This window comes from Carettochelys insculpta, chromosome 24, assembly GCF_033958435.1.
Source record: "Carettochelys insculpta isolate YL-2023 chromosome 24, ASM3395843v1, whole genome shotgun sequence".
Classification (NCBI taxonomy): Eukaryota; Metazoa; Chordata; order Testudines; family Carettochelyidae; genus Carettochelys; species Carettochelys insculpta.
In genome coordinates, this window is record NC_134160.1 from 14,626,060 (window position 1) to 14,743,456 (window position 117,397).

Sequence of the window (117,397 nt, forward strand, 5' to 3'; positions counted from 1 at the left end):
CTGCCTGCACGCTCTCTCAGCTTCCTGCACAGGAAGGCAGGGGGCAGGGAGCTTTAAAGGGCCGCTCCATGCGGCCACCATTGAGCTCAGGTGCTGGAGAGAGTGTCACTCAACCCCTCAGCTGATGGCCGCCATGGAGGACCCCGCAATTTCGATGTTGCGGGACACGCAACTACTACACGTTCCCTACTTCGACATTGAACGTCGAAGTAGGGAGCTATTCCCATCCCCTCATGGGGTTAGCGGCTTCAACGTCTCGCTGCCTAACGTTGATGTTAACTTCGAAATACTGCCCAACATGTGTAGCCGTGACGGGCGCTTTTTCGAAGTTGGTGCCGCTACTTCGAAGTAGCGTGCACATGTAGACGTGGCTATAGTGAAGGCCTGTGCTTTTTTATTGAAAACCCCATGTCTATTTCTTGCTGATGGCCCATGGTAAGGAGTGTTTTACAAGAAATTGGTGTCACTATGTCATAGGAAGTACAGAGAACATGGTAATATCATTAACCCTCTTGCAAAATTTCACAGTGAAGAGACCCAGATAAAATGTAGCCTGATCCGAATGGTTGTGGAAGCACTTTAGACTCCTAAGCTCTGTCCCTTGTGCTGACTTTGCCTCATCCTGTGGTCATGGGGAAATCATTTACCATCGTTGCTTCAATTTCCCTATATGACCATTTTCTCTGTCAGTTTCTCTCCCCCATGGGACTCCTCTGAAGATAAATCAGACAACCCCAATTAATCCGGGGTTAAATAATGCTCTGAGCATGGAAAGTTCGGGTTCAGTATTATTGTTATTTTATTTGCAGTTACACACCCACGTCGAGCTGCAGAGAGGACAAGCTTCCAACCATACAGCCCTCAGAGGCATCATTTTAGCTCTGACAGTTAAAAAGTAAGGGGCTGGTTTTTAAAGGCCATGGGATGGTCTGAGAAACTGACCAGGGACCTTCAAATGACAAAAAAGCAGTAAACATTCATACTTATGGCCCTGGCCTTACCCTCCTGCAGCTTCATTATCATCCATGGCCACCATGGATTTCTTGTTAGGTGGCCACAAGACACAGCATTGCGCACATTGCAGAGGTTTATTGGGTTTTTATGCCAAGGTTAAACAAATCAAACATTACCGATCCTGTGCAAATGACAGAAGGCTAAATGGTGTTATTGTTAATGAATGCCAGTGTCAAGGCAAGGCTTGAGTGAATTGGAGGGACTCAGGCTTCCTGCGGTCTCAAGCAGAGCCCCCTCAGCTCCCATTCCTGAGCAGATGGAGACATCTAGTGTCCATGACTGCACGCTGCTTTGCTTTAGCAAAGTCTAAGGTGCGAGAAGTCCTCATCAGAGACATGCTGTTCGCAGAAGATGCTGCTGTAGTGTCTCACACAGAAGACCAGCTTCAAAAACTGCTGGATCGGTTCTCCAAAGCGTGCAAGGACTTTGGGCTTACCATCAGACTAAAGAAGATGAACGTACTCGGTCAGGATGTTGCTGAATCACTATCAATCAGCATTGACAACTATACGTTAGAGGCTGTCCACAAGTTCGTTTACCTCGGGTCCACCATCACTGACACCCTGTCGTTGGACACTGAGATAAATAGGAGGATCGGAAAAGTGGCCACAACTCTGTCCAGATTCAGCAAGAGAGTGTGGAATAACAACAAGCTGTACACTCACACCAAAATGCAAGTCTACAGAGCCTGCATCCTCAGCACCCTCCTTTATGGCAGCGAGACTTGGACCCTGTATGCCCACCAGGAAAAGAGGCTGAACGTCTTCCACTTGCGCTGCTTCAGGCGCATCCTTGGAATATCATGGAAGGACAGAGTTACCAACACAGCCGTCCTCGAGCAAGCTGGAATCCCAACCATGCACACCCTCCTCAGGCAGCATCGACTCCACTGGCTTGGCCACTTCCACAGGATGAACGATGGAAGGATTCCAAAAGACATCCTGTATGGTGAGCTAGCCTCTGGCAAAAGACCTCCCGGACGCCCCCAGTTGCATTACAAAGGTGTCTGCAAGAGAAACCTCAGAGAGGTAGACATCGAGCTGGACAACTGGGAAGATCTAGCAGACAACCGCAGCAGATGGAGGCAGGGGTTACACAAGGGCCTTCAGAAGAGCGAGTTGAAGATCAGACAGCTAGGAGAGGAGAAGCGAGCGCACAGAAAGCACAATAAGGACTTGCCAGACACCCACTACATCTGCAAGAGATGCAGTAAGGACTGTCACTCTCGTGTGGGTCTTTATAGTCACAATAGATGCTGTAAATGAAGTCCTCAATTAAAACTTTAAAGGGCGCGATCCATAGTCTATGCAGACTGAAGGAGGCCTACTATACTATGACTGCACGCTGCACCAGACTCAGGAAAACGGAATGCAGCTGCAAAGACAAGATATTGTCACAGGAATTAGAGGAGTCATTTTTCAAAAAGGCCAATGACAACACCTGGGAACCATCCATTGACGTGTGCGTTCTTCCATGTTTACTGTATCTCTCTCCTCGACTCTATTCTTCAGAGGGCAGCCCAGCCCAGCAGTGACTTCCAGCTCAGGCCTATACTGCCAAGTCATAGAGAACTTCTGGTCCATGAACCCTGGAATAGAGTCTAGCAGGGCCCAGGGGGCAGAGCTCTGGAGTGAGCTCAGCATAGAAAGTCCAGGTTGGCAGGGTATCATGCAGGGCCACCAGGGATGGAGGTAGGGAGGAGTCCTCTGTCATGTGAAGTCTGGACCAAGCTTCAACCCCTGGAATGCCAAGGTGCCCAAATGCTGAGTAGCTGGCCAACCAAGTGGGGAGGGGATGAGCTAATAAGTGTTAGAGCTTCAATAGCTTTTCCTTGGAAGGTCTAATGGCTTGTTATGAATGAGGCCAGGGCTGATTGGCAAAATGAGGGTGGAACAGGTGTTTTGTTGGAATTTGCTGATTCACTGAGGTTGAAATGTTCCCCAGGGATGAGCCGATTATCATGAAGCTCCTCTGAAAAGCAGGCGAGGACAGTGTGTGGGAATGGAGGAACAGGAGGGGGCATGAGGGAAAGTACCAAGAGTCAGCTGAGAAGAAAGCAGACAACTCCAGCCTGGGGAGGAGGGGCCTGGGAGTTTCTGTGTGCTCCCATCAAAGGTCAAGGTCTCACTCCTGCTCTGACTTGCAGAGGCCACTCCAGCCCCTCTGGGTCTGGCTCTCACCTCCACACCCTCTCTGCCCCAGCATGTGTGTCTTTATGTACAGATGGGGCCCCACAGTATTTTTATTGCTGAGGTGCAAGCAATCAATTTCTCACCCTGTGATGGAAACTTCACATTTAGATTTCCTGCCATGCACCTGCCTGGTTCCTTGGCAGCTTCAGCTGGAAAGGTCTGTAGCTCTTGGACCCCTCCCCTTCTGCTCATGGCTCCATGCCTTTTGGGAGCAGGGGTCTGGGATCCCCTCCCACCTAGTCTCTGTGCCCACTGCTGCCGTGGGTGCCACTGCCTATAGAGACTTTAATTTTCTTCCTTCATGCTCTTGTTTTCCTGTAAGTTAAGGTGAATGTCATCTTAGCCTGACATTATCATTGTACATAGACAGGAAACACTTTCCCTGAAATCTCATCAAAACCCCAAAGAATTTTCTCCAGAGAGTTCCAGCTCCTTCCTGCTCAGATAACCTCCAAATACTGCCAAGGCTTTAGTGGCTTATCCATCTCCCCAGACTTTAAAAAGCGTGTGCTCTTTCCTATTCACGGTTACTCAAACTGTGCAGTACCTCGCTGTAAGAGTGCTCTGATTGCTTTCAATAGGCCTGACTCAGAAAGTCAATTCCTACTCAAAGAGTGGCACAGGCAGTCTCTAAAAAACCCTGCTGCAGGCCGAGCTCAGTCAAATGAGGGCAAGCCTAGCAGGGCAGCTTGAACATATTAGCAGACAGAGAATTGCTTCTGTAACAGATACTTTGGGTTTCATTTTGTCGATCAACAGAACTAAACTATCAAAACAAAAAGCAGTCAAGTAGCACTTTAACGACTAGCAAAATAGTTTATTAGGTGAGCTTTTGTGGGACAGACCCACTTATGGTCTGAAGAAGTGGGTCTGTCCCACAAAAGCTCACCTAATAAATTATTTTGCTAGTCTTTAAAGTGCTACTTGACTGCTTTTTGTTTTGATACTGTATAGACTAGCACGGCTTCCTCTCTGTTACTCTCCAGAACTAAACTAATTATCAGTTTTTCCACTCCTGTCCCTTTTCCTTCAGTCCAAAACAACAAGAGAGCTCTCGTGCCTTAGAGTGGCTTAGGCACCAGTATGGGGTCTGTCATTGTAATTACACTTTGTTAGTGGAATGCCACTGATGGGAAGATGGAAAGCTCCAAGACAAGCCTGGCTTTGCAGTTTCTCCCATTTAATGACGTGTTTATCTAGAAAATACAGGTGCTGTACTCTATGGAACAACACCTTCACACGCTCCCTCTTTGAAGCCAGGCGATGCACGGAGTGATGTGGATGATAAAATGTTGCTGTTTTGGGAGAGTTTTGTCTCATAGAATAGCAGTCGTTGCTACGAGCCTTCCACAAGTTTTGGATTGGCTCACACCACAGAATTCACTCTCTCCACAGTCCCCATGCCACATTCTAAATGTCACCAACTCCTCCACAATTATGCCAGCAAGTTCTCAGCCCACAAATCCAATCACCACTGACAATCTCTGTCCAATGTCAGTCAGAGATTTCAGTGACCAGGTCTATGATGTGATTTTTCAGGATACATCCCAAACGTAGTGGTTTTCTGATGGGCCACATCCTCAAGTGACATAAATCAGAGGCAATGGAGCAATGCTGATTTGCAGCAGCTGAGGAGCTTACCCATTATATATGGAAAGGCCCTGTGTATATGAGAGGCAGGGATGGGCTAGATTACTTAGGGTCCCTCTGCTGCATAATTTGACTCCAGCTGATTACCAGTCTTTTAAGAAGTTTAACAAGAGACAATCATCCAACTAACATGAGAGGCTTAAGGCCTATGAACTCCCCAGCTGTAGGATTCAGGTGCACTTCATTGCAAAATTATCTACTTAACGATCACAAATCCCTACCGTGACAGGGTGCAGTCACAGAAGATGCCTTGGCATGTTCCCCAGTGTGGTCCATGTGGTTAATGATGATGTAAAGCAGAGTTTGTGGGACAAAATGTCCAAATGTGCAAATTCTTATTAATTTTGCTGACAAATCTGAGCAATCTCAAACACTTAGAAAGGAAAAACCTCAAGCAGAGGGGTTTCGGTCTGGGGCGAGGCAAGACCCCCACCATACCCCGGAGAGGAAGAAAAATGATGGGGGCTGGGCATCCTTCCCAAGCTCTTTCTCCTGCTGCTTTTTGCAGTTCACCTGTGCAGACAAAAGAGCCTAAGAGGTGTTAGAACTGTGAATCCACTGATCACTTATGGAGCAAATATCCATTCTTAAAGGTAAGTAACCAACAAGTAGCTGGGACTGGGGCTGCAACCCAAACAGTGGCTTTTTTTTAACACCCGTTTTGTAAAATTAGTTCTTAGCCAGTCTCATATGTTCAAGAGTTGTGGGCTGTGTCTATGATCAGTCCACACTGGAGGTTGGTGACACTGGGTTGCTGCAGTAGGTGGGCAGCAGTGGAACAGAGGGAAGGCCCAGCAAGATCTTTGGCCCTGGCTGTAGGGAGAGGAAGGGCATAAGAAGGTCTCTGTCATAGGTGTGGGAACTTGGGGTGTGAGGGTGCTGCCGCACCTCTCCCCCTCAGCTCTGGCCTAGCAGGCAGGGTCATGGCTGGCAGTTACATGAGCTGGGGGCTCTGCTGCCAGACCCTTGTTTGAGTCTCATATGCCAAGGACTTTTGATGCTGGCCTGGCAACCGGGTCCCAGCTGCCAGTCCCATGTGCCAGGGCTTTGTTCCTGGACTCAGCTGAGGGTTGGGGGGACAGGGTGAGGGAGCTCAGCACTCTCACTTTTAAAAATGTTTCTGCACCGCTTCTCTCTATACTAGTGAAACCACCTCTCCCCCTGTCATGATGGCTTTTGGGCCACCATGTACCAGCAACATCAAACAGGCTCCCTGCAGTGGTCCCTCTAAAGTGCCCACCCAGGGGCCTCAGTTGTGGGCACAGGGAAGTTTTCTTACACAGAGGGTAAATAGGGTGTTCAGTAGCTAGTACTGTTAACAGAGCATCTTTCCAAAGCACAGATTTTTCCATGCTTTCACTGAAGCCACGTTTCAGCTTCACCAGTCTCTGAAGCGAACAGAGAAGTCAACAGAACAACAAGAAATCTTGTGGCACCTTATAGACTAACAAATATTCTGGAGCATAAGCTTTCATGGGCAAAGACCTGCTTCGTCAGATTCATGAGTTGTGGGGGGCGTTTCAGAGAGATATTTAAAGAGTGGGGTCCCAGTAAAAGGGAGGGCCAGAGCTGACAAGGTCTATTCAGCAAGGTGGAAATGGCCCATTGAAGCCAACAGTGGGTTTGCTTGGGAGTTTGCCTTCAAGAAGCCCCACTGAAGCCACATGAAGGTTGCTGGTTTTTCCATCTTGTCCCCTTTAGAGCACAGTAAATGCTGTATCTTAGAAGTCTCTCAGAAGAAAGACATTATGGATAGTGAAAGATCAACAGTTGTGACCTGCACAGGAACAAGAAGCAGTGGCTTCAAGTTGTGGTGCGGGAGGTTGTCAGGGCTACGTCCCCACTCTGGCATTCCTAGTATAGTAAGTGGAGAGTTGCAAAAACTTAAAACACCTTGCCTATACTTTAAAATTTCCCAAGGTCACAGATTCCCAAGAATTCAGGGGTGGGGTGGGGGACTGCCACCACCCAAGTGGGAAAAGACCCCTATCCTAGGAAGGCAAACTCAAGACATCTTCCTGTGGGTACCCTGAGCTTTTAACCCTCCCTTAGAAGCGAGCTTAGACACAAAGAACCTTAGTTTAGTAGCTGACCTTTTAGTCTAAGGCATGAACATACACAGACTCTTCACAGGACACAGGTATGAGTTCAATTGCTTTAAAGCAGTGATTTATTCACAAAATAAGGGGAAAATAAATCATGTGTTGCATGCAGACAAATATAGTTCCCTGGGATTCAGCTTAAAAGTTACAGGAGGAAAACCTCAAGTCAAAACAACAACAAAGAAATGGAGCAGCAAACAGCAAAACAAGGTCACAAGCAAACAGAAAATAGCCTGTCCAACCAAATTCAAAATAACCATAACCCGTTTACGGTTAACCAAAATAATCATGACCCATAACCTACACATTTCCCTTTTACTTACATGTCTATGGCTGATCTTGAGATGATCAGGATATTTATGGGATTCATTTCAATTGCCTGGGAGACATCCTTCTCCCTCCATGTTTTCTCTCTACCTTCCCAACAGACAACTCTCCCATAAACTGCAATTGTTCTCAGTTCAAAAAAGTCACTCTGATCCCATTGGCTCACTTGGGCTCAAGTTACCTCAGGAAGAGATCAACCCCTTCCCTACTTGTTCATAAGAGAGGTCTAGGTTGGATATTAGGAAAAACTATTTCTCTAGTAGAGTGTTAAAGCACTGGAATGTGTTACCTAGAGAGGCGGTGGAACCTCCATATCTAGATTCCTTTAAGTAATGGCTTGACAAAGCCCTGGTTGGGATGCTTTAGTTGAGAATGGTCCTGCTTTGGGCAGGAGGTTGGACTCGATAACCTCCTGAGGTCTGTTCCAACCCTGTGATTCTACGAAGTCTTGGAAGTTTGAATTTGTCTGTCAAGAGTGGGTAGGTGGCAAGTGTTTCAGCCTGTCACCTTGATCAGACTTATGCATCCCTCCATTAAAAGGATGTAAAGCAAAGACTAAAGGTTTCAAAAGCAGTGCTGGATTTGCGTGTATTTCAGCAGACGGGTATATGCCTTCCAGTATCCCATAGGTGCAATAGCAGATCCATGCTGGTTATCCATCCCTTATAGCATCTCAGGTTGGGCCTTCAAACAGGCACCAAGACTCATGGGGCCATTTTCAAAAAGCTGACCAAAGGTTACTCTTTTACCTCCCTGATTTGCTCTATGGTAAGGCAAATAGCCAAGATCTTTCCTCCTTTTGGCTGAATCTTTAGGAAAACATCAGATATCCAGAGATTTGTGATAAAGTCATGGGATTGGGAGCAATTATAAAAAAAATCACTTTGGTCTTAACTGATCCTTTCACATTTCCACCTTCAACACAGGCATCAATGTCCCACTGTCCCCAGAATGTTATCTGGAAGATTTCCATCGTGCCACCAACACCAATACAAAGCCTCACATCAAGGTGCTTTTCCCAGCCAGGACTTTTATATGACAATGCAAGTCTGTCAACAATCGATTCAAACACACTTAAAATTAAAAGGAAAGGATTCTGGCTTGGTGTCACCTTTCAGTAGCCCTTTGTAACGCTAACTCTTTCTAACTGTGCTGTCAACAAGTGGTCAATTATTTGCAGCAATATTATTATTTTTCTCAAATGAGTGATATGTACTGACCCTTGTTTCAACGCTGACAATTTACCGCTCCTCTGAAGAAGCCACATATATCACTTTTCCCTATTTTCAGTGGTAATGCACCGAAAAGAGCGTAGTAAGGTGCTAATGAAGTTAAGTTGTGCAAATGATTGTTTGTCATTTTGCATTGGACTGGCTAACAGTCTACAAATGATCCTGGGAGTTAGTCTGCATCTCCCTCACTTGCCATATGCAATTTTTTTAATAGAGAACTTTCTCAGGGCAGCACTTGAGCAGCATACTTAGAATAGCTTTACTACTTAACTTTTTCTTTAAAAAAAAAAGTCAGTGCTAATGTTGGGAAACTGCCTCAGTTTTGGAAGCTCTGATTTCTGTGGTGCTCTTACAGCTGAGGCTGTGTATTAGACCTGAGGCAAAGCCAGTAGAACTGGGCAGAAAATGGTAATTGCGTTGACACAGAGGGAATGGGTTTGTTGACATAAAGTGAACAATTCTGAAATTCTCTGTGAAAAGGAATGGAACCCCAACTCTGTAGCAGTTTGCTTGCTGGGCTATCACAAAGTCATGGACCCTGGAAGCTCTGAGATGCAGGGGACGTGTGAACCTGGAAGCCTGGGAGGTGGGATTCCTGGGGCTTCCAATCTTCTTGCTCTCAAACATCATGCCAGGAAGTATCCAAGTAGTTGAGCAAGTGAGCTAGGGCGAAACCAGGCAATTTTCCAAAGGACACAGGTTGGTTGAGGCACTGAACAAATTATCTGGGTGTCGAGGGGTGCTGAGAGCCACTGGACCCAATGATAAAGCTCATGAATGACAGAAACTACTTCAAGCCAGTAGATGCAGCAGCACCCCTTGTTTCAGCACCTGTGCAGGTGGGGTTCCATCAGAACCTGGCCTGGGTTCTCTTGGAACATCTTCAATCCTGGATCATCTCTACCCAGCAGTGGATCGCAGCTCTGTAGCACAGGCCTGTGTCTGAATTGTACTCTGCCGTAAGTGTTGTGGGTGATACGAGACCTTGTCAAATAATGAGAAGGGTCCATAGTCCAAGCTTTTGTGCTTACCAGTGTTGTTACTGTGATAATCCCCTCCTTCTGAGCAGTTACCATGAGGCTCAAGCCTTGGCCTTGCAGCACCTCAGCACAGTCTTATACTAGCTGGCTGTAATGACCCGCTGTACAGGGCTTTGCACTACACAACAAAAGAGCAGGTGGTTTAGTACTAGTTCTGCTGCTGATTTGCTGTGTGACTTGGGGGAAACTCACTGCCCCTCACACACCGTACATATTTGGGGCAGCAATTGTTTCACTCTGTACAGCCCCTAGCACAATGAGGCGTTCATCCTGACTGGGGTCTTAGTATGCTACAGGTAGCAAGTTCTTACACACCACACTCCCAGGCTACAAAAGGAGTGTGTGACGGTATACAACTGTTGTACCTGGCCCATGAGAGCAGATGGGGAATTTGCACATCAAGCTCTGCAGACCTGGAATACACACAAGTGAATGTGCACTACAGGCTCGTGCATGCCAAAAGTTCTCAAACTCTTTGGAAAGTCACAGGGTCTGTTGCTAGAGCATTTAGCATAAAATTAATAAACAAGCTGCGCAAGGGAAGTGACTTTCTGACCTTTCCAGAGGTCAAACTTCAATTTAATCACTTGATGCTTCTATTTTCATCAGCATACCTACAAATTAGTCACATCAGCTAACAGGAAGAAAGTAATTACTCAAGTTAACACATAGTAAGGAATGATGGCCGAGGTTGCTTTGGGAAATATAAGATTAACTCCCTCACGTGCTCTCTAGCTATATATAGTTCTGACAGCAGCACGTAGAAGGGGAAAAATAATTTTATGATTAAACTTGAGCTAGGTGAGTGGGGAGAGATACAGTGTAAGGTGTGGAAGGAAATTTGTAACCGAGGACCAACCTCTGTTAAAACGTAGGGTCACCGGGGAAGTGTTTTATCAGGGGTCATCTAACTCCATTAAAATTTGAGCAAAGACTATAAAACCAGCGCTAACCCCTCTTGGAGAGAATGAAAAGGAGGAGCATTCTGTGTGCTGGATGGACGGAAGTGAGAACCGGCCTAGTATCAACAACACTGCATGTGGCAAACAGGGCAAGGTGTATTAACTGCGCAGACTATCTGAGCAGCTGCGTTTCACTGAAGGGATCAAGGGCCAGATTCTGACCAGGTCTGTGCAGCTGGGAGGGAGCCAGGGTGGAGTGCAAAGGCTGGCTGGTCAGATTCCAGGATACCACCAATTTCTCCTCTATTTGGGGGGCGGGGCTCCTCTGGCCTGTCGCGACACCATCCCCACTCCACCTGTTCCCCAAGGCTCTGCACTGCCTCTTCCTACAAGTGCTCTGTGGCTTTCCAGAGATCCCAAATGCAGCAGCATGCAGGAGGCTCTGGGAGGAAAGGGGAGAAGATGGTCAGCACTGGGGTCGGGGGGGGCACTGCCAGTGCACAAGAGGAGCTGGGGGAGGGGGACAGAGAGGGAGCTGGCTGCTAGCTGGTGCCGAGTACCTGCTAATTTCTTGTGATGGGTGCTCCAGCCCCAAAGCACCCACAGAGTTGATGCCCATTGGCTCAGGGGTGTTGGCTGCCACCCAGCCTGGCAGGTGCCTTCCACCACCCAAAGTGGCAAAGTCAAAGTCTGGTCTGCCTCCCAGCTCCATGTGGCAAGGTCAGGGGTCACTCTAGCAGCAGAGTTCAGGATCCTCTGCAGTTGGGTCTGAGGTTGGGCTCTCCGTGCTCTGCTCCACTGCTTCTTGGCCCCTCTTTGTGGAGCCATCTCTGGGCAGAGAGGTTTGTGGGGGAGTTAGGTGCAGGATTGTGGTTCTTAGCATGTGTCCCAGACAACACTTTGTGGACTGTGAATGTGGACAAAAAGTTTTCCTTGCCAGAGCCATTCCTTGCCAGAGCCCTTTTCTCACACCAAAGCCCTGTAACTCAGCGGGGTGCTGACAGGAGTAAGAGCAATCTGCCTGCGAAAGGCCACGTGACTCCATCAAAGTAACGTTACTCCTTTACTCAGCCTGCCTCTAGCTTCCTGCTGTGCCCTCAACAGCTAAACCCCTCACTTGTCTACAAACCTCACAGAATCACAGAATCATAGGTCTGGAAGGGACCTCAGGAGGTCATCTAGTCCAGCCCCCTGCTTCAAGCAGGATCAACCCCTAGTAAGTCATCCCAGCCAGGACCTTGTCCAGCTGGGACTTAAAAACCTCAAGGGATGGAGAATCCACCACATCTCTAGTCAACACATTCCAATGCTTCATCAACCGCCTGGTGAAGAAGTTTTTCCTAACATCTAACCTACACCTTTCCCTCTTCAACTTCTGACCATTACTCCTTGTTTGGCCATCAGACACCACTGAGAACAATTTCTCACCCACCTCTTTAGAGCTCCCCTTCAGGAAGTTGAAGGCTGCTATTAAATCACCTCTAAGTCTTCTCTTCTGTAAACTAAACAAGCCCAAATCCCTCAGCCTATGCTCATAGGTCTTGTGCTCCAGACCCCTAATCATTTTTGTTGCCCTTCACTGAACCTGCTCTAGCAAATCCACATCCTTTTTATACTGGCGGGCCCAAAACTGGACACAATATTCCAGATGTGGCCTCACCAGTGCTGAATAAAGAGGAATAATTACTTCTCTAGATCGGCTCAAAATTCTCCTCCTAATGCACCCTAGTATGCCATTAGCTTTCTTGGCTACAAGGGCACACTGTTTACTCATATCCAGCCTTTCATCCACCATAACCCCTACATCCCTTTCCATCGTTCTGCTGCTGAGCCATTCGGTCCCCAGCCTGTAACAATGTTTGGGATTCTTCTGCCCCAGATGCAGGACTATACACTTCTCCTTATTGAACCGCATCAGATTTCTTTTGGCCCAGTCCTCCCATTTATCCAGGTCCCTCTGGATTCTCTCTCTACCCTCCAACGTATCTACCTCTCCCCCTAGTTTTGTGTCATCCACAAACTTGCTGAGGGTGCAATCCAGTCCCTCAACCAGGTCATTAATAAAGATGTTGAAGAACACGGGCCCCAGAACGGAGCCTTGCGGCATTCCTCTTGAAACAGACCGCCATCCAGATATAGAGCCATTGACCACTACCCGTTGGGCCTGACTATCAAGCCAGCTTTCTATCCATCTTATAGTCCAAGGATCCAATCCATATATCCTTAACTTATGGACAAGAATGTTGTGGGAGACCATATCAAAAGCCTTGCTGAAGTCAAGGTATACCACATACACTGACTTCCTCATGTCCACAGAGCTTGTTACATCATCATAGAACCTGATCACAGGCTCTGTCCTCATTGGCCATTCAGCAGCAAAGCTTGTGTCATTCACTGGGGCTCACATACCCACAGCTGGGGTGGGGGGCAGCAATTACCAGGGTGAACACTATTTGGGCTGCAGGAGTTTTCTGGGGCTGACCCACTAACCACTGCTCGTGGGGGTGGAAGCCTAGACGTACCCACAGTCCAAGTTCCCTGTAAGCTGCATTGCTGGGCCACTGTGCAGCTGCCTATTTAGTGCCTCGCAGGCCTTCAAGGGAACTTTGCAGGCCAAGGACCCACAGCAGCCCGGGGCAAGCTACCCCCCCGACCCTCGCCCCAAACTAGCCAGTCCCCCAACTGGCTGAGCTGCTGGGCTACAGCCTGGACCCTGCCACAAGCAGTCCAGCCCCAACTTGGCTCTGGATGTGGCAGCCTGGCCCCAATCCTGTTGTGGAAGGGGGACTCAGCCCCCACTTCACCATGGTGGCCTGGACCCAGTGCCCATCTGACCATCGCTCCCATCCAGCCTCAGTCCCCATCTGGCCATGGCAGCTCCAGCTTCATCCCTGTCCCCCATGTGGCCCCCTAAGTGCTCCCCACACAAAGGTGCTGCTGTGAGTAGAGAGAGCTGGGGACAACCCTCTTTCCTCACAGCAGCCCCAGAGCACACTCGTTCATCCTACCATTCCTGAACCCACGCTCACTCCGTAGCATGTAGTCCCAGCCTGAGCCTTCATAGCCAAGCTTCTGCTCCAGCCCTGAGCTCCTCATCCTTGGCCCCAGCCCAGAGTCTGCACCCTCATCCAGAGCCCTTGCTCCCCAACCATCTATTCTACCCCGTGTGCTCCTTATCCGCTCCCCAAGCCCAGAGCCCCACCACCACCACCAGCCAGAGGCTTCACGGTCTTGTACTCCAGCCTTCTACCCCACACTTGAGCCTTCACCCACTATGAAACCCCTGGCCCCATCCCTGCCACATTAATTTTATTATGTGAACCAATATGAAACTGAGGTGTCTCACATCACCCCATACTGTTGCTGCACATAACAAATCATTCCACTCAAGGCTGGGGAAAAACTAGACAGAACATTATCCACAGTCTCTGGAAATCCCTCATCTGGAATTGGAGTGAAGGTGGTGGAGCAGAAACCTACCTTCCCCTGCAGAGATGTTGGTCATAGGCTGGGTGTTGATTCTGCAGGCAGCAGAGTTACAAGAGACTGTGGCTGTGGACTCAAAGCTAGCAGGTTCTGTGTCAACAGATTGTGCCCACACGTGAAAGTAGATCTCTCTGTTGAGCCACTCTGTGGGCAGAGAGAGCCCAAACTGCCCGGCCCTCTCTTGACAGAACAGCCAACAGGAAGCACAGCAGACAGGGCTGCCCAGTGACCCGAAAGACCTGTCTGTTGACAGAGGGCCCCCTGCAGTACCCACGTGGCTTTTTTGTGGACAGATTCTGTCAAGAAACAGAGACAGAGCCATGTTCGTCTATATGCTATCAAAACAAAGAAGCAGTCCAGGAGCACTTCGAAGACTAACTACTGGGCTGCATTTTTGTTCTGTTAAGAACGGCATTCTACCTGATGGGGGACAGGCAGGAGACTGTTGACAAAAGTGCTCAGTTCTGTCAACAGTATTTTTAGTGTAGCTGCTGTGGGGATTTCTTGACAAAACTTTCTCGTGTAGAAGTAGCTATAGTGTGGTGGAGCAACACTTTCCTCTACTGGCTGGACCTTAAAGAATCACAGCATCACCGGGCTCCTGAATCAAATAACCACATCTTCTTTTTTAGCTTTCAGGTCACATGATGCAACATGTACTTTCAGCACTAGCAAATCTAAGTCCTGTCCTCATGAAGTTCTGCATGGCCATAGCAATGACCTCCCAGCCATATACACTCTGTTTACTCATCCAAGCTCCTTTGCATGGTTTAGTGTGGTTTGGAGATGTGTGGAAGAGCACAACAGAAACTGGTTAACTCAGAACTAGGGTGGCTGAACTAGTCTGGAAAAGGAAAGAGCCTGTCCAATTGCTGACCCTTTATGAAGGTTTAAATTTGATCCAAGACCTGTTCTGCCAGGACAAAAAAAGAGAGAGAGAGAGAATCCCCAACTTATGTGTAATTCTTCTTGAGGTAGAATGGATATCTTGGCATTGCTATAGTCAATTCTCCATGTGCATTGATGAATAAGATGGTTACCTCTATTTGTTCTTCATGCTTAGCCAAAATTTGGGGTACTGCAAAGCTCTTCTGTTAAGAGGAGAAACTGATTTTTTTGTTTTGTTTTTTACAAAGAACACACCAAGTTCTGTTTCCCTGAACACAGGAACAATCACATAGGAGGTGCCTATTTCATTGCTCAGGCTCCACTTTTGAAAATGGGTTGAAAGGTCCTTAGTTACTTGGAGCTGGAAATTTAAAGGAAAGGGAGATTTAAATGCCTTTAAAAATCTGGCCCTTGGGCATTTTGAAAGTGCTACCCACTGTCAGGAGCAACCAGACTGTTAAATTGTAGAACAGTGACAAAGCTCTCTGTCAACTTCCGCGCTCAATCCAAATTCCCCTTTTATCTCACATTGTTAAAATCAGACACTCAATAATGTACAAGAGAAATAAATAAAGGTGATAACTGGCAAGAGCCTCAATCCTATTATTTAAGCAAAAAATACCTACAGAGCTGGAGCTAACTGCCTGTGATCACACGAGAAAAGAAAAATAGCAAACATGAGGCAAGGGGGAAATGTAGAGAAAAGAGAAGTGTAAAAGTAACAGCGAGGGGAATGAGGAAATGAAAGCACACACAGCCCAGGGAAGAGTAGACTCCCAGTCAAATATTAAATGCCAGGGGGGCAACTAAAGGAGTCAGATTCTCACGATATGCTGCAAACAGGTCCACCAATGGGGGGAAGGCTGTGTGCAAAGGGGCAATTGCCCCTGAGCGTGGCATTTCAAAGGGCCTAGAGCTCCGGTCAACTTCACCATGAAGTCTCTACAAGCTCCATGCCAGTACCATATTGACTAGAACAGCAAAAGCAAGAGCGAATTTTGAAGGTGACAGTTAAGATCTGGAAAAGCAAAGCAATTAGCCAGAATGAAACTGAGCATCTTGAAAATGTGTGCATTCAGCAGCATGTTGTACAGATGTGAGACATGGGTGATAATGAAAGATTCAAAAAGTAGACTATTGGCATTTGAAAGGCGTTGTTATAGAAGGTTTCTGAGAATACTATGGATGCAGAAGGTCACCAATGAGGAATTACAGAGAAATATACAGCCGAAAGAAAACCTTCTGCAGAAAGTTATCAAGTGTAAGCTACAATTATTTGGGCATATTTGCAGAATGAACTACGAATGGAAGATCAAAACCCTAGTATTCGGCATAAAGGACGGTTCAAATGGGAGAGGCAGTCCCCACAGAGAATGGGTAGCTGATATAGTAGATGGGTGCAGAGCTAGTCCACAGAAACTAATCCGCTCAGCACTGGACAGGGAAAGATGGAAAGAAATAGTGAGAGAAGCATCAGACACACACGGGCGCTGATCCCACGGTTATTGATGATGATGATGATGATGCGCTCTGGGCTCCTTTGACACACTACAGCCGCGTCTACACGTGCCGGCTACTTCGAAGTAGTAGCGCCAATTTCGAAATAGCGCCCGCCATGTCTACACGTGGCGAGCGCTATTTCGAAGTTGAAATTGACGTAATGCAGCGAGACGTCGAAGTTGCTATCCCTATCAGAAGATAGGAATAGCGCCATACTTCGACGTTGAACATTGAAGTAGGGCACGTGTAGCCGATCTGCATCACGCAACATCGAAAGAGTGGGGTCCGCCATGGCGGCCATCAGCTGAGGGGTTGACAGCCACTCTCTCCAGCCCCTGAGCTCTATGGTCGCCGTGTGCAGTGGCCCCTTAAAGCTCTCCACCCCCTGCGTTCTTGTGCAGGAAGCTGAGAGCATGTGCTGGTGGCAGCACTGACACTCGGCCTTCCTCCATGCCTCCCAGCAGCCCCAAGCCAACACCCCCCGCTGCGATGGCTGCCCGCCAGCCCCCCCAGGCACCCCCAGGGCACCCTCCCCCAAGGGGAGCCAGGGCTGCCAGCCTGGCAGCCAGCCTGGCAAAAGGCACTGGGGCCCCTCCTGGATGGAGGCCGAGATCTGGGACCTGCTGGGGCTCTGGGGCGAAGACGAGGTGCTCCAGGTAATTGGGAGCAAGAGGTGGAACGCGGATGCATTCACTCTGCTGGCCGAGGCCCTGGCTGCCCGGGGTCACCCTGCCCGCACCCCTGACCACATCAGGAGTAAGGTGAAGGAGCTACGGCAGGGTTACGCCTGGGCCTGGGATGCGGCCAGCAGATCTGGGGCCGCCCCCGCCACTTGCCTCTTTTACAGGGAGCTCAGGTCCATCCTGGGCCCACAGTACACCTCCTCCCTGCCGGCCACTCTTGACACCTCGGCCGACGAGCCCCAGCAGGCCCCGGAGGTGGAGTCCACCCCGGAGGCAAGCCCCACACCCCAGAGGCCCCCCCAGGAGCCCACCCCTGGGATGCCGGAGGAGGAGGAGGAGGGGGAATCCTCCTCCAGTGACGGGGGGGCTGCACGTCATCCTGCTGTCCCAGAGCTCCAGCAGGGCATCCGCCCACAGGGTGTCCCCCAACTGTACGAGCAGACTGTCAAGTATGTACCCCCCCCCGGTGCACACTCTCGGGGTTCAGGGGCGGGGACAACAGACATGACCAGGGCCCTCCACATACCCAGATGACCATGGCCCCAAGGACAGCAGTGGCATGTTCCTCAGAAGAGTGCATCAGCCCCTGCCACCCCAGCAGGACAGCGCCATGCCCCATCCCAGGGGATGGGGGGAGCGGAACCTAGGGTCCCCCAGGGGGGAGGGGGTGGGACACCCATCAGCAGCAGCAGCATCTCCCGGGGACGGGGATGGGGAACTAGCAGCAGACGGTACAAGGGGATACAAGGGTACAAGAGTCACGGCTTGAGGGCCTCACTAATGGCTGTCTCCACTCTTCTTCCCCCCGTGTTCCGCAGATGCACCATTGGAGGGCCCGGAGAGCACCGGCGAGGTGTCAGTGGTCCCGGAGAGCCCACTGGGGCCAGCCCAGCAGGCCAGCCCCTCAGCGGAATACCAACCAGCCCCAGGACGGGGCTGATGGCGGAGCCACCACCACCCGAGGATGGCCACAGACCCCCCGCTGCTTGCAACCCTCCGGCGTCAGCTGGAGGTGTTGGAGCGGTGCCTGCGGGTGGACAAGTGGCGGCTGGAGCTCCAGAAGCGAGCTCTGGCCTGGTGCCAGGAGGCATGGGGGGCTTTTATGCGCACGTTCGAGCACATAGCGGAATACCTGCCCCCCCGCCCATGCCGTGCTGCCCACCACTCTGCCCTCCCTGCCTGCTGCTCCACCCACTGCTCCGACCGCCATCCCACCGCCATCCGTCACCCTGGGGCCTTCCACCGAGGGGGACCTGGGGCCTGCTGACACCCGCCGGCCATACCTGCCGGTTCGCCCAGCCCCCAGCCAGCCTTGGCCAGGGCTCAGGCCAAGGCGAGGGTTGCGCCCGCCAACCCCGGCCGCTGGACGGTAGAGGGGTGCGGGGCCCAGGACATGCCCCCCCTTTGTACATATCCCCCCCCATATATGTTTGCATATAGTTTGTGTTACACCCCTGTTCTGTTATATGGTACCTGCCCTCCCATGTAAATAGTTCCCCCCTTTTGTTCTGCGCTCTCTCTATATATATTTTTGTTGTATGAATAATAAGAGAAATCACTGGTTTTTGGTTTCAAAAACAACAGCTCCATTTTTATTTGCAAGAAAAGGCGGGGGGGTTGTGTGCTCTTGGGTGCTCTGTGGTGTGGGCGTGGGGGCAGGGAGTGTTGTGGAGGATGCGGGGGGTGGAGTGGGGGGGCTGGCCAGCATTCACCCTGCAGCCTGGTCAAAATGGGCCCGCAGGGCCTCCCAGACCCGGATCCCCTCAGGGTCTACCTGGCAACTGGGGGCAGCGGGTGGCTGCACGTAAGCCCTGCCAGCCTCCACAGCCCAGCCCTGTAAGAATGCTTCCCCCTTGCTCTCGACCAGGTTGTGGAGTGCGCTGCATGCACCCACAACCTGGGGGATGTTGGTGGGGCCTGCATCCAGGCGGGTGAGGAAACACCTCCAGCACCCTTTGAGGCAGTCAAAAGTGCGCTCAACCACCTGGCGCACATGGTTCAAGTGCGTGTTGAACTGCTCCTGGCTGGCTGAGAGATGGCCCGTGTACGGGTGCATGAGCCAGGGCCGGAGGGGGTACACCGTGTCTGCGACAACGCAGAGGGGCATGGTGGTGTCCCCCACAGGGATCTCCCGCTGGGGGATGTAGGTCCCTGCCTCCAGCCTGCGGCACAGGCCCGAATTCCTGAACACCCAGGCATCATGGGTGCTGCCAGGCCACCCAACATAAATGTCCAGGAAGCGGCCCCAGCTGTCCACCAAGGCCTGGAGGACCACAGAATGGTAGCCCTTCCTGTTCAGGAAGCGTCCTCCGCTGTGCTCCTGGGCACGGATGGGGATATGTGTCCCATCCAGAGCCCCAAAGCAATTTGGGGAAGCCCAGGGTGGCAAACCCTGCGATGGCGGCATCCGGGTCCCCAGGCCGCACGAGCCTGTGGAGGAGCAGGGCATTGATTGCGCGAACGATCTGCAGGGGAAGGACATGGGAGGGCACCAGTGAGGGGTGTGCAGGGTGTGTCTGGCCCTCCACCCCCAAGGGCTGCCCTCCCCCGGGTCCTCTTACCTCCATGAGGACAGCCCCGATGGTGGCCTTGCCCACGCCAAACTGCTGCCCTACGGATCAGTAGCTGTCTGGAGTGGCCAGCTTCCAGACAGCGATGCCGACCTGTTTCTCGACCGTGAGGGCACGCCGCATGGCAGTGTCCTGGTGCCTCAGTGCGGGGGTGAGCCACTGGCAGAGCTCCAGGAATGTCTGCCAGCTCATGCGAAAGTGCTGGAGCCAGCGCTCGTTGTCCCACTCGACAAGCACCAGCCGCTCCCACCAGTCGGTGCTCATGGGGTAGCTCCACAGTCGGCAGCATGTGTGGTGGAGCCGGCGGGGTTGGAGGGCAGCAAGGTCTGGGTTTGGATTCCTCCTCCCCTGGGGGCAGCTCCTCTTCTGTGAATAAAAGGTAGTCAGCTGCCTCTTGCATAGCATTGAGCAGAGCAAGCACTGCTCCTGCAGGGGCGGGTGTGTGGACCTCTGGCTGCTGCTGCTGCTGCTGGGGGTCCATACTGCTTCGACGGGTGTGCGTGCCTGTGGCTCTGCAGACCGCATGCTGTGCAGGCTGAGTGTGTCTGGGAGGGGCTCTTTAAGGGAGCATCTAGCTGTTGCCCTGGAAGTGCTAGTCCGCCCTGTGACCCTGTCTGCAGCTGTTCCTGGCACCCTTATTTCGATGTGTGCCGCTTTGGCATGTAGACGCTCCCCTGCAGCGCCTACTTCAATGTGGTGCTGCCCAACATCGACGGCACCAGCCCTGGAGGACGTGTAGACACTATTCGTCAAAATAGCTTATTTCAATGTCGCTACATCGAAATAAGCTATTTTGATGTAGCATACACATGTAGATGTAGCTTACAGCAGCACTGTTCTGCTGCATACTACTGTCATGGTGGGAAGGGGCAGTGCTGTCGTGAGGGAGGCACTGAGAGCTGACTGCCCTTGGTCCCACTCCTTCTGGAAATGTAAAATTGAGAGAGCATGCAAGAAAGAGAATAGCAGCTCCAGCTCATTCGGTTGACTAATTTCATCACTGTTACATCCTTTTTCTCTGGTGTTACTTATTTCCTTTTTCTCCACTCTCCTTTGGCTACATGTTGCCTGTATGCCTGAAGCAAAAAGTGTGGTATTAGTCTCTGTTTGTGCTGTTTTATTTGGTTGCAGAATAATTTTTAGCTACTCAGGGTGCATCTACACAAGCCGGCTACTTTGAAATAGCATGCATCCCGTCTACACACACTGTGCGCTATTTTGACATTGAAAAATCGATGTTAGGCGGCAAAAAGTTTAAATCGTTATTCCTATCCAAAGATGGGAATAGCGCCCAACTTCGACATTCAATCAAACCAGCTGACAAAGGGGGTGCTGTTGTCATCCTGAATAAGTCAGACTATTAACAGTAGGCAACCAGAAAACTCTCCAACACCGCATTTTACAGACCTCTCTCTGCTGATCCCACTTTGGAATTCCAAAGGAAATTACAACAGCTACTGAGGGAACTCCCTGCTGCTACTCGGGACTTCATTAACTCAGACACACCATCTGAGCCGCAGCCTGGATTATTCTATTTACTTCCCAAAATCCACAAACCTGGACACCCTGGACGTCCTATCATTTCAGGTATTGGCACCCTTACCACCGGACTATCCAGTTACGTGGATTCCCTCCTCAAACCCTATGCCACCAACGCTCCCAGCTATATCTGAGATACCATTGACTTCCTGAGGAAATTACAAAACATCGGAAAAGTTCCTGATAATGCCATCCTTGCCACAATGGATGTAGAGGCTCTGTACACTAATATTCCACATAAAGACGGATTACAAGCAATCAGGAATACCATCGCTGATGCCACCACAGCCAATCTGGTGTCTGACCTCTGTAACTTTGTTCTCACACACAGTTATTTCCATTTTGGGGACAATTTATACCTCCAGATTAGTGGAACTGCTATGGGCACCCGCATGGCCCCACAATATGCTAATATATTTATGGCTGACCAGGAACAATGATTCCTCAGCTCTCGTCCTCTATTAACACTCCTCTACTTAAGATACATTGATGACATCTTTATGATTTGGACCCACGCTACAGAGGCTCTAGAGGAATTCCACAGAGACTGTAACAATCTACACCCCACCATCAATTTATGCCTCGATTACTACATACAAGAGATACATTACCTGGACACTACAGTGCTAATCAAGGATGGCCTGATCAGTACCACACTGTACCGAAAACCTACTGATCGCTATATTTTTCTACACCCTTCTAATTTCCATCCTGCACACGTGACTAGATCCATTGTTTACAGTCAAGCTCTTAGGTACAATCGCATTTGTTCTGATCCAACTGACAGAGACCAAAAACTACAAGAACTTTACCAAATATTCATAAACCTGAATTACCCACCAGGAGAAGTAAAAAAACAAATCGACAGGGACAGACGAATACCCAGAGACTAGCTACTCCAAGATCAGCCCAAAAAAGCCAAGAAATGAACACAACTGGTCATCACCTACAGCCCCCAACTCAGACCACTGCAATGAATTATTAAACACCTACTACCTATCTTTAATCAGGATGCTACACTCCAGAAGGCCCTGGGTGACATACCTGTTCTCTCCTACAGACAACCTCCCAACCTCATGAGGATCCTCACTAACAGCCACAGTCTATACCCCAGGAACACCAGTCCTGGAACCTTTCCCTGCAACAAAGCCCGCTGCCAGCTTTGTCCACATATCTTCTCTGGAAATACCATCACTGGACCTAACCAGGTTACTCACAGAATCACAGGCATTTTCTCATTCTCCTCTACTAACATCATATGTGCCAGCAATGCCCAGATGCTTTGTATATTGGACAGACTTCTAACTCCCTTAGACAAAGGGTCAACGGGCACAAAACAGACATCAAAACACTCCAGATCCACAAACCAGTTAGTCAACATTTGAATGGAATGGGGCATTCTGTCAATGACCTAAAGGTATGTGTGTTACAGAAAAGGAATTATCGCTCTATTTCGGAAAGAGAAACATCTGAGCTGGCTTTTATATTCCAATTCGGCACATTAACACATGGTTTAAATCATGATGGGAACTTTCTGAGTCACTATAGGGGCTCGTCTGCATACTTGGCTCAATCTAATTCTTGACCTTCCCCCCCACCCCTCCACTCTCTGATTTGCTCACCTTGATTATCTTTTTCTGATTTGTCCTCCTTGCTTACTGTTTTTGGTTCTCTGTGCCTTAAATATTGAGTCTGTTCTGGTCTGGCTATGGTCTGAAGAAGTGGGTCTGTCCCACGAAAGCTCACCTAATAAACCATTTTGCTAGTCTTTAAAGTGCTACTTGACTGCTTTTTGTTTTGATAGTGTATAGACTAGCATGGCTTCCTCTTTGTTACTATTGAAATAGGGTGTGTGTACATGATCTGTGTCCCACTACTTCAAAACAGTGGGGTCCTCCATGGCAGTAATCAGCTGAGGGGTTGAGACTCTCTGTCGAGCCACTGTGGGGCTCTATGGTCCCCGTGCGCAGCAGCCTTTAAAGCGCCACAGACCCGGATTTCCTGTGGCAGGAAGCTGAGAGCGTGCAGACAGCAGCACACACACATGCTAGCCCTGCACACCTTCCAGAGGACCCAAATCCACCATCCACCACCTGCTGCAGCCAGACAGCCCCCAGAGAGGCCCCAGGGCTCCCCCCTGAGGAGATCCAGGCACCCCCGGCAGCTAAAGTGGGGGCCAAAAAAGAGGCAGGGCCCCTCCTGATCAAATGCCGAGCTCTGAGACCTGCTGGGGCTCTGGGGCAAGGAGTTGGTGCTCCACATCATGGGGAGCAAGCAGCAGAAAGCAGAAGCATTCGCCCGACTGGCCAAGGGTCTGGCCGCACGGGGTCACCCTTCCCACACTCCAGATCACATCTGGAGCAAGGCGAAGGAGTTGCGGCAGGGTTACGCCTGGGCCCAGGACTCAGCCAGTCGGTCTGGGGCTGCCCCTGCAGCTTGCCCCTATTACAGGGAGCTCAGGGCCATTCTGGGCCCCCGGGACACCTCCTTCTCCCCGGCCACCTTGACACCATGGCCAATGAGCCCCAGCAGGCCTTGGAGCCGGCATCAGGCCTGGAGGCCAGCCCCACACCCCTGGGCCCACCGGAGGAGCCACCCCTCGGGACGGTGGAGTAGGGCTTCAGCAGTGAGAAGGGGTGGCTCCTAATAGACCTGCCCTCCCAGAGCATGAGCCAGGCATCTGCCCGACCGTGGCAGTGGAGAGTCAGGTACATACCCCACAGGGCATACACCCCTGGGCCACGGGGCAGGAGCACCAGACATGATCAGAAGCCCTGCACACCCCCTGCGGACCCTGACCTGCAACTGCCCAGCCACAGCATAGTCCCAGGGTGGTGGCATGGCCATCAATGCCCGTCAGCACCCACACCCATGGACAGCACTGTGCCCTAGCCCTGGCAGCGGGGGGACCATGAAATGGGGACACCCAACAGAGACACCACACCCACCGACAGGGATGGAGACCCATCATCCAACGTGAGGGAAGGGGGAATGGGCCATGGGCCAGGTCACAGTACTAACAGCCTTCCCCTCCCTCTCTCCCTCTCTGCAGCTGCACCATCCAAGGTCCCAGGCAGCCAGGCTCCAACCATGGTCCCAAGAGCCCACTGGCCAGCCACCACCAGCGACCAGGGACACTCCCAAGGCCAGTGTGATGGTCACACCACTGTCAGACTGAGGAGATGGCCCCCGTGGACCCCCAGCTCCTGGAAGGTCTCCAGTGGCAGAGGGACATGGCTGAGGAGAGACTGAGGTTTGACCAGGAGGAGTCCACCCAGTGCTGGGCAGCGTGGCAGGAGTTCATAGGCGTATTCCGGGACATAGCTGGTTCGCCCCAGGAGGCTGTCACCCGGCTCCTGCCCCCCGCTGCCCCCCCACGTCTCCCCCTGCCATGCCATTTGCCTCATTGCCTGCCACCCCACCTGCCTCACTGTCTGCCTCGCCACCTGCCAGGCCCCAGGACTGGAGCCCACTGGGGCTGAAGACCAGCTGGTGGAGGCATCCCGGCCCTACCTACCTGTTCTCCCAGCCCCCAGCTGGCCACACCAGGGACCGCGGATGGGCGGGGGGTCACGCCCCTCTACCCTCACCCAAGACTGATGGGCCGATGGCTGAGCCATCTGCTGGTCCCCCATATATGTACAGTTGTCTCCCTTGTGCATAGTTGTTCCTCTTGTATATAGTTGTCCTCCTTTGTATATTGGTTGCAGTTTTTGTTGTGAACAGGACACAGTTACCAGTTTTCAATAATTCACAGTTTTATTTTCCACAGAATCTGAGACGTGTGCTTGTTGCAGGGGTGGTGTGCAGGCAGTGGGGGCAGTGGGGGCGGTTCTGGGGGGCCCTCTGGGGAAGGTCAGGGAGGTGCTCAGGGGTCTCCCTGATCAAAATGGGCCCGCAGGGCCTCGCGGACCTGTACCCCTTCGTGGTGGGCCTGGCAACTGCATGTGGTGGCCAGCTGGGGGAAGCCCATGCCAGTTTCAACTGCCCACCCTGGACGAAGGCCTTCCCCATGTTCTCTACAATGTTCTGGAGTGTGCAGCACATGCCCACAACCTGGGGGATGTTTTGGAGGCCGACATCCAGGCGGGCAACGAGGCACCACCAGTGGCCCTACAGGCGGCCAAAGGTCCTCTCCGCCACCTGGCAGGTGTGGTTCAGGCGGGCATTGAATCGCTTCTTGCTGGCATTGAGGTGGCCAGTGTATGGGCGCATGAGCCAGGACTGGAAGGGGTACGCCGTATCCGCCACAAGGCAGAGGGGCATGGGGTGTCCCCCAGAGGGAGATCCCTCTGGAGGATATAGGTCCCCGCCTCCAGCCAGCAGCACAGGCCTGAGTTCCCGAAGATGTGGGCATCATGTGTACAGCCAGCCCAGCCCACGTAAACATTCTGGAAGCGGCCCCGGCTGTCCACCATGGCCTGGAGGACCACGGAGTGGTAGCCCCTGCGGTTGATGTATCTTCCTCTGCTGTGGTCCAGGGTGCAAATGGGGATGTGGGTCCCGTCCAGGGCCCCAGAGCAGTTTGGGAACCCCATGGTGGCGAATCCAGCGATGGCTGCATCCAGGTCCCCAACTCAGTCAACCCTCTGGAGCAGCATGGCATTGAGTGCATGGACCACCTGTGGGGAGGGAACTCAAGCGCCCATGAGAGTGTGCAGGGTGACCCAGGCCCCTCCCCCAGGCCCCCTTCTCGGGCACCTCCCCTGGTACCCATCACCTCCCTCCCCAACACCCCTCCCTCCCCAGCCCCACACCTGGTCCCCTCCTTGGCCCCCCCACCCCCCAGTGGCCCAGGCCTCCTTACATCCATGACAACATTCCCGACCGTGGCCTCTCCCACTCTGAACTGGTGTCCCATGGAGCGGTTGCTGTCAGGAGCGGCCAGCTTCCAGATGGCTATTGTGACCCTCCTCTCGACGGGGAGGGTGCGCCGCATCCATGTATCCTGGTGCCTCAGTGCATGGGTGAGCCACTGGCAGAGCTCCAGGAAGGAGCAGGTGCACATGGAAGTTCCGCAGCCACTGGTCTTCGTCCCACTTCCCCACGACCAGCTGCTCATACCACTTGGAGCTGGTGGGGTAGCTCCAGAGTTGGCGGCACACCCAGCAGGGAAGGAAGAGGGGAACCTGGTGGTCAGGGGTGTCCCTGTCTGCCCATGGGAGGGCCTCCCTAGCAGGGCGCTTGATCCCTGGGTGACTAGCTGGAAGGCTTCCAGGTGCTGCTGCTGCTGCTGCTCCTGCTGCTGGCGGGGGGGATCCAAGGCTGCTGGGCATCGGTCTGCGAGAGTGTGGCTAGCGCTCTGCAGACCTCGTGCTGTGCAGGCCGGGTGTGTCTGGGAGGGACCTTTTAAAGGAACAGCTTGCTGTTGACCCGGAAGGGCTAATTCAGCCTGTGACCCTGTCCACAGGCTTTCCTGGCCCCTTATTTCAACTGAGAGCACTTGTGTGTGTGTGGACGCTCCACATTTCCTTCCGGGGCAGCTCCTTTCGATGTTCCCTGCCGCTACTTCGACATTGAATGTCGACGGCACCATCCCTGGAGGACGTGTAGATGATACGTGTCAAAGTAGCCTATTTCGATGTTCTTACTTTGAAATAGGCTACTTCGACATAGTGTGCTAGTGTAGACGTAGCCTCAGTGTCAATCTTTGCAGCATGGAGATCCAAGATGAGTAGTCAATGGTAAACAAAAGAGACAAAGCTGAGATTCAAATAGTTTGCAAGCCTCTTTGACTGGCTGCAATTGTAGATGTGTTTTACAATAAATGATTCCTCTTTAAGAAAGTCTGTAGTACTATATGGAGTACTACCCAAGCAAGTAGAATCACTGAAAGCAATGGATAGGAATTAATAGAGGTTTACAAGATTATTAGTGCAGGGTTACATTGGTGTAATGCTAGAGTATGAAGTAAGTGGAGTTATTGCAGATATGCCTGAGAACCAAATTGGCACTTCAGATTGCAAGCTCCTTAATGCAGGAGTCAGATTTTATCTCCAGACCCTCTCACATTGGCTTCTTCTGTGGAAGCCTTGCCACTAACTCCCACACCAAAGTCCAAGAAATCTGTAAATCAGAGGAAAGTCCATACAGATGATTTAACTGCACATTTTGAGCTCTGAACAAGCAAATAACAGAACAAATGTCAAAATAATTACAACTAGTAACACAAAACTACCAGCCTTTCAAATTTTTGAGCAAACATTTAATTTTTTTTTCCTGCATCCAAAACATCTTTGGTGGCTACATTTCTGAACAGGCTTGAGTTATTCTGAAAAGCTTTTTACAGACTCTCAAGTATAAATATTCTGATAGGAAAAATAATAATTCCAAAATCAAACTCTTTATGCTCACATTTGAAGGGATGTGTAACATGGCATGAGTTATTGAGATTGGGAGCTCCCTACTTAACATGGAGACTATGATTGGCCATGGCATGCAATGGCAAACACCTCTAGACCATGCTGGTGGTTCGGATAGCCTGGGTCACTACCAGCTGGGGAAGGAGAATAAGCGTAATCTGGCACACTGAAGTGAGACGGCCAACATAAGAAAAGCAGAGATGCCGCCAGACATGGGGTGGCAGAAGGAGCAAGAGAGAACACCATAATATTCCATTAGCAGCATCTCTGACTGCAGCTTGCTGCACTGTGTTTTTGTCTCAGATTCTAACAAAGTTAAAGATTTTTTGAACTGTGTTCTTGAGACCATTCTGAGAAGGAACCACAGAGCCAAACACTGGTGTATCTAATGGGGTTGGGGTTTGCTAGCAGTATTTTGTGTGAAATAAAGCCAGGCATGGGTGGATTCTTTTTTGCATCTCAGGACTTCCCCATGGGACAGATGTTGACTAGCCCAACCATTGCAGGGGTCTTAGCTGATCGGGAGAACTAAACTCACTTTTGTGCAGCAGTCGTGGGTCGAACCTGGCTGCAGAAATATCTCATCCTAGCACATCTCAAATACCACATCCAGCAATCACTGCTTAGTTTTGTCTACTAACTGATAATGCTTTGTCATGCTGACACATTGGTTGTCCATGTTTCTTTTTTCCACACTCAGAATCTGACTTGCTTTTAATCCTATTTGACTCTTAAATAAAATTACAGTATGCACAGAAACAAAAGCTGCAGAAAAACACAGCAAGGATTCACAGAACTCATAATCAAGTACTTAGTAACAATATATATATATTAAGCTTTAGATTAAAAATGTATTTCTGGGGTTTATATATGCATACTACAGGCTGCAAGGGACGGTAATGCAGTTTGGCACACACCAAGTCACAGTGCCTTGCCCTTTAATATGATGTCTGCTTTAACATTATAATCCCTTGTTAGAAGAGTGCAGCTAGACTAGACTATTTTTTCTTTTTCATGTTTTTAAATTTATAAAGCTGGGTGTAGCGCTACAGCTGAGCTGCTCCTCTGTATGCATGATGGTCTCCTGGCACAATTCTCTTCTATTCAGAAGGAGAAATATACGAGTGTTCTTGGTAGTTAGATGATCTTGTTTTCCAGGGCTGCGATCCTGTTTGTGACATCTTCCAGTGAGCAAGAGTTAAGCAAAAAATGGCAGTGAATTTCAACAATTCATACACCCAATTGTCAGCTACCGTGAAATGGAGATAGCCCAATACATGTCTGCTTGGGATCTGTCCAGGTGCGACAATCCAGTGCAGGGTTTTGCCACCTTTTCAGGTTGGTGACCTTGTATTCAAAGTTAAACATTTTTACAACTGACTGCCTTACAGTTGCTATAAAAGCGAGAGACAAACATACCAGTGTGTGTGTGTGTGTGTGTGTGTGTGTTGAGATGGTGACCTTGAAGTTTAAGCTGGGGGGGTGGGGGGCACAGAGAAAGGTGTTCTTTACTTTAGAATCTCAAACAATGTTAAATGCCTTGAAACCCCTCTGATTGCCTTTTGTGTCCCCTGTGGAGGTTGTTAGCCAGTAACTGAGACATTGATATAGTTCAACCAGCTGCAAAACATCAGCCACCTAATTTCACCCAGTGAGACCTTCAGAGGAGGGAATCTACTATGCATGTGACACAATGGCTTGCTCTATGCCAGGCAAGTAAGTCAATTGCAGATACACAATTCTAGCTACAGAAATCACATAGCTAGAATCACCTTATTTGGGATCAACTTACTGGCTGTCCTGAAGGTTGATGGGAGAATTTCTCCCATCAATCCCCACTTACTCCTGGCGATAGCAAGGGATACAGAGGTCGACTGCCAACCCCTGATAGGTTGATTTCACGCATCCCCACCAGGCATGCAAAATTGAAACCTGGAAGATTAACCCACTCAGGGTCAATCTTTCAGGTAATGCAGACATGGCCTGTGGGATCTAGAAACTTGGAGCTGCGCATCTCACTTAGAAAGACATCCAATTTCAGTAGAAAGACACCAAGGGATGGGGAATCTAACTGATCCCCCCATGAGTGGTCCCAGGGACTTATCAATTACCCTGACTGTTAAAAAGCTGCAACTTATTTTCACCTGGAACATCTCCAAATTCTACAGCCAACCACTGTCTCTTGTGCTGCCCTTGTCTGCTAAACTGAAGGTCTCCTTGTGATGAAGTCCTGTTCACACTGCCCTGAACTCGAGTTTTGCCATTGACTCAACAAGAACAGGCATTAATTGCATGCTTCAAGCCGTGCCTCCTTGTGATGAGATGCTGGTAGATTTGTAGTTAGCTTGCACCTGGTAGCAGGGCCTGTCATGGGCAGTCTGTTCTGCCCTCTCCCCTCCTCTTGCTTTGTTTTCTTTTTGTCATTCTTGTGGTCTTTTTTATTTACCAGCTCTGGGAGAGTCTCACTTCTCTGACATGACAGAAATCCCCAGTCCTGTGTCAGGTCCCCCATCAAAACTTCCTCTGATGGTCTTGCCTTCCACGGCTACCTTCCATTCCACTGCTAGCTGATCCTGCTTTCAGGGGCTGATGTGAGGCATGTGCCACAAAACCTGCCTTGCATGAATGGGAAAAGTTCCCGATCAATATCCCTAAAGTTTCCACATAACATATTTCAAATCCCCCCTTAAAACCTATCTTTGCTGAGATGCTTGCACATCGTTGTCTGGCGTTGTTCGGCAAGTGCCATCCTACGTGTCTTGTTCTCCTGTCCTGTCTTGTCTGTTTTCGAGAAGGTGAGCGTTCTGGGGCATGGATGGCCTCCTTTGTGAATGTCTGCACAGAATCTATGTACAGAATCTGGTATATCGGAAAGCACTGTTGTAACTGTAGGTTGTCCCTTTAATTTATAAAACATTTCTCGCACCACACTGCAGTCTAGTGGGCTCTGCAGGGAACAGCAAGCTCAGTTAGCCTGCAGATCGCCTAGAGCAAGGTGATTTGAATTGTGTCATGCCACTTTTAGGGAGCAGCCTGCTTTGTCTCGCTCTGACTTTTTATACAGAACCCAAGTCTCCTGACTCCTACTCAGTTTCTTGACAGCTGCACTAATGTGTCTCCCTGGAAGTTCTGGTTAATCTATACTCTCCAGAAAATGGAACTCAATATTGTGAAAATGAGCTGCTTTAAAGGATATGTTTTCTTGTCAATGACTTTATGAGGTCTTCTACTTTTGTCTGGAACTTCACAATAGCTTTACATTCACATGGGTTTTCCTCTGTGGATAAGAGAACAAAGGTGATTGTGAATCATCCGTCAGATCAAGGAAGGAATATGTGAAAACTTAAACCATGTGGCAAACGAAATAAAGTGAAAACATTTTCTCCAGCCTGCGGTCTTAGAGAAATCAATACATCATTCAACCAGATTCTCTGGTTATTGCTCTATTTGACCTTAAACTAACTAGAGGGTCACACATGTCATGGCTTATGGAGGAAGGGTTCTGTGTATTATCTATTTTTTTAATTACATTAATGATTTAACTAAAAATTCTTATTACTCAGAAATGACTTTTCTGATTTTCAGCAAAATCAGTAGGGTTCTGCTTATTCAAGCCTAGATCATTCCTCGAAATTTTGGAATTGATCATGTGTGGTGTTCTAAGTGATTGTATTACATACAAACAGAAATGCTGTCAAGATGAAAGTGGCATCTAATTCTACCAGCCAATTTAAATGTTTTATACCATTCTGGTGGCCAAAGGGGTAAGAGACGCAGTTTAACTGTCCAGTGATGGAGATCCCTAGAAAAATTGTTGGGCGATGCAGTTCACCAAATCTGTCATGTTTTAAAGGTATACTGTTTTAAAAGCACAATGAGACTTTTGGCTGAAAAATACTATGTTAGAAATTTAACATATTATAATTTGTAAAGTCTGTCATTTTTTCTATAAAAAATTTTGTCTCCTCACCCATGCAGACTGAAGGATGCCTACTACTCCTGCCAAAATCAGAGAGATGAGCAAAACCACTCACCTCCCCAGAAGCCAACCAATTAACCAACCCCAGACACCTTTTGGGGAGACCTATTGGTGTATTTTCCCCCTGCTTCAGGGATCACTGCTTTCCACTTGCTATCTCTTCAACTTCTCTCCAATCTTCCTGACCAATCTGATTAGCTTCTATGACAAGGTAACAGGCTTTGTGGATATGATATACCTTGACTTCAGAAAAGTTTTTGATAGTCTCCTGCAACATTCTTGCCCATAAGTTAAGGAAATATGGATTGTATCCATGGTGGATAGAAAGCTGGCTTGATGGTCGGGCCCAACAAGTAGTGGTCAAAGGCTCAATATCTGGACGGTGGTCAGTTTCAAGCAGAGAGCCCCAAGGCTTGGTTCTGGGGCTGGTGTTGTTCAACATCTTTATTAATGACCTGGATGAGGGACTGGATTGCACCCTTAGCAAGTTTGCAGACGACACAAAGCTAGGGGGAGAGGCAGATAAATTGGAGGGTAGAAATAGGATCCAGAGTGACCTGGATAAATTGGAGGATTGGACCAAAAGAAATATGATGCAGTTGAACAAGGAGAAGTGTAGAGTCCTGTGGTTGGGACGAAAGAATTCCAAGCTTTGTTATAGGCTGGGGACTGACTGGCTAAGCATCAGTACACCAGAGAGGGATGTAGGGGTTATGGTGGATGAAAGGCTGGATATGAGTAAACAGTGTGCCCTTGTGGCCAAGAAGGCTAACAGCATACTTGGTTAATTAGGAGGAGCATTGAAAGCTGATCTGGAGAAGTGGTTATTCCCCTTTATTCAGCACTAGTGAGGCCACATCTGGAATATTGTGTCCAGTTTTGGGCCCTCGCTATAAAAAGGATGTGGATGAGCTGGAGCAGGTTCAGCGGAGGGCAACAAAAATGACTGAGTGGCTGGAGCACATGACCTATGAGAAGAGGCTGAGGGATTTGGGCTTTTTTAGTTTACAGAAGAGAAGACTGAGGGGTGATTTAATAGCAGCCTTCAACTTCCTGAAGGGGAGATCTAAAGAGGTTGGAGAGAAATTGTTCTCAGTGGTGACAGATGGCAGAACAATGGTTTGAAGTTACAATGGTCTGAAGTTACAGAAGGAGAGGAGTAGGTTGGATATTAGGAAAAACTACTTCACCAGGAAGATCATGAAGCACTGGAATGTGTTGCTGGAGATGTGGTGTATTTTCCATCCCTAGAGGCTTTTAAGTCCTGACTTGACAAGGTCCTGGCTGGGATGACTTAGTTGTTGATGATCCTGCTTGAAGCAGGGGGCTGGACTAGATGACCACCTGAAGTCCCTTCCAGCCCTAGGATTGTATGATTCTATCATTCCTGCCCTTTCCCCAACTCACCATCACAGATTTTCGTCTGCAGTTTCTTCCCGATCTGGTTGATGGTTTTGAAATCAGCCGTGTAGAAGTAGTGCTCTGCCACTGGCTCTGAGGCAATTTCCCTTAATTCCTCTTCAACTGCATTGCCCACTCCCACAGCATACATTTTAAAGCCTGCAAGCAATGAAAAGTGTCAGTTCCACTGGGCATCAGCTCTTCAGAATACCACCAAGAGTCCAGCCAGCTTGTCAGGCCTTCATTTTTGGCACATGATGTGCTGCGTACAGATTAGGACACCTGCACTGGGTGAAGCCCTGAACCAAACACTCAGTGATGGAAACTTAAGAGCACTCACATAATTTGTCTGTGGAGTCAGCGTACTTTCAAATTTCTCAGCTGTAGGGTTTTGTGGGATGGGTGCTGTGATGGCCACTCAGTGCAGAGCGTGCATCCTAAGACTAGGCCAGTGAAACTACAAGAGCACATCGCAGAAATCCAAGAGAGAATTTCAGCGTGTACTTATTACAGGGACAGGCTCAAACTGAAATCCTTGTAAATGTGGGAAAGCTCAGCTCTGGATTTGTATCCAAGCTTCTTATTGTCACCACAGTGGGGCTATGCAGAAAGTGTGAATCTGGACCCTCACTCAGGTCTGGGACAGGCTGATGGTACGACCAGATTTTATTGGGGTCCCATCGCTAGCCCATTCACAAGGCTGCGGTCCAGTGAGTGTATTTGAGATCCCATGACAAATAGTCTAACATGACATATGAGGGACAAGGTAAAAAATCAAGAGCCTTTATTAACTGTTCTCATCCCAAAATGACTCCAGCCAAAAATTGCTCCAGGCAACTGTGATAATTAGGGCCAAGGCACCCCAGGGGCAGGGCAGGCGGTCTGAATCCCAAAAAACATGCAACTGAACAGACACTTTTTTTCGATATTACTGCATTACTAGGAGACTTTCCTGGCATTTTTCAGGAGGGCAGAGTGAGGCGGTACTTCCTGGCCCTAGCCTGATCTCCTTGGGGAAGAAGGGGCACAAGCTGGAATGCCTTCCTTGGCACTGGCCTGAGTTGGAGGGATGAAGCCTGCAGATGAGGGCAGCTAGGGGAGATAGCATCCTGCAGTGATACAGCTCCAGACCATTGAGTGTGGGGGGCAAGGGGCGGGGGGTGGGAGACAGCAGCACATGCCACCACTTCCCCCTGTGCCTGCCAGGCAGGGCCAGAACATAGGACTTCAGTGGCTGCAGCCCAGGGCCACAGGCTAAGGGGGCCTCACAAAAAGATTTGAACTTTTGGTGCTCGCAGAGCTTTTGGCAAAGCCTTCCTTTAGCCTCAGTCCCTGGGCTGCAGTCCCTGAAGAGCCTTTCTTAATCTGGCCCTGGTGTTTCCTGGTAAGGTGGGCAGACTAGAGCATCAGAGAGCTGACACAATTGACATTCCCATAATTCTCTCTCTTACTGAGGCAGAAGAGTAACACAGTGGCTTATGGGCTCCTCAAGCAGAGTCACAGGAATATTGTCTTAGCCTTTGTTCAGACTTTTCCAGAAGGGTTCACAGTTATAGTTCCTTTCAGTCCTGTCCATTGCCCCAGCAGAGGACACGACCCTAGGTCTGAGAACCCAGGGTTAAGAGGCACCCAGCAGGAACACAGAAGATGTTTCCAAAACAGGACCCAAAGTCATTCACCATGTTTTCAGCACTTACATCTGGGTAGCAAGGTGGCACCGGAAAGCTGACCAAATGCTGGATTAAGTAAGTAACAGGAGCCGGTCAGGAAATGTTGAATGAAATATATTGTGTCAGAAAATCCCAGTTCATCAGTAGTGAAACTCACAAAGGGTCCATTCCAGTCAATTTTTCAACTTACAAACAAATTAGAAAGGAAAAAAAGAGGGGGGTTGAAATTGGTGAGCACCTCCTGTCAGGAGGAGTGACAGCTCAGTAGTTTGATCATTGCTCTGTTAAATCCAACGCTGGGAGCTCAGCTTCTGAGGGGTCATTTAGGGATCTGGGGCAAATAGATTTAAAAAAAAAACCTGTCAATTACACCTGATATGTCCTGCTGTGAGGGCAGGGGACTGGACTTGATGACCTGTCAAGGTCCCTTCCAGTTCTATGAGATAAGTATATCTCCATATATTTCAGCTTTCTCAAAATGAAAAAATCAGGTTTTCTTATTCAAAATGACTTTTGGTTTTGAAATTTAAACTAGTGAGAATAAGAAGAAATGGTCAACTATTTTAAAAGTTTAAAATAATAATGACATATTTTCATTAACTCAAATTGAGTTTTTTATCACAAATACTTTTATCAACTTTGACTCTTTTTTCCCATTTTGGAGGGGAACACTTTTTGAACTCTTAGAAATGTTTGCAGACAGGAAAACCATTTTCTGACCAGTGGTAGTAGTACCAAACTACTGGGTCTCCTTCTCAGGAAGACCTGTCACTTAGCAGGGACAGAACATCCAGTTATGAGGGGATAGCAGTTGTACAGGTACTTGGATGGTCTGCTGGGTCTCATGTAAACTATCTGAAGCCACACCTGGGGTGAAATCCTGGCCCCATGGAAATTAATGTGAGTTTTGCCATTGACTTCAGTAGGATAAAAATGTCTCCCTGAACTGCTGGTCTGAGCTCTGAACTATTTACGTTCAAGCACTGATAACATTTCCCAGCTGTGTTTCCTTAATTCCTTTGAAGAAAAGCCCCACAGTATTTGAATTTTCAATAGCACTTCTAAATCCCAGCTCCTGGAACACTTTCAGAGTGCAATAACAAGCTGTTATATTTTCCCTGTAAGAAACATGATCAGTTAACAATCGGCAAAAGGAAAAACAAATAAACCAACAGACAAAGATAATAAAACAGAATTCAAAGCCTATATGATAAATTGTGTTGATGCATTACACAAAAATTTGTATGTACCAGCCAAACACTCTTTGCCAGCATCCCACACACCTGCCAAAATGCTTCTCAAATGTCACTTATTCATGTTGTCATGTTTGAGCTGTATTATTAGGCAGCAGCTCTCAGTCAGGTCCCCTGCTTAAAACCAAAGATTAAGAGAGGCAAACCATTAACCAACCCCTGAATATATCCTCAAGGGAGATGCTTGTTTCACACTGAAAAGGAATAGGAGAAACTTGGGCAGTAACAGTTCAGCAAAAGGGGGCAGCTCGCAAGATATTTATGTCTCAAGACCTTTAAAGTACCGTTTTCTCTGATAATCTGCCTGGAAATTGGCAGCTGAAATACATCTCCTGCTCAGTCCCACCCCTCTGACACATGCCTAATGGACATTACTGGATGGTCAATAACGAGTGGGAGCATGGCACACACGCGGATGAGCTTCACTTGTGAAGGGCCAGCAGAAGGTTCTTGCATCCATTACGTCCATACATATAAGGATTTTTGTGAAGATTTAAGTGGGATTAAAGTGGTGCTTGTTCCTTGCGCAGATGTGAATTTCATCCATTGCTTAGTAATTGAGCAGCTGGGCCTTGGGTAGGATGACCTTCCCTCGGTCTCACTCCTCCTTCCTGCATAAAGACAGCAGGGCAATCTGCTACTTAGTCTCTGGGGCTGGTTTATTTACCCGCCCCTAATTTCTAGCCCTCAGTGCTGTTGTGTTCAAAGACATTCCCTGTGGCTATCCTGGGTCACATCCGTGGTCTGTCTAGCCCAGCAGCCTGTCTTTGGCATAGCGCAGAGCCAGATGATCCAAAGGGAGTGGAAAGAACATGGACAAATGGGCAATTTAAATGACCTATCCACTGTCATCCAGTCCCAGGTTCTGGCCTGTAGAGATTTCAGGACACCCAGAGCATGCGGCTGTATTCCCTGAACATATAGTCTAAAAGCTATTGATAGTCTTGGCCTCCATGAACTTATTTCTCCCCTCTGTGAAGGCAGCTGTTGCTGACAATGATGTTCATAATAAATGAAAGGTGAGATCCTCAGTCACCCCAAGAGTTGCTTTGTGAATGGCATAACGGGCCTAACTCAGAATGCAACAAACGACTGAAAATTTCCCCAAGCCAAAGGGACTTTTCATTTTATATAAAGCCTGTGGGTGCAGATTAATGTCACCTGCTTTTACCCCTCTGCCATATAGGGAGTGTTGAGGGATTCAGTGACAAACTATGATGATGGCAAGATAAGGCAAACCTGGCTCATGGGGCACTGCTCCCATTCTTCTGGGGGGAATGGTCCTCTGGGTAGAGCCCTGCATGGATACAAAATTCGCATCTGCATCTGTAGCTGCAAAAATGAGCTGCAAATATCTTCATTAATATCTGTGGACACAGGTACTCACACCTCTGCAAATTTACAGGGTTTTAGGTACAAAATTGGTATCCACATCTGTATCTTCAAAAACAAGTCATGGATATCTGTGGATTTGCAGGGCTCAACCTATGGGAGCAGTCTAGCTGTCATAATTAGATCTGTCCTGTGGCTGCTCCAATTTGTGCCATAAGCCTGTTTGGCCTTTGTGACTCCTCAGGAATGAGGGTGACTGAAAGGTGTTTTGGAGCACTAAGCAGAGTTGATGAGTCAGCTTGTTTCCTCTCCCCGCCAAGTCATCACTGGGTGAGATCAGAACACACGAGGGACTGGGACTGTAATTTGAGACACCAGGAAACCCATTCATCTAACAAACAAGTCAAAGGCTTCGCTGGAGTAAAGGCCAAGCCATGGACCTTGCATCCTCCCCATGAAATGGACGATACAGATCACTGTGGCAAATTCCTTTCAGAACAAATGCACCGTCACACCCTCACGCTCACATGCGCCAACAGTATGACCCCGGAGGTTCTTACAGTTATTCTTGAGGTGTGGTGTACCCTGCAGAGCTTGGTTTAACTGTGCACTGGGACTAAGTACTGATAACCAGAGAGGGAAGAGCTTGCCATGGAAAAGGGTCAAAGACCACAGACTCTGTTATAAGGGTGCCAAATGGCTTCTTTCCTGATAGCCTGAGAAAGAGGCCAATGACTGATTTAGAATGGAGATCGAAGATGAGGCTTACAAAGGGACTAGGAACGTTAGCTGCCTAGGTCCCATTGAAAGCCAAAGTCCCTTTGAAAATCCCCCTTGCCCACTTACGGAGCCCTCTAAGTCATCACTGAAGCACATGGGCAGGGGGCTAAGGTTGATGTTTTGTCCTACTGATGCCCATTCTATGGTGAATGTAGGACATTGGTTTCTGAGGCTGCCAGTCAGCATCCCACATAGACTAGCACTTGACTCAGTGGAAAGCCAACATCACATCTGGATGCCTACCTAGCTCCTTGGCTTTCTTGGCAGCATCACTGATGTAGTCTTGTGACCGCCCATCTGTGAAGACAATGCCCACTTTGGAGACACCAGGCCTTGCTCCACTGGAGATAGCAAAAGAATTGTCAATGAGATAATGCAATGCTTGGCCCGTCATGGTTCCTTTCTCCATGTAGGACATCTTTTTCACTGCTGCCTTGATATCCTTCTTGTTGTTGTACTGTCCCAGTGGAAACTCCTGCCTGACAGAGCTGGAATACTGAACCAGGCCCACATGGACATTTTTATCTGAGACATCCAGTGAATCCACGATCTGGTTGATAAACTTCTTCACCAGCTCAAAGTTCTCTGGCCGTACACTCTTGGAGCCATCAATCAGGAAAATGAGGTCAGTGGAAGATCCACCACTGCAGGCTAACAAGAAGTAAGAGAACAGAGAAAAAGTGAGAAATTCAGCTCCCAGTTAACTGGGGAGGAGGGATGGGGTGGGAAACAAAAAACACTCTGGCTTTAAAATAATAATTCATCATAATGATGTATCTCAAAAGCATGTAGCCTTCTTGTGGAAATTGCATCTCTCAGATAAATCTCAACCTAGATACTTAGGCTGTTGTGGCTAGACGTTCAGTTTATGTCCTTTCTGGTGATCTTATCATGCCACTGAAACTTTTGGTGACCATGTGGTCTCCATCCATGTATCAGTGTTCCTCGGTAATCATCATCATCCTTATCATCATAATTATTTGAAAAAGAACAATCATTTTCACATAACTATTTAACTCCCCGTGAACATTTTTCTTTTAAAAAAGAAAACCAATTTTTCAGTTTTTGAAAATTGTTTTCAGTTAAAATTTTGGGTTTTAGTTAAAAAGATAAATATTGAAAAATCAAAATCCAATTTATTTTACTGGAACACAAAACTTGTACAAAATGCAACTGCCTCACCTTTGGGTCCCATTTCTGTTTATTCTTACCATGAAAGGGATGTACTGGGCATTGTGGGATGTATGAGCTGATAGTATTTAATCTGTGCACACTGGAATATTTTAATGACTGACATTGGTTTAATCTGTCAGTTGGTATTATGTGGCCATCCAAAACTTCAGCTCCCAAAAAAAACTTTGTGAGGGAGTGATTAGAGTACAGGAGCCAGGAGGAGGAATAATTTCTGAGTCCATATTCTTTCCACTCACAGGTGTGGCCAGCAAAGGTTAGCCAATGAGAATGGTTTGAATGTGTATAAGGGTGCTTTTCAGCTCCTGGGTTCTTTCCCCAGCTCTGCAAGTTTATTTCACTTGAGTGAGGTCACACATCCCCAATCAGATTCAGGCTATGTCTACACTAACCTGAAAGATCGACCCGCTCAGGGTAGATCTTCCGGGGTTCAGTTTCCTGTGTATGGTGGCAATACACAAAATTAACCCATCTGGGGTCATAGTAGACCCTTGCACTCCTCGTGAGATGCAAGAAGTAAGGGAAGTCGACAGGAGAAACTCTCCTGTTGACCTTCTTCAGGAACGACTTCCATGTAAGCCAAGTGCAGATATGTCAGTTCTAGCTATGCCATTGCCACAGCTAGAATTGTGCACCTGCAGTCGACTTACTTTGCCTAATACAGACGTAGCCACAGTGCGTTGATAGTTCCAGCTGGCAATGACCTGTTTGCAGCTTAACAGGGAGCACTGAACGGAAAGCACAGCAGAAGGTTTTGCTCTTCCAGAAATCTCAGAGCCATGAAGTTACTGGACACTTGGCATGGTGAGAGGACAGCAAATGCCCCCTGCTGACTAACTTGCTGTACACACTGTCAGCTAACTGATCATTGACACTTCAACTCCAACAGGACACAGTCCCAGGTGGTTCTCTCCTTACTTGTCATTGGCAAAGAATTTTAGGCACATGACCCTGGCATGGACTGGGGTAGGTGTGTTAGAGGTGACGATGGAATGTGTGGACAAGGGCTCAGGAATGCTCTGGACTCTCCGGTAGAAGGAGCACAACAGAACATGGAAGAAGTCCTCAGAGGCGTTATCTATATGGTGGGTTTTCAAAGATGCCCAAGGGATTTATGCACCCAAATCCCATTTGAATTTCATTGGGATGGTTTATGTTATTATGGTATGATGGTTTATGGTACAATGCCACCAGCAGGGCTGGCTGGGAAGGACATTTCTCTCCTCAGATAAAGGAGAAGGCAGTGCTGCCAAGCCTCTTCCTCATGGGTCCTTTGCCTCAAGGCTTGTCACATCCTTCTCCTGTTCTGTGCTTCTTTTGTTCAGTTTCTGTGGGTGCCTCCATTCATGCCTCACAGTCACTTCACATTGCAGCATCTGGCCAGCTTCAGAGACAAGACACAACTGAGCTCCTATCAAATATCCATGTCCTGCACCTCCCAGCACCTCCCTCTTCTAGCAGGGAGGGGGTCTGCAAAGGTTTGTGGTATCATTTGGGTATGGGGACTCTGCTGGGATTCAGACCCACAGATCAATGGGGTCCATGTTTAATCTGCCACTGCTTGGAGGTGGGTGGAGGCCTTCCAGGAAATATTTCTGCTAACCGTGGCAATGAGTCAACGAGACTGATACAAAGCACATTGGGGTCAATGGCAAAATCCCTCCTGCCATCGGTGGGCTTTTGCTTAAGTAAAGAGCTCTCCTAGGTCAGAGCTACTTCATTACATTCTCCATGGTGAGCCACCTATGGAAGTGGGGTTAGGGCGACCAGTCTTCCTTTCCCAAATATTGGACAGGGAGATATTGGGGAGGGATGGATCCTCCCAGCTCCTCCAAGCCCTGAGGAGCCAGGAAGGGGTGGCAGCTGCCCAACCTCCCTGAGCCCCAGGCCATGGCAGCCTCCAGTGCTCCTGGAAACCCCGAGGAAGCAGCAGGGACGGGGCCACTGCCAATACTCCCTCTGCTTCCCCAAGCCCTGGGGAAGGGGACAGTAGATTAACCTGCGGGCTCCTTGCTCTCCAGCCAGCAGTTGCTGGTGGAAAATATGGGACATTTAGTCCCTTTTCTAAAATAAGCAGAGAACCTTTTTGGCATCCCAAATACCGGACCATCCCACCAAAAATGGGATGGATGATTACCCTAAATTGGGGTGAAGACCTCACTATTTTACTCTGGCTTTTCTATGCAGGCCAGTGCCTCAGCTATCTCATTAGCAAAAACACCCACTCCCCTGCCACACCACTGCCCAGCCATAGTCACATCTGAGTGAAAAAGGGTATTTACCACTGCAGGTTTTCCCATCAGCATTCAGTGTGAAGCCCTCTTTGCAAGAACAGGTGTATGAGCTGGGGGTGCTGACACAGATCTGCTGGCAGTCATGGTCTCCAGAGGCACATAGGTCAGACAGGTCTGTAAGAAACAACGTAAAATAAAATCTACTGTATGTTTCAGAGCAGGGGTGGGGAACCTTCATTAGGTCAGGGGCCCCTGGCCTATAAACAAATAAGAAGTGAGAGGCAATGACTAAATAAAGGGAAAAAAAACCTCACTGATGTGGTGCCTGACTGTATGGGGGTCAGGGATCCGGGAGCTGGGCAGGAAGATGGGGTTGGTCCTCCTCCCCCACCCCAATTTTCTGCTTGGATTGAACTGTGTGCGCTCTGTAACACTCTGAAAGCTTCTGTCCTCACTTTGCTCCTGCCCAATGCCCTCACTCTGCCCCTCACACTCTTAGCATGCACAGAGACCCTGCGCCTACCAAAATCTAGAACTGGAGATTCTGCCTAGAAATGGGACGGATTTCACACTGCAGCTTCCCCTTTGTGTCAGCCAGAATGGGAGGCAAAGCCAAGGCACTGCATGAGTAGTCATCTGAGGAAACAGCCAAGACACCATAGAACCAGCTGGTTTATTGTGGCTGTGGGATCCACTGGGGATTCTTAAGAGTCCTCTGGAGAATGCAGGTCTGCTAGAAATGACACTCACAACCAAGCATTACCCACACCTTCCACATCACAGCACAATGAAAAGGTTTCATGCCTTAAACCTGGAAACTAGACACAGCCTGGCCACAGGAAGCCAACAGGCAGGGACATCCAGGGGAATACTTTTGGGCTATGTCTACACAAGGGCCTAAACTCAAAACAAGCTGTGCAATTTGCACTGAACAAACTGCCTAGCTTACTTCAAGTCAGTTTCAAAATAGGCTATTTTGGCATGTGGCACTGTCTAAATCAGAGGTGTCCAATACATTCACCATATGTGATGAATAGGACACTGTGTTGTGGTGAATAGGGGGTGATCAACCTGTAGCTCTCAAGGCTGCATATGGCGCTTGGAGCCTTTAAAGGTGGCTCCTCCAGAGAGCTGCATGCAGGGAGTGCTGTTTGCCCACTCCTCTGTTGCCAGAGCCAGCCACCCCAACCTCTCAGTTCTAATTCAATGCTGGGGACTCAGCAGAGCCGCTTGGGCCAACACGCTATTACCAACTGCTTTGGGTGGGGTGAGAGGGGCTGGGAGTGCCTGGATCTATAAAGTTTTGTATAATAGAATGTGGTGATTATGAAAAGACAGCAACCACAAGCGTGGCGATCTTTGAATTCCTATTGGACACCATTGGTCTAAATGGTACCACATGTCAAAATAAAGCACTCTCCCAAGGTATCCTTTGCTCCTGCTGTGAGCAGGTGCTTAGGGATGCTGAAATAGCTCCCCGATCTTTTGGAAAAATATTTTGAAATGAGGGGTGTATTACACAGATGCCAGGCAGCTATTCTGAGATATTGCTGTATCCTGAAATAGCTCTCGCCAAGTAGACATGGCCTTGAATCTGGGCTAGCTCAGTCACAGGGGAAATAAAAAGGAACTTTTTACTGACTCCCTTCTGACTCCCAGTCCCTCCACTGTAACCTCTCCACCAGCCTTTTCCTAAAGTTGGGATGCATTCCTACCTTCACACTGCCATTCTCTTCTGTATTAACCACTCCACCACGGCTAGGAATGGAATCCAGAAACCTGACAGCCTAGCCTGTGCCCTAGCCACTCCTGATCAAGTTGCCACTCGTAACGGAAATGTTTTCTCATGGTAGCTGTAACCCCAGCTGCAGCTCTGAAAGCCCCTGGGCTCTAGAGACACTAGGCTCCAGATCCAGACTTTGGGCTCTGGCTTATCTTTTTGCCTTTTGTTCTCTTTCATTAATCTTCTTCCTTCACGTCTTCATCACAGAATCCAACATGCCCCAGCACCTGTGTGCAAACCCTCACACACATACAAACCCTGGCCTTGGAAGAGAAACAGTGGCACCCTCTCGAAACATACATATTTACTAGGAGCAGCAGAGAAACAGTCTCTTTTTAGGGCCTGTACTAAGAGGCAGGGATAAGAGGGACATTAAAAGAAGAGGAAATCCCCAGGAGTTTGTAAGTCTTGTTAGTTGTACCAGGTGGGAATAACTGCAAAAGAAGTTCTCTTCCTATCCCAGAACAAGCAAACATCCCTCCCTGAGTATAGTACTTCATGGGTAAGTTGGAATGTAGAAAGAGCTGTAGCTATAGCTAGAGAGCTGACCTAGAAATTGGAAAGGAACTTGGAGTTCTGTGAGATGGCTGCTCTGAGTCTCTGACATGACCCAGTGGATTGGTAAAAGTTCAGGGTTGCCATATCTCCCAGTTTTATAGCAAGCCTTAAGATAGTTCACGTTTTCATACAGCCCCAGGTGCTGATACTAAAGGTGGCATGATAATCTGTTTTTACTGGGGAAAAAGTAAGTTTCTGGACTTCTTGCATAAAAGATCCATTGTCCACAGTCAAGCACTGAGGTACAACCACATTTACTCCTATCTCTCAGACAGAGATAAACACCTACAAGACCTTTACCCACCTGGGGAAGTGAGGAAATGATTGACAGAGCCAGACATGTACCCAGGAGCCACCAGCTACAAGACAGGACCAAGAAGGAAATAACACCACCACTGGCCATCACATAGAGCCCCCAGGTAAAACCTGTCCAGCTCACCATCATTGATCTACAACTCATCCTGGACAATGATCCCTCACTCTCACAGACCTTGGGAGGCAGGATAGTTGTCTCCTACAGACAGCCTGGCAACCTGAAACAAATTCTCACCAGCAACTGTGGACCACACAACAATAACTCAGGAACCAATCCCTGCAACAAACCTTGGTGCCAACTCTGCTCATATATCTACAACAGCGACACCATCAGAGGAACTAACCACATCACCCACAATATCAGGAGCTTATTCACCTGCACATCTATTAATGTAATATATGCCATCATGTGCCAGCAATGCCCCTCTGTCATATACATTGGTCAAACTGGACAATCTCTACATAAACCAATAAATGGACAAAAATCAGATATCAGGAATTGTAACATACAAAAACCTGTAGGAGAGCACTTCAAATCTCCCTGGCCACTCAGTAACAGATTTAAAAGTAGCCATCCTGCAACAAAAAACTTCAAAAACAGACTCCAGAGAGTTAAAATTCAATTGCAAATTTGACGTCATCAATCAAGGATTGAACAGAGACACTGGGAGTGGCTGTCCAAATAAAAAAGCAGTTTCTCTATCTTGGTGTTCACACCTCTGTAGTAGCTGCTGGAAGTAGGCCATATCCTCCCTGACTGAATTCATAGAATCATAGAATCCAAGGGCTGAAAGGGACCTCAGGAGGTCATCTAGTCCAATCCCCTACCTAAAGCAGGATCAACCACCACTAAATCATCCCAGCCAGAAATTTGTCAGGCCGAGACTTTAAAAACCTCTAGGCTACATCCACACTAGGGGAAAATTTGGAAATGGCCATGCTAATGGCCAAATCAGAGAACACTAATGAAATAAATATTCAGCGCCTGATTAGCATGCTGCCAGCCCCAGCACTTTGAAAGTGCCGCATTTCACTCATTCACAGCTCTTCCACATGGAGGTCCTTATTTCCACAGGAATAGAGGAATTTTGATGTTTACAGGTTCCTTTTGAAAAGGACCCTCGTGTAGACAAGCTGTGCGTGAGCAAAACGCAGTTTTTTTGAAGTGCTGTGGCCAGCAGCATGCTAATCAGGTGCTAAATATTCATTTCAGTAACTCACTAGTATTCTCTGATTTGGCCATTAGCATGGCCATTTCAAAGTTTTCCCCTAGTGTAGACATAGCCCTAGGGATGGAGAATCCATCACCTTTATAGGTAAAGCATTGCAGTGCTTCACCACCCTTCTGGTGAATTAGTTTTTTCTAATATGCAACATACACCTCTCACTCCGTAACTCCAAACAATTGCTTCTTGTTCTGCCATCCATCACTACTGAGAACAGCCTCTCTCCATCCTCTTCAGAGACCCCACCTTCAGGAAGTTGAATGCTGCTATCAAATTGCCTCTCACTCTTCTCTATTACAAACTAAACAACCCCAAATCCCTCAGCCTGTCTTCATAGGTCATGCACTCCAGTCCCCTAATAATTTTTTTTTTGCCCTCTGCTTAACCCACTCTAATGAGTCCATATCCTTTCCATCCTGGAAGGCCCAAAACTGGATGCAATACTCAGAGCTGAACAGAGGGGAATAATAACTTCGCTAGATCTGCTGGAAATGCTCCTCCTAATTCACTCCAAAATGCCATCAGCCTTCTTTGCTACAAGGGTACACTGCTGACTCTTATACAGCTTCTCATACACTGTAATCCCAGGTCCTTTTCTGCTGCAGTGCCACTTAGTCAGTCGGTCTCCAGCCTGTAACAGTGCTTGGGATTCTTTCATCCCAAGTACAGGACTATACATTTGTCCTTGTTGAACCTCATCAGATTTCTTTTGGCCCAATCCTCCAATTTATCTAGGTCACTGTGGATCCTCTCTCTACCCTCCGATGTATCCACCTGTCCCCTAGCTTAGTCTCATCTGCAAATTTGCTGAGGGTATAATCCGTCCCCTCATCCTGGTCATTAAAAAGATGTTAAACAATATGGGCCCTAGACCTGATATCTGGGGCTCTCCATTTGAAACCAACCACCAACCAGACATTGAGCCACTGACCACTACCCATTGGGCCCATCCATCAAGCCAGCTTTCTATCCATTTTATAGTCCATGTACCCAATCCATACTTCCTTAACTTATGGGCAAGAATGTTGTGGGATACTGTATCAAAAGCTTTGCTAAAGTCAAGGTGTATCACATCCATTGACTTCCCCGTGCCCACAGAGCCATTTAGAAGACAAGAAGGCAATCAGATTGGTGAGGCACGTCTTCCACTTGGTGAATCCATGCTGACTATTCCCAGTCTCTATCCCCTCTTCCAAGTACTTCAAAATTGATTCCTTGTGGATCTTCTCTGTGATTTTTCCCAGGACTGAGGTAAGGCTTACTGGTCTATAGTTCTCTGGATGGTCCTTCTTTCCTTTTTTAAAGATTGTCTCTATATTTGCCTTTTTCCAATCATCCACAACCTCTCCTTATCTCCGTGAGTTTTCAAAGATAATCGCCAAAGGCTCTGTAATGACATCTGCCAATTTCCTCAGTACCTTTGGATGCATTAAATCCAGACCCATTGATTTGTGTACGTCTAACTTTTCTAAATAGCTCTTAACATGTTCTTTCTCGACTGTGGGCTGCCCACCTCCTTCCCATCCTGCATTGCCTAATGTTGTAGTCTGGCAGCTGACCTTGTCCATGAAGACTAAGGCAAAAAAATCAGCCTTTCCCCCATCATCTGTCACCAGGTTACCTCCCTCATCCAGTAACAGCCCCACACACACCCTGATCACCATCTTATGCTTAACATGCCTGTAGAAACCCTTCATATTGTCCTTCACATTGCATGCTAGCTGTAGTTCCAATTGTGCTTTCACTTTTCTGATTACTCCCTGGCACTCTAGACTGGGACTCCCTCCTTTTCATAAGCCTATATATTTAGCCCTGCCTCTGGGATCTCTACTGCATTGCATCTGATGAAGCAGGTCTTTGTCCATGAAAGCGTATGCTCCAAAATATCTGTTAGTCTATAAGGTGTCCAAGGACTTCTCATTGCTTTTGAGGATACAGATTAACAGGGCTACCTCAGCTAAAAGGGCATGATAGCACCAAGTGAAACCAAAAAGCAAATAAAAAGCATGTCAAGGTTTTCAATGCAATCTCATGATTTTGTGGAGCCTGACATCTGATTTGGTGTTGACAATACTGTTATCCAAATTCCTCCTGAATACTAAATCATCTGAAATTCTGCAGTGTTTTGTTCCCTCAAAGATTTTAGATAGTCCACAAAAGATTTTTGTCCCAGAGGCAATGTGTCCCAGCGCTTGGTAGTCTGGAGAGAGGAGTTTTATTCCTGCCTCAGCTTCTGACCTGCCATCTGATTGAATAGGTGGTTTCTTGTGTCTGTTCCCCAGTTCCTACACTTTATTTGTTTTGTTAGACTGCAAGCTGTATGGGACAGAGATTGTCTTCTTGTGGTTGGACAGTGCCTCTTGGAGCGACATCATTATATCATTCTTGAAATGTGATGCCCAGAACTGGACACAATGCTCTGAAGAATGATTTTCCATGTCTCGCTCTCCACACTCCTGTTAATAGTCTGGCAACCATGTTCTGTTATTCCTAAGTATGTGTGCTGGATACTGTCTGTTCACCAGGGAAGTCTGTCCCCAGCTGTGGTCCTCTTTCTGCTCCTTAGGACTTACCACAGAAGGCCTCTTGAAACTTTGTGGTCAGCTTCTCAATGACGCTGTAGCTCTTTACATAGTCCACGTGTTCATCCAGGGGCTCACTGGCAATTTGCCGAAGAGTGTTCATGTCCACTCGACCCACCCCAATGGCAAACAGTTCAATGCCTAGGGATCTTGCCCTTGCAGATACGTCCTTCACGTCATCCTGTGGGCGTCCATCTGTCACAATGATTGCCACCTGAAGAAGACAGGGAGGGAATGAGAGAGAAGAGGTGATGGGCTGTACTGCTGCAATTCAGCACTGTAGTATTTTCTATAATGTAGAGGTGAGCATAGCGGAGGACATTGGTTAATCCCTTCAGATGTGTGGTGGTAAAGCCCAGTACAAAGTGGAACCATAATTCTCTTTCCCCCACAACACAGGCATGTCAACATATCGCATTGGGCCTACCACCATGGTCTGTTTATTTCTGGGTAAAAGGGATAAATTGTCATTGTCTTAAGCTCCTTCAACAGAGGGTGTCTGAATGATATCAAATTTAAGGAAACAAGAGTAAAGAAAACCTTCTTAACACAAAGCTTTAACACTGGATCATGCTTGACAGCCATTGCTCAAGTGAAACTCTGCGGAAGGCATGAGAGGTCTGACTAAGTGCCAGCTGGAAGAGGGAATTGGCCTAATAGCAGTGAATTTAATTCCATCAGAGAATAGCAAAGACCTTTTATAAACACTAAGTTATTAGCTTTATCTGCATTTTACAGATGGGAAAACTGAGGTGCAGAGGGACAAAATTATTTGCTTAAGATTAGTGACAGAGCCAATATTTCTGACTCTTTGGTCCCCATTATGAACAGCAGAGGTGAAATCCTAGCCCGTTTAAGTCAATTTCAAAATTCTCATTGGTTTCAGTGGGGCCAAGTGAACAGGCAAATGCTCTTGATAATAGAAAAGATAAAGAAATATGCAAAGAAAAATGCAATTAACATATAACTGAACCATAGTAATAAAATTTTCAGTGAACTATCAACATTAAGGCTATGCTGAGAATCAGACTTTACAACAATTCTGCCCCATTGGTATTATTCATCTTCACATTTATACAATAGAAATCACAACTAGAGATGGATGAAGGAGGCAATGAGGATTTTTTTTTTTTTTTTTTGCAAACAGTAATTTCACTTAAAATTGCATTTTGTGGTACCAAAGCTATTCATGAATTCTGGTAAAATCCAGCAAATAGTTAAGACAAAAAAAATGAAAAAAAAGTGTCAGGAATGTTGAAGTGCTTCATTCACACATGAAATAATAGTCATTTTGAAACTATCATTTGAAAAGACAGTTTTGAAGGAAAGTGTTGAATTCAAATATTTTCAGAACAAAAATACCAAAAATGTTGTTTGCAGTGATGTGCCTTTTTTTTTTCCTATTGACTCAAATGTTTTAAGTGTTCCGTTTTAGCAAGGAAGACCAAAAACCCTCTATTTCAGCACAAAACAAAGCAATGTTTATTTGTGTTTTGAGTTTAGCCATTGACTCAAAAATCTATTATTCAATCAAGTCTAAGCAGAGCAAACTTGGATGGCAGTTTCACCCATTGCCTACTTAGGGTGGCATTAATGCTTCTGCATTGTGGTTGGTGGCTGGGCAATCTCATTTGATGCCAGGATCTGGCCCTTGATTCACACCAGAGCTGAAGAAGTCTCAAAAGATGTGGGCCTTCTAATCTACTAAGCGCTTATAAACTAAGATACTTTGTGGAACTCTGTAAACCTGTTGGGGGCTGTAAAAATTGAGGTTAATTCTACAGCTGATTGGAACTTTTTTTGTTGAAATGAAATTTTGCTAAAAGAACGTTATTTTATCACTCCACTTTGCAATGGCACGAATGAAAATTTTTTGTCAGACTCACCATCTCAAGCCAGTGTTTATAGCATTGCAGACGGTTGTGGATAACTTTCCAGTAACTGTTCTGCTTAATTCAGAGCAATTTATCGTCCCAGATCACTTGAAGGGCCAGTCAAAACTTACAAAGCTGCACCTGAGCAGTGACAGCACTTGAGTGAAGATGTTCTTACACTGATGACAGAACTATGCCCATCCGTCTAGTTATCCACTTCCCTGACAGCAGGTAGCTACCTCAAAAAGAGAAGCCCTAACACCAACACAGCAGAGTCTACGTCAAGGGTTAGGTTAGTATAAATACATTGCTTGAGCAGATGGATTTTTTCATATCCATGAGTGGCAATATTACACAAAACACAAATCTATAGCTTAGACCAGGCTGAAGCAGTTATTTAAACCTGCGCTTTCTGCAAGCGAGGCCAATGTGCTAACCACCATGCCATAACTATTCCCTACTACTAGTGATGCTCCCAGACCAGACATTTCAAGGTAATTTCATTTCACGAAACCATGAAAAAGGCTTTGGTTTTGTTCCAGTGTGGAAGGAAAATAAGGTGATAGGTAACAGCCAGCATAGAGTTGTAAAGAACAAATCATGCCAGACCAATCTGATAGCCTTTTTCGACAGGATGACAAGTCTTGTGGGTAAAGGAGAAGTGGTGTATGTGGTATATCTAGACTTTAGTAAGGCATTTGACGCTGCCTCACATGATCGTCTTATTAATGAACTAAGCAAATACAACTTAGATGGGGCAACTGTAAGGTGGGTGCATAATTGGCTGGATAGCTGTTCTCAGAGAGTAGTTATTAATGGTTTGCAGTTATGCTGGAAGGGCATATCAAGTGGGGCTCTGCAGGGATCTGTTTTGGGACAAATTCTGTTCACTGTCTTCATCAACGATTCAGATACACTCACCCCTCATTAAACGAGTACTTTACTAACAAGTACTCACTTAAACGAGGGACACCTTTACTTACCTTTATTCATTCTATGAGTGAACTCCCCCGGCTAATACGAGTCTTATCCCCATGCCGCAGCTCCAACCCGCCACAGCCTGACCACCCCTGCCAGCCCTGCGGCCCCAATCCGCGGCAGCCGTAACCCCCATGCAGGCTCACAGACTGACCCTGCGGCAGCCTGACCCGCCCTGCCTCCTCTGTCCCACGGCAGCCTGCCCCCCACCCCCGATCCAGCTGGCCCCGCAGCAGCCTGACACCCTCCCCCCGCCTCTGCTGGCCCCGTGGCAGCCTGACCCCACACCTAAGCCAGGCCTGCAGCAGCCTGACCCCCCTGCACCTCCACTAGCCCAGCAGACTGGCCCCACAGCAGCCTGGCCCTCCGCCTCCCTCCCTGCTAGCCCAGTAGACCTAACCTTCCACAGACTGACACCACCCCCCTGCTGGACCACACACCCAACCTACATCAGCCTGAACCCCTCCACGGACCCAACCAGCCACCAGGTTTTAACCCTCCCTCCCACTCATGGCCCCAAACTTCCCCCAGCCTTTAACCTTATCCAACCCACCAACCCAAGGTTTACTTACCTTTCAAAAGCAGCACCACCTGCTGCCACTCCCTTGCTGAGCTCTAAGAACCAATCAGAGACTATTATGTGTATTTTAATGAGAATTTAGTGTCCTTCTAATGAGTTTTCACCTACAAGCACAAAGCTGGGAACCAATTGTGCTCATAGAGTGAGGGATGAGTGTATTGGCATACAGAGTACGTTTATTAAGTTTGCAGATGATACCAAGTGAGGAAGGGTTGCAACTGCTTTGAAGGATAGGGTCAGAATTCAAAATGATTTGGACAAACTGGAGAAATGGTCTGATGTAAACAGGATGAAGTTTAATAAACAAAAACGCAAAATAGTCCACTTAGGAAGGAACAATCAGCTTCATACGTATAGGCCATGTCTACACTTGGCCAAAATTTCGAAAGGCCCATGCTAATGGCGAAATTGGAGCATACTAATGAGGTGTTGAATGAATATTAAGCACCTAATTAGCATGCTGCCACATTTCAATCGCACACAACCCATCTACATGGGGTCCTTTTTGAAATAGGAATAAGAGGATTTTGAAACATGCAGAGTCTTTTAGAAAAGGGCGCCGTGTAGATGAGCAGTGCATGATCGAAATGTGGCACTTTCGAAGTGCCATGGCCGGCAGCAAGCTAATGAAGCACTGAATATTAATTTCAGCACCTCGTTAGTATTCTCCAATTTGTCCATTAACATGGCCCTTTTGAAATTTTGCCCAAGTGTTGGCTCAGCCATAGAATGGGAAGCAACTGTTTAGGAAGGAGTACTGTGCAAAAAGGGATTTTAGGGGTCATAGTGGACCACAAGCTAAATATGAGTCAACAGTGTGATGCTGTTGCAAAAAAAAGCAAACAAGATTCTGGGATGCATTAGCATGAGTGTTGTGAGCAAGACACAAGAAGACATTCTTCTGCTCTAGTCAACGCTGATTAGGCCTCATTCGGAGTATTGTGTCCAGTGCTAGGCACCACATTTCAAGAAAGATGTGCAAAAATGGGAAAAGGTCCAGCGAAGAGCAAGAAGAATGGTGAAAGTTCTAGAGAACATGAGATATTAGGGAAGACTGAAAGAACTGAGCTCATTTAATTTAGAAAAGAGAAGACTTAGATGGGACATAGTAGTGGTTTTCAAGTACCTCAAAGACAGTTACAAGGAGGGAGAAAAATTATTCTGCTTGGCCTCTAAGGACAGGACAAGGAGCAATGGGCTTAAACTGCAGCAAGGAAGGTTTAGATTAGACAATAGGAAAACTTCCTAACTGTCAGGGTGGTTAAACATTGGAATACATACCTAGGGAGGTTGTGGAATCTCCATCGATGGTGCTTTTTAAGAGCAGGTTAGATAGGCACCTATCAGGGATGGTCTAGATGGTGCTTGCTCCTCTTGAGAGGGCAGAGACCTGGACTCGGTGACCTCTGGAGGTCCCTTCTAGTTCTAGTATTCTATGAGTCTATGAAAAATATAGTGTGATGCCTTGGACATAGCTGCTGAGTGGCATTGTTGTTTGGTCAGCTGTATTTGAAACGTTACAAGAGCACAAGATTTCTAGAGTCTGTAGTGTCCAATGGTGAAACACATAGTGCAAGCCCTGGCTTTCAAGATTCAGCGCCTCTGTTTCTGTCCAGAATCTGGAAATGTGAACAAGATTTATCTGTGAAACTCAGCTCCACGTGCTGTAAGATTACTAGGAAAGAAATAACATTCCACTGAAATGTCATTTTCTTTTTTCCTTTACTGAGAGTAGTCCTCAGAAGGCCTGACAACCAGGCTTGGGGTAAGGCTAAAGGCCTAAAGCAGCAGTCAATGCATTGCTTACATAAGTCTAAGCTAAAGCCCTAAGACCAAGCTAAGGACTGAACAACATAGGGTTAACTATGCTAATAAAAAAGACAAGCTGTGAGCCAGGCAGGTTCTGCTCACAGAAATGTGGCAAAGACAGAGCTGCTGCTAAGGGCTATACCCCAAGTGCCCAGAACTCAGTAATACACATAAACATCCCAGTAAGGTCACAGGACATCTTGCCTTGTACCAGCATATTCCCCTTGGATTAACAGATACATTCCGACCTAGGTTCAGCACAAGGTTGGGATGACAGCGTGATGGACAGTGTTGTTTTGATCGTACCACCATCTACAAGCTAGTGGATGCCATATGGCTATGTCAAGGGGTGTCAACTTATTACAGTTGGGGAGACCCCTGGAGCACGTAATGTACACCTAAGTTGTTTGTACCTATGTATAAAAGTGTATCTCTGAGGAATGGTGTCGGCCAGCTAAGGAGACCGCAGAACGTCCTAACTGCGTATCAGGGCAGTCCATTGTCACAGCATAAGCATGTATCAATGTAAACTTGCGAGTCATAATTCAGACTCACAGGGTTTTGGAGCACAGGTGCTATTGACAATAAATCTGGTTCCAGTTCCTTTGTATCTCACTTTTGTGATTCTTGGGGCATCTCAGAAGTCTGCGGTGTCTGCTAACTTAAGAACCTACACTGCATTCCAGAGGGAGCACACGCATGAGGCCAAAGGTTATCAACAGAGAAGGGAGCAGAACAGACATCCGGACACCACACCAAAAGAGCAATCTCACAACACTGAGCATCAGTAAAAATATCAGCCAAAGTCACAGAGGGTTGTCTCCAGCCTTTTGCTGCAGAAACCAGCCATGCAATCCACTCTCCTTGCCAGAAGAGAGAGCCATTGATTCAGCATCTCTGGCCGAAGAATGCTACTCAGCAAATGAAGGCATAAACAGCTTTGGTTTCTTGTGGGACAATGAGATGCGGTGGTGCCAATTACAGTATGATGCCTTACTATCTAGCATTAGTGAGGAACACGACCCTATGAACAGAGCTCTGTCCACTGTTAAGTGTCTCTCTAACATCATCTATAGCTAGTGGCTGGATGTGCTCCTGTCATGTTCTTTGTCCAAGGCTGGCAAATGATGTGAGGACCCCAGGCTAATCGATAATTCCACTTCTTTAAGCCCATTGACAATCTCTACAAGCTAGATATGGGGACATGAGTCTGAACCAAAACCACAGATCTGACCTGCAGATATGCCTGATAGCCAGCCAGAAGCCTTGAGCCAATGAAAATTAGGGCTCAGCAGAAAATTCTGTACTCTGAGCAAGTGTGAGCCCAGAATTCACATCCGTTTTGGAGCTTTACTGCTGGGGCCCATGTGTAGGGCAGATCACGTGTTAGGATGGTCTTTCATACTGTGGGTGCATCATGGTACAATAGCTAGTGCTCAGGCTGGCAATCAGGACACCTGCCCCAGTTTTGCCACTCACTTGTCCTGTGACTTTTGGTAAATCACCATGACTCTTTCTTCTTCCCCTCACCTCAAACTTCCTCTGTCATGACAAGAATGGTCTGTGGCTAGATCTCATTTGGAGGTCTGGGGGTGAGCCCCAGCTCATGTAGCTTCTTAACACTAGCTGTTATGGAGTCATAGAATCATAGAATACTAGGACTGGAAGGGACCCCGAGATGCCATCGAGTCCAGCCCCCTGTCCTCACGGAAGGACCAAGTACTGTCTAAACCATCCCTGACAGACATCTATCTAACCTGTTCTTAAATATCTCCAGAGATGGAGATTCCACAACCTCCCTTGGCAATTTATTCCACTGTTTGACCACCCTGACAGTTAGGGACTTTTTCCTAATGTCCAACTTAAACCTCCCTTGATGCAGGTTAAGTCCATTGCCTCTTGTTATAACCTCAGAGGCCAAGAAGAACAAGTTTTCTCCCTCCTCCTTATGACACCCTTTTAGACACCTGAAAGCCGCTATCATGGCACCCCTCAGTCTTTTCTTTTCCAAACTAAACAAGCCCAATTCTTTCAGCCTTTCTTCATAGGTCACATTCTCTAGACCTTTAATCATTCTTGTTGCTCTTTTCTGAACCCTCTCTAATTTCTCCACATCTTGCTTGAACTGCGGTGCCCAGAACTGGACACAATACTCCAGCTGAGGCCTAACCAGTGCAGAGTAGGGAGGAAGAATGACTTTTCGTGTCTTGTTCACAACACACCTGTTAATGCATCCCCGAATCATGTTTGCTTTTTTTGCAACAAGATCTCACTGTTCACTCATATTTAGCTTGTGGTCCACTATAACCCCTAGATCCCTTTCTGCTGTAGTCATTCCTAGACAGTCTCTCCCCATTCTGTATGTGTGAAACTGACTGTTCCTTCCCAAGTTGAGCACTTTGCATTTGTCCTTATTAAACTTCATCCTGTTTACCTCAGACCATTTCTCCAATTTATCCAGATCATTTTGCATTATAACCCTGCCTTCCAAAGCAGTTGCAACCCCTCCCAGCTTGATATCAGCTTGGCAACCCCTCCCAGCTGCGTAGACACAGCCTGAGGTCGCTGTATTTAATTATCAATGGCATAACTGTATGTTTTCCATGGCTCTCACTGTAGCAAATGAGGCAGTCACCAAATCTTCTGACTTGAGTGGATGTGTGCATACCCTTCACACTTATGTGTGTATATCTGTTAGCCTATAAGGTGCCATAAGACCTTTTGTTGTTCCCTTCACACTTGTGTAACGTTTTTTGCAATATCACGATCCAAATCTGGTCCTTAAGGAAGACGGTAATAGGCCAAAATCCCTACAGCTTTTTGGTGGTGAAGTAGCCAGACCTTTGGCTTTGGGCTACAGATGACTGCAAAACAAATAGACGTAGAACCCAGTTACCCCATCTAATTTAGCCCTGGGTCAGATCAGGCGTAACGAAAACTCCAGAGAACTGGAGACTAGGAAAACGTGACCCTGCAGTGCCATCTGCTGGCCTCAGGGGAGATCACCTGCTTCTGGCCCTGAAGTCCTGGTTTTTGGATAAATGCTGAGAGCGGCACAAGGGATTAATGGAGTTCTAATATTTGCCTTGGTCCTTTTGGTCTCTTTCTCTGTGCGCCCTAGAGACAGGGAAACAGCAGCATGGGTCTGCAAAAGCACAACGCTCCAGCCTCACTCTGCACTCACTGAAGTGAATGATATTTTTCTACTGACTTGAAGGGCAGCAAGGTTAGCCTAGTAACCCTATTGTTCAGACTTCTAACAGGTCACCCTCCTGGCTCCAGTCGGGGCAGCCAGGGGGGAAATGCAGCTGACAAGATGGGAATACCAGACCTTCTGACTTCAAAGAGGGTGTAAAAAAAAAAAAACGGTTTAAAGAGCATTGGCCTGTTAAACCCGGGTTTGTGAGTTCAGCCCTTGAGGAGGCCATTTAGGGATCTAGGGCAAATAGATTTAAAAAGAAATCTGTCAGGGATGGTGCTTGGTCCTGCCAACAGGTCCCGTCCATTTCTATGAACTGTGTATCTCCAAAAGGAAGTAAAAAGGGCAAAATGTCTATTGTTGGTCTAGTCCCGACCATGCCGAACTAGGAAGCTTAGAAAATGAGAAAGAAATGGACCGATCTTCAGTGAATACAAATTGGGTTAAGAGATAGGAAACAAAAGCTAGAGGGAAATGGCCAGTGCTTCCAAACCAGGACTGAGAATTAGGCAGTTGCCTCAAGCTGCTGGATCCTCAGCTGGAGTAAATTGCTATAGCTCCACTGGCTCTGGCCCAGCATTTTAAGCAATGTGCCAGAAGATCAGATGCACTGTGTGTACCCTGACATGTTTTAGGGTAATAAAAATGCACGGAAATGGTGAAGAATTTCAGAAGAACCTGGGTGATATGAATATCAGCTCAACTGCAGCACAGAGCAGAGCGTGGCAGTAATGTGCATTGAAAGGTGCTATTTTAGACTGCTTGAATTGAATTAATAGGATGAAGATCCCAACCTTGCCATGAACATCTCAGGAAAGGGTCTGTTCAGTTTGCAAACTGATTAAAGCAACATGCCAGTGTCAGGCTGAATTAAGCAAAGGTACAGAGATGTAGCTACCATAAGGTGGGCGCATAACTGGTTGGATAACCATTCCCAAAGAGTAGTTATCAATAAATCACAGTCATGCTGGGAGGGCATAATAATTTGAGATAATGGCATAGGCTGTGTCTACGCTACCGCATTCCGTCAACAAAAGTAACTGCTGACAGATATTTCTTGACAAAGTCTCTGTCAAAAGAATGTGTCCACACCTAACAGAGGTTCCCCCTGTCGACAGAAGGCATTTGTAGTGTGGACACTCACTGGTTTTGTCAACAGAAGGTCACTCTGTTGACAAAACTCTGTAGTGTAGACCCAACCATAGAGAATACCCCTGTGAAGTTTGTGCATGATACCAAGCTGTGAGAAACTGCAAGTGCTTTGGAGGATAGGATTATAATACAAAATGATCTGGACAACTGGAAAAATGGTCTGAGGTAAATAAGATGAAATTTAATAGGAACTCAAAGCACTCCACTTAGGAAGGACCAGTCAGTTTGACACATTCAAATGGGAAATGACTGTCTAAGGCTACGTCTACACTAGCCCCAAGCTTCGAAAAGGCCATTCAAATTTTGAAGTTTATTAATGAAGCGCTGAAATACATATTCAGTGCCTCATTAGCATGCGGGCGGCCACGGCACTTCGAAATTGACGCAGCTCGCCACCACGCGGTTTGTCCAGATGGGGCTCCTTTTCGAAAGGACGCCGCCTACTTCGAAGTCCCCTTATTCCCATCTGCTCATAGGAATAAAGGGACTTCAAAGTAGCCAGGGTCCTTTCGAAAAGGAGTCCCGTCTGGACGAGCCGTGTGGCTGCGACCCGCGTCAATTTCGAAGTGCCGTGGCTGCCCGCATGCTAATGAGGCACTGAATATGTATTTCAGCACTTCATTAGTCAACTTTGAAATGGCCATTTGAATGGCCATTTCAAAGTTTGGGGCTAGTGTAGACACGGCCTGAGATGGATCTACAGGTCATAATGGACCATGAGCTAAATATGAGTCAACAACATGACACTGTTGCAAAATAGCTTTCAGGTGTCTAAAAGTTTTTGACAAGGAGGAGGGAGAAAAATTGTTCTCTTAACCTCTGAGGACAGGACAAAAAAGAAATGGGCTTGAATTGCAGAAAGGGTTGAACATTAGAAAAAACTTCCTGTGTGTCAGGCTGGTTAAGGACTTGAATAAATTTCCTAGGGAAGTTGTTGAATCTTCATCACTGGAGACTTTTAACAGCAGTTTAGACAAACACCTTGACTGTGCTTGGTCCTGCCATGATGACAGGGGACTGAACTCAATGACCTCTCAAGGTTCCTTCCAGTTCTAGTTCTATGTTTTGCAAAGCCTATGTGTTATGGGCTTCAGTTGTCACAAGTCCCTGGAGAAATCAACTGTAGATCAGAGTGCCATGAAGTTGGATCTTTGGGAAAAGGTGAGCTGAGGCTGCTGGGGGTCTGGAGAAGCTGGCACTGGGAAGTTTGATGGTGGATTTCTCACGTCTCAGAATAGGGAGTCCCCCCCAAAAAAAAAAAAGTTTGCCTGGAACCCTGAACCAGAGACATTGCATGGAGTCAGACTTAAAAAATGTTTTAAGTGGCATGAGCCATGTCTACACATGCACGCTACTTCGAAGTAGCGGCACTAACTTCGAAATAGCGCCCGTCACGGCTACATGCGTCGGGCGCTATTTCAAAGTTAACTTCGACGTTAGGCGGCGAGACGTCGAAGTCGCTATCCTCATCAGGAGATGGGACGTTCAACGTCGAAGTAGGGACCGTGTAGTCATTGCGCGTCCTGCAACTTCGAAATAGTGGGGTCCGCCATGGCGGCCATCAGCTGAGGGGTTGAGAGACACTCTCTCTCCAGCCCCTGCAGGGCTCTATGGTCACCGTGGTCAGCAGCCCTTAGCCCAGGGCTTCTGGCTGCTGCTGCTGCAGCTGGGGATCCATGCTGCATGCACAGGGTCTGCAACCAGTTGTCGGTTCTGTGGATCTTGTGTTGTTTAGTGTAACTGTGTCTGGGAGGGACCCTTTAAGGGAGCGGCTTGCTGTTGAGTCTGCCCTGTGACCCTGTCTGCAGCTGTGCCTGGCACCCTTATTTCAATGTGTGCTACTTTGGCGTGTAGACGTTCCCTCGCAGCGCCTATTTCGATGTGGTGCTGCGCAACGTCGAAGTTGAACATCGACGTTGCCAGCCCTGGAGGACGTGTAGATGTTATTCATCGAAATAGCCTATTTGATGTTGCTACATCGAAATAAGCTACTTCAGTGCAGGCTTCACATGTAGACGTAGCCATGGAGTCCAGCATCTGGGATTCAAGCAGCATGTATGATCTAGTGAGTCTCAAGAAGTGGGAGTTCTGCTAGGGGTTTGGTACCATCATACCATTATTTTTGTGGCCTGAACAAAGTGAGTCTGATGGGTTCCAGTGAACAGGAACCCATATCTCACAAACAAGCACCACAATTTGGCAGAACAGGCACTCTTGCTGGCATTGTCAACAAAGAAGACAAGGATTCAATTCTCCTTGCCCCCACTCAGGATGAACCGGCAGACCTTTAATGACCTTTAACTCAAACAATCCTACATGAGAGCGGAAGTTAGGTCAAATTGTGAAGGTGAGTATAAATAAAAAACCCAAACATGCAGGGACAAAATTAGAAAGGACAAGATACAAAATGAAATTGAACTAACCAGGACTATAAATGGTAACAAGAAAACATTTTGCAAATATAATAGGAGCAAGAAGACAATCAAAGGTAACCAATGAGTGAGGAGGGAAAGCCAAAACTGGAAACACAACAATGATCAAAGTTCCTTTTTTGTTTCAGTTTTAACCCAAAAGGTTAGCAGTGGTTGAAAAATTAACACAGAAAACAGCCATATAAATGGGGCAGGATCTGAGGCTATAACAGAAAAGGAAAAAAATCAGCATTATTTAGACAACTTGGATGGATACCTCCAAGTCTGAAGCCCTGACAAAATATGTTCTGAAATACTTAAGGCACTGGCTGAAAAATTTTCTGAGCCATTAGCACTTATCTTAGAGAACTCATGTAGGATGAGAGAGATCTCAGGATACTGGAAAAAAGGAAAATATAGTACCTAGCTATGAAAAGGGGAATAAGGACAATGGCAGGAATTCTAATTCACTCAGCTTAACCTCACTACCTGAAGAGATAATTGAGAAAATAATCAAAAAATCAAGTTTAGGCCGTAGAACAGAATATTGGTAAATAACAATCAACATGGGTTTGTCAAGAACTGAACTCGTACCCTTCTTTGCCAGGATACCTATCCTATAGACAGGGCTATATCTTGATTTCAGGAAGGGTTTTTATATCGTTCTCATAGGAGTTTCTCTTAAGCAAGCTAGAGAAACAAAGGCCAGACAGACCTCCTATTAAGGGAGTGCACAGATGGTTGAAAACACACACTTAAGCTACGTCTACACGTGAAGCCTACATCGAAGTAGCTTATTTCGATGTAGCAACATCCAAATAGGCTATTTCGATGAATAACGTCTACACGTCCTCCAGGGCTGGCAACGTCGACGTTCAACATCGATGTTGCGCAGCACCACATTGAAATAGGCGCTGCGAGGGAACGTCTACACGCCAAAGTAGCACACATCGAAATAAGGGTGCCAGGAACAGCTGCAGACAGGGTCACAGGGCGGACTCAACAGCAAGCCGCTCCCTTAAAGGGCCCCTCCCAGACACAGTTGCACTAAACAACACAAGATCCACAGAGCCGACAACTGGTTGCAGACCCTGTGCCTGCAGCATGGATCCCCAGCTGCAGCAGCAGCAGCAGCAGCCAGAAGCCCTGGGCTAAGGGCTGCTGCACACGGTGACCATAGAGCCCCGCAGGGGCTGGAGAGAGCATCTCTCAACCCCTCAGCGGATGGCCACCATGGCGGACCCCGCTATTTCGATGTTGCGGGATGCGGATTGTCTACATGTGCCCTACTTCGACGTTCAACTTCGAAGTAGGGCGCTATTCCCATCCCCTCATGGGGTTAGCGACTTCGACGTCTCGCCGCCTAACGTCGATGTTAACATCGAAATAGCGCCCAACATGTGTAGCCGTGACAGGTGCTATTTCGAAGTTAGTGCCGCTACTTCGAAGTAGCGTGCACTTGTAGACGCGGCCTAAGGGTGCTGCTGCACAAACCAAATGGGCATTGCAATGGAAGATAGACAAGAATCCAGCTCCCAGAGCAGTATCGGTTTAGTTGGAGGATCAGAGTGTGGGTGTATGCATTTGCATGCATGTATGCTCACACACACACGCACAAAGAGGCTGATATATAGGAGTCAGTTACTCATATTTTCTTTCCTAATTTTCATGTTTGATACAGAATATGGGACTCTGATTTGAGCTCTTGCTGCATTATGGCAGAGGGGTGGAAATTCACTTTGCTTGCAATTCATTGTGTCCACCTAACCTATTTGAGCCAATGCCAATGCAAAGCAGCTCTTCTGTGGTTCTGTCTTTCTCCAGCTGAAATATGGCAGTATGAGACAAAAATATTTATCCACAGAGACAGATTTCAGTTGCACTGACTAATCCCTAACCTACTTTCAGTTTTCAAGGGCTACAGAATTAATGTAACTCCTGCTATTTTCTGAGGCTAGGTTCTGAGCTAGAGGTTGACAGAGCATGGCAATCTGCCACAAGCGATGGCACAGATGAGGCGGGAATAAGATGAAAAAAGACCAGCAGTGGGAAGTTAGCAATTTCCTAAAATCACAGAAACGTTAGGTTGAGAAAGACCTCAAGAATTCATCAAGTCCAGCTCCCTGCACTAAGGAGTAAACCAAGTAAACCTAAACTGTCCCTGACAAGTGTTTGTACAGCCTGAGTTTAAAACCTCCCATGATGGGGAGTCCACAGCTGAAAGCTTATTCCAGAGCTGAACTATTCTTTTCATTACGAAATTTTTCCCACTATACCTAAATCTCCCTTGCTGCAGAGCAAATCCATTTCTTCTTTTTCTGCCTTCAGTGGTTCACAGTTCAGTTGATTATGGTCTTTTTTATGACCGCTTTAACATATTTGAAGACTGTCATCTGGGCCCCCCTCAAAACTGACTAGGTCCAGTTTTTAAATCTTTCCTGACAGTCCAAATTTTCTAAACCTTTGATGGTTTTTGCTGCTCTCCTCTGGACTCTCTCCTATGTATCATCATCTGCCAGTGGTGGCACCCAGAATGAGACATGAGACTTGAGGACATACCGGTGCTGAGTAGAGCAGGACAATTACTCCCCCAGGCCCTGTCTTACATATGACCCTGCTGTTTATATACCCCAGAATGATATCTGCCTTTTTTGCAACAGTATCAGATTGTTAACTCACATTTAATTGGTCATTCACTAAATCATTCGTTAAACTAAGGCGTATATGCATACTATTGGAGAATGCAGGGAAGTACTCAGGAAGGTGAAAGCACAATGAGAACTGCTGCTAGCCACCAATGTGAAGAGTAACACAAAAGGTTTCTACAGGCATGTTAACATTAAGAGGGTGATCAGGGATGGTGTGGGGCTGTTCCTGGATGAGGAGGTAATCTTGTAATAGAAGATGTGGGAAAAGTTGAAGTACTCAATGCTTTTCTTGCTCCTGTCTTCGTGGACAAGGTCAGCTGCCAGACTCCTGCACTAGGCAATAGAGTATGGGAAGAAGGCAAAGAGTCCTCTGAGGGAAAAGAACAAGTTAGTAGCTATTTAGAAAAGCTAGACATACACAAATCCATGGGAATGGATTTAATGAATCCAAGGATAATGAGGCATTGGCAAAGGGCATGTCAGAGCCTTTGGCTCTTATCTTTGAAAATTCATGGTGATTGGGAAAAGTCCTGGATGACTGGAGAAAGGCAAATATAGTTCCCATCTTTGAAAAAGGAAAGATAGACAAACCAGGGGATTCTAGACTGATCAGCTTTACCTCAGTCCCTGGAAAAATCAGAGGAAATCTTCAAGGAATACCTTTTGAAGCACTTGGAAGAGAGGAAAGTGATCAGGAGTAGTCAACACAGATTCACCAAGGGCAAGTCGTGCCTGGCCAATCTGATAAACTTCTATGATGAGGTAACTGGCTCTGTGGACATGGGGAAGTCAGTGGACGTGATATACATTAAATTTAGCAAAACTTTTGATACAGTTTCCCCCAACATTCTAGTCCATAAGTTAAGGAAGTATGGACTGGACACATGTACTGTAAGATGAATAGAAAGCTGGCTAAGCAGTCAGCACCAATGGGTAATGATCAATGGCTCAATGTCTGGTTGCTGGCCGGTTTCAAATGGAGTGCCCCAGTGCTCAGTTATGGAGCTGGTATTGTTCAGCATCTTTATTAATGACTTGGATGAGGGGATGGATTGCACCCTCAGCAAATTTGTACGTGACACTAATCTAGGGGTCAAGTAGATATGTTGGAGGGTAGGCACAGGGTCCCAAGTGAGGCAAATAAACTGGATGATTGGACCAAAAGAGACAAGGAGAAGTGCAGAGTCCTGCACTTGGGACAGAAGAATCCCAAGCACTGTTACAGGCTAAGAACCAACTGGCTAAGTAGTAGTGAAGCAGAAAATGACCTAGGGATTACAGTGAATGAGAGGCTACATATAAATCAACAGTGTGCCCTTGTAGCCAAGAAGGCTGATGGCATATTGGGGTGAATTAGGAGGAGCATTTCCAGCAGATCTAGAGAAGCTATTATTCCTCTCTACTTGGCACTACTGAGGCCACATCCAGTTCTTCCCCCAGGTCTCCCAGTATAGAAAGGATGTGGATGCATTGGAGCAGGTCCAGTGGAGGGCAACAAAAATGATTAGGAGACTGAAGCACATAACCTATGAGGAGAGGCTCAGGGGTTTGAGCTTATTTACTTTGCAAAAGAGAAGAGTGAGGCGAGATTTGATAGCCACCTTCATTTTCCTGAAGGGGGGCTGTAAAGAGGATGGACAGAGGCTGTTCTCAGTAGTGACAGATGGCAGAGCAAGGAGCAATGGTCTAACATTACTGTGTGAAAGGTGTAGGTTGGATATTAGGAAAAACTTTTTCGCTAGGAGTGTGGTGAAGTACTGGAATGTGTTACCTAGAGAGGTGGTAGAACGTCTACCCCTAGAGGCTTTTAAGTCCCAGCTTGATAAAGTCCTGGCTGGGATGATTTAAAAAGGATTGGTCCTGCTTTGGGAGTTGATTCTTCTTTGGGCAGGGGGATGGACTCAATGAATTTCTGAAGTCCCTTTCAGCCCTAGAATTCTATGATCTGGGTCCACTGAGTTGGGTTCACATTTTCTCAAGACAACCAAACTAAAGCATTCAACCAAATGAAAATGTGTCCCTTTTTGAAAACCACAAATGAATTTATTTCCCAGAAATGTATAATATCTCAATTAAATTTGTTGCTTTCTCTTTTTGTGCTTAATAAAAAAGAATATTTTTGACCAAGATGAAAATTTTCCACAACTAAGTTTTCTTTTTTATAACAAAGCCCATTTCTCTTTACAAGGGAAAAATTTAGGTAAAAATAGTTTTCTCACAGTTAGCAACATGATTACAGAATGGGTTCTCAGGAGAAAAAAAAAGTGGTGGAGAATGAGGCAGGAAGAGGAACATTTGTGCTACAGCCAAAAGTACATAAATAAGTGGTCACTAACTTTTTTGCATGTCAAAAAAATTGAGCAAAATCCATCCCTGGTATACCAGGGTCACTGAAGGTATGCCTATACAGCAGCCAAATTTTGAAATAAGCTATTCCAGAACAACTTTTTTTCAAAATAAGGCTGCCATATAAAGGCTGCATTTACACTTGCATTACTATTTCGAAAGAGGCACGCAAATGAGGGAAATGAAAAATGCAAGTGAGGTGCAGATTTACATATCTGGTGCCTCATTTGCATATTTTTCTTTTGAAAGAGCTTCTTTTGAGAAAAGAAAAGCAGTGTAGACATGGCTCTTTTGAAAGTAAATCCCATCTTTGAAAGAACCCTTCTTCCCATAAAGAAAGGGAAGGGAATATACATATGAGGCACCAGATATGTAAATCTGCACCTCATTTGCATTTTCGATTTCCCTCATTTACAAGCCTCTTTCTAAAGAGGAATGCTAGCATAGAAATAAATGAAATAAGGTTTGCCAGTTTTGAAATAAGCCAACCACTATTTCAAAATTATTTTGAAACAGCAGTTGCATTGTGTAGATGCTAGGATAGTTTTTTCAGAATAACAGTTGTCATTTCGAAATAACTTTGCTATGTAGATCTACCTTGCATCCGTCTACACTTGTATTCCTCTTTTGAAAGAGGTAGGCAAATGAGGGAAATTGAAAATGCAAATTAGATCCACATTTTCATATTTGACATCTCATTTGCATATTCTTATTTCTAAATATCTTCTTTTGAAAGAAGAAAACTAGTGTAAATGCTGCTATTTTGAAAGTAAACCCCATCTTCGAAAGAATCCTTCTTCCCATTAAATAAAGGGAATTTTATTTTCATTTCATTGCATTTTCAATTTCCGTCATTTTCATACCTCTTTTGAAAGAGGAATGCAAGTGTAGACACACCCTTTGAGTTACACTAAGACAGAATCTAGCCTGTTATTTTGTGCTCTGCTTTAGGTTTTTGTGTTGGCTGTCACTGAGACCAGACAAAAATATTACAACAGGTTGTTGCTGGGGTTTTTCTTATTGTTATGCTGTGAATTATCCATTATAGACAGGCTAGAACAGGATTTCCCAACCTATAGGTCAGGACACAAACATGGGTCATAATTACATTTCAAAAGGGGCTGGGCAGTTTCACAGGTGGCTATTAAGAAGCCCTTCACACTCCTCAAATTGTTCTCAACCTCTTCATTGGATTAACATCTGTCAGACAGTTAAACCAATCAATTACATTGAGAACCATTTCAGCTGCAGGGCAGAGAACTGTATACCTAAGGAGCAGGGCCCACCTCGGCCCCACTTCCAGCCGTGGGGGTCCCTGTGCCTCCCCTAGCTCCCTCCAGCCTGTGAGTGACTCCTAGCCCCTGAGAGTGACTCCCCTTGCCCCTCATTGTGGGGTTTAAACCACAGGGAGCAGTTTGGGTACGAGTGTCTTTGCACCACCACAGCTCTGATTAACTATAGTAAATGTAGTGTTATTTATTAATATATTTCCCCTTTTCTATGAACTAACTATTATGAATATAGAAACATGAGGGGGCCCAATTTTATGTTTTCTCCTCAGGCACAAAATTAGCTATCTGCTGTCCACCTGTTTCCCCCTCGGTTTTGAATTTCCGGGGGTCACCAAGTCTTCCTGAATTGTCAAAACAGGTCCCCGTCTGGAAAAGGTTGGGAACCGCTGCCCTCGAAGGAATGTGAGAAAGTAGCTGCCAGCAAAGACCATTATCAGAAAATAAAGTGCACAAGTCTCCAGTACATAATAGAGCAAGATCATATTTCACTAAGCACAAAGTCAGCAGTAGTTTGGAATATGTCCAGCCATCCCTCAGTGAAGTGACAGCTGTGTTTGCTAGAGGGCTTGGGAGCCCCAGCTGAAAGGGTGTCTTTGCCCTGTCTTTGTGCCTATCTGATTACATTTCCACAGTCTGGTTTGCCACCTCCAAGCCGCACTGGGCTATTATCTAACTGACAGGAAGAGTTTGCTGGAAACATTAAAATCCTCCCCTCCTCGGCATCCCTTGCTGCTACTCTCTCTCCCTGGAAAGGTCTTGTTGGGGATGAAGGTTCGCATGGGAGACCTGGCACTGTTTTTAAAGCTGTGGGTCAGGGTCAGAAAGACAAGGCAGACATAACCCACCTGAGAAAAATTTCCAGGAGCATTGCCAATACGCCCATGCTGTTTGGCTTCCGTGAGCCAAGCTCTGAGGAAGGGCAGCTCCCATGCACATAAAAGCAGGAATTTTGATGCCCCAGGCTCTGCAGTCAGTTAGAGCCTTCACATGCAGGATGAAGTAGCGGTGAGCTCCCAGGGTCTGCTGTGTAGGGTCTGCTATGTAGACATAGCCTTCATTGCCACACACAAATGAGAAGTGAAAAAAGAAAAGAATGCATGGGAGGGGGCTGCCAAAGAGCAGGAGTGGGACTGGGGTTGCAGGGTATGGGAGGGAGGGAAAATGCAGGAGTGGGCTGGGGTGAGGTTGCAGGGTCTGGAGAGGAAGGAGGGTACAGGGGGAGGTGTGGGTGTGCAATCTAAGTGTGAGGCTGCAGGAGCATGGTGGGGGTGCACAGTCTTGGTGAGAGGTTAGGTGCAGAAGTGGACTGAGTGCGGGTGAGGTCTGGCAGGGATGCAGGGTGAGGGTCTGGGTGGGAGGTGGGGGCAAAGGTGGGTGTGCTATGTTTGAGTAGAAGGGAGGGTGCAGGATCTGGGAAGGAGGGTGCAGAGTGGGATAGGGATGCATGATCCTGGCAGGAGGAGGGTGCAGGAGAGGGGTGGAAGTGTGAGGTCTGAGCATGGGGGTGAGGGGTTGTTACCTGGCTCTGTGCTTCCTTCCACTCCTAGGCAGCAAATGGCTCCTCCCATTGGCTGCAGTTTAGGCTAACAGGAGCAGCGGAGAAATCCTCTGGGCTAGCAGCGCCCTGCACTGCTCTTCCCCCAGTGGGCAGGGAGGGTGCAGAGCCACTTCCTCCCCCGGAAGACGGATGAGGCTTGTGAGACTGGGGGAGCTGGCGCTGGAGCTCCAACCACATGGAGATGGAGGAGCTGCAGAGGCTGGAGCTCCCATGTGGGCTCCCAGCTGCAGTGCGGGACAAACCCTGAGTCTGTGTCCCACCTGCAAGATAGCTGTGGGCCCCAGCTGAGACCCACTGCGACAGAGAAAACAATGACCTTTTCCCTGTGCCTATTGTCTGGATTTCTGGCCGTTTTCTTCAAGGTTTCTGGTCTTTGGCAAGAGAGAGGCCAGGGGATGGGCGGGCAGGATGACAGTTTCGAGGAGAAACACTTCTCAGCACAGGAATTTGCTCACCTTTTTAATCCCCGGAGCTCTCACACGAGATCCTTCTGAGTGGCTGAACGCCTTGTTGATGGCGAACTGGATGGCCAGCCCCGTCATGGTACCTGTGGAAAGCGGCTGGATCTTGCGAACAGCTTGCAACAGGCTGGCCTTGTTCCAGTGGGTCTTGAGGGAGAATTCGTTCTTGACGGTGCTGGCATAATTGACCACTCCCACCCGAGTGGCATTGGGGCCCACGTCTAAGGACTCAATGACCTGGGACATGAAGACTTTGACCTGCTCAAACTCATTAGGGCGCACGCTCCGGGAGCTGTCTATGAGGAACACCAAGTCCAAGGGTCTTGTCCTGCACAGCGAACCTGCATGAGAAAAGTGGGCATGGAAAGGAGAAATAAAGCTACTGCAAAATAGCAAGAGTCAGGGCTCAGAGCAGGAGGCTGGGGAGCCAGGACTCTGGAGTTCTCCTACTGGTTCTTGTGGGGGACAGGGCTCTGGTGGGTTATGGTGGAGAAACGGGCTGTGATGGTACATTTTATATGGACATAGTCTTCTGACTATGAATGTGCTTAACTCAGATATGTGTTATGCAAAATATTTCATGTAACATTGGAAAGCTTGTAGCCCACCTAGTGGGTCTATTCTGTTTTTGTACATAGCCATGTGGTCTATGTAGCTTGTACAACCTATAAAGAGCAGACACACTCCAGGTGGAAGAAGAGGAAGAACACACCATCAGAGTGAACGAGGGCATGGCAGCAATTGTCACCTCAATTCCATTGCCTAGGAGGGGCAGGGGCTGGTTTAGTTATGAAGGGATCCACTAAATCAGTGACAGGGACTCTGCAGGCCAGATCCACCCTGCAGTTTGCCTTGATCTGACCGAGGAGGCTCAGGACTCCCTACCCCGCCTCAGAGGGATGAGCCAGCCCTGGTGCTCCAGCCACACAGGGCAGTGAAAGAGGGGGCAGATTAAGGCAGGCCACTGGCCACATCCAGCCTGTGGGCTCTGCCTGCCGGGGGAAGAAGCAGTTCTGCACTGGGAACTGCAGAGCAAGGGAGCACAGAGCCAGCTGCACCTGCTGCCTGGAGCTGCACCAGGTAAGCACCCCTGCTCTGCCCCCTCCTGCCACCCTCCCTCTTAGACCCCACCCCACAACCCCCTTTCCCATGCCCCTTCCCACCCAGACCCCTACAGCCCAACCTGCTCCTGCACTCCCCTTCCTCCAAGACCTACCCAACCCCAAGCCTGCTTCTGCACACCATGACCCCACGCCCCCAGCTGGGCCCACTCCTGCTTCCTACCGTCCCTCCCTGGCAGCCCCCTCCTGCACACTGAACCCCTCATTTTGGCTTCATGGGGGGGTCACAAAATCTACAAGCTCCAGGCCCACAGGCGAGTTAACCCCGTCCTGGGGGGAAGTCCTGAGCCTTCCCCTCTCCACCCAGCCTGGAGCGTGAGGGGACCTTGGTGGCCTGGGTTGGGTGAGTGTCTCTTTTTTTCTGTTCATCAGTCAGGAGCCAGGCCCAGGTGGTTTGGTTTTTCCTTCTCACTTGTGTGTGACCCCCTCCAACTTGTTTTTCTGTGGGTCACTGCCCCCTAACCCTAAAACAGTTCCCAACCCCTGCACTAAAGAGGAGAAAGAGGAAGGGAGAGGGGACAGTGAAGGCAGGTGCAGGGACAGGAAACGAGGGAAAGAACGTCAGACAGACAAGCGCAGGTTACAGCAGAGGGCTGTGACTCTGGGCCTGCAGCTTCGACACAATGGCTCTTCATTGGAGAGAAGGAGTGGGGCCTGGTGGGTCAAAGTTGGGGCTAGGACACCTGGGTTCTATTCATTGCTCTGGTGGACACTGGGCAAGTCACCTGACAGCACTGTGACTAGTATCCCCCTTTGTAAAACCAATTGGATGATGATAACTACTTGCTTATCTCACAGGGGCAAGGGGAGGAGTAATTAATCCATGTTTATCAATGTCACTCTATTTTGCACACAACGAAAGTATTTCCTTTGGGGAAAAAACGAGTACTGTGTACCCAGGGTGTGTATATATAATGCAGAAAGGTGAGAAACAGTGCCTGGCATGTGTGGGTCTAGAATAACCAGCCCATTTTCGTGCTGTTAAACTGATGAAACTCAGTGCAGTCACGCTGCAGTAAAACAGCAGTGGAGCAGACCGCTTGTACGTCACACCTTTACAGATGCCTTTCAAATGCCTTACAAACACTGAGCTGTAAATCCCAACAGCTCTGTGTAATTGGTATTGTTATGCCCAATTCAGAGGGATAAACAGAGGCACATGGACATTAAACAAGCACCTCAAAACTTCAGGGGGTCAGTAGAGGCAGAAATAGAACTCAGGAATCATCAATTATATAGCCCCCGGTCTAACAATTAAAGCAGTGTGTCTCAACTAGGAGTTCATGTCCACTTTGGGAAACGTGGAGGTCTTCCAGAGGATATAATTCATTTGGAGATTTGCCTAGTATTATGACAGACCACATAAAAAGCTCAGGAGAAATCAGTACAATACAAACTAAAATTTCATGCAGACAATGACTTGTTTATACTGCTTTCTAAACAATACACTAACATGAAAGTAACGATGTTTATAGTCCAACTGATTTATTTTAGAATTACACATAAATTTTAAAATTACACAATAAATAAAATTACACAATTTTTAAATCATGGTGGTTGACACTTTTGTATAGGTATGTTTGATTGTGTGAGCAGACAGTTTTTCAGTGAGGTGTAACTTGGGAGTATGCAGTGTCCTGAAAGGAGTACAGTGTCTAGAGAGGATGGAAGCTACTGCATTAAACCACAACCTCTCGTACTGGTGTCCCACCAACTCATCTAAATATTTGCCTAATTTTACAACAGGCTACAAAAGAAGTCCTGGTAATTAAGCAGAAGGAATAAGGATGCACTAAATAAGAGAGTCAGTGTGAGAAATTAAACTAAACAGACCTAGTTACATATTTCCCATGCAATGGCTGGTTTCTTGGCAAGATTAATAATAATCATGATGGTGAAACCTACTAGTGGACAAGAGGCTCTGTGGTACAGCTGGATGGAATTTCTCAAAAGTGACCAGGTTGATGACATGTTTCATCAAAATTTCAAACTGTGATCACAAAAAAAAAAGTAGCTATTCTGTGAACTTTTCCCAAATTGTCCCCTTTAGCAGGCCTCTGTGAGGTTCGAGGTTCATGTGCTGTGGGTGCTGTAGTACTATTACATTTTCACACAGGGGTGGTGGGGGGAAGGGGAATACAGGTTCCACAATCAAGTGAAAAGCTCTGTCAGACATCAGTGGCAGACTGTGACATGCAAGCATTTTGACCAGCAAGTCTGGCTGAAATTAAGACATAAATATTGAATTTGGTCATCAGTGTGAAATCTGACAGAGCTCTTATGCTGTTAGACAGATGAAAACAAATATTTCTGTGTATCTATAAAGTAAGATCATCAGGAGAGTTTCCTTTGAAACTCTAGAGCTGAGTGTGTTACAGGCTTCAGAACAGCAGATTGCTAAACCCTACCATGTACAGGAGGGCTTCACGCAGCAGCTAATAGGCTGCCTTTGAAAAGTAACATTTACCTCAGAGGGCTGGGTTCACTTCACTGCCACATTTCACTTCAGAAACTAGAAAATGTCAGTTTGTAATCAAGATTATAGAGTCTAATACTTAGACCAAAAAGGAAACTTACAACGTGTCATTATATCCATTTTACAGGTAGAAAAACAGAGGCACAGAGGTCTGCTCAAGGTCATGCAATCTGTCCTGATAGAACAAGGAATGCAAAACAGGCCTCTTGATTTCCATTCCAGAGCCTTAACCACCATTTGTATTTTAAATTTTACCCGTTTCCCAGAAAACTACCAAAGCACTGAAGGGTGATCTAAGGACTGACAGAGCCATAAAGAAGATTTTGAGGAACTTTTTCATGAAAAATGTTTATATTTTGTCCCATATAATTTGTGTGTATCTTTTCTTATGAAATTAAAATGTATTTATGGGAAATAGTTATTGGAAAATCAAAAGCAAATCTAGCTAATGGTCCTGCCATGATTGCAGGAAACTGGAGCTGATGACCTCCTGAGGTCCCTTCCATTTCCAGTATTCTGTGCTTCTGTGATTGAGTCCAGATCCAGAAGGCTCCCTAGTCTAAAGACTTATTTATACATAGAGATATTCAGAGGCTAATGCTACACTACAGAGTTTTTTCAAAATAACTTTGCTAGCAGCTAGACTATGCACACACTATTTCAAAATGAAATCGAAATAGTGGGTGCATTATTTCAAAACTGGCAACCCTCAATGAAGGAGGAATAATGCCTATTTCAAAATCATTATTTTGAAATAGGTGCTGTTAAGACACAAGAGCTCTATTTTGAAAGAAGCTATATGGGGCTCCAATGGCACTATTTCAGAATAGTGGTATGTGTCCAGAAATGCTATTTCAAACTAGCTGAGTGCTATTTTGAAATATATTATGCGTGTAGTTGTGTTATTTTCAAATAAGAGATTCTGAAATGGCTGTTTCAAAATATCTTATCTCAAAATAAGGCTGTAGTGTAGCCATAGCCAGGTAGTGCTATTCCTCAACAATTAGTCCTCAGTGTCTCCACAGATGACTACTTTCAGTCTGGCGTAAAAGTACAATTTTTCCAAATTAGTTTAATCAATTTTAGAAGTGGATCAAATTAAACTCAATAAGACACTTTTATTTTGTAATAAGAATGACAACATGTGGATTTATTGCAGAGCAGATAGTCCTCTCTAAACCCATAGTCTACTTTATTCTGGACTAACTTTTATAAGCATCAAGCCCGTATGGCAATAAAACAGAATTTAGGCAAGCAGCATGTTGCTGTATTAATGAAAAGAAACACAAAACTGAGTGGTAACTCAGAATTCAAACTTTTTTAAATTGCAAACAACAAATCAACCATACTAGAAATATAGCGGATTGAACAATTGGTCCATATATCATTTCCTGACTCTGGCAATATTTAGTACTCGATTGCTGAGTGCTTGATTGTGGAGATACCTTCCCATCACAGATCTGATCAGATGAGCAGTCTGGGAAGAAATTTCCTTACTCTAAGTAGCTGCCTTATGCCCTGTAGCAGGTAGTCACATCATGCTGAGCATTGTCATGATGTGCATGGTGTAAATGTTAAAATATGTCTTAAAATTACTCAATCCTTTACCAAATCCAGCCCCAATTGTTGTCTTGACCACCATCTGCAGCCATGAGTTTTGTAGGTTGCCTGAACATTAATGGTGGTCTGTAAATTGATCTGGTATTTACCAGGTCAGTTAATGGGCTGATCTCTATGCCATTTTTACAAACCTTTTTCATTGTTAGCTTTTCCTTTTGAAGTCAACACTTGTTCATTTATTATATATTATTTGTAATACCACAGCACCTCTCTATTTTTTCTATCCAGGGCAGAATAAACTTTGTTTTATGCACCAGGGCATGTGTACCACCAATAGAAACACATGCTGCAGGCTGTGGGTGGCTGTGGCTGCTCTGGTTACCGGCTGAGCAGCACCTGAATCTCCAGGGTGGCCGCCCAAGCACTCAGCTTACAAGGAACACTGTTCTAGAGCCCCTGATATAGACCAGAACCTCACTGGGCTAGGTGCTGTGCAAACACAGAGCAAGCAGATTGTCCCTGTCCCAAAGGCCAGAGACAACAGATGGAGACAAACAGGCTGGGAGGACAAGGCGGCATTGTAATTGTTTGTCCTGGTGAGCACTGAACTCAGCAAACTGGCTGTCTACCATTGTAAAGTGTTTTGTAGCTGGGAAATGGAGATTTGAAAACATTAAAATTAACCATCCTTCTCTGTGTATGCCCAGGGATATCTCTTGGGCAGCTGGCTTCTGAAAACACTAAGGCAGATCCTGTCATCCCAGTTCAGGCAACATCTACCACTGATTTCAACCGAGTGATAGGACTTCACTGGGAGTTCACTTGGAAAAAAAAGGACTACATCACAGTTAATAAGGACCAATCCATTCCACTTTGTTCAGGGAGGTGATCCAGAGCTGGGGGGGTTGATCATTCCAAGCCAATTCATCCCATGAATTCCCCAAGCAAAACCAGCCCACAGAGAGTTCTATTCAGGAGAGGAAGAAGGCACAGGACAGTTCCTTTAACAGCAGTACCTCCTCCTGCAAAGAACAACTGGACCTGACCCAGTGCAGAAATAAAGCAGCTTTCTTTTAATGCTGACTGTGCGATGCAGGTGGCTTCAATTCCTAGACAAGGAAGCAAGCAGAAGAATGCAGCACAGACACCTGCAATCTGCACTTTACACTGCCCTGTAACCTGGTTGGTGTCATTTTTCTCCTTTTATCTCCCCAGCTTCCCATCTCCCCTAACAGGATGGCTTTGGGTGACAAACAATGTGCTCTCCCCTTACCTCTTGGCTGAGGGGGAGCCCCATAGATGCTGTGATTCTGGAAGAGAAGCAGCACAGACAGCAGGAAGCCAGAGAAAATCCTGTCCATGGTTGCTCGGGAGCTGGAGGCAGAGTGGCAGGCAAGACTCTTGGGCCAGCAATATTAACATGCCACTCCTCAGAGTGGCAAGAGGCCAGCCTCTGACACATGGGACATACTTGGAGGGCGGAGAAAGTTGGGGAGGGGTGAAAATGAAGAAGAAAACTTTGAATGACACAGAGGGTCTCCTGGCTTTGCCTGGCTTCTGGGGCCTTCCACAATGAGCTCATTGCTTAGCTAGTGGGTGGGAAGCAAGAAAGAGGACCAGCTACTGCCTGGAATGTGGGGAATCTGAGATCTTAACAGACCTTAACAGTGGGACCAGTGAAGCCAGGTTAGGGAAAGAGATTAAACTGCCATTCACTGGCTTTAATCTGCACAGCCCGGTGTTTGCCACGCTAAGTAAACTGTTTGCGGTGTATCAGGCTAGCATCCTTCCTGAGCCTGGAGGGGGCGTGGAGGAAGAGGGATGAGAGCAAGGTCACACAAATCATTCCTTAGACGTCCAGTTCTGTGCATGAAATACAGGCCTCAGGATTCTGGAAACATCAGTCCTGGGGCAGGTTCCTCTCACTAGACACACAGTCCTTTTCAGTAATTTGCAGGCAAAAATATCCTTCTTCTGAGGGACGAGTTGGTAAGCAGAGGGGAATGAAAGGGCTCGAATCATGGCTCAGTGAAACTCAGTCAAAGTAATATGAAACAGAGTGAGTTAATTTCATGGGGAAGTCTTTACATCCAGTATAAAAATGGGACCTTTGGGAGAGTGGAAAGATAAGGAGGGCAAAGTAAACAGGGAGATACCCATAGCAAAGGAGAGATAAATGAGTAAACCCAGATAGATGGGCTGGAAATATTGTTGGATTCATTGTTAGCAGGGTTCACTCTCAGGGCTGCTGGAACAATTTTCATAGTGGTGGGGTCAGGGCCTAAAGGGAGAAGCCTTGTATGTGGGTTGTTATTAGCACTTTAAGCACCTTGGTGAACATTTCTGTCCAGCCCTAGAAGAAGATGCAGTACCTGCCACAAGCAGCTCACAGTCTAAATAGACAAGCCCAAAAATCAGATGTCTTCAATATCCATTAAGCACTATGAAGATGTAGCAGCTACATTAATACTAAGTGGCTGGATCTGTCACAAAGTAACACACTGGCCGTGTCTACACGTGCCAGCTACTTCGAAGTAGCAGCGCCAACTTCGAAATAGCGCCCGTCACGGCTACACGTGTTGGGCGCTATTTCGAAGTTAACATCAACGTAAGGTGGCGACACATCGAAGTCGCTATCCCCATCAGGAGATGGGGGCTACGTCTACACATGCACGTTACATCGAAATAGCTTATTTCGATGTAGCAACATCGAAATAGGCTATTTCAATAAATAACATCTACACGTCCTCCAGGGCTGGTGCCGTCGACGGTTGGGCAGCACCACATCGAAATAGGCGCTGCGAGGGAACGTCTACACGCCAAAGTAGCACACATCGAAATAGGGATGCCAGGCACAGCTGCAGACAGGGTCACAGGGCGGACTAGCGCTTCCGGGGCAACAGCTAGCCGCTCCTTAAAGGGCCCCTCCCAGACACACGCAGCCTGCACAGCACGAGGTCTGCAGAGCCATAGGCACGCACACCTCGAGTGATGCAGTCATGGACCCCCAGCAGCAGCAGCAGAAGCAGCAGCAGCAGCCAGAAGTCCACACAGCCGCCCCTGTAGGAGCAGTGCTCGCCCTGCTCCATGCCATGCAGGAGGCAGCTGAGCACATCCTTCCCACAGAGGAGGAGCTGCCCACAGGGGAGGAGGACGCAACCCCCAACCCTGCAGCACCCCGCCCCCCCCCCCGCCTCATACGCCGCCTGCTGTGGGAGCGACTGGTGGGAGCGGCTGGTGCTTGGAGAGTGGGACGACGACCACTGGCTCCAGAACTTTCGCATGAGCCGGCAGACATTTCTGGAGCTATGCCAGTGGCTCACCCCCGCACTGAGGCACCAGGACACCTTCATGTGGCGTGCCCTTACTGTGGAGGAATGGGTCGGCATCGCTGTCTGGAAGCTGGCCACTCCAGACAGCTACCGATCCGTGGGCCAGCAGTTTGGCGTCGGCAAGGCCACCGTCGGGGCTGTCCTCATGGAGGTAAGAGGACCCACGGGGGGAGGGGGAGGCAACCCTGGCAGGGGAGGGGGGCCCTGGCAGGAGAGGGGAGGGGAGGGCAGCCCTGGCAGGGGAAGGCCACACACACCCTGCACACCTCTCATTGGTGCTCTCCCATGTGCTTCCCCTGAAGGTCGTCCACGCCATCAACGCCCTGATCCTCCACAGGCTTGTGAGGCTTGGGGACCCGGATGCCGCCATCGCGGGCTCTGCCACCCTGGGCTTCCCCAGTTGCTTCGGGGCTCTGGATGGGACCCACATCCCCATCCGCACCCCGGAGCACAGTGGAGGATGCTACTTAAACAGGAAGGGCTACCATTCTGTGGTCCTCCAGGCCTTGGTGGACAGCCGGGGCCGTTTCTTGGACATTTATGTGGGCTGGCCTGGCAGCACCCATGATGCCTGGGTATTCCGGAACTTGGGCCTGTGCCGCCGGCTGGAGGTGGGGACCTACATCCCCCAGCGGGAGATCCCTGTGGGGGACACCACCATGCCCCTCTGTGTCATCGCAGATGCGGCATACACCCTCCGGCCTTGGCTCATGCACCCATACACGGGCCACCTGTCAGCCAGCCAGGAGCGCTTCAACATGCACCTGAACCACACGCGCCAGGTGGTGGAGTGCACATTTGGCCGCCTCAAAGGGCGCTGGAGGTGTCTCCTCACCCGCCTTGATGCGGGCCCCACCAACATCCCCCAGATTGTGGGTGCGTGCAGTGCCCTCCACAACCTGGTGGAGAGCAAGGGGGAGGCCTTCTTTCAGGGCTGGGCTGTGGAGGCCGGCAGGGCCGATGTGCAGCCATCCGCTGCCCCCAGTCGCCAGGTGGACCCCGAAGGGACCCGGGTCCGGGAGGCCCTGCGGGCCCAGTTCGATGAGGCCACGGGGTGAATGCTGGCAGACCCCCCACAGGACCCCTTCATCCTTCACAACACTCCCTGCCCCTACGCCCACACCACAGAGCACCCAAGAGCACAACCCCCCCTCATTCCGCCTCTTGTTTCCCATTACCTGGAGCACCTCCTCCTCACTCCAGAGCCCCAGCAGGGGCATCTGGGTCCCCAAGCCTCACGAGCCTGTGGAGGAGCAGGGCGTTGATGGCGTGGACGACCTTCAGGGGAAGCACATGGGAGAGCACCAATGAGAGGTGTGCAGGGTGTGTGTGGCCCTCCCCTGCCAGGGCCCCCCTCCCCCGCCAGGGCTGCCTCCCCCTCCCCCCGTGGGTCCTCTTACCTCCATGAGGACAGCCCTGATGGTGGCCTTGCCGATGCCAAACTGCTGGCCCATGGATCGGTAGCTGTCTGGAGTGGCCAGCTTCCAGACAGTGATGCTGACCCATTTCTCCACAGTGAGGGCACGCTGCATGAAGGCGTCCTGGTGCCTCAGTGCGGGGGTGAGCCACTGGCATAGCTCCAGAAATGTCTGCCGGCTCATGTGAAAGTTCTGGAGCCAGCGGTCGTCGTCCCACTCTCCAAGCACCAGCCGCTCCCACCAGTCGGTGCTGGTGGGGTAGCTCCACAGCAGGCAGCGTATGAGGCGGGGGGGGGCATGCTGCAGGGTTGGGAGTTGCGTCCTCCTCCCCTGTGGGCAGCTCCTCCTCTGTGGGAAGGATGTGCTCAGCTGCCTCCTGCATGGCATAGAGCAGGGCAAGCACTGCTCCTACAGGGTCGGCTGTGTGGACCTCTGGCTGCTGCAGCTGCTGCTGCTGGGGGTCCATGACTGCATCACTCGAGGTGTGCGTGCCTATGGCTCTGCAGACCTCGTGCTGTGCAGGCTGAGTGTGTCTGGGAGGGGTCCTTTAAGGGAGCGGCTAGCTGTTGCCCCGGAAGCGCTAGTCCGCCCTGTGACCCTGTCTGCAGCTGTGCCTGGCACCCTTATTTCGATGTGTGCTACTTTGGCATGTAGATGTTGCCTCGCAGCGCCTATTTCGATGTGGTGCTGCGCAACGTCGACGTTGAACGTCGACGGCACCAGCCCTGGAGGATGTGTAGACGTTATTTATCGAAATAGCTTATTTCGATGTCGCTACATCAAAAGAAGCTATTTTGATGTAGCGTGCACGTGTAGACGTAGCCAGTATGTTTTTAAATTGTAACCACACTTCCATGTTGGCTGATAAATGCTGTCAGCCTCTATATGATCTGCCATTGCCATCTCTCCTGCCAGCCTTTTGTGTCCTTAAGCATGCATTCATCACCCCTGTACTGTGCTCCCCACAATCTCAGCAAACCACCTTCTGGTCCAGGCACTTCCCTGAAATTAATGGGACATCACACAGAGTAAGGTGCTACTCACGCGAGTCATGAGCTTAGAAAAGCACTATCCGGCCTTTGAAGCACTAGCCAGAAGATTTCAAAGCCATCAGCATTGTGATGAAAAATTAATACATTTTCCAGCAAAATTTTAGTAGAGAGACCCCCCAACTCTGAGAACAGCCCCCGCTGCACCAACCTCAACAGGGTTAAGCCACGGCTTGAACATGTACACTGCTATTATTACCTGCACATCAAGATCCCTGCTAGCCCATGTCAGTGGGCCCATGGTCCACGACTTGCTGCTGCTCTCTATGTGTATGCATAGATGTAGCTAGAGGCCATCTGCTGCCCTTGCTCCTGATGAGGAGCAGCTTGTTTTACATGTAGCTCCACTGATATAAATTAGTTTGATTTCCAGAAAACTTGCTTGTTAAGGTGAGCAGGAGTATTTGACTCCATGTTATCAAGAGAAAATAGATACTCGCGCGCCTGTACCCACACAGCTATATATAAGATCTAGGGATTATTATTATCATATGTGCATGGGTATACACAACTATACATTCACACAAATGCATGTATATGCTCATATATATTCAACTATATATGCCTACAAACACATATGCCGTATGTTCCCAGACACATTTACATAAATAACGACAAATAGTACCGGAGACAAAAATGAATTAAAATATGTGTGTTTTTTTGCTTCCACCTCATTTCATGTGCATGTGCGTGTGTGTGTGTGTGTTTACACACACACACACACACACTCACACACAAGTCTTTTCCTTTTGCTTTGCTCAGCACACAAAGAACTATTGGTACAGACAGTACTGGTAGCCATGAATGGGCATCATTCAGACCCCTCCATAAATGAAGTCTCTATGGGCGTTCTTGCTGAAGAAAATATAAAGTTTCTCTGTATCATTTTTCTGCTAATTAGCAAAAAGATAAATATATTTCAGAGGATTTTTTTCACTAGGGAGTTTGGGACACACACGCAACATTAAAGCTTTGAAAACAAGGTGAGAGCAGAGGCAGTTTGAATACCATGTATCAGCCTTTGTAGATCTTTAAAATAAATGTTTATTTTTAAAATATGAACCATAATTTTTCCCAGGGCCTCAGAAAACTGAAACACTGGCTCCAATATTTCCTGAGGAAAAGGTTCATTTAGGGCTCTTCCCAAGGTCACTCACAACACAAACAGACAAACCATTAAAGGATTAAGCTGACCCCATTCTGTAGGCTAGTCATTGTAAGTTTCACATTTCCAGAAACATAGAAGGTTGTTCCCCCTCTCCCTCACAGATTCATACCCTCTGTACTGAAGATGACTTTGCTCCAAATACTAGATCTATTTCATGCTTTCTGTTTCTAAGGAGCTATGACTCAAGGATCTACATCAGGACCAGCTATGTTCTCAGCTAATGGCAAAGTTGGGCTGGGTCTAGAAGGGCTTTTGAAACTTGGGGGTCCTTTCAGAAGGTCCTGTCTCCATGGACAGTGCGCGATTCAAAAAGCCGCACTTTTGAATTGCCACGGCCGCCATTACGCTAATGAGGTGCTGCATATTCATTGCAGCGCCTCATTAGCATCTTTTGAACCCACTCATTAACATGCCCCTTTTGAAAGGAAGGGTCACATGTAGACACAGGGTTGAAGTCTGCTAGCCCTTCTCTACCTAGGAAAATAGAGTGTGAAGGTGATGGGAAATGGCAAAGAGAAATACATTTCCCAGTGTGTCAGTCTTAGAGGGTCCCTGTAGATTTTACTCAAGAATTATTCTTACTTAAGTCAAGAAAATTTCAGCGTCAAGGAGCCAGGCAAAAGGAGACCAGCAAATTTCATGCCTGTGTCCAACCTCCCTACTAGGTCACAGACTATACCCTGGAGTCTGGGCTTCTTAGGGACGGAACAGCAGCAGAAGCAATTGTGAAGAACTTGGAAGAGAGAAAAGTGATCAAGAGTAGTCAACATGGATTCACAAAGGGCAAGTCATGCCTGACCAATCAGATTAGTTTCTTTGTTGAGGTAACTGGCTCTGTGGACATGGGGAAGTCAATGGATTTGATATACTGGGACTTAAAAACCTCTAGGAATGGAGATTCCACCACCTCTCTAAGCAACACATTCAAATGCTTCACCACCCTCCTGGTGAAGTAGTTTTTCCTAATATCCAATCTACACCTCTTCCTCCGTAACTTCAGACCATTGCTTCTTGTTCTGCCATCCACTACCACTGAGAACAGCTTCTCTCCATGCTCTTTACAGCCCCGCTTCAGGAAGCAGAAAGCTGCTATCAAATCACCCCTCACTCTTCTCTTCTGCAAACTAAATAAGCCCAAATCCCTCAGCACCTCCTCATAGGTCATGTGCTGCAGCCCTTAATCATTTTTGTTGCCCTCTGTTGAACCCATTCCAATGCATCCACACCTTTTCTATATTAGGGGCAGGGCAGAACTGGATGCAATACTCCAATGCCAGTTCCTTCAGCCTTTGCTCATATCCCTTTCCTTCAGCTCCTTTGGTTATCTTTGTCACTCTCCTTGATCCTTTCATGGTTCTCTGCATCCTTTCTATACATTGCTGACCAGTGTTTTCTCTATGTCTTCCACCCTAGCAGTCCCACTCTAACCCAATGGCCATTATGCCTAGGACTCACCAGAGCCATTGCCACAATATGCTTTTCCCTCCAGGCGCTAGGTCATATGTGCAGAGTGGTGGTGAGAAGTCCTGGCACCCAGCTCCAAGCAGGAGCCTCATTTCATGGATTAAACAGCTGCCTGCAGCACAAGGGCCATGATTTGGCCACCTCTGCTCTAGTAGCTTCCCAGTTATAGTCCCTGACTTCTCCTGTTCCCTGTTTTCAAAGATAGGCACTATGGGTACTTTGCTGCTCTTCTGACACCTCTCCCATCATCCATGAGTTTGCAAATATTATTGCCAGTGGCTTCAAGATTTCTTTAGTGAATTCTCTCAGTCTATTCAGGTGAATAGCATCAGGCTCAATTGATATGAAAATAATAAAGTCAAAACCAAATATTTTTATCTTATCCATGTGAAACATGTAGACATTACTGCAATGAGTGATTTAACATTAGTAATGTGGAAAATTTTGACATTTTTGAATCACGAAGTTTTGATGGTCTTGAATAATTTTCTCCCCGTTCTATTCATTAGCATAAAATTAAGAAAATTCAGTTTGTTATTTTGTCTCAGAACACAAATTTAATGTTTAAAAGCTGAAATTGAAATTTCTGATTTCCATCCAACTCCTGCTGGTAGCCATTGAAAATTTTGTTATGCACTCAAGCAAAGAAAATCTTGCTTCCCATCCTCCACAGATCCTGACTCTTGTTGGTCATCTTTTTAAAACACACACACAAATACTTATGGTAGGCTTAGCACTGTTATAATTTATGTTACTTTACTCTGATGTTTACTGTAAATGTAAAGGCATTATGAAATCTGTTTCTTCAAATAAGGGGCCATCAAGCTGAAAGAGTGGAGAAGCAGTGGCTTAAGATGCAGATTTTTGAATTCAAAATTCCTCACCATTTAGGGAACAGTCTCCTCAGAGCGAGATTTTACACATGGCTGCTTCTGTTTTGAGCCCTCAAACATACTTTCTACAAGGTATTCAGACATGTGGCTAAAGTAATGTTAATTGGCCACCTAAGTCGCACAGAAAAGGAGAAGGCTCTGGCTGAGAACGCCAGCCAAACATTGAGTAGTTTACTGTTGATTTTTATTTTAGTCAAAATAAATATGGTTCCTCCAGTAAACATACCTTTCTGACCCTCAAGCCACCCGAAAAACAGGATGGTTTACACAAAATACCTTAGCACTTTTTTAACAGTTAAAGTTAAAAATCATCTTCCTTTGATGTTCCCATTTCAGTGTTACTAAGCTGGACTCAGCCTCAGAAACACATGGAGAAATTTTGTGTTTGAGGCTTCCATTTACCCAAAGTCAAATTCCAATGTTTTCTCCCCACAACAATTCTGTTTCACTGGTGGTTTACAAGGGTCTGAAGAGCCATTTATAGTCTGGCTCTTTACCAGGAAGAATGTCTACTGTCAACCCACTTTACTGAGGAAATAAATACCGGTTTAAGGAGGGCAGGATTCATGAGACACACCAACAATGGGGAGGGCAGGACACTGGGGAGAAATGTATGGCTTTAAATAGGGACCATTTGAATATCTTTTAGGATCCAAACACTGACTGAATGTTTAACCATATGCTGTACATAGCTGGTAATATTATTTAGGTTTGATGTTAGAAATAGTAACTGATTTTTACAGCTACTAACTGTTTATGTATTTTATTGATCATGCTTCTTTCCAAGGGCTCAAGTTTTAATTACTAAAATTGCCTTACATTCCCAGTTTAGCCCGATACCTTCCAGAAAGTTAGGCATCAACAGAACTCCTGGATTCTATTCCTGGCCATGCCACAGACCAACTGTATGACTGTAAGCAAGTCACTTCCTCCCTTTGTGCCTCAGTTTACCCATCTGTGAACTGGCCATGTCAACACATGCCTGTCTGTCTTTAGAGTCTTAATTAAGGTCACCACCTACTTTGTAAATGCCCAAAATAAGACATTAGTCTATGTGAACTTGGTGCAGGTTCATTGCATAGTGAAGGCAGGATTGAGGGCAGGTGTACTAGGTGGTCATACTCTCTATGCAACCATCAAGCATGAGTGTGGAGGAATTCTGCTGGCTCCTTGGACGGATCCATGAGGATACAGGTCCACCTCCATCCCCAGTCCTAGTGGGGATGGGTCTGCATGGGGTACTGCTGCAGAGAGGCTGTGCTGGTGTTGGTTAGCCTGTGGTACAGATGCTTGCCTCCTTAGCCCCCAAGAAGCCTGGAATGCAGGAGCTATATAAGGACAAAGGAATTAACATAATGCATAAGAGTTAACCTGTCACTGACATGATAGCTCACCTCCAAATTGAATGTAAGAAAATGCCCCATTTAGAGTGACCATGACCAAACAACAAGGGAGAAAAATTGAGGCGAGGTGTGGAGGTAATAAGTAACAGTGTGTTAGGTGACGGTCAGGTAAGTTACCACCTATGCCCTTATTTTCATCCGAGTCTTTAGCTGCTAGGACAGACAGTCCCTTCGCAGTGGGCAGCCCGGGCAGGCTGACGGATGCCCCAAGGTCCCAACACACGAGTCTTTAACTGCTAGGACAGGAAAAGTCCCTTCGCAGTGGGCAGCCAGGACAGGCTGACAGGTGCCCCAATGGTTGCACTGAGAGCTTCCCACAGCTGAGTCTTTAGCTGCTAGGACGAGAAAGTCCCTTCGCAGCAGGCAGCCAGGGTGGCTGACGGGTTCCCCAGAGAGTCTGCTCCGTGGAGGCAGCACGACTCAGCACTCAGCTCTCAGCACTGTCTTACCAATGACCAGGCTAATTGCAGCTGAAAAGCAGCTGGGTTCTTTGTTTTGCGTTCGGCTTGCACAGTAACAGGGACAGTCAGGTTACAGCTTAACCAGTTACTTATTTATTGACTAAGGAGACTTAACTCTTATGGTTACAAGATTACAAGATATATATACTTTGTTGAAAGCTTACAAGATTTATACTTTGTTACAAAGATTGCAAGGTTTACACTTTGTTCTTTAGTTGCCAACAGCTAACGTAACAATTTGTAGATCTATTATTGAATGTGCACAAAGAAAACAAAAGGAAAGCAATACACTTAACAGGTCTTATTCTCACCCCTGCATTCGCAACGTGGTGTGGCCAGTGTTTCACTCAATCCCTCAGGAAGAATCAATAATGATGAGGAAACTGGGCATCCCCTAGGACCTCGGGAGGCAGAGACCCTCCTGACCGGCAGGTAGAGATAATTGGAGCTCAGTTAGAGGGGCTGCCGGACCCTTACTTTATACCCATTGGGTCACGTACGCTTCTTCCTTATCTCAAAGGGTGCCAATTGAATTAACTCATCTCAAGACACTAGTTCTCACAAGGCTGGTTCACACCTGTGGGGTGGAGTTAATTTTAGGGCATTCTTTCTTTATGGGCTGGAGATTTTTCCTCCATCTGGGACATTTGTGTAGGTGAATCAACTGATGGTACTTAGCCAAGGGCAATCCAAGGCCCAGCTGTTTATTAGCCCATTGTCTCTTGTTGCAGCTCCGGAGCATCAAAAAAAGACTGTGCCTGAGATAAGCACATCTGTGCTCTTGGGCATTCCAGGGCTGAGCTGTTTCTTTTAACCCTTTGGTGCTCTGAAGCACCCAGGAGAGACAAGATGGAGTAGAGAAAAGGGGGGGTGGTTCTGTCTGGCTACACAATGTAAGACAAAGCCCTGAATATTGGGACTCTTTCTACAAAATCAGGACTTCTGATCACATTAGCCCCATTGTATTTATGGTCTGTAACCTGTGGTCTTGACTGACTTAAATGCTTCTACTCTGAGTGGAGCATAGGTCATCTACAAGTCTCCTCTACTGCATTATGTCTCAAGACAAAACTTCTAGTTGACTCCAGGAGTAACCCAGTTGTTGCCCTTCTGTCTCAGTAGATTTTCACCATGTTTTCTGAGGTCTTCCTCTTTTGTGTTTACCTTGTGGGTTTCATATGACAGCTTGATGGATTATGCTGGATGATGGTTTTCTGAGAGTGTGGCCTGGCCATGCCCACTTTCTTCTCTTGATTTGAAAGTCAAGTGGTTCTTGTTTCTGCTGTGTTCCGAAGCTCCTCATTTGTGACAAAGTCCTGCTATTTGATGCAAAGGATGCACCTCAGGCATCTGTTTATGAATGTCTAGCTTGTGAGCTGACGAGGTTTTAACATGCCAGGTCTCGCATCCATACAAGAGCACACTCTTCACATTTGTGTTGAAGATCCACAGTTTCCTCTTTGCAGATATTTTTTGTGAAATCCATATGGGATGAAGCTGCAGCTGTTGCTTTCCCTACCCTGGCACTGATATCCCTGTCTATTCCTCTGTATCTGCTCATAATAGTCCCCAGGTAGGTGAACTACTCCACATCTTCCAGGTCATTCACTACCAGTGTGATGGCATTATTGTTAGACTGTTTGATCCTCATTGTCTTGGTCTTTCCCTTGTTAATACTCGGTGCAGTTATTGAGGCAGGTAGTATAATTATTAGTTACATGCTCTGCTTCCTGATGACACAAGTGGCATCTCATGTATATCTCCATCTAATATCCCAAGTTTCTTGCTCTGTTATACTCTGTTTCCATGACAGCAGAAGTTGTCTCAGTCGATTTCTTGTATATCATTTGTTGTTCTCCTCTCTTCAGTTTTCCTCCAGATCACTTTCCATTCAAGACTTGTCTAGGGGGACAGTTTTTGACATCTCTACACCATGTCCAAGCATGATAGCCTTCTGTCATGGCTCCTTCCCCTCTCTAGCAAGACAAATGCAGAAGTGGGGGCCAGCAAAAGTACCCCCAAAACCTTATCTACCAGGTTTTGGAATAAACTTCCCCCCCAAAATCCTAAAAACACCTTAGATTTTGGGGATAAACTTTGCTGCCACCACCCAAATAATAATAAGGAAACCAAGGAGAGACTACTTGGGAAATCTCAGCCCCAAAAATAAAAACTAGGACACAAACATTAACCAATACCAGTTTAATAAAAAGAAAAAGAGAGAACTTTTATTATTACAACAATATTCATGTTGCAAGCCTCATGACTAGATGGAAGAATCACAAAGTAAAACACATGGGAAGTCTCCACCATGGGCCTAGAATTTAGTTAAAAGGAGAGTAAAAGAACATTTCTAAAAAGTGCACGGACATCAGATCCCACTTCCCAAACCATAAAACAATAAAGCCTAACAGATTTATCTAAACTTTACCCTACTTACAGAAGATTGGAGGGCCTGTTCTTGAAGGGAGATATTCTGTCTCTGTCTCCCTCATGGCTGGAAAGAAGAAGAAGGAACAGAGGACAGAAAAGGGAGGAGCCAAAAAATTCCTTTGTCCCAGTTTGAAATTCTTACCTACATTCCTTTAGGCCAACCCCACCTGGCTAAGGAGGTTAACCCTTTTACTCCCAGGCTGCTTGATAACCCGCATGATCATGACGTTATCAAGTCTTTGTTTCTATTGTCTGCTGACCAGTTCTTTGTAACACCTAGGTCAGGGGACTGCAACTTGTGGCTCCAGGGCCACATGAGGGTCTTTTAGGACTTCTTTGTGGCTCTGACACTATAATTCCAAAGTAAAAATAAAATAAAATAAAATAAACCCTCCTGATTATTTTCAATAAGTGGTGAACGTCTAAAAGCCCAATAATGAACAATTCATATCTAAATATTAAATAATATGTGATCTCCAAATGTGGGATAACTTCCCCTTGAATATGTGCAGTCCATTGTGGTATATAATATTCTATCTGTGTTTTGACTGTGCTGCTAATAAAATCTTGATTTTGGAAAGCAAAAGGAAAATTGTGGCATTCCTGCTGTGAAGGGCAACACTTTTAAAAAAAGAAAACTGAAAGTAAATGTGAAGTAAAATTGTAAGAATTAAAGTGAGGGTTCGAGAGGAAGACAGTGGTGCACACACATACACACATGTAAAGTATGAGGAAATAGAATATATAAAAAGTTTGTGAACATCCTCCACAGTTAACATGTACCTCATTACAAATCATTGTGTATGTGCTGTTCTTAAAATAGGGAGTCACAAAAAATGTGATTTGATGTTACTTATTAAGGACCATCTCATATTGGCATTCATTGCAGCTCTTGAATTATTGGTTTTTACCAAATTTTGAAAAACCTGTCTTCTTGCTATTTTGGTTGCTGACGGATGACCTACATCCTTTATCCCACCAGTGGTCATATAGTATTCTTCACAAGTATCTTTCATGAAATTTATGACTTTGCCTTTAGTGAGTTCCTAGCATTTACGAAGATTCAGAAGCATGTAACAATGGGGGAACCAGAACTGCGTTGTCTAACTTTGGTGAGAATGTCCTACTATTTCAAATATTGCCGGTCTCAGGAAGGTTCAACTTGCCTCCAAATTCTTGCTGCCACCTTCTTTTTGAGTTGGTCATTGGAACTGATCATACTTCCATAATATGCACACTCTTTAGTCAGGCCTTTTTCTTCTCTGACAATCACATATGCATGTTCGTTGCTGACTTCTCTTTCAACACTTGTAACTTTAATTTGCTGTTCACTGTTTCTCAGCTCCAGTTTTGCAGCCTCATGTTTGATCTGGGTAATGGCTTTTGTCATAGCTGATCATATGTATCCAACAGAACTATATCACTTGCACAGCTAACAACTTGATGTTTTGCTTTCTTGCATATAATTCCTGCATCTCACTTTGGTGTTGCTTTTTGCATCACAAAAAAAAAAAAATCACAATTCAGAAACGAAGAGGTGATAAAATACATCCCTGTCGCGCTCCAGGGACTATCACATCTATGATCGTCTCCACTTTCTGCAATTACACAGAATTTTGAACCTTCCTACAGCATCTTGGCTAGTGGCAGTCTTTTATTGAAGCCCCTGTCATGGCAAGATCTTACATAAAGCCTCTCTGTGAATGTAGTTGAAAGCTTTTGTAAAAATTATAAAGTTCAGGTCTCTGGTTAGTAAGCCCTTTTTCCATCATTCATGCCAGGAAGAAGCAGTGGTCTATACTCAGTCTTTTCAGACTACAGCCTGTTTGCTCAGTGTGTTGTTTTTCACTTATAGCCACTTTGATTCTCTTCAGTAGTACACCGTAAGACATGCTTCCGAATATGGAAAAGTGAGGTTATGCCTTGACATTGTCACACACTAGCTGATTTTCTGCCTTTGGTGATTTACTGATCACTGCTTTCTTCTACTCCTCTGGACAGAATTCTTTCTCACAAACTATATTACAAAGTTTACGTATGTCATGTTCTACCGCTTCTTCTGTGGAATTAAGCATTTCAGTAGTTATCTTGACTGGATACTTTGCCATTTTTAGCTGCACAATGGTTTCCTCTACTTCTGCTTCTGAAATTTTGAGCAATAACATAATGTAAGTCTCCTTCTTCTTCACATTCAGCAACTGGAACTGTTGGCTCAGGGTGGATGAGTAATTTATTAAAACGTTCTCTCATTGTTCCTTTTGTTCTGCTTCCTTTGTTTAAAGTCTTCTACCATTTGCTTTTATGACACCTCTGTGACTCTGGAATTGCTTACATCCCTGGGACAGCTTCTTAAAGTCACCACTCATTGATGCTTCTTTGGCTTCTCTCACATTTTCTGTCATGCTGTGTGGTATTATCTTTCCAACCCAGCTTCTTTACTTTCTCACCTTCCTCTGCCTACTCCTGTAGCAGACTGAATTTCTTATCTTGTGTCACCTGTGCTCACCCCATTTCTTCAATCAATTTTGTGTGCAGCTACACCCACTTTTCTTTCCTTGATGCTCTTGGTCCTGGTGAAGTTGTGGCAACTTCTCAGCAGATATCTCTAAAGCAATCCCATTGTTCCTCATACCATCTTTAACCACTCACTGCTTTTGGAATCTATTTGAGAGCTGGATTTTAAAGTCCCTCCTGTTTCCTGGACTAGACCACTTCTTGCTATTAAATTCCATCTCTCTTTTCATATTAAGTTGTCTTTTTAGCTTCATTCTAACTATTCCAACGATCACGGTTGCTTTGTATATCAGGACGTGTAAGCAATCATCTATCTAACCATTATCTTCTGATGGCTATGTGATCCTGTTGTTTCTCAGTAATTTTATCATGTGATCTCCACATCAGTTTGTGTTTCCTGTGATATGGGAATAGTATCTCCTCCCATGCCCAGGTAATAGGTACTGCACCTCTTAATAAATCTTTCACTGTGGTCTGTCTATTCCTCAGTTCAACCCACCTGACAATTCATATCACCTATAGCCAGAATGATATGATACGTGTAGACCTGGTTTAATACACTTTGCAAATTGCTGTGGAATGCTTCCTCTATTTGTTCAGCATGTGGATAGGTGTGAATGGGGATGATCACTAACCTGCCTGGAACCAGTGGGTATGTTCTCAGTTACCTGTGCTACTTACAGCTTCCCATTCTTGTAACACTTGTGTTATATTTTTGTTGAGGAGTACTTCAATTCCCTCTGTGAGACCAGCTCGCCTTCCTGAGCAGCAGGCCACTGTGATACCATCTGAAAGGAGTCCACATCCCGTCCAGCTTATTTTACACATCTGAGACTATTGATACTGAACCGCGTAATTTCTCTGTCTCACTCTGTGCCTATCTGTCGCACATGGCTCTCCCATTCCAGAAGCCAATTTTAGTTTTTGTTTTAGCTGTTAGGCTCTCTTGTTTCTGGCGATGAACTCCCATGTGGGTTTGGTGCACCCTTTTTTACCTGTGTGCAAACTCATTTGTTGGTAGTGATTCTGTGAGGCTGGTTAACTGAGACAAAACACTTTTATCAGGTTTTCCCTCATAACTGTGAATTTCTAACATGGGTAGATATTTCACCTGACTCACAACCATAAGTTCATGCCATGGGTCCTTGTTCAGTACACTCAGAACAGTCCATGTTATGCATGGGATTCTCTAATGCACCACCCGCAGGATGACCCCCATCTGATCAGTGGGGCTGAAGGACAAGTCTGAGCAAAATAAGATCAAAACAGATCCAGAAGTATTTACACATACTCATGGAACAGAAACCACCAAGCTCTTAGTAAACTCCTCTTCCAGTGACAGATCCAGCATGTGATGTGGTGCTTAAAATAAACCTACTCCACTTAATCATGTTTCTTCTTTCAAATACATTATTTTACAGGGGAGTTAACCTTTTGTGCCTTACAGAGACTGGCTGGGTGTACAGCTGGTTAAATTGCTATGTTTTGATATTTCAGGACATTTCAAAAATAGGGTTTCTGTTCCTCCCTGCCCCACGAATGTTAATGTCCCAGTGAAGACCAGGGCCCTTTGTGGTAGTAAAGTTGTATGCACACCATCTATGTCTGCACTACTAGCTAGATGTGTGAGTCCCCTGCTTGTGAACACACACTCTTGCAAGCATTCATGGATCTAGTGCAAGTATAAATAGCAGCATAGCCACAGGAGCAGCAATGAAGGTACGAGTGAGTGGGGATGATCACTAACCTGCCTGGAACCAGTGGGTATGTTCTCAGCATGACTCAGACATGTATATGCTGTTGCTGCATGTGTTACCACTGTTCTGCTAGTGTCATGACAGCTAACTTGAGCATGTAGTTTCTTGCCCCTACCTTGTGCCGCTCAGGTAGCCACAGAGACAGACCATCTCTGTCACTAAGGATTTACAATTAAAATGCAAAGGGTTTAAAGACAAAGGGCAGGAGGGAGGGTTTTTTGTCACTTCATAAATGGGGAATTGAGCCAGAGGGATGATGTGAATTGAAAAAAAAATCCTACTATCTGCTTCAGGAAATTGATATTTTTAAGAGACGGCAGATGGCCCTAACAGGCTTGTCTTGATTTTTTTCCCCATAAAATAACAATGATGAAAGAACCCTCTTTCTAAAGTTGACACTTCCTATTCCAGCAAGCCTTCTACTTCACCAAGGTGCATGGGAGCCTGGACCAGCTAAATCGAGGAAAGTGGGAAGAAAGATGATGAGCAGAACAATGATCTAGCTCAGGGGTCAGCAACCCCTGGCACAGGTGCCAAGAGTGGCCTGTGAGCCGATTTTCTTTGGCACACGAGGCAGGAGCTCAGCCCTGCCCCTCCTCCCCAATGCAGCCAGGAGCTTGCCAGGCTGCCAGTGGATTAACAAAATAAAACAGCTAATGATACCAACCACCACCTAAATGGGGCAGCTCTGCACCTTCATTTATTTATTAATGAAGCTGTTGTAAGTGGGATATCAGTGACTTTAAAAGTGTCACTGGTACTTGGACTGTACATAGAGATCAAAAGGTCAAATTTCAGTTCTCCACCACCAAAAGGTTGCTGACTTCTGGGTGTAGAAGGAAGATAAAATGCTAAAGGGGTTATGGTCACAAAAAACACAGGGTTGCATGACAGAACAACTTATGTTGGAAGAAATTGTTGCAGCATTTGTGTCTAGACTGGGAAGTCTGCCCCCCTCAATCCCCCATCACAGCCCAGGAGCCTGTAGCTGCAAGAGAAGCCGCTGGTGGCCACATGTGGTCATGGTGGCTGCATTTGAGAAATGTCAGTCCAAACACGCTCTGGCAATGGGGACCCCAGAGAGATGCTAATAAGAAGGGATTGTTTTGTTCAATACTGCAGTTGTCAATTTCTAACAGTAACAGTTATAGTGCTGGTCCTGGCAGTTCTAACTTCATGGATATCTCAGTCATGCAGGGAGCCACTGTAACATTGGGTCTGGTTGCAGCCAGACTTGGACTCCTTATTTGCTTGAAGCAGGGGGCTGGACTAGATGATGTCCTGATGTCCCTTCCAGCCCTATGATTCTTTGATTTGTACTGATTTAAGTTTAACAAATAATACAGACTGTCAGTACCCTGATACATGATACATTGCACAGTAAAACCTCAGCAGCATTAACTCATTATATCAACAGGAATCAGAAGCCAAAAATGTCACCCTTTCATTGTCCAGGAAGCCTACCTTCTGTCTTCTTCAAAGCCCGGATGAACAGCAGGGTTTCTGACAACTCAGTCCTTATCACTGAGCAGATGTTATTTCTTGGGATCCCTGTTTTTAAATAATGATTGATTTCCTGTGTCACCGAATCATAGAATCCTAGGGCTGGAGGGGACCTCAGGAGGTCAGCAAGTACAGCCCCTGTTTCAAGCAGAATCAACACCAACTAAATCATCTCAGCCAGGACTTTGTGAAGCTGGGACTTAAAAACCTCTAGGGAGGGAGATTCCACCACCTCCCTAGGCAACACATTCCAGTGCTTCACCACCCTCCTGGTGAAGCAGTTTTTCCTGATATCCAACATACACCTCTCCTTCTGTAACTTCAGACCATTGCTCCTTGTTCTGCCACCTGCCACCACTGAGAACAGTTTTTTTCCATCCTCTTTAGAGCTCCCCTGGAGCTCCTCAGTCTACTGACCACACATCCTCTTCCTCAGAGACTGGCAAGCCAGTGCCCCATGGCATCTAAAAGCCCATGTTTCTCCACTCCTCCCCATCTCTCAAGGATGAACAACAGCTCTTCCACCACCATCAGAGTCCTTCATGCCTGTAGGTGTCACTTAAGACCAAGAAGATGAAGGTCTAGGATCCTGGTCCTGTGAGGTGCTGAGCTCCCTGTTGGGAACTGAGGGGGCACAGCACATGACATTGCCAAACTCAGAGCTAAATTCCAAAAGACACAATGATGCCATCTTTAGACACCACTGTGATCCCCAAAACTCACTTAGCTGCTGCCGAACCCTGTAGGGTGCCACAACTACTTTGGCATGTTGATTTGTACAGTAAAATTCCCTATATTTCTGTCCTTGGGCATGATGTGCACTGCTGCCTCTGTCTAGGCACCTGGAGGACGATCTCCCACCCTAGCCCTGGGCTATCCAGCAACCAGGTGAAGGGCAGAGCAGCCCCTGTCTCATGGTCAGGCCCCCGCTGAAAGATAAGCACAGAGGATGCCTAAATCCACACAGAACTGAGTAGTGGGGGAGGTTGCAGGAGCTTAAGAACATAAGAACGGCCATACTGGGTCAGACCAAAGGTCCATCGAGCCCAGCATCCCATCTGCCGACGGTGGCCAATGCCAGGTGCCCCAGAGAAGGAGAACAGAAGACAATGATCAAGTGATTTATCTCCTGCCATCCATCTCCTGCCCTTGTTCTGAAGGCTAGGGCACCATACTTTACCCCTGGCTAATAGCCATTATGGACCTAACCTGCAAAAATTTATCAAGCTCTTTTTTAAACCCTAATAGAGTCCTGGCCTTCACAGCCTCCTCGGGCAAGGAGTTCCACAGGTTGACTGTGAGCTGTGTGAAGAAAAATTTCCTTTTATTAGTTTTGAACCTACTACCCATCAATTTCATTTGGTGTCCCCTAGTTCTTGTATTATGGGAAAAGGTAAATAATTTTTCTACATTCATTCACTTTCTCCACACCATTCATGATTTTATATACCTCTATCATATCGCCCCTCAATCGCCTCTTTTCCAAACTGAAAAGTCCCAGTCTCTCTAGCCTCTCCCCATATGGGACCCTTTCCAAGCCCCTAATCATCTTAGTCGCCCTTTTCTGAACCTTTTCTAATGCCAATATATCTTTTTTGAGGTGAGGAGACCACATCTGCACGCAGTACTCGAGATGTGGGCGTACCATAGTTTTATATAGGGGAAGTATGATATCTTTTGTCTTATTATCGATCCCTTTTTTAATAATTCCTAACATCCTATTTGCCTTACTAACTGCCGCTGCACACTGTGTGGATGTCTTCAGAGAACTAACCACTATAACTCCAAGATCCCTTTCCTGATCTGTCGTAGCTAAATTTGACCCCATCATGTAGTACGTGTAATTTGGGTTATTTTTTCCAACATGCATTACCTTACACTTACCCACATTAAATTTCATTTGCCATTTTGCTGCCCAATCACTCAGTTTGCTGAGATCTTTTTGTAGTTCTTCACAATCCCTTTTGCTTTTGACTGTCCTGAACAACTTGGTGTCATCTGCAAACTTTGCCACCTCACTGCTTACCTCATTTTCTAGATCATTGATGAACAAGTTGAACAGGATCGGTCCCAGGACTGACCCCTGGGGAACACCACTAGTTACCCTCCTCCATTGTGAAAATTTACCATTTATTCCCACCCTTTGTTTTCTGTCTTTTAACCAATTCCCAATCCATGAAAGGACCTTTCCTCCTATCCCATGACCACCTAATTTACATAAAAGCCTTTGGTGTGGGACCGTGTCAAAGGCTTTCTGGAAATCTAGGTATATTATGTCCACTGGGTGCCCCTTGTCCGCATGTTTATTAACCCCTTCAAAGAATTCTAATAGATTAGTTAGACACGACTTCCCTCTGCAGAAACCATGCTGACTTTTGCCCAACAATTCGTGCTCTTCTATGTGCCTTGCAATTTTACTCTTTACTAGTGTTTCTACTAATTTGCCTGGTACTGATGTTAAACTTATCGGTCTATAATTGCCAGGATCTCCTCTAGAGCCTTTTTTAAATATTGGTGTTATATTGGCCGTCTTCCAGTCATTTGGTACCAAAGTGGATTTAAAGGATAGGTTACAAATCACTGTTAATAACTCCGCAATTTCACATTTGAGTTCTTTCAGAACCCTTGGGTGAATGCCGTCTGGTCCTGGAGACTTGTTACTATTCAGCTTATCAATTAATTCCAAAACCTCCTCTAATGTCACTTCAATCTGAGTGAGTTCCTCAGATTTGTCACCTAAAAAGTCTGGCTCAGATTTAGGAACCTCTGTAACATCTTCAGCCGTGAAGACTGAAGCAAAGAAATCATTTAATCGCTCCGCAATGGCACTGTCTTCCTTGATTGCTCCTTTTATATCTTTATCATCCAAGGGCCCCACTGCTTTTTTAGTAGGCTTCCTGCTTCTAATGTATTTAAAAAACATTTTACTATCGTTTTTTGAATTTTTGGCTAGCTGTTCCTCAAACTCTTTTTTGGCTTTTCTTACTACATTACGACACTTAATTTGGGAGTGTTTATGTTCCTTTCTATTTTCCTCACTAGGATTTGACTTCCACTTTTTAAAAGCTGCCCTTTTCTCTCTCACTGCCTTTTTAACATGGCTGTTTAGCCATGGTGGTTCTTTGTTAGGTCTCTTACTGTGTGTTTTTATTTGGGGTATACATTTAAGTTGGGCCTCTAGTATGGTGTCTTTAAACAGTTTCCATGCAGCTTCCAGGGATTTTAGTTTAATTACTCTACCTTTTAGTTTCTGTTTAACTAGCTTCCTCATTTTAGTGTAATTCCCCTTTTTGAAATTAAATGCCAGAGTGTTTGACCGCTGCGGTGTTCTTCCCAATACAGGAATATTAAAAGTTATTATATTGTGGTCACTATTTCCAAGCGGTCCAGTAACAGTTACCTCTTGGACCAGATCCTGCGTTCCAGTCAAGACTAGATCGAGAATCGACTCTCCCCTTGTGGGTTCCTGTACTAGCTGCTCCAAGAAGCAGTCATTTAAGGCATCAAGAAATTTAATCTCTGAATCCCGTCCTGAGGTGACATGCACTCAATCAATATGGGGATAATTGAAATCTCCTATTATTACTGTGTTTTTTATTTTGATAGCCTCTCTAATCTCCCTTATCATTTCAGCATCACTATCACTGTCCTGGTTAGGTGGTCGGTAATATATTCCTAATGCCATATTCATATTAGAGGAATGAATTGTTATCCATAATGATTCTATGGAACATTTTGATTCCTTTAGGATTTTTACTTCATTTGATTCTATATTATCCTTCACATATAGTACCACTCCACCACCCGCACGACCTGTTCTGTCTTTCCGATATAATTTATATGGGCATCAACGTGCCGCACCGCCAGGGGCTTCTGCGGAGCGAAAGCTAAGAGTTGTTGCCATAAGTCGGCGCCCCAGAGGGGGCAATCCACTATTTTCCACTCCTTGGCTTCCCACGTTGTTACCCAGGTGAGCAGACCCTTGTAGACTACCCAGCTGTTAGTATAGATAAAGGTCTCCGCTTGTTCAGTTTTCACTGCCAGTGTCGCTGCCCGCAATTCCGCCCGTTGGCTCAAGTTACCTGTTCCGCAGGCAAAGGCGATTTTATCCCTGTAGGGGGCGTATGCGACTGCTCGCCACTGTTTCTGTTCTGTTGCGGTGTATGTAGCAGACCCGTTGGTTACCCAGATGCTTCCTCTTCTCTCCTCAGACACGGTATCCAACGGAGGTGCCTCCGCTACCGGCGAGGGGGCCACTGGTGAGTCGACGGCGGGTAGCTCATCCGCTAGCTGGGGATCATGCTGAAAGGTAATGGTTCCCAGCAGCAGGGCATGTGGAACAGTAAGTGTGGGGGCTCCCAAGCACATGCGCTGCTGTAAGTAGTGTTTTCACTTGAAGTGGGTAGCTGCTTGGGCTACGCCCGTATGTGCACGCTCAGAGGTATCCGTGACCCACCCCATTAAGGGGATCGGGGTCTGCACGGTAACAGGGGCGACGCCCGTGACCCACTCAGTGTTCTGAAAAGCCCACACTGCTGCTAGGATTTGCTTTTCCAGGGGGGCGTACCCACCTTCTGCTCCGCGGAGGGTTCGTGACCAGAAACCGATAGGTTCTTTTCTCTGGGTTCCTACCTGCTGCCACAGACCCCAGGACTCCACGTCGCCGACGGTTGTTACCTCCAGTTTAAACGGTTGGCCCTGCAGCGGTGCGGTGAGGCGGGCGTGTGCTACTAACGCCTCTTTGCAGAGGTCAAAGGCGCATTGGTGCTTCTCTGTCCAGAGCCACTGGGTGGCTTTGCGCACAAGCTCCTGTAAGGGACGCATAAGAAAAGCAAGGTGCGGAATAAAAGCATGCCAGAAACCGAGAAGGCCCAGAAAGGTTTGCAGCTGCTGTTTAGACGAGGGTGTGGGGAACGCCTGGATGGTATGCTGCACTTTCGGCAGAATGCATTTGTCTGTACCCATCCACAGCACACCCAAGTAGACCACACTGGTGGCTGGACCCTGCACTTTTTTGGGGTTAATAGCCCACCCCCGTTCTTGCAAACCTGTTACAACGGTGTCTAAGGCAGCTTGAACAGTCGGTTCATCTGGTCCCGAGATTATAATGTTATCGATGTAGTGATAGTCGGCCGTCTGGTCAGGGAGGTCCAGACGCTCCAGATCGGCCTGCACTAGCTGATGGCAGATCGTCGGGGAGCGTTTAAAGCCCTGAGGTAACATGGTAAATGTGTACTGCTTTGTTAGCCACGTGAAGGCAAACTGCTCCTGACTCTCGGGATGAATGTTAACAGAGAAAAACACATTAGCCAGGTCTATGACGGCATGCCATGGCAGGGCCGCCACGGTGATGCGCTCCAGAATGGTAACCATGTCCGGAACTACGGCCGTTAGCTCCGGGGTTAACTTATTGAGTTCTCGATAGTCCACTGTTATGTGCCACGAGCCATCCGGCTTCTTCACTGGCCAGATGGGGCTGTTAAAGGCGCTCAGGGTAGGGCGAATAATCTTCACCTGTAGCAATGCAGCAATAGTGTCACTGATCTCCTGCTCTCCACCGGGAATGCGGTACTGCTTGACTGGCACCGGGGTCTGGGGGACCGGCAGGCGTACAGGCTCCCATTTGGGATGTCCCCGAAGTAGGGGCTCCACAGTTTTGATTGCCCGGATGTATTGGGGGTGCCCAAAGGCAAACAGCCCATACTGTGTGTCCACACACCAACCACGCAAAACATCCATGCCAATGATGTATTCACCTAACGGCGCAGCCAGCACAGTCGCCCGAAAGGGAGGGGCTTTTCCCAGCGTGAGGGTGACCTCCACCGAATAAGCGGTGGTCTCCGCTCCTCTGAGGCCCTGCACAACCACCACATGGCCCGCAGTCTGGGTAGAATGCAGAATGGTCACTTCGGCTCCAGTGTTTAACAGAACAAGCACATGCTGCTCCCCTCCCCAGGGCCACTTGATGGTTAACGGGACGAATGGGCGCCGGTCCCCTGCTACCTGTTGCACAGCCACAGCCCGTACCACAGGGGACCCGCCTCCCCGTCACTTCCTAGGGGGAAGGGTCCAGTCGACCGGGGCACTGGGCTCCGTTCTCCCCCTAGCTCCTGTACCTTTCTGTGGTGCCTGAGTCTCGCCCACCCTCTTGGAGGCACCCACATCCTCGCTCCGCTGGGTAGGCGGCAATTGTAACCAACGCTTGTACAAGTCTGGTGTTGGCACACCATTGATCTCCTCACGGGGCACTCCTGCCTTCAGTAAATCCATCCACATAGTTCTCCAAGTCACCTTAACGTGCCCTTTTTCCTGTCCAGAGGCTCCCGCCCGACCACCTTTTCCTTTTGTGGCACGGACCGCTTTCGCGCCGCCTATGACAGCCTTTAACTGCATCAATGTTCCCACCAAGTCACCTACAGTCCCGCCCGCTGCCATGACCACGGCCATAAGGGAGGCCTTCAGCTCAAGAGGGGCAAGGTGTAACAGAGTGGCCTTGATGGATTTCTGGATCACTACATCGTCCGGTCCCATGTCGAGGGCCACAGCCCATGCCATGCCCAGCTGCCTCAGTGCACTCACCCCTTCTGGGATCGTGCGCCAGGGCCTCACCTGTGCTTCCAGCTCCCCCGGGGAGGGGTAGACCTGGTCCACCGCCGCAGCCAACCAGCGGTACAGGGATGGCGCTTCCACAGCATTTCCCTGTCCATCTTTCAGACCTTGCATAGTCTGCACTCCCTGCCTGACTTGTGAATCCTGGGACAACACACCCATCTGGTGGAGCTCCGTAGGCAGCAGCAACACAGAATTGCCCGCGTTGTCCCACACACGGACCAGCCAGGCCAAAAGGCCTTCCCCCGGCTCCTGCTTAAAACTCTTCACTAACTCCTGCAACTCACTTGTCTTAAATGTTCGCCAGACATCGAAGCGCAGTTGCCCCCCTTCCGACCTCATCTCCCGAATGGGATGCGCCTGTCTCAGGTCGGTAGGCACAGCCTCCCCGATCACCACCTCCTCCTCAGACGAGGAAGAGCTCCAAATGTTACCATCCCAGGTCTCAGGGTCCCAAGAGGCTAGCACTAGGACCGCACGCACTTGGGCCTTCGACACCGCTGCTTTCCCTACTTTCGCGCGCCGCCGATTTGCAACTCTCGCTGCCAACACCTCACAACGATGGGTTAATTCTTGCATCCTTTCAGACTGCGAGGTAACCACCTCCTGCGCTATTGCCCGCGCATCCGCCAAAGCGCAACATTCCAGCTCCTTCCCCGCCAGCGCCTTCTGCAGGCAGAGAAGCTCATCACCCAGGGCCCGGAGGGCGGTTAGGAAAAGCCATGCTACCTCTCCCACCACCCTTTTTTCCGTCCCCAGCCGGCGGCTCAACCGCAGCCGACGCAACGCCGCTTTTACCTGTACCGGCGTCACGCCTGCCGCCTCCTGCAACTCCAGCCAGTGTGCCGGGGCTGCCCAACAGGCCACCATCCGCGCTACCGGCCCCCATTGCTCCGTCGAGGGCCATCCTGGTATGCGCTGCAGGGACAGCGCTGGCTTCCCTGCCTCCCCTGCTTTCGACCAAAAGGGCATCGTACCTGGAGAACCCTGCTTGCTGCGCCAATTGTAGCCAACCAGGCTCGGGTTCCCCAGAGACGAGGCTGCACCCAGAAGGGGAGTGCTATATTTGGTTTATTGAAAGCGCGTGACACCCGCGACGGGAGCCCCGGAGACGCCGCAGTCACCAGTGGGGGGAAAGCCCGACGCGTCGGAGCTTCGCTCGGGGAGAGGCTCAGTAACAGGCCTTCTAACACTAGCTGATAAAGCTGAGCTCATTAACATAAGATTTCCTAAAATTGCCCATGCATTTTTTATTACTATCTTTGGTGGCCTACTGCCAGCGTAGCCTTAAAATCTTGGCAAGCGCGGCTTGTTCTGCAGCTGTTCCCATGGCAGTTTGCAGCTTTTACCTTGCACAGACTGGTCTGTTTAGATTCTCCTGAGGATTCACAGAGAGGTCGATCTGCTCTCATGAAACCGTTACAAACTTTTCTTGCACCCTACAATGACCTATGAGGTGAGGCTGAGGGATCTGGGCTTATTTAGTTTGCAGAACAGGAGAGAGAGGGGATAGTTGATAGCAGCTTTCAGCTTCCTGAAGGGGGATTCTAAAGACAATGGGGAGAGGCTGTTCTCAGAGTCAGAAGGTAACTGTGTTAGTCTGTATCTGTAAAAGCAAGGAGAAAGCCTGTGGCACCTTATAGACTAATAGATATTTTGGAACATAAGCTTTTGTGGGCAAAGACCTGCTTCATCAGATGCAATGTAGTGGAAATTCCAGAAACAGGTCTAATTAGTGATGGATGGCAAAACAAGGAGCAATGGTCTCAAGTTACAGAGCAGGAGGTGTAGGCTGGATGTTTAGAAAAATGTTTCACTAGAAGGGTGGTGAAGCACTCAAGTGTGTTATCTTAAGAGGTGGTGGAATCTCCATCCCAAGAGGTTTTTAAGCTGCAGCTTGACAAAGACCTAACCAGCATGATTTAGTTAGGGTTGGTCCTGCTTTGGGCAGGCGGCTGGATTTGATGACCTCCTAAGGTCTCTTCCAGCCCTAGGATGCTATGATTGAACAATACCACCACTAGAACTGATTCTTCAGGCAGTCCACTTGAAACAGACCACAAAACAGACATTGAGTCACTGATCACTACCCTTTGGGCTACTGTCTAGCCAGTTTTCTATCCTCCTTACAGGCCATTTATGCCAGAGGTTCCCAATCTTTTCCAGACAGGGACCCCTTTTGACAATTCAGGAAGACTTGGTGACCTAAGGCAATTTAAAAATGGGCGGGAGGGAGGGGAAGAGGGGAGAGCAGAACCATAACTAGCTAGTTTTGCATCTGAGGCAAGAATATAAAATTGTGCCCCCTCATATTTATATATTCATAACAGTTATTTCATAGAAAAGGGGAAATATATTAATAAAATAAAAACACTACATTTACTATAGTTAGAGCTGTGGTGGTGGAAAGGCACTCATCCCCAAACTGCTCCTCCCAGCTTAAACCCCACAATTAATGCTAAGGGAGTCACACTCAGAGGCTGGAGGGGGTGAGGGGAGTCACAGTTGGGGGCTAGGGGTCACTCACAGGTTGAACGGAGCTAGGGGAGGCACAGGGACCCCCATGGCTGGAAGCCAGCTGCAGGAACCCTGCTGGGGTCTGCAGGGACCCCATCTCCTGCAGAGGTTGGAAGCCAGGGAGCTGATCAGCTCTACCCTCCCTCCTTCCCAACATCGGACTCAGGCCCCAACCTCACCTGAGCTGGGTGCTGCTCTTCTGGTATGCAGTTCTCTGCCCTGCAGCTGAAATGGTTTTCAATTTAATCTGTTGGCTTAACTGCCTGACTGCTGTTAATTCAATGAAGAAGTTGAGAACCACTTCAGGAGCGTGAATGGCTTCTTAATAGCCACCTGTGGAGATGCCCAGCCCAGATGGCAACCCTTTTGAAATGTAATCGCAACCCATGTTTGGGTCCTGACCCAGAGGCTGGGAAACCCTGATTTATGCAAGCCATACTTCCTTAACTTGTGGGCAAGAAAACTGTGAAAGACTGTATCAAAAGCTTTGCTAAAGTCAAGGTATATCTCATCCATTGACTCCCCAGTGTCCACAGAGCCAATTACCTCGTCATAGAAGCTAATCAGATTGATCAGACATGACTTACCATTGGTGAATCTATGCTGACTCTTCCAAGTGCTTCAAAATGGATTTCTTGAGGATCCCCTCCATGATTTTTCCAGGGACTGAGATAAGGCAGACCAGCCTATAGGTCTCTGGATTAGCCTTCTTTCCTTTTTTAAAGCTAGACACTATTTTTGCTTTTTTCCAGTCACCCAGGACCTCTTCCAATCTCCACAAATTTTTCAAAAATAATGGCCAAAGTCTCTGCAATGACATTTGCCAATGCCCTCAGTAACCTTGGATGCATTAAATATGGACCCATGGATTTGTTTATGTCTTGCTTTCCTAAATAGCTCTTAACCTGTTCTTTCCCCACCAAAGACTGCCCACCTCCTTCCCATACTGCATTTCCTAGTGCAATAATTTGGGAGATGACTTCATCCATGAAGACAGAGGCAATAAAAGCATTGAGTACTTTAGCTGTTCCCACACTGTTTGTCACAATATGACCTCCCTCATCCGGTAAGGCCTGTACTCCCCCTCCTATCACCCTCTTTTTGTTAACATGTCTGTAAAAACCATTTTTGTTACCTTTCACTTTTCTTGCTAGCCACAGTTCCAATTGTGCTTTCACCTTCCTGGTTACTCCCCTGCATTCTCGAGCAATATATTTGTACTTCTACTTAGTCATATGCCTAGGTTTACACTTCTTACATGCATCCTTTCTGAGTTTAAGCTCACCAAGGATTTCCCTGGTAAGCCAAGCTGATTGCCTACCATATTTGCTTTTCTTAATGTGCATCAGTATGGTTTCTTCCTGTGCCTTCAATAAGACTTGACTTAATAAGTAAATAAATAAATAAATAAACAAACCCTGCCAGTTCTCCTGGACTCCTTCCTCCTTCATATTAACTTCCCAGGGGATCCTACCCATCAGTCCTCTGAGAGAGCCATAATCTGCTCTTCTGACTTCCAGGGTGTGTATTTTTGTGCTCACCTTTCTTCATTTTGTCAGGATCCTGAAATCCACCATCTCATGACGGCTGCAGCCCAATGTGCCAACCACTTCTACTTCTCATACAAGTTTCTCCCTGTTTGTGAGGAGCTGGTCAAGCTGTGCATGGCCACTGATTGGTTTCCTGTGCACTTGTATCAGGAAGTTGTTTCCTTTGCAGCTTGGGATCCCGACCCCTGTTCCAAGCCCTTTTCCTCAGGAGCTTCTCTCAGGTGTTCACTTGTGTGGGTGTGAAGAACAGCAGATATTCTCCCTCTCCAACTTTTGGGCCCCCTGTAGCCAGACAAAGTCTCCCGCTTACAAGCCAGCTTGCTCGCTGCCCTCCGCACTGAGGAGCACACAGGGCACGGAAACGGCTGCTGACAGCACAGTCTTTGATGCCCTCATTGAGGCCCAGATGTGCTAGCTTATCGTGACCCTGAGAAACAGAAAGTACAGATAGAAGGCTAACAGGCCAAACTGTCAACAAGAGAGGTGGGGGGACCCTCAGGAAATCACCCCAGCTGGCATTGATGAATTTGATGACCACACAACCATCCCAGAAGGGGGAGTCCTCGCCCACACAAAAAGAATGTCCTGTACTCCTAAATTGCTTATCTCCTGTCTTACAAGTGCAAATTAAGTAAGAAATGCCCTTGTAACAAACTGGCGTCACAAAAGACAGACCAGTATGATCTGTCACCATAGATAAGAAAGAGAATACGTAACCTAAAAGGGGTATAAAAGGTGGGCCCAGTAAGACTCTAACTTTGAGTGCATTCCACCAACTACCTGCTGGTCGGGTCAGGTGATTGCCTCCCAAGGTCCACAACTGGGGACGCCCAACTTCGTATTCGTCTTTCCGCGGAATTGAGTGACCGATCCGGCTTGGCTACGCTGGTATCAAGAGACGCAGAGAGGGTAAGATATACCCATGCTAGGTCTCCGTTCTTTTTGTGCACAGCTAAAGAATTAGAGCTCTGTAACTAGATGTCTTGTGTCAAGATATCATTGTGTTAGATGGTAACAGATATCTTTGTATTGGATTGTAACGTAACTTGTTAACACCTGTACTTTGCTAGCATATAAGAAGTAGACAATAGCCTTTTGTAACCACACGCTTATAACTGTAGCTTAATGAACTTGTAACTAGTTAAGCTCTGAGCCTGACCCTGCTGTTAACCCTTTTGTCACTGCAACACAGCCGCCACAACAAAAAGAACTTTAACCATTTGGTTACTACAGCCTGGCCATAGGTGAGAGTGCTAGCAGGTCCCTGCTCTAACAGTAAAAAAAACCTGGGTTGTTTAGGACCCAGGGGAGTACCTCACCGCACATTACCCGGCCACTGGCTAACACCCCCCAGTATAAAAAGGATATGGATGTGCTGGAGCAGGTTCAGCAGATGGCAACAAAAATGATTAAGGGGCTGGAGCACAAGACCTTTGAGGACAGGCTGAGGAATTTGGGCTTGTTTAGTTCACAGAAGAGAAGACTTAGAGGTGATTTAACAGCAGCCTTCAACTTCCTGAAGGGGAGCTCTAAAGAGGAGGGTGAGAAACTGCTCTCAGTGGTGTCAGATGACAGAACAAGGAGTGATGGTCTGGAGTTGAAGAGGGAGAGGTGTAAGTTGGATATTAGGAAGAACTACTTCACCAGGAGGGTGGTGAAGCATTGCAATGTGTTCCCGAGAGAGGTGGTGGATTCTCCATCCCTCAAGGTTTTTAAGTCCCAGCTTGACAAGGTCCTGGCTGGGATGACTTAGCGGGTGTTGATCTTACTTGAATCAGCAGGCTGGACAAGATGACCTCCTGAGGGCCCTTCCAGCCCTAGGATTCTATGACCTCAGCATTACTCATTGACTTAGTTCATGAATAAGAAAAAGTGACACCTAATCAAAACAGACTTACAGTTACCTAGCCAAAAAACTCCTAACAAAATCATTCAACTACTATCCCTTACTGCACTATTCTCTGCTGAGGGAAGCCCTTTGTGATTCACATCTTACTCAGAGATGATGACCACCCAGTACCCCCACTATAATTTCAAGCATTGGTAATATTCCACAATTGCTACAGTGGGTGATGGCTTAATTTGTGACTTTACAATAACAAGTTGTTTACAATAGGTGAAACACCACTGTTTTTTTCCTGATACCTAGCAGCTTTCGCAAAACAAGCAACTATTTTATTACATACCTCTTTCTATCTCTGAAGAGCACATTCCTCAAATTCCCTTAGCAGGAATGAGCTTCTGCTGGCACATCCCTTACACTCAGGAGTATGGCAGAAACAGGAACTGAACTTCAAAAGCAACGACCGGTCCTGTGGCACCTTGTAGACTAACAGAAATGTATGAGCATAAGCTTTTGTGGGCAAAGACCTACTTCGTCAGATGCAGGTGTGCAGACCTGCACAGGTCACAAGTACCCGCATTGCTTTTGCAGATCTAGACTAACACGGCTACCCCTCTGAACTGAACTTCAGTCTCCCAAACACCAGCCCTGCACCTTAGCCATGAGATCACCCTGCTTGTGAAGCTGATGGAGTTTCTTTTAACAGAAGCACTCCAGTGCCCCAGCAGCAAACTCACTGCACTGAAGAATGGTCATTCATTCTTTTCTTTCGGAAGCTAAATGTGTCAAGCTTCCAGATTAAGAGCAATGGGCTTTTCTTTGTGAGTTGTATTCTCACTGGGGGTGGAAGACATTTGCTTCGGAAATCAGATGAGTGGCAAACAACAGAAGTACTTTTAAAAGACCCTTTTATCACACTCAAATATAGCACTGGGGGAACCAGAGTTTGACTCATTAAAGCCTTGTGGCAGCTCACATTTAGTTTGTGTTGGCCAAATGCTCTAACATTTCACAAAAACCAAAGTCATTTCCTGTCTAGCACCCAGCCTCTACTCTGACTGGAAATGCACAATAAATCTACACATTTTTATCAGATTTCGTGGCTCCTTTGAGGCTTTCAGGGACTATTTTCAATTCTGAATATAAATGACCATTCAAAGCAGACCTACTGTTGGACTTCTAAAACCCACCAAATACCAGGGCCATTTATGAAGTCAGGTGCTCTGGTCTCGGGCTGAACATTTGCATCCTCCTGGGCAATGCAGCAAAAGCCATCTTGCTGCAGGCCATATATTTTAACAGCGTTTTTGTGGCAGATAATTAAGCCAAGGGGTTTAGGAACTCTTGGCCCTCTTTCAGCGAGTGAGTAGCTAGGAACATGATTAGACATGAATTATTTTAAAGTAGGAGATTGAGACATTTACATTTTGAGAAAGGATTATTGCCTATTTTTGTGAAATCACAGAGCTGGAACACTCTATCTCTGATGTCAGAAGCCCCATATAGGCTACATCTACACGGGCATGCTACATCGAAATAGCTTATTTCGATGTAGAGAAATCGAAAGAAGCTGTCTCGATGAATAGCGTCTACACGTCCTCCAGGGCTGGTGCCGTCGACGTTCAACATCGACATTGGGCAGTACTACATCGAAGTAGGCGCTGCAGGGGAGCGTCTACACACCAAAGTGGCCCAAATCGAAATAAGGGTGCCAGGAACAGCTGCAGACAGGGTCACAGGGTGGACTAGCACTTCTGGGGCAACAGCTAGCTGCTCCCTTAAAGGGCCCCTCCCAGACACACTCAGCCTGTCCAGCACGCGGTCTGCAGAGCGACAAGCACACACACCCCATGGAAGCAGCATGGACCCCCAGCAGCAGCAGCAGCAGCCAGAGGTCCACACAGCCGCCCCTGTAGGAGCAGTGCTTGCCCTGCTTAGTGCCATGCAGGAGGCAGCTGACCATCTTTTATTTGAGGAAGATGAGCTGCCCCCAGGGGATGAGGGAGCAGCCCCAGACCTTGCTGCCCTCCCAGCACCCCCCGGACGCACACGCTGCCGGCTGTGGAGCTACTCCACTAGCACGGACTGGTGGGAGCGGCTGGTGTTCGGCGAGTGGGACAATGACCACTGGCTCCAGAATTTCCGCATGAGCTGGCAGACATTCCTGGAGCTCTGCCAGTGGCTCACCCCTGCCTTGCAGCACCAGGACACCTCCACGCGACATGCCCTCACCGTCGAGAAACGGGTCGGCATCGCTGTCTGGAAGCTGGCCACTCCAGACAGCTACCGATCCGTAGGGCAGCAGTTTGGCATGGGCAAGGCCACTGTCGGGGCTGTCCTCATGGAGGTAAGAGGACCCGGGGGGGAGCCCTGGGGGGAGGGGGGGGAGCCCGGGGGTGGAGGGCCAGACACACCCTGCACACCCCTCACCAGTGCTCTTTCATGTCCTTCCCCTGCAGGTCGTCCGCGCAATTAATGCCCTGCTTCTCCACAGGCTCGTGCAGCTTGGGGACCCGGATGCTGCCATCGCGGGGTTTGCCAGCCTGGGCTTCCCAAATTGCTTTGGGGCTCTGGATGGGACCCATATCCCCATCCGTGCCCCGGAGCACACCGGAGGACGCGTCCTCAATAGGAAGGGATACCATTCCGTGGTCCTCCAGGCCTTGGTGGACAGCCGAGGCCGCTTCCTGGACGTTTATGTTGGCTGGCCTGGCAGCACCCACGACTCCCGGTTGTTCAGAAATTTGGGCCTGTGCCACCAGCTGGAGGCGGGGACCTACATCCCTCAGCGGGAGATCCCTGTGGGGGACACCACCATGCCCCTCTGCGTCGTCGCAGATGCTGCGTACCGCCTCTGGCCCTGGCTCATGCACCCCTACACAGGCCATGTCACAGCCAGCCAGGAGCGGTTCAACACTCTCTTGAACCATGCATGCCAGGTGGTTGAGCGCACTTTTGGCCGACTCAAAGGGCGCTGGAGGTGTCTCTTCACCTGCCTGGATGCAGGCCTCACCAACATCCCCAAGGTTGTGGGCGCGTGCAGCGCACTCCACAACCTGGTGGAGAGCAAGGGAGAGGCCTTCTTCCAGGGCTGGGCTGTGGAGGCCGGCAGGGCCGACGTCCAGCCACCCACTGCCCCCAGTCACCAGGTCGACCCTGAGGGGATCCGGATCCGGGAGGCCCTGCGGGCCCATTTTGACCAGGCTGCGGGGTGAACGCTGGCAGGGCCAGCTGCGGGTGAGCCACCCACTGCACCCCCTCATCCTCCACAACACTCCCTGCCCCATGCCCACACCACAGAGCACCCGAGAGCACCCCCCCACACTTTTCTTTGAAATAAATGGAAATATTGTTTCAAACAAAACAGTGCAACCTCTTATTATTAACAGAAGAAAAGGGGGAACTATTTACATGGGGGGGCAGCTACTAAAACAGGGATCCAACAAAAACTATTTACAAATGGGGGAATATGTACAAAGGGGGGGGCCACGTCCTCTGCCCTGCACCCTAATGTCCAGCACCCAGTGTTGGGGAGCGCGACCCACGTCTTGGCCGGAGCCCTGGTCGAGGTTGGGTGGGAGCCGGGAGAACTGGCAAATACGGCTGGCTGGTGTCCGCAGGCCCATGGTCCCCCTCAGCAGCAGGCCCCAGGGTGGCAGATGGTGGAGGGACAGCAGGCAGAGCAGCGGGTGGAGTGGCGGGTGGCGCGGCGAGGGGGCCAGGTGTTGCACAATGTGATCAAAAGTGCGCATGAAGGCTCCCAAAGCCTCCTGGTGCCAGGCCAGCGCTGGCTTCTGGAGCTCTAGCCGCTGCTTCTCCACCCGCAGGCGCCACTCTGACACCTCCAGCTGATGGCGGAGGGTAGCGAGCAGCTGGGGGTCCGTGGCCATCCGTGGGTGGCTCCTCTGTCGGCCTCGTCCTGGGGCTGGTTGGTGCTCCGCCGAGGGGCTGGCCTTCTGGGATGGCCCCAGTGGGCTCTATGGGACCACGGACACCTTGCCGGCGCTCTCCGGGCCCTCCAATGGTGCAGCTGCGGAAAACAGGGGGGAAGAAGAGTGGAGACAGCCGTTAGTGTGGGCCCTGACCCGTGGCCCTTGGCCCCCGACCCCTCTGCTGCTGGTTCCCCATCCCCATCCCATGGGGGACCCTAGGTTCCGCTCCTCCCATCCCTAGGGATGGGGCATGGCACTGTCCTGCTGGGGGGCAGGGGCTGATGCACTCTTCTGAGGGACATGCCTCTGCTGTCCTTGGGGCCATGGTCATCTGGGCATGTGGAGGGCCCTGGTCATGTCTCTTGTCCCCGCCCCTTAACCCCGGAGGTGTGCACCGGGAGGGTACATACATGACGGTCAGGTCCCACGGTCAGGGGACACCCATTGGGTGGACGCCCTGCTGGAGCTGCGGGACGGGAGGGCGATGCGGAGCCCCCCGTCACTGTAGGAGGATTCCCCCTCCTTCTCCTCTGGCATCATTCCTCCTCTGGCTCCTGGGGTGGTCCCTGGGGTGCGGGGCTTGCCTCCGGGGCAGACTCCGTCTCCGGGGCCTGCTGGGGCTCGTTGGACGAGGTGTCAAGAGTGGCCGGGGGGAGGAGGTGTACCAGAGGCCGAGGATGGCCCTGAGCTCCCTGTAAAAGGGGCAAGTGGTGGCGGCGGCCCCAGATCGGCTGGCTGCATCCCGGGCCCAGGAGTAACCCTGCCGCAGCTCCTTCACCTTACTCCTGACGTGGTCAGGAGTGCGGGCAGGGTGACCCCGGGCAGCCAGGCCCTTGGCCAGCCAAGTGAATGCATCAGCATTCCGCCTCTTGCTCCCCATTACCTGGAGCACCTCCTCCTTGCCCCAGAGCCCCAGCAGGTCCCGGATCTCGGCCTCCATCCAGGAGGGGCCCCACTGCCTCTTCCCTGGCTGGCTGCCAGCCTGGGAGCCCTGGGTGCCCTGGGGGCGCTTGCGGGGCTGGCTGGCTGCCATCACTGCAGGGTGTTGGGCTGCGGCTGCTGCGGGCATGCAGGCTGAGCACGTGGCGGTGCTGCAGCCTGCATGCGCTCTCAGCTTCCTGCACAGAACCTCAGGGGTCGGGGAGCTTTAAGGGGTTGCTGCACGCGGCGACCATAGAACTCAGGGGCTGGAGAGAGCATCTCTCAACCCCTCAGCTGATGGCCGCCATGGCGGACCCCGCTATTTCGATGTTGCAGGATGCGGATCGTCTACACGTGCCCTACTTCGACGTTCAGCGTTGAAGTAGGGTGCTATTCCCATCTCCTGTTGGGGATAGCGACTTCGATGTCTCGCCGCCTTACATTGATTTCAACTTTGAAATAGCGCTCGCCATGTGTAGATGTGGCGGGCGATATTTCGAAGTTGGCACGGCTACTTCAAAGTAGCCGGCTCGTGTAGACGCAGCTATAGGGTGCATCTACACTAGCTGGCTACTTCGAACTAGCCAGCACAACGTCGAAATAGCACACGTTACGTCTACACATGCCGCGTGCTATTTCGATGTTGAAATTGACGTTCGGTGGCAAGACATCAAAATCACTATTCCCATCTGAACATTGAAGTAGGGCGTGTGTAGATGATCCGTGTCCTGCTACTTCGAAATAGCATGGTCCTCCATGGTGGCCGTCAGCTGAGGGGTTGAGAGACGCTCTATCCAGGCCCTGTAGGGCTCTGTGGTCACCACACGCAGCAGGCCTTAGCCCAGGTCTTCTGGCTGCTTCTGCTGCTGCTGCTGCTGCAGCTGGGGGTCCATGCTACATTCACAGGGTCTGCAACTAGTTGTCGGCTCTGTAGATCTCATGCTGTGCAGGCCGAGTGTGTCTGGGAGGGACCGTTTAAGAGAGCAGCTTGGGGCTTTCCTGGCCCCTTATTTCGACTGGGGTATCTAGGAGGAACTCGTAGCTCGGCCACAGGATGGCAGAGGGCACCTGCATCCCCCAATGGGAGCTGCCAGTGGGGGACGTGACCATGCCCCCATGCATCGTCGTGGATGCTGCCTACCCACTCCAGGTCTGGCTAATGTACCCCTACACGGGACACACCAATGAGAGCTGGACCTCTTCAATGCCCACCTCAACTACACCAGAAACACCGTGGAGCGGCATTCGGCTATCTGAAGGCTTGTTTCAGGTGCCTCCTGATGTGCCTGGAGGTAGGCCTGCCCAGCGTGCCCGCGGTCATGGGCACCTGTTGTGCACTGCACAACCTCGTGGAGAGCAAGCAGGAGCTCTTTGTGGCACACTGGGCAGCCGAGGCCGTTTCGCGGTATGAGCAGCCAGGTGCAGTCCCGTGTTGCCAGGTGCACCGGGACAGGGTGTGTGTGTGGGAGACCTTCCGGGAGACCTTTGCCTGGGGACCCCCATGACCTGGCCCTGCTCATTCCATGCAACCCCCCCCGCCTCCCCCCCAGTTCTCACCCCTGCTCCACCAGCACCGCCCTTGCCATCCCCACCTGAGGCAGGACACATACACTGTTAAATGAATTCAACTGCTATGTTTGGAACATAAAGAACGTGTGACTATTTATGGGGTGGGGGAACTATATACATGGGGGACGGGGGTGAACTATATACATGGGGAAGTGGGGGGCCTCAATCCTCCTTCAGAGTGGCTGGTTGGGAGCCATGACGGCCCCTGGAGCCGCAACTGCCCTGGGCCCGGGGACCATGGCGGGACCGTGATGGGGCAGGTAGAACAGGGAGGTAGGGCTGGACTGGGATATCTAGGGGCTTGGACTCGTGGGCAGGAGGCGGGGTGGAACCACAGATGGGCAGGGCTCGCCTGGCCACAGCCATCACGCCAGCTCCCGCCGCTTGGCCAGGGTCATGTTGGCTGGGAACAGAGCTGCAAGGGTCGGGGGGGGCAGAAGGGGTATGGGGAACAGGGAGGAGCTGAGGAAGATGGGGTGGTGGAGGGAGAGGCTGAGGCAGGGGGAGCAGGGAAGTTGGGCAGGCTGAGGCAGAGGGAGGTGGTGCGGAGAAGGAGGGTACCAGGGAGGAAGGCAGGCTGGGGCAGAAGCAGGTGCTGTGGGAAAGGCAATCCATGGGGCAGGCAGCTGGGCCAGGCAGTTGGTGTTGAGATACCCGGCCACCCGGTCCCAGGCCTCCCGCTCAATGGAGAGCCATTCCTACAGCAAGTGGTTTTGCTCCCGCCATGCAGCCGTGTGGGCTGCCGCCAGATCATCCGCCCAGCTGTGGCGGTGGCTTCTCCCACCACGGCGCCTGGTCCGGGGAGGTGTCTCCCCCTCCCCCACCTCTGATGCTGCGGGGCTCCCGGGAACGTCCGGGGACTGGGATGGCTGGTAGATGCTGAGGCTGTGAAGACATAAGGCGAAAGGGTGGTGCCCCGTCAGTCATGAGCACAGGTACTGTGGGCCAGCGGCCTTGTCTCCACTGCCATCCCACCCTGCTTGTGGTGAGGGGCTCTGGGGCGGCCTGTCTTCTGTGGGGTCCATCAACGTGGGGTAGTTAGAGTGGCTGCCCCAGCCCTCCCAGTTTTCTGACCCTCATGGCAGCCCATGGCCCCATGCGGGCCCCACCCAACAGCGATGACGGCCATCCCCGGGTCCCTGGCCCATGGCCGTGTGCCCAGGCCTGTACTGGCTGCGTTGGGGACCTCCCGTTCCCCCACATGACCAGTGCACCCCACACGCGGTCCTACCTGAGGGTTCCTCGGGTGTTTTGGGGAGGCCCGGGTGGAGGTAGCCCGGCTAGTGCCCTCGGAGGGCTCGGCCATACACAGTGGTCCCTTGCTCCCGCTGTCGCTGTCCCCTGTGCCAGCAGGTACTTCGGGGCCTGCACTGGTGGGGTGGGGGCATTGAGGGTCCTGGCTGGGGCTGCTCACCCTGCCCCTCTGGCTCTGCTGTGTCCAGTGTCTCTTCAAGTGGTGCAGCCTACCTGGGTCCCAGCAGCTGGTGAAGCTCCCTGAAGTAGGGGCAGGTGGCCGGTGCTGCCCTGATTGCTTGGCTGAGTCCCTTGCTCAGGCATAGCCCTGCCACAGCTCCTTCACTTTGTAGCAGACCTGGTCGGGGCTCTGGAGGGGGTGGCCCCTTGCAGTGAGGTTGCTGGTGAGGTGGGCGAAGGTGTCCGCATTTCTCTTCCGCCCCTCCATCCTGAGCAGGATGCCCTCCCGCCAGACAGCCAGCAGGTCCTAGACTTCAGCTTCCAGCCAGAGGGCCCCCCCCGCCTCTTTGGGGGCTGCCCAGAGCCCTGGGAGCCCTGCCGCCCCGACCCCTTGGCTCCACAGGGATCCTGGGGGTCTTGGCTGCTGGCCATCGGTCCGGCCATGGTGGGGTGTTGCTTTCTGGGGGTGCTAGGGAGTGTTGTCTGGCCACCTCATGGTCCTATGGCTGCCGGCACACTCTCAGCTTACTGCATGGGGTTTCTGTGTCCCTGAAGCTTTAGGCACCTGCAGCTGACAACCATAGAGCTCTGGCTGCTGGTGGGAGGGGCCGGCTCTCTGGAGGACTTTTCATTTCAAAATGGCAGCCAGGGAGTGGCTACACACATTAAATTTTGAAATTAACATCGAAAGGAGGTGTTAATCCCAAAACAGGAGGGGAATAACCATTTCGAAATGAAAGCCTTTTAATTTCGAAACTCATTTCGAAGTGAGTAGTTGCTGAGTAGCCGCTTTCTTGCTCATTTCAAAATGAGCCGCTAGTGTGGCTACAGCCATGGAGTTGGCTTCTATGTCTACAGTCCCTGGCCCCTCACAGAAATTAACCTACAGCTCTTTCCCTGTTGCCCGAAGACATTCCAGAAAGAAATGTCTTAGAAGCAGCTAGGCTCTAAATGTCTGGGGGCTTTAAAGATGAAAACAGAGACCTAAAACTGTGTGGAACCCTATCTATCAATTTAATTAAACCATCGACCATGGTGCTTTCCTGGCTCATTACCATACTTTCCGAGTGCTGCCAGCCATCGGTGGGGCGAGGATCAGCTGTTCAGTAGGCCCTGGAGCTGGCTATGGATGAGCTGATTGGTAGGCCCTGGGGCTGCCTGTGACTCAGTGGGCTGGATGAAGGCACAAGGGAGAGGGTGAAAAGGAGGGAGTTGAAGTAGGAGGAGGGGTGGAGTGAGGACAGGGCCTCAGGGCAGAACAGGGGTGGAGCATGCACAGGGCAGCGTGGGGGAAACAAAATTCAGCACCTGTAACTGTGGAGTCCCCTGCCCCTGCCAGAGATCTCCCCCAGTGAGTAATTCCTTTAGCCCTTTAGGTTATTCCTGTAGGTAGTTGCGGTAATTCCCTCAGGAAAATTTGCAGTTAGGTACAGCCTGGAGGACAGTGTATGAGCTGTGTCACCCTCATAGTAGCCCTGGGACTCATTACTTCTCTACACGCTGTGGGCCACAGTGCCCAGTGGCCTGGATCAGCAATGAGCTCCTCCCCCGCTCTACACGTGCTCATTGGCTCTGGCCAGCACGTTCTGAGGGCATGTTGCACAGTTACAAAGCTTGCCGCATACATGTGCAGGGCCCATGAGCTGGGCAAGGTTCCTGGGCATATGTGCCAAGATGCAATCTAGCCCTTAGCGACTGGCTTGCCAAATCCTCACGGCCTCTGTTTAACTAGTCAGTGCCCATTTCCCAAGAATTCACTGAATCTCAGTGTTCTGAACCTTCCCTGTCACTTTTCCCTGTCCCTGTGTCAGTCCACTGCACAAAGACTCCTAAGTCTCAGCTGCTGTAGAATAGGGTTTCAGTTCCTGGCAACCATGTTGGCTCCAGACTGGGGGAGTGTTTACCCTCCTTGTGATTATTTACCCTCCTGGTATGGAGGGGGCTGCCAGCTGTGATGTTATTGCGCTAGCTTGTCTTGGAGATTGCAGGAAAAACAAATTATTAAACAGGGAAAGCTGATGTGTCTTGCTGGCTCTGGCCGCAGGGCGAGTGCTGGAGGACATGCTAATTGCAAAGGGCTACGATCAGCTGGCATTGAAGGAAACATTAATTTACTTGGGAACTCCATTGTTTGTTTTACTTTAACCACAACATTCCTGACCTGTGACCAAGGTGCCATAATGCTAGGCGCAGTACAAATGTATAGGAGGGGACAGTCCCTGCCCTAAAGAATTTACAATCCAGCAATAGCCAAAAGCAACACACCTGATCGCCATATGTCCCCCCACCCCATGCCAGCCAGACACCACCCCCTACTCCGCAGCCAGGCACCCTAGTCCCCCTTGCAGCCATTCGCCCTACTGCCTCTGGACCTGCAGCCAGGCACCCTCCCCTCTGTCCCTGGTGATACAACAGAGCCACCGCCAGAGCAGCCCAGCCCCAAGCCACACCCCCCAAGCCCTGGGTGCTGTGCCCGGAACTGCCCGAGCCACCTCCAGTGCTGCCACCACTCACTTGTCCCACCATGTGGTGGGGCGTGTATGCGGAGTGGCTGGGAGGATGTCCCATGTGTGCAGCTCAGAGCCACACTTTGCCACATTGTGCTGCCCATTTGCCACATATTAGCACTGACTCTGTGACCAGAGCATGCAGGGAAAAGGAGCAGACAGTGCTTCACAGCCAATCCGCCTCCTGCCTGCGCCTCCCATCTCTGGCAATCAGCTGTTCTGCTGCGGGGAGGAAGCTGGGGAGGAGCAGGGCTGTAGCACACTTTGGGAAGGGGGTGGGAAGAGGTGAGGCAGGGGCAGGGCCTAGGCCAAAGTAAAGTGTTGATCATTCGCCTGGCTCAGAGGAAGCTGGCGCCCATGTCCCAGCCTCCATGTAATGGGTGTCTCTTTCCCCTTCTTCGTATAGAGCACTTTCAGATAGCTTGTACCTGCTCTGTTTGGTCCACCTTGTCTGGAACATTTGGCTGTTATTTTGAAGCATTATATCACATTTGTTGCTTTCCCCTGAACGCTTTGCTGTTTGTTTTTGGTAGCAGCAGACAGATTCATTAGCAAGAGTTTTCTATCCAAGAGACCTGGCCAGATCCCTGATACAGAAGACAGCATAAGCCTCCATGCCAGTCATTCATCCATGGCCACGTCAAACAGACCTCTGAAGAACGAGTGCTTTCAGCCACATTCACATCGAGTTTACAGGGGACAAATTAACAAGCAACAATCCACCTGCAAATTGTGTGTGGAGCCAGAGCCCAGGTACCTTCCTCTCTGCTTCTCTCAGACACACAGGCAGCTGGTTGAATTTGGCTCACTAAATGGGATTTTTCCTTTAAATTCAACAAGATTTGCTCTCTGAAGGTGCTTTGAAAATCTCACCTTTAAAGGGCTGTTCTAATCCGAACAGTGTATACTAGTGTCTGCGGATCATATTTCTTGGCTCTCAGTGGTTTACATATCAAAGCGGAGTGAAAAGCTGTGGTTGCGACTGACAAGCCAACAGTGCTGCCCTAGGACATTTGAGTCAAGGTGGTTTTTTGTTTTTGTTGTTTTTGGTTTTTTTTCCCCTCATCTCCTGCATTCTCACCACTGAGAAGAATTCTGTGGGACAATCTGGGCTCTTGGCAATATATGACAACTCTGTAGCTGATGCCTTGATGATAATATTAGTAACATCAGTAAAATATCCCCAAGAATTTGCAACAAAGATCAGGGTTCCAGCATGCTGGGTGCTGTACTAACACATACCAAGAGACAGTCCCTGCCCAAAGAGATTGTAATCTCAACAGACAAGAAAGACAAAACCTGGGAAGGGCGGCAAAATTGAAAGTGACTCTTGTCCAAAGTAACCCAGAGTTGTAGAGCCAGTGGGGAATGTTTTGACTTAATGTTCCCTGTGGAAATGTGCCAATGAGATGAGCCTAGTTTGCAGTGTCTCTTGTAGAGCTAAGCAAACAACTGGTTTTTCAGCTCTAGGTGGAGAGGGAAAGGTCCAGGCCAATGTCACTAGAACTGTTTGGTGAATTGAAAAAGTCCAGGTTGGGGATTTCCTCCTGGGTCTCTCTAACCACCCAGCCATGGTCTGAAGAAGTGGGTCTATCCCACGAAAGCTCACCAGCTAATAAATTATTTTGTTAGTCTTTAAAGTGCTACTGGACTGCTTTTTTGTTTTGATAGTATGTGGACTAACATGGCTATGTCTCTGTTATCACCCAGATAAAGAATGTAAATGTGAGGGTGGAAAGAAAGCAGAGCTACCACCACCAGGACCATTTCTTCCTCATGCACTGACTGCCTCAGGAATGGCCTAAGCTGTGTGTATCAACCACTGTCATAGTGATGGGTTCACCAAAACTGCATTTGTCAGAGAAACAAACTATATGTTTGAAAA

At 48.1% G+C, this 117,397-nt stretch overlaps 1 protein-coding gene across 1 annotated transcript; it reads right to left on the reverse strand.

Annotated features, from left to right (window-relative positions):
* Positions 1 to 27,329: 27,329 nt before the first annotated feature.
* MATN1 (matrilin 1) lies at positions 27,330 to 74,617 on the reverse strand. The gene is made up of 8 exons (XM_074976282.1): positions 74,530 to 74,617; positions 68,094 to 68,440; positions 47,783 to 48,005; positions 41,376 to 41,501; positions 38,146 to 38,553; positions 32,874 to 33,026; positions 30,684 to 30,764; positions 27,330 to 28,674 (listed from the first exon to the last, which is right to left on the reverse strand). Exons 1-8 carry the CDS (start codon positions 74,615 to 74,617, stop codon positions 28,625 to 28,627), a joined length of 1,476 nt encoding a protein of 491 aa, XP_074832383.1. The 3' UTR covers positions 27,330 to 28,624.
* Positions 74,618 to 117,397: the final 42,780 nt, after the last annotated feature.

What these genes read in the sequence shown, in the direction of transcription:
- MATN1 (XM_074976282.1), bottom strand. Translation starts at nt 74,617, where the DNA reads ATGGACAGGATTTTCTCTGGCTTCCTGCTGTCTGTGCTGCTTCTCTTC. An exon ending in TGATGGGAAAACCTGCAGTG is followed by an intron (nt 38,554 to 41,375) that starts GTAAATACCCTT and finishes ACTTCTTGTTAG; the next exon opens with CCTGCAGTGGTGGATCTTCC. An exon ending in GCAGACGAAAATCTGTGATG is followed by an intron (nt 30,765 to 32,873) that starts GTGAGTTGGGGA and finishes TCTTATCCACAG; the next exon opens with AGGAAAACCCATGTGAATGT.